Here is a 143,285-nt window from a genome sequence, read left to right as displayed (position 1 = left end):
CCCTGCTCCACTCTACCTGCCTCTGCTCCACTCTACCTGCCCCTGCTCCACTCTACCTGCCCCTGCTCCACTCTACCTGCCTCTGCTCCACTCTACCTGCCCCTGCTCCACTCTACCTGCCTCTGCTCCACTCTACCTGCCCCTGCTCCACTCTACCTGCCCCTGCTCCACTCTCCCTGCTTATAAGCCTCCCCTGCTCTCACTCTTTGCCAGATTGTTCTTCAGCATTTCCATGCAAGACTCTCCAGCACTTATCTGCCTGACCTCCTGTTGCCTCTTCCTCTTACTTGCCCTAGCTGGGGAACTGGCTGTGGTAGCTGGATCCTCAGGTTGATCAGGAGCTCCTGCACTCTGAATAGCTTTCACAACTGCTGCTGAGGCTTCTGTGTGGGGGACATGCTTCCTTCCTTCAATGAGTGGAGTTACAAGTGCCTTTCCTAGCTGCTCCAGGAACACCCTTCTCTTGTTCTGCTTACGAGACATCCAGGTCGGGTTGATCTCTCTCCAAATCACAAAGGCATTGTAGGAGGAAACATCAATGATGTTCTGGAAGATGACCAGGGGCCAGTCATCCTTCTGCAGCTGTATGTTCCAATCACCTTATCTAGGTTGTCCACACCTCCTTTGTTGCGGTTGTAGTCTAGGATGATGACTCACGATCGCTAATGTCGAGTCATTTTTACCTGAGGACAACAGGAGGGATGGGGGTTGAAAGTCGGGGCTTCTGCCCCCCCACCTTTTCCGTTCTGCTTTTACGGCTCGCAGCACCGTCCAGGATTTATTCTTTTAAAATGAAACCTGAGCGGAGGCGCTGTGGGCTGGCAGGCCAGTGGAAGAGTGGAAGCATCCAAGTTGACACGGTTTTTTATTACAGTCTTACGCAATCATCCGGATCATTCATCTGCACATTCAAAATCTTTACTCCCTCATTTGTCAACCCTTGCCCCCCCACCCCCTCAGCTCCACCACCAGCACAAACAAGCACTTTGCATGTGATGTATGGTGCTGTGAGCAGCAGCGCTGCTGTGCAGAAAGCCAGCGTTTGCCTCCAACCGGTACTTTAAATGTGCAAACGGCACATTTCACGTACAGAAGAGGCGACATTGATGACATTGACGTGTAGAATTAGTCTGCCAGGACTGCGTTTGTAAAAAGTAAAAGGTGTTTTATACCTCGGCTTTTGAGTTTTTATTCTTTTAAATGCTGACATTATATTCCCAATTTCACCCGTTTCCAGAAGGTTGCGAGACATAATTGCACTGAAGGACAGTCGGGGGGGTGGGGGTGGGTGGGGGGGCTTTTGTAATGCTGTCATGTAATGGTTATTTTATTCTTGTGCTGGAAAGGTCACATGGCACTGAAGTAGTAATCAGCAGCAGAATCGGATTACTTTATTTATCCAGGTGAGGAAATTTTTGGTGTTACGTGAGCTTCCAGCAACACAATGAGTAAGAAAAAAAGTATTTCTCAATGTTCTAACATAGGAAGAGAGGAATATATACAAAATCCTTACTGCATTAAATAACCAGCACAGAATATACAGGTATGTATTGAGAAATTAACAGTGTATAATAATATGCAACAGTCAGCAGCAAGTATCTACACTATGTATATATATAGATGTATATATTTATATGGATGAATTTCTGGAAGCTGCAGAAAAATGAGTCATCTCTAACAATAACAGCATGAGACGTGATGAGAATAGTGCTCGGATGTACCGGGGAACCAGAATGTGTTATAATGAGATCTGTTCACCTGTGCGGGGGGGGGGGGGAGTTGTGAAGCCACAGGCAGGAATGACCTCCTGTGGCGTTCCGTTGGGAAAGGGGGGTTGTCTGTGTTTGAGTGGTACGTCGGGGAGTGGGTGGGGCTCATTAGCACCGATGGACCTTAGGTTGGCCCTCATTCTTCTGCCAGGGAGTCACACTCCAAGGAAGGGGCTGGCTACAACAGAGATGGTCCTCAGGAGCTCAGGCGCCCCAGGAAGCAGAGGTGATTCTGGCCCTTCTCGTAGAGGGGTCAGTGTTTGTTACCAGTGTGAACACCAGTGTACTTGTAGTCCTTAATGCTGTTCACTCTGTTTTCCTGGGTGAGGCCAGGGTTCACTGCTGCCTTGGTCCTTTTCCGGTCCTTGATCAGCTCCTCGGTCCACATTGGGCTGCAGGTGACAACCATGTGACAAAGTCCCCCACAGCCGTCCGAATCTGCCCCCGCCACCGTTACTGGTGCACCCAACACGGTAGTGTCTTCAGAAAACTTCTGAAGGTGGCTTCTGCAAGTTCTGCCAGACAGCTGGTCCACAACCCAGGACGAGGGCCGGGCCTCAACCTGCCATCAGCTTGTCACGGATTGATTTGAACACATTGGACCAGAGCCGCTCCAGGAAGTCTCTCCAGGGTCTTCATGAAGTTATAAACATGTTATCACGACAGGAAAACTCTTTAGAATTTAGTTAAAGAATTTAGTATGGTTCTGGTCTGGTTCCTGATGTGTTGCTCACAAAAGCAAAGGTGGAATTTGTTGGTTGAAGATCAAAGTCCAAAGATTCCACCTCAGCATCTTTTTCTGACCTCATAAAATTCTAAAATGACACCCAGTAAATCACAAACATTCGAAAACAAAGAAAGAGAAACATGTGATCGACGCCGATGTTTAACAGCCAGCATGTGTGGACCTGGAAACGTTTGGAGAAGTCTTCCTTAAGGGTTGAGGCTGCTGCGTGGTTATTTATAGGAGTGACCCCATAAATACGATCGATGCTGTTCTGCATTTCTATAGAAATATGGGCCTCGCTTACACGTAAAGAGAGCCGACCCTCCCTGACAGCCGGACATGCTGTGTGTCGAGGGTGTTATTGGGTATGCATGCATTAAATAGATGTCAGTCCCAGTGAGTGCCAGAGGTGGAGAGGTCCATCAATCAGGAGATCGATGGCCTTGTCAATAGGCCGGCCAATAGGCAGTAGGGGGGGGCTCACAGTTTAAAATCCTTCCAGTCTCAGTATAATGCTCTGTCCATCATCCCCAGACATGTCTTCATTCTTTACTAAACACAGCTAGGGGCTCCTAAGCACCACAGAACCATGAAAGGCAGGAGGCAGGTCAGCACCCGGCAACAGGTGAGACCCGTGGAGGGCTGAGCGTTCCTCCAGCTGCACCTTCCTGGCTGGAACCTTCAGCCCGCCGTGGCCTGTTCATCAGCCAAGTACGTTCACACCTCTCAGCACTGCTGTCGACACAGTTTCTGCTTCTATGGCGTCTTACCACAAGCAGCCAGTCACCATCTCCATGTCTGTTATTGGTTTACCTTTGAAGATCAACCGTGTCTGATCTGAATTTTCAAGCCATTAATAACGACAAAACCTGCACGTGACCCCCCCACGCTGAGCGAAGTAGCTGCCGTCAGCCGGCTGTTCCTCGGCTCCTTTTAGTGGCTCTTTAATAGTTCCACATTTACTAGACGTTCCAGCTGCTGGAGGTTTTTCTTGCTGCTTGAAATTCCAACTGAAGACGCACCTCTGATGTCTTAAAATAGAACAAAGCATATCAGGTTTATTAAAACCCAATTTAGGTCACACGGGAAAAAAGAATAGAACAATTCTCACTCCAGATCCGGAAGACTCTGTTCCATGTGGATTTTAACCACTTCCTTAAAAAAATACAACCACAAAATTGCAGTGTCAATCCACCAAAGCCGGAGGGAATTCTTCTCTTCGGAGGCACCTTTATACTTGTGCTAAGAGGGACTTGACTTTTCTACTTTGCAGCCATCAAACTTTACATGAATCGTAACGAAATGACTCAGTCCTCCTGAAAATGGAAGAGACTCCTATTCGTGCATGTCTGGGTTGGCAAAAGTTTCAGTTTTAAAACTTCTCTTCCATTTATTTTTTTTCAATAAGGGAATTGAATGGTAATGACTGGGATATAATTCGACTTTAGACAGAAGCCATTTATCCTACAGCTCGGTGCAGCATGGGGAAGGCAGCGCCGGTGGAGAGTGACAGCTGCTTTGGCTGGTCCAAATTAGAAATGCCAAAAGAAAAGACGGAACTGTCAGATGTGAACTGTGTCAGAAATGTGAAATGTGTCTAATTCTCGCATAGGCCAAAAGGTTGAGGTTTTACCAGAATGGTCTTGGGGCGTTGCCTGATCTGCTCTGAAGGCGCATTAAGACAGGATTTCTTCTTATTCTCAGCAGCTGGGAAACACCTCCAAGTATCTTTGAGTCTTTCTTTTCCCGGTTTTATCCCATCATTTAGCATAAATAGTCTCTGCGAGGGGGAGTTGGGCGAAACTCCCCAAATATGATGTGTCTTCTATTTTACCGGCCCACAGCAGGACATCTCGGAAAGAACCATATCATGACCAGGGCGCTGGTGTGAAGGAAGGCCTTGAAACGGCAGCTGCAGAACAGCTGGAGGCAGCGGATGAAAGCAACAGCCATTCCACGAAGCGCAGACTCGGCACCGGCGACAACACAACAGCTACCCTTTTTTTAAATGGCCACAATTCCTGGCAGGAAACTAGCGATAAGCACATATCAAATGTGTGGTTCTGCTCTGCTTAATACGTTACACTAGTTAGTATTGTTTCTAATTTATTATTCTTTAAATCCATCAGATTAGCTGATACAATTCTGGTCCAGAGCGCCATTAATCTGGCCCTGCTGGGGTGAGGTGACGTAAAAACTAAAGATAAACAACGAGAACATCACTGCTGCCGTTTTTAACTCCTGTATCATACAGCCTACGTGTCTGAACCCTTTACGTTTCTATTACGTTTCTATTCTATTAAAGTCTGCTTTATTTCCACCACAGCGATGCAAACGGAACGCCGTATCCATATTTGAGAGTCAGACTAATATTAATGCATTGCCTGAACTTTTATGAAAGTGTTCTGCGCTTCTGTGACGGGGAGCTGCAGGTGGTGTTAGAACGTGACCAGGCGTGTCTGCGCAAAAGAACGTACACCTGAAAATGAGATGCATGTCTCCATTACCTCCACCAAGGAGGAGGTGTGACAGCTTCTGTTTGGTTTTGGATTCTTTTTTTATTATTATTCTTGTTAGAAAAATAATGAGTGTAAATGAAATATTCAGGAACTGTTGATGAGCGAGGCGAGAAAACGATGAATACTGGTGATGTTGCAGATTCCAGAAGGACCTTTGATCTCCCAAAGATCAAAGCCAAGCAGCTCATAAAGCAACCCAGCATTATATGTAGCCTTTTTTTGCTGCCTCTATACAATGTGTACAATACTGGCGGAAGTCTCATATGTGGGGAAGCGAGTTGCTTGGCGTTCAGTCTGGGGTCACCATGGTTTATTATTGTAACCTACCAATAGATAACATGACTAAATAACATCTAAAGTCTGGTTAGCTTACATCATTTTATTTGGCTTCGCCACAGAAGGCTGAGCGTGCACAGCTGGGTGAATTTGTGCATCACTTCTAATAATGTTTAGTGCGGATGTCAGAGAGGAAACGCTGCTGCGTCCAAGCCTTGCTTTTCTGCAGCGATGACAGACAGGGGGTCCACAGCAGCACACAGCTGGATTCAGTTGTGCTTTGCTAGCAGCGGACGCACCCGCCAGTTTGAAACTGCTCTGAGAGACGTGCTGGTTGTTTCATGAGGATATTTTTGTCCTTCCAGCTAGTGTGAGCATCCAGTTGCTGCTTTTTCCCAGGTGAATTTTAACCTGTGAATCACCCCGAGGTGTGGATGCGAGTGTGAATGTGATTGTTGGTGGCAGAGCTGTGATGAACGGCTGACCTGCCGGGGTTTACACCCTTCCTCCCATCTGGGGAGTCGGTGACCCTGAAAAGTGCAGTTTTAAAGAATGGATGGATGGATGGATGGATGGATGGATGGATGGATGGATGGATGGATGGATGGAGGGATGGATGGATGGAGGGATGGATGGATGGAGGGAAAGTGCAGCCTGGCCATCGAGCTGCTACTTTATTTCTACTTCAGCTTGAAGATTATTAGAAGCAGATGATGCTGTGAGCTGTTTTTTTCTTTTTGTTTGTTTTTTAAAAAGCTTTTGGACAACAGTTAAGAGCATCTAAATGTTGGCGAAGCTATAAAAATTGGATTCAGTTTTATTGAATGATTCCTATTCAGGATGTGTGGGACTAGCGTGGTACGAGAGGTTTGTACGAGAGGGTCTGAGTACTGGGTGGCGCCAACCTCTGCAGATGTTTTTGCCCTATTGAGACAATGCCGGCATCAAACCAATCAGGAACCAGTCCTACTTAAGGTTTCTTCCTGGTAGCGCGGAGATTTCCTGCCGCTGTTGCTTGGCGGGGGTCAGGCTCTGGGTTTCTGCAAAGCACCTAAGGCTGATGAATGTGTGGAGCTTCATTTTCATCCCTTTTGTTTTTAAAGGATTGGCGTATCAGGAAGTGGCAGCGTAACGCGAGAACGCTGCATCTTCTTCCTCTCCCATTGCAAAATCGACAACCCGCTGAATCAGGTTGCCTCGCAGGGAGCAGAGCACACAAATCTCATCTGTTTAATTCACCGGCTGCGGTCCAGGACCCCGTTAATTCTGCTGCTGTCAGTGAATGTCCAACGGTCTTTAAAGGTGGACCGCGGGAGGGGAAACTTGGGGCTGGTCCATAATTTCAATTAACAGAAACTTCTTTTGTGGTTATTGCAGAGTAAACACACAGTTCTTTCCAAGATGCCTATTAGGAAATAAACAAACTAGAGTCGTTTCATAGATGACAGCAAAGCACATTAGCTAAACAGGCAGTGAGTTTCACATCATCAGTCTGTTATTATCACTATATTTACGAATGACACTTGACTTTTCCGGAGAAGAGCTGTTTGTTCTGGTTCATTGCGGTCAGTAGGTTAGTTAAAGTGTAATATAATAGCCATTTAAGCTGTAAAATGTTTAACCGTCATCACATTTACAGCTCTGCGAAACATGCCGATCGGTCCTGAGCATCGCTGCTGGAGTCCATCAATGGTGTTCTTGAAGGAACTGGGGTTATTACCCATTATTATTCATTCTGAATAAAGCATTCAGAATGATCACATGCATGTGAAAAGCTAATAAACGTAAATAACTTAAACTGGGAACGGTCATTTGTAGAGACACCTTTGGGCTTCATGAGTTGTTGTTGTGGGATTTAAGGGTGGGAGGAGTGAGGGTAACTGCAGGGTAACTTTATATGAGACAACTGTGGTGACACCACTGTAGACGAAGACAAAACTCTTTCACTAAGAGTGTTTCCTCCCCCAACCGCAACATTTCCCATCCTCATTAAGTAAAAATGTAGTACATGACTGTATATTCTGATAAATCTCCAGGTAAATCAGCAGATGTTCTTATATTCTCAGAACATAAGCTTTAATAAGTGACATTTTTACATGCAGACGAACTTACTGTGGCCTTTAAAAAGGGAGCTGCGCTAATAACCTGTGGGATGTGTTGTTATGGCTGTTAGACAGTTTTAGATAGACAAAACTGTCCTAAAGTTTTCTTTAAGTTTTCTTTCTTTTAAATGGCTGCAACGCATTAATAAAGACATTAATATTGAGGCTGTGAAGGCTCTTTCTTAGATGTAGAGATGGTTTCCACCATCAAAATATGAAATACACAATGTGCACATTTTAATCCAACCCTGTTTTCAGGCTGCAGCCTTGATTTAGTATCAATCAATAATATAGCTCACATATGTTTTGATGTCCCCTAATGGTGATTGAGAAGGGATATTTTTAACCAGAGTTTACAGCTATGAAGAAAACACAATTCAATATTTTACTAACTACTTTGCAGTTAATTAAACACCAGTAACTAAAGCACGGGAGAGACGACCGACCAAGCCCAAGTAACAACAGCCTGAACTGAAATGACGCTGAGAACATGAGCGATAAATCAAAACTTCCATCAGATTTGATTTATCGCTCTAGTCTTGGGTTTTTTCCCCCCTCCCCATTAATGTCATAGCTGATTGCTTGCCAGCCTTTTTGTCTAATGGCTGCATGACATGGTTTATACCCTTTAATTACAGCTAGCATTCTGCCTGCCTTGGCGGTTCTGCAGGAAGCCGCCTCGTGGCCGCGCGCTGGCAGCTCTTTCTGCTGAATCGCAGCCTCCTTGGTTGTTAAGTGTAACATATGGAACGTCTCCCACCGTATACGCACTTCAGAATAATCATCTTATTATCCAAAGATCAACACGTTGGCTGCCTGTCACAGTAAATTATACCGCCAGCTCAATAATAAGAAATATATAAATCTTGTCCATCACTGCTTGATGGGGCAAATTACAGAAAGTTGCAGGCTGTGTGGACAAAAAGGAATTAAAGTTCTGTGATGCTGACTGGGTTTCTTCTTAATTGCTGTGTGTGTGTTCTGTGCACGTGGCTGGTTAACCACACAAATAAAGCATTCAGAAAGGTCCTGTAAGAACATAAAAGACATGACACTGACATGAGAGGAGTGGAGTGAAGCAACCTGCTACATTCCCGCCACAGCACGCACCTGTAAAAGGCCAACAGAGGCCTTGTAAGTATTCAAGGTTGATTCGCATCCTTGGGGACCATTAGTTACAACCTTTCACAAGTACTGATTGGAAAGAGAGGTGCTCTGCATATCAACAGGAAGTGGTTCCCCCCGGAGGTCGGTCGTCTGGTTGCAAAAGCGGTAAAGAAGAAGTGATGAAGGGCAGTGCTGTAAAAATGAGTCAGAGCAGAGGAGATGACTTGAAATGAAGAGAATTTTACGATGAGACGATGGGGGGGGGGGGGGGGGGGGGTATTAAGATGCGTTTAGGAAAGAAAGGAGGGACAATTATAAAGAATCGTGAAGATAATGTTAAACAGCTGGAGAATAAAGCAAAACGATCGAATCGTCCACAGTTTAAGTCTCCCAGCTGAAAATATTCTGACTCCAACGATTAATAACAGCCACATTTATACACAAAAATAAAATAAAAACTGTTCAAAAATATCCAGACAAAGTGATGCTGTCATTTATGTGTTGAGTAAAAGTGAGGATATAAAACGCTCAAGGTTTGGGACATAATGGTTAGTGTTTAGAATCCTTTCTTTTCAGGGAAGAGCAGGAAATTGCGTATTTACATTTTAAATAGTTTAAATAGTCAGTCAATCTACTCCTGGAGGACAAGAACGTTGAACTTCCTGAAAGCGTCCCTCACTTCCTCAGGCATATGACATTAAATTCTATGAACTGATGTAACTGTAACACCTGGCAAGAAGACATCATGAACATACTGACGGGGCGGATGTTCTCTGTGTATTGATCCGAAGAGTGTGAAGACCTCTAAGTGAAAAGAGCCTTCTCCAGAAGTGCCAGGGGTCACCAAGGTCGCGTTACCGCTGCCTGCGTGAACCCTGGTGAGCCTCCAACTCTGTTTCTGTTGATGCCGAAGAGCTCTGGACATTTACGGAGGGCTTCCTGTCTTTTTGAACACAATGGCCACCTGCTAGTATTGATGAAGGCGAGTGGATTACAGTAATGCTGACGGGGTAATCCACGATGGACCGCAGCCTTCATCTGTGTGCATGATTAAAGCACCGCGACACTCACGTGGCCTCGGCCAGCAAGCTCAGACAGAATCTAAGGAGACAAACAGGAATGTAAATGTAGTTTTCAGGGTGTTTTTTGGTAACGATTCGCTGTAGGTTGGCTAAAACCTTGAAAGCCTTCATGCTGCTGCGCCTCCACACAGCCGCTGCCCCCTCGCTGGCCGCTGTGGGGAGGTCAGCTAACAGCCCAGAGTTAATTGGCATGCCTCTGTCACATTGTTTTTTAATAACTTATCGATCCGCCAGGAATGAGATGCAAAGCTCCTGCCGGTGATTGTCTCTGCTGCGGAGAGACAAATGCCTGCAGAATACCGCCATCGAGCAGCGTTGAGCAAAAGTCTTTAATGTGTTTGAGCACATGGAAGCAGAGCTAAATATTCCACCGCCAGAGAACGTGGAGCCAATGTTCGATCCCAGCCAGAAACAAAGTTTAACTAAAATGTCCTACAGGGAGGTCACGCCGCATCTATTCTCTATGGTTGTGTTATAGGTTGCTATGGAGATTGGTCGCACCACTTCTAAAAGTTGGAGGGATTTTTTATTTTGGTCAACATGTCCATAGATGTCTGTAAAAGTCGGCAGCGTCCAGGTTAGAAGAGTTTTACAGCGAAACCCCTTTTATTGCCGTCGTCCTTCCTTTCTCATATTGTGACGCAAATGCCCAACGGCAATGCTCCGTCTGCTTCTTATGAGTAAAGGTCAAAAGCTTTTCATCCCAAAAAAGAACAGAAAAGAAGCCGTGGAGTATGTTAGCAGGATCAGCCTTTGTTGAGGTTAGTCTTGTCTTCTCGGTGTGATGTTCCTCTGAGATAAATGACTGGAGAAAGAGAAGGTGAGATGCTAAAAGTGGTAAAACCAGTATTGACAGGACCATTCCTGAATAGGGCCAGGTCCTCTGAAAAGGTCAGACAAGACACTCTACTTTAAATGGGAGTGGGGTTGCCGGGGGTGACGGCTCCTCTTCTCCTACATCAACTTTTAAAATGAGAATACACCAAACTCAAAGAGCTAATCCAGCATGTGGGGGCAAAAGAATTCACATTTGAATTGTTCAACATCTCAAATATCCAAATATATTGTTGGTTTCTGTGTATGAATGCGATGCAGTGTGTTGTTTACCTGTTACATCAGTAATAATCAGGTAAGAAAAGCTCTTCTGATGGAAATATTACAGAAATATCTGACCGATTTTTCCTGGGTTCATTCATGACTGATATTTCCCTCAGCAGTAATGAAGTGCTGCCTTACAGAAGATCGGTTCACGGCGATTTGTGCATCAGGCGCCACCAAATTACCCACAATCCCGATGGTCCTGTTCAACATTTTCAGTTTCTGGTGAGGGTGATGAGAAAGAGCAAGCAGCCGGCCTCTCATCCAAAGTCCACTCAGTTTCTGGACCTTCCTTTGAAGACACTCCTGATGGGATGGAAGAGCACATCCTCCTTTTCACTTGTACGTCTTTGTCATCGTAATTGCCGAACAGGTTGCCCTTCATTATTATTCAGCCTGTACAGCAAACACAAGCGAGACTATCTTCATGCTACACAAATGAGAAGAAAGGCCTGAAGGCAGGTCCAAGCAGGCAATTATACACCGTGTCTACAAATGTGCAGCTCCACCCAGTGGCGCCTGATCTATGGAGCCCCGATCTCAGAAGGGGATGTTACACAAATATACCCATGTGACCAGTGAGAAACGGCTCCTGTATTCCTCATACACATTTCTGAACATCTGAGCAGATATCTGGAGGTGCGGCTCTGGAGTTCACAGAAGCAGGTACCGTTGGAAGGACAAACTGGACCGCGCGTGAGTTGAATGAAGTTCTGAGTCAGCATCCTAGCGTTTAACAGGATGACGCAAAAGCTAAAATAGGAACATTTCAGGCTTCTCGTTCCCGATTCGATGGCAAACTCTGTGACGGTGACTGTTGTGGTTTGAAAGCTGCCCAGCAGGGCTGGTCCCAGGACAGCTTTCCACTCCAAGTAGCAGCTTGGTAAACTCACGTCGCAGGAATAAATAATCTCTAGTCCGACTCCAAAATGAGTCATCTCTGGCAACTATGGGACAGCCTGAGCTGGAGCCGAGTCACGAGAAAAAGTCCTGCATCGCCGCTTTGCAGCCAGTTCAGACGCAACAGCAAACCTTCTCTGTCAGGGAACCATCTAGCAGGCGACACCTGAAGCGACCTGGGGTAAATCCTCCCTCAGATCAGCCTGTGGGTGAGTCATGCAGCCACTTCACGTCAGACATTGCTCTGGAATAGGTCTGAAAAGTGAAATTTGGAGTGACGGCACGAGTCCTCATTGATGCAGAACATTGGATTAGAGCCCATTGATAGCTGTTTATGCCCTTGGCGCTGGTGAATAAGTGTATTTCAGGAAAGTTCTCCAAAGCCGTGTCTACAAAGGGATGAAGTGCAGCCAGTGTGCAGACGTGGGCGGTAAGTTTAGAGACGCACGTGACAGCTCCAGTTAAACCCAGAGTGCATCCCTCTGCCAGATCAAGGGCGAGCCAACGTCTGCCAGAGCTGCTTCTCACCTAAATCAAACAGCAGGAATAATGAATCGCCATGCTAATTTCATCACATAGCAACAAGTGATTTGGGCCTTTGAAGCAAAAGCGGCCTTATCTGATATTTACCTTTTTCCCCTCAGTTAACACGGACTCATTCAAGAGCGGTGGCGCATTTGTGGAACTGCAGATAAGACGGCTGTTTACAACTCATTTCCTCGGGGGAGAAAGCCTAATAAGAAAATAGACATGAAAGAATGTTTTTGTCATAAGCTCTGTCAAAGGTGCTGCACATTTGCATCCGTTTATATATATAATTCATATTTTAAATGGGTCTGTTAGAGCTTCCTTACTCACAAATACTTTCAGTTTTGGCCAAAGGCAATGGCGAGGACGCTTTACTGCAGTGAATCGCAGGTTTATCGTGCAGGCCGTGCTAATCTTCGCCAGTGGACATCAATCAAGTCCGGACTTTTCGTCGTCCGCAACAAGACGCACGCATTATAACGTTATAACAACCTGTGCAGCGCTCAGTCGGTGTCCGTTATTGAGAAATGACAGCTTCCAGTGGTGGAGTAACATTATCTGCTCCTCTGTCGATAGCATGGTCTCGGGCCAACCTCAAAGGTCAGGAGTTGACTCCAAATGTCTTGGCCCCAGCAGGCCTCAGTTGTAGCTTTAGACTAGGCCTCCGGGAAACCGCATCCTGAGCCCCATTACGGATCAATGCCTTTTCAGCATCTTTCAGGCCACATGTGGATCTGCCTGCCCTCAATCCATATTTCTACCTCTTTCTGTATTTACAGCAAATGAAACATTCAGACGGAAAGATGCTGACATCGATTGGCTTGTGGCTACACTATTTTGAGTGGCATTTCATAAATGGAGCCGCCTCTTGAAAAAGTAATGAGCCGTTGGTGATTAGCATTCAAGTTTAATATGGCATGATTGATTAGATTTAGATTTCACATGGCCAAGGTGAAATTTGAAAAGAAGCCCAAAAGGTCCCGCTAACAATATGTTCAGCTCTTTCCTGTGTTTCCTGATCACTAAAAAACAGTCGAGGCTGGCAAAGAGAAACCCTGCTGCTTGTAGGTAGGGTTTGGGTCTAGGGTTAGTTTAGGTTGGGTTAGGTTAGGTTAATTAGGTTAGGTTGGTTTGGTTTGGGTAGGTTGGGTTAGGTTAGCTTGGATTAGTTTCGGTTAGGTTGGTTAGATTAGATTAGGCTAGGCTGGTTAGGTTGTGTTGTGTTGGTTAGGTTGTGTTGTTTTGGTTAGGTTACATTAGATTGGTTAGGATAGGTTAGGTTGGGTTAGTTTAGGCTAGGTTAGTTGGGTTGGGTTACGTTAGATTAAGGTTAAAGGTAAGGGGTTCGGGTTCCATTTGGGGGTGTTTTTGAGCTGACAAACACATGTTTTTAGGGGTAAACACATATGTCTTTGAAAAGGTTGCATTACATTTGCTATATTATTTGAATTACATTGGCAGCGGACATTGGTCACCTCCAGTCTTATGGAAGGTCTCATGTGGGGATTTTGAGGGCATGTTTTGCATCTTAGAGATCAATCAAGAAAGAGCGGGAATATCCAATTGTAAAGATCGACATGCTGATAATGGGGTCAGTAATGATTGAAGAAACAAATATAGATGATGTCAGGGAGGAGCAGCATCATCTTAAATAGGATGACACAGAAATGTCTTTTGATAGATTTCAGTTGGTAAATTCGTACCTGCTAATGTGACGCTGAATACTAATTAGGGTATTTTTGAACCGATCAGCCTGATAACAGCTTTATTCCTGATCCACCATCCTCCTGGACTCATGAAGTTCACGTGGAGGAAAGCTTAGTGCTATCAGTGATGGGAAAATCTTACCTTCACCAGGAGGGTATCACTACAGACTCGTTTGTATCGTCTCTGTTGATCTTGCCTTGCAGAGAGCAGACGCGCCACTTTAAAATTCAAACCAAGGACACAGTGCAGGTGTAGCTCACTTTATATTCCAGACCTGCGTGGAGAGCCCGATTGCGGCTGTACAAGCTGTTGGGAGATGTCTGTCTCACTTGGATGACCAGTATCTGTAGCGTTTTGCAGGGATATGGGATCGGCTGTTCCAGGAAAATCTGATTAGTCACCACTGACAATGCAGGGACAGGGAAATTACTTTCTTGTGCATATCATTAAAGAAAAATCAATATGACGAATGTGGAGGGAGCCCAGGATATCTATTGTGGCTGTAAGGACAAGGCCTTTTTTGCATTTGCCTCCTGTTATTGCATTTAATTTGTTCTTGTGACAATAAAAAGACCACCAAATTGCTCAGAGCGGCGCCTCTCGAGCTGTGTCCTGCCTTTCCCTAACTAAACGGCACCATCTTATTCCAGCCTCTGACTTAATTACTTCAGAATAAATTGGCTCATGTGCAAATGCAAAAGGTACTTCAAGGTGAGACCTCGTCACACATCTCCTTAATGTCCTCATTATCAGCAGGGATTGGAATTCAAGGCCTGCTTCAGCATCTTGCTGGATTCACCAGCAGGAAATTGCACTAACCACAGTCACTTTTACCTATTTACCTGACGCATGTTAAAGGAATGAAGTAAATATGAGTCCAAGATGGACACAGTCAGCGTACCATATTCATGACAGCTTCACAACATGTCCTCGGACGCTATCACGTAAACTGGTACCCCAATTGTCTCCTAGTCATCAGCTAGGAGACAGAGTTCACAGTCTGTCCCCACTGGGTGCGAGACCTTATCCGGCGTGAACGAACCCGACGATTCTCAAATTTGAACTCTCAGTTTTGTAAAAATAATTTTCAAAACATAGTAAAAGACCAGCTATGACATTTAATCCATTTTAAAATGAGGCAGACAATACAATAGCAAAGTAACTAGCAGGTTTGCCCTCCATTTTGTTAATTATATGCTACATGAGGTACGGGCAGAGAGACAATATGCAATCTTGTAAGATCACAGCGATAGAACGGACACGGCAGCGAAACTGTCAGAAAGAGTTCATCCGAAAGATTAATTGGTTGGAGAGAAAGGCACCATGTTTCCGGGCTCAAGGTTTGACATTTAGAGCCAACAAGGAAGTGAACTACATTATTAAGATTTATGAAAAGTATTCAGGTGGATCATTCCATTTAGCCTTTCCTTTATTAATTCCATCTTAAAAAGTCAATTGAATTAGCTGCCAGTATTAGCTCTTTTTAAAAAATGTGACTGATGTTGCATAAAGGAGATGCAGCACACAAAAGCACCTGACCAGATGGAAAATGAAGCTGCTTTGTACCACTAATGCTTTGTTATTTAAGTAATACCAATTTATGAAAGAAGGAAGTTGCCTTTCTCAGCAAAGTCACCGTGGCCTCGGTAAAACCAGTCTGGACCATCGGTACACAGCGGAGATGAGGAGTTATTGAGCCATTATTGACCGCGCACGGGAGAGGCACACAGCGGGCAGGAAGTGTTTTCTAAGGTAGGTAAACCTACAGAGACTACAGAATGGCTGAAGCTTTTAAGTCTTTTGCATTTGGTCTGATGATGAGATGACAAGCTTCCCAGCTGAGGCGCTGCCTCTAGGTCAGGTGTAGCGAAGCCTGGAAGGGACTAAAAAGGGGCCTTTAGCTAGCAGCTGCTAAAGCAACACACCAAGAGACACCAGCAGCTCTGGGAACATGTGGACATGCATCTGTTATTGTTCCTGTGCCCAAGTGTTGTTTGCCTCAGTGTTGCACTGACCCAGTGATCAAGAAGGACGTTGAGAGAACCATCTTGAAGCACATCAATAAAAACCTCCCCGTTGGTCTGGACAGAAACCAGTTCAGCTTCAGAAGTGTCCACTGCGCTCCACTCCAGGATGCTGGTCATCCAATCCACTAGTTTCCCCTTAAACTCGCTCTGGTTGCCCTTTGATTCATAACCACGATAATAATGATGAACAGAATATGCGTTGAGTCCATGACAAATGTCCTCTGGAGGACAGTAGCGTAGCAGCTGCTTTGCGGACAATCAATCCACAACAAATACACAAGACAGCTGTACGAGTATGAGTGTCACGGCCCATCTGATCTGACCAGCAGGACACTAAACGTAAATATAAAAACGACTTTATGTAGGCTGAAAGACAATTAAACCAGACGAATCCGATTCCTGGAGGCGTCCTGTGAATGATGATGTTTTAGAATGACAAATCTCTAAGCAGAATAATTTTTGTCAGACTCTCTCATTCTGGGCCATATTTGCCTTAATTTGCCATCTGTGTTTGTTTAGAGAGGGGGGGGGGGGGGGGGGGGGGCAAGATTTAGATGAGAGCGTCTACAAATCTTCCTCAAAGTCTTGTTTTCAAAGTGCTGGAAGGCTCAGAGAGAAGCGACATGCGGACGGTTGATGTGCGGGCGATTCCACAGCTCCACGCCGCGTCCTGGTGCGACGCTCCCCCTCTGATTCATCTGCTGCAGGCTTTTAATTATCAATACTTCGTTATCAGGAGGAATGGCTTACCAAAAAGATCATTCTAACCAAAAATGTGTGAATAAAACAAGGTTCAGCTCACACAATAGAAGAGCAATGACAAAAGGCCAGAGCTGGGAAAACAGTCGGGCTCTGCTTCCCAGTCTGAAGGTTAGCGCTGCTGTGGAGACGCCAGGTTTGTTATTACTCAGCTTAATGGCGTCCCTTATTAAGGATTCCGGTTAGACGCGTCTTCTCGAATAATTCTAATTAGTGCGACTTCAACAAAGAAGGAAGGACTGTGCCATCTGCCGCGCATAACGAGGATTCCTCACTAATTAAAAACACCTAGGAGAGCAGTTAGGAAGTAATACCTGGTTGGGTTTGTAAGGTTAGGGAGATCTAATGAACATGAAAATGAGTAACGCTGCGTTAGCTTACTCAATTTTAATTGCAGCCATTGTGTTTGTAAGGAAGCACATCTGTGCAGGCACAAATATTTTCCTCTCTTCCTGTTGTGTTATTACGCCCCTAAAATAGATCATAGAGCGCTGAGCGCCCCGATGAGGTCCCCTGATGTCACCTTTCTCGTCAATCGCTGATTGGCAGCGTGAGAGAATAACTAAAAACAATATTTTCCTTATTCTGCAGATTCCTGGTGAGTTATTTACATCCACAACAGCCACCTTGCCAAGAGTGCAAAGCCCAGGGGTGAGCAGCTGCCTTGCCTAATGGCAGCTGAGAGTTAGTGACCTTTTATGGGCCCACCAACAGCTAATCTTCAGTACGTGTGCGTCCTCAGTCCATTCAGGCGTGTGTGACACGACAGTTCTAACCTGGTCACCATCCCTGGGTAGGAGGAGCTGCAGCTAAAATCAGGGAGGCCACAATGAGCAGCAGCCACCTGAGGTGCTCCCGTTATCGTCAGCTCTAACATCCCACCAGTCACCGAAGCACCTGCTGCATTTATGGTCAAACCCTTTTTCCTCATTCATGCTGCCATCTGCATTAGATCCAGACTGTAGCATTGAATATATGGTAAATATATAGCATTGGATGATTTCAGACATGTGAGCCTGGGGTTGGCTGCATCTCATGTATCTCTTACATCAAAGTCACTGTAATGTACTCCTGAAAGTTCTTATCAGCCCCAATAAGCCACCAAAAACTGAAAAAGTGAGAGGCAAAACACATTTGTGTGAGCCTTTAATTGATAGTTGGAGATAAATGCTCACACTTGAAAGCTTAATTCATTTGAAATGGATTTGTCAAGGAGTGTTTAGTCCCCTGTGCGTGTCAAGATAAGGAGGGAAAAAATGCATTTAATTTCATAGCCCTTCTGCCCGTGTCAAACAGGAGGGATGGATGGAAATGAACCTGCCTAGCGAGTATTTTGTTCTTCCAGGCGAGCCCGCGCAGGCCGCAGGTCTGAGGAGGGACGCTAAAAGTAAACATAGCGCCACAAAGAATGAACAATTCATTCACACGTGTTTGCGTTTGCTCATTTTACCCGTGAAGCTTGACCATGAATGACCATGGCTACACACCCACACACACACACACACACACACATCATCCCTGACATACACAGAAAATACCCTAGAGGCACTGGTTTCATTTGAGCGCATTCATTAGCGTTTAATTGCTTCTAAATTACAATGTGACCCATCAATAACACTATCTCTGTAACAGCAGGAGTGTAGCAGCACTGCGTTACGCCGCACAATTCTCCACGTTTGGATCTGGCTGCGGCCTCAGTCCATTCAGAAGGAAACATCTGAGTAGGAGCAGCGGGCCGAGGTAATGGACATACTCCGACAGAAGCAAATAATATCACCGTGACAGAACTTTAAGAGTGTTTCATTTCATTTCAATTCAATTCAATTATTCTTTCAACCTGCTGAGTAGTTTTTCCCCTGACCCTCAGTCGGCAAAAAAAGATTGATCCCCTTTTACTATAAAATTGAAAAGGGTTTTATACGTATCGCCTCCACTTAGCGAACGCCCACAGAACTGGGTAGAGTCCTGAAGCTCTGAAAACAAACAGAGAGCTCCCTCTGGGAGGTGGAGGAAGCTCTGCTGCAGGATGTTAATTCCACATCAGCAGATGTCGGATACAAACCGTCACCTGTGAATGAACTCCTCGTGCACGCGTCTAATATTTCACTCATGTAAGTCGTTGATATAGGGAGGAAACTATGGGCGCTGCAGTTAGCAGCAGTACTGCTAACTGTCTAATATGTTGACATTAGCCTGAAAAAAGGCTCACTTTCTTTGTTTAAACTGTTTAATGCGGACAAAATACCTGCAGTTTTATCGTAAGTAGTATATAAAAGTCAGCTGGCGTGATGTGATGATGAAATATTAAGCTGTTTACATACGTTGTCGATCCCACTGGATCTCTGAAAGCTGAGTGTTTGAATCAAGTGTTTACATCTGGAATGTTTGGTTGATTTAGATTTTTGTGACTTTTAATCCAGTTTGGCTTGTCATGTTTTAACAGAAGAATATGAGGAACATCTGGAGAACACCTCCTGGCGTCTTTTCTGCACAGCTGTCGAGGCGGCCAGCAGCCGTTTGATCGGGTTTGGGGCCGGACTCCGACCGGGGCATCTGACACCCTGACGGGGTTTTAATGAACTCATCGCTTGATTTGAAGGTGTGCTTTGATGATGCTTCTTGCTCCAGCCTTTTGTGTCAGATTCACTTGTGTTTGATGCTTTGGTGTTTTTCTTTTTTGGCAAGTAGATTCAAATTGATTTAGAGATCATAAAACTAACTGAGAACTGTTTGCAAAACTGAATATGTCAACACACGAGGCCTAAAGACTTCAAATAGACAAACCGAGCCACCCCACCCAGATCCAGTCCTTGAGGCCTTTTATCCAGCCAGGTTTTCTGTCCTACCAGGCAGAAAAACGTCCTCCAAGCAACATCAGATCCCAGGACAGTCGTCGTCTATGTGGTCGGACAGAAATCCCGGCTGGACCGGAGCCCTCACGGACTGGATTAGGACACTACTGATTTAAAGACGATAATCCAGTTGAATACTGAAAGATTTACTATCTACAGTTTCCCATAAATGCGCCAATAAAATGTGAAATGTAATATTTCTCTGTAAACAAAGTTCAAATGTGTTTGTTTTGCTGAGTTTTGTTGTTTATGCTATGAAAATATTCACATTCTGATGAGGAAGTAAAGCCTGTAGGGTTCTGAGAGTGACTTCAGGTTCTCACAGGTGGTCGACATCGCGCCCGAAAAGGTCTGAATTCACTCCCGAAAGATGCCGCTGAGCTGAAAACCACCTGCCTCCGACTGTAACTCTCCCCTGTGGGAGGAAAATGGAAATGTGCAACTGAATACAGAAAAGACCCAGTGGGCGGTTTACACAGGGGTGGGTCCAGGTCATACTGGGGGTTGATGGAGAACATGAATAAAACACAGAAGCTCTCCGGGTTTTATTGGTTGTTTATAAGCTCTGATGGAGGATTTGTTGCTGAGGTAACTGGAATACAGCAGCAGCGGAGCAGCATTTTGATACTAGATGAGCTGTCGTCCTCTCTGTCAGATCAGCCGACGCCAAATCTCCATTTAAAATTCAGATGCTGGACACGAATCTGCCGGTTCGAGAAGTCATTTATGAGGCCGCCACGATATCCCAGGGACAAAGCGAGAGACCGGTGATCTTGTTGAAGTCCACGTCCCCCAGAGGTGTCCTCCAGCACCATGCTGGGCAGCCTGGGCCCGGTCTGGAGCATTCACCCCCCTCCGTTATGCATCGGTCCCGTGTGTGACTCTGATCTCATTCTGACATTTCACGACTCTCAGACGTCCACGTCTGTGCATGTTTCACATACATCAACGTCAACGGCCTGTTTCCGACTGGTGAGCAACTGGGTTAAGTTGCTCACAGGTTTGACGGGAAGAACTCCTCTAAACCGTGCAGGACTGGGCTGTTGGACCAAGACAGACACTTTTCACTCTGAATTATTAATCTTATTGTCTGTAGCATGAAGGACGATTTTATTATCGCATGACGAGTCACGTGCACGGTCGAACTGTGACGTCGACCCCCCCCCCCCCTCGCTCATCATAAATGCAAACTTTAGCGTCACGTTTAGCCTTTGAAGCTAACAACTGAGCTAATATTAGTGATTAATTAGTGAAATACCATCTTTGCTAGGACACCTTCTTCTTCATCTCCTCGCCCATGTGTCGTTTTCTGTATTTTGTAGTGCATCACACCTCCGTGTCTCCTCGTTAGGTTTCAACATTGGGCTGACTAGATTAACACGGGGCAGAAAACGCATGAGCCGCTGGCTCATTAGCATGGCTAACAGCAGCGTGTTGACTCTCCATTAATCATTCGTGCTAGCAGGTTATTACCCCGCTAAAATCCTTAAATCTGATGCCAGCCATCGCAACAAGACCCAGATGAAAATGTTTGCATCATAAAACTGAGTAATAAATGAAGACTAAAGGGAGCTCTGGGAATCTGACGTGCACATCGTACTAAAACAACAATCGTTTGTTAATTATGAGTTTGGAGCCGTCTCCTAAGAAACAGCAGTCAGTCAACAGCGAAGCCGACTAAGTATGTCCTCTAATGTTGTTTTACCTCCACAACCGAAGGAACAACACGAGTTTCGAAGAGTGAATCACGTATAAAACCCCTTAGATGGTCGGCACCTAAATGATACAATATACTGTAGATGGAACGGGACCAAAGAAATCCATCGCAACTGCAGTTTCAAGAAGGAAACGTGGCTGTGAAGGTCATAAATCCATGATTCATCTGTTTATGAGGTTGACCTACTTCCTGTGTTGCTTTAACTTCCTGCTAAGGAGCTATTTTTTGCTTAATCAAAGTCCTCCCCTCGGTGTAATCTGATTTCACAAATCTGATAAAGCACTTAATGCTTTTCCTGCGCCAACGACGTCTATGAGGTCATAACCCATGGGTTTATCCTCAACAGGTTCCCTAATGAGTGCTGAGGAATAAAATAAGTTAATGCCCGTTATTTATAATGAATACGTGTAATATCTGTGCTACTAACTCAATGGAACGTTCCCGTCTCTGCCGCTTGGTCCTTTTTATTGTGTTTTAGTTCTTTAGCTAGTTCACCGATAACTAACATTCATGTACCTGGCAATGCCAGCGCCAGATCCCAGACATCATTTACCACTGGAGAAGCGTCTGGAATGGGACTGATCCATGCTCATGGAAAAGGAGAAAGCTATATATAGATGATGGATGGGTATCCCTGGGGAAGGCAGTTTGTGAATATTTTATGGGAGAGAGTTGAACTTTTTTTGGTGCAGGCAAAGAAGGATCCCCCGTCACAGGAAACGTCCATCATTAGTTAATTACTTCATCGCCCTTTGTCCATTTTCAGAGCATCTCTCTACAGAAAGACCCGAATGTTCGCCCAAGAAACGACGCGGCTTTGTGGTCAAATACCTCCAGTGAACAAGCAAGTTCCACCAAACGCGGTGTTTACGCTTTAACATTTCCACTGAATATTCAGCCGTTTTAACGAGCAGCCGCAGCTTGGTCTCATTAGCCATTCAAATCAGATTATAAAACATGCAGATTGGTAACACTTCCAGGATAGAGCGCAGAATTCTACAGGTAGGAAGCATATGGTGGGACAAATATTACTCATTCAAGAGGAGCACTGATTAGCGCGCCGCTGCCGTCCAGCTGCCAATCACAGCCAACCTCCATTGTACGAGAGTTACCGGTTAATATTCATGTCTGCCTGTCGCTCACGAGCCGAGTGTCATAAATGTGCAAAGTCAAGGTGTCACATCGCGCCAGGAACGGTTTGTGCAACAGAACATGTGTGTGTTTTCATGTGAATTAGCTCCGCCAGCCAAGAAGAGGCGCGCTGAATATAGCTCTCTTCCCGCCATCGCCAAATGCGTCAGGACGCGTCAGACCGCTCCTTCCTGGTTGCGTCCGAGGAGATCTGGGAAGGAAGGACTCCCAGAGAATCCCAAAGCCCTCAGTCAATATCAATGCTGCCCACAGTGTGCGTGCACAACGCAGAGCATGAGGACAATGATTGAATATAATCTGCAATTTCATAAATAACACGGAGGCCCCCCCAAAAGGCTGCGTTCCCTGGCTGTCGGTGATTAACTATCACTCCAGACTCATTTATCATCAGCCATAACTGGATTTATGGCAGCACAAGTCGCATGAATGCCAAACGTGTATCCGTTGTGCCTCAAATCCAACGGCCGTCAGACATTTAGGACCATTTTTCAGTTTTAGTTTGTTTGAAATTACCAAGTAAAAGCATATAGAAATGCAGCCGTTCTGTCATCCATTCCAACTTTATCCGGCATAACTGACTTTATTTCCAGAAATGCTTTATGGAGCCTAAAAAGTTGCTTTTCTGAACAAAGCAGGACAACTTGTGACTGTAAATGCTGGAAGACACAACTGGAAGTATTGCATGGTAAGAAAATATAGTTCCAGTTTATTTTCCAGGTCAAATCTAATGAGATTCATAAATGAGACACAGTCAGTGAAGTCTTTGGCTGATCCCCGTTGCATCAAGATCACTTTTGGCCGTCTGCTTCCTGGCTCGGAATCAAAGATATTTGGGTCCGCAAATGCAAATCTGAGCAGCCAAAACAACACAAAACGGAGTGATTATCCATCCACCAAAATTCTGAGCGGCAGGCGACGCACCCTCGTCAACATTCCCTCGTCTTGCTCATGATGACAGAGGAGGTTAAAGGATCCTTGAGGTTCCACTGTAACTCGTCGCTCGCCAGCCGAGAACAGCCAAGAGGAATTGGAACGAAACCCTCGCTTCAAACTGCGAACATGAGAGTATCGGCGCGAGCATGAATGGCGAATGTTGTCCTCGTCTTGAATAAACTTGAGTAAGTCTGGGGAGCGGCTAATGCTAACAGCGCGCCCGTGCTGAGGAAGTGGATAAATTCCATTTCCTACTGCGAATTCAGTTCAAGGTTGGGGTTAACGACATCAGTGTGACAACTTTAGAATCCTGCTTCTCCAAACACGCGAGCGCTGGTACGACTCCTGCAGCGGCGGCGGCGGCTGTGTGCTCTCATCTGAGCTTAATTCATCTTATTCATACATTCTTGGGAAAGGTTCAAAGAAAAGACTTCCTTTACACGATTAGCCTTTACTGTGCGTGCCAGTTGTGCACTTGTGTTCTAAAGGCACATCTTATCACAACCCCAATCTCCATTTTAGGTGCCCTGAGGTCATGGTCATATAGAATTAGCTCACATCAAAGCGAACCCACACGTCAAGCCTTTTAAATGAAATAGCCTTTTATATTCTACTATTACGGTTTATTCTACAGCATATGTGTCAAACTCTGGCCCGTGGGCCAAATTTGGCCCGCAACGTAATTATATTTGGCCTGTGAAGCCATACCAATTGATTATAAGAGCTGGCCTGCCGGTATTATTGCTTAAAGTGCATGTGCTAATACTACAAATACCAGAATGCTCTGCTAGTGTTTTGGTGTGAAAATCCACAGTCCACATGAGCTGGTGGTGGTAATGCACCAGTATGTGGCTTGCTAACCACCAAGAAAGAAGAAGTAGTCATAGCGACCTTATATGCTAATGCTAATTCTGGCACTACCCCTCTGAAAAATGATTAAAGGAAAGGCAGAAAATAAGATCTTTCTGAACAGGTAGGAGGCAGAATATCTGTTTAGATATGTAAAAGACGGACCTGTCTGTCTTGTATGTAGAGCCAATGTTCATTACAAGGAGGACAACAGCAGATGACACTATAAAACGCAACACCAAGACAAGCACAAACACCTGGAAATGACTCAAAGGTGCCAGAAAGTAGAGAGAGAGAGAGATGAAAGAGATGAAAAGACATTAAATTTACACTACATTAACTTACAATGGCAAAAGACTGCTTTTGAAATTTAAAAGAGAAGAACTGAATGCCAGTGATGTGTTTTTTTTATTTGAATTTCGATTTTGCATATGTGAAATAATAAATTATATATTGTATTGTGTTAACCTTTGCTTGTTCCATGTTCAGTTGTTGAGCAAAACTAGTTTGGGTCCATATGAAAAGGTTCTGTGTTATAGCTGGTGGAATATTTTTTCAATAAATATCAATGTTGGCCGGTGACTTTGTCCTAGTTTTGAATTTTGGCCCACTGGGTATTTGAGTTTGACACCTCTGTTCTACAGGAACCTTGTGTGAAAAACCTCATGTTTTTAACTGAAGATGAAGTTTGAGGTTGAAGAAGAGATGGAAGATTCCATCACAAATCGTCGAGAGGCATTGCCAACATTTCCTGACACCAGCCGTAGGTGAGAGCTGCCTTTAAATTATTGGAAGGGAACTAGCAACCACTTTCAATGTGATTTTCTTTTCTTTTGGGGTCAAATCCAAAGAGCATGACCTACTTTAGAGTTATGTTTATTTATGATTAATGGGAATTCGTGGTCTAGCCACTTAGCTCTAAAGGCTAATGGCAATAAATGTCAGTGCAAAACAGATGTGAGTGGAAGCTATCGTGACTGTTTCTGTTTTCTTCAGAAGATAAATCACATGTTGGTCCAGTCTGTGGTCCAGTCTGAGCCTGACCGGCGGAACAGAAGGTACCAGCCTCAGCAGGCACTTAGAGGGATTGATTCATTTCAACAGGAACCACCTGATTCTGACAAATGTGCCTTTATTGTTGGAACACCAAAGAAAATAGTTTGGCAGATTATTATAGATGATTTCTATGATTTCATTATTATTATTATCAGACCAACAAATGAGACTCTACATTTGCAGAGCATTTTGCTGTAGGAAGGATTAAAGGACCTGTCTCTATTAGCTGCTCTTCTCCTCTATGTCATTAAACTGCCAATCAGAGGTGAGAAGTGGCTTAAGTTCCAATCAATCAAGCTGATTGGGGATGTCACAAAGTAGCTGCTTTAAGCAGCCAGAGGTTGTGTCTGTTGCAACCCCATTTAAGCGACACAGCACCTTTAGCCAGCATGATAATGGGCCAAAGTCCTGCCTCATCTCTTTTATACAAAATCTGCCTCCATCTTTTGGTTTAATGACACAAAGTTGCTAATAGAAACGGGGAGCGAGTGGGACTATTCTTAAAGATAAAGGCTGGACAAACCTGAAGTCAATGACCGACAGTTTTGCACAAGTAATCGAATCAAGTCCATTTAGTCCGTTTCAAAAGTTCGGAGCTGAAGGAAGCTGAAGAGCTTCAGCTGTGGATGAAAGCAAGAACAAGAAGGCTTCTTCAAAAAGCTGAAGGAGATGCAGCTCGCTCTTCTCTTCATGTGTCCACCTGGTTCTTATAGTTTCAGTCATAAAAGCAGCCCGCAGCCCGACTGTCTCCCAGAGCGGTGGACAGATCCTGACCGGCCTTTTAGACACGTCTCCATATTTAACCAGCCTCCCACATTGACTCAGCAATTAGTGTCAAATTGATTCGAGATTGATTATCATCAGAACCGTAACGGTGGTGTCGGTCAGCAGCAAGTGCTGATAAAAGCATTGATGGCAACCAGTGCGTGTGTGTGTGTGTGTGTGTGTGTGTGTGTGTGTGTGTAGGTGCTAAAGCCAAATGACTGTTCCCTGACTGTGGAAAACTGTCTCATGTGACCAGACTTACATATTTGCGCTGATTATTATTAGTTTATTACTGTTTATTACTACATTCACTACATTTTTTTCCCTTTTGAAAGGACAAAAATTTGCTGCCGACAGACAGGATAGACTTGATGAACTTGTGTATGAAGCTGAGCTTTTGTCGTCCCGGACGATATGAGAGACTCGGTATGACCTTCAGAGCAGATGGTCAGATCTAAACAGTGTTGAGTGCTATTGATGGGCTGCAGAGGTTGTTGTTTAGGGCCATTCTGGCTGATGTTTACAGTGTAAATACCTTCAGCTCAAGTGTTTTTCACAAAGAATGAGATCAGCTCCAAGCTGCATAACATCACATCTCCCCACAGCCAGGAGCTTCATCTATTGAATCCATGGTTTGATTTGAAAGCACCACAAAGGAAATGGTTCCAGGGTAGTTCTGTGTGGTATTTCTGCTCTAACCTTTTCTGCTTAACCTGTCTTCTTACACTGATTCGATTTTGCCCGTCCTGCCGTTTCCCCCATCCTCGTCCTCCTGTCCTTCACGTATCCATTCTTTAAAAGTCACCTCGGGTTACCTGGAATGTCACATTGCTCAAGTGTGCCCTCCGGGGCAGCACCTGTTATTTTAAAGGGTCGTGTACATTTATTCAAGCAATGAATGAAGAAGCACACAAAGGCTAAGATGAGAGGCTTTAGCAGCGGTGGCTGAAAGGACAAAAAAAGAGGAACTTTTCGAAAGGCCACAGGTCAAGAATGACCATCACCTGCCACAGTTTGTGTCCTGGCCTCTAACAATGGACCTGCAATTCAAGGCCATCCACCCAGAGACCACGAGTCTCCACTTGAAAGGTTTTGGAGCACGAAGAATTCCACTGTGAGGACTTGCACTAACCTCTCTGCTCAGATCAAACCGTTGCGATGAGAAAAACACCTGCCAAGATATTCAGAACTTCTCAGGGTGCTAATTAAATTCCCCAGGTTCAGCAGGTCCTTAAAGAGACATGAGATCTATTCAATCCAGACAGAACTAACTCATCTGAACACCAGTTTGAAACGCGTGAGCACAAAAAGGCATCGCGGGTGAAAGAAACCCAAGCTTTTTTGACCATTAGCAGCTGACGGTAGCGTCGGATCATAATGACTAAAGATCTGTTGTCTATTGAGCACTAACGAATCCAATGACTCCTGAGCCGAGCGGGAAAGAGAGAGATGAGCGGGGGGGCCCAGAGAAATTCTAATGAGGGTGTAAGGTAGGAAGAGAGAGAGGGGAGGAGGCAGGAGGAGGCATTTAGTTGGCAGACACTTCCCTGATTCAGCCGGGCTGCAGAGCAGGGGTAGCTGTCTTCTTCCATGTACCTCATCTATCACTGCCTATTTCTCGCCACACACACAGATGGGAGGAACAGGAAATTCAATCTTTCCCTGCCTCACAGTCATCTGCAGAAACGCATTCGCTCACCCTTCACGCCCGAGCCCTAAAACCTGCCAATAATCGTCCAGCGCGCTGGTAAAGAACCACCGCAGGTGGTGCATGTGATCTATTTCCAATCTAAAAAGTCCCACAGGTAGATTAGAAGCAAGTGGAAGCGGGTTGCAAGGAATGGAGGGATGGTGGCAGCTTTAAACATCACACCCACCACACGTCCTGGTCTGCAGAGCGTAGGTCTGATTCCTTTCCTTCTTCTAAAGGACAAAGCTTGAATTGATCCTTTGATGAGAATGACTTTGTTTTTTTGCAAAGTCACCAGGGGAACTTTCAGGAAAGGAACCTGATTTAAAAAAGGAAGCGTGGAAACATTCCAGGTTTCAAACTCTGCAGCAGCTGAGGTGACGATGCTGAACAGGAAACTTTTGACTGCAGCTCCTCACGGGTTTCAACCATCGGAAAGGGGCAGAATATCGAGTAAAATGTCCAAAAAAACCATCAGAAATGTCTGATAACTTAACTTAAGACAGTATCAGGGGCGTTTTATTATTCTAATCCTGTTTTTCCTTGCCAGGCTGGACTATTGTAATAGAATGTAAACAAATGTCTCTGAGCGTTTGTAATTTGAGGAGTTTGTGAGAATGCTAAAAGAGGGGCATCACAAAGAGTGAAATCTGCCTAAAAACGGGGCAAAATGATCTCACCTGCCTCTTCTGCCGTTGCTTCAATCGTTTTTGTTCATTTTCCCGGCGTCATTATTACCTGTGGAAGATGTTCATTTCAGAACTGTTTCATTAGTATTTTGATGCCAAACTGGCAGAACAAATGGAAAAAAAAACAATGGAGGATTTTGTCCCCTCGCATCTGGACATTATGTCCATCTGAGGATCGAGCTGGGGCTTCAACCTCTGCACATCCCACCAGCCGGTGGAGCGATTCATGGGAGACCTCTTGTCCTATGACAGGCATCGACGTCTCCGGCTGCAAAGGCGACCTTTTCGCCACGGCAGCCTCAATCAGGCCCCAACAAGGAGACGATGATCAGAGCCGTGATCCAGCCCTTTCACACAACACTATCGCGTTCTGCCGAATGCCAACACAAGTTTGCTGACACGCACTCTTCTATTTCCGCTGCGTCTCCCGACGCTCTTTTCTTATTTATTTGCATAATCCCTGTGACACTCCGATTAATAACTCCGGTCTGATTTGCATATCTATGGCTGAAATTGAGGACAGGCGTACACACAGTAAATACAGTCCAGCAAGAAACAAGCTGCTGCTTGTGGGTTTGAGGGGACAAAGATCTCCAGGGAGGGGGTTGAACGTGGAGTATTCTTAGGTTCAATCCCATTCTAACACACACAGACAGACAATGCTTGCAGTGTACTCTCCAATCTCCAATCCTTTGCTAAAGCCTTTGGCCCCTGCCAAATATAAGTGCTGGGAAAATAGAGACCTTCCTTCTGCAGCTATCACTGCCACAAACAGCAATTTAAAAAACACCCCCCCCCCCCTCACTCCCCACCACCACTACCACTCAAAGGAGGGGGGCATTGAGCTCTGGTTAAACAGTTTGGATGAAGAGGCTGTAGGTGTAAACGGTATTTGCTTCAATAGTGCCCCCTAGTGGCAGAAGAGATCGATTCCAAGGTCAACAGGTTTGATTCGTCTGGTTTTTTTTTATTGCTACAGAGCACGTGATCTCTGTTTTTAGTATTAAAATGCCCAAAACCACACCGACATATTGTTTTGATTTCAAAATGTAGACACATTTGAGGACGTACCGTTTTCCAACAAAAACTCTGTATTTTCTGATTTGTTTCCCCCTCAGAAAGAGTGTGTGGAGCAAAGTGGTCGTGCACCTGTACCAGCTGACCTGTTAACATGCACACACACTGTCACGTGCATACGCGTCCTCATGAGCCAAAAGGGAGCAAAGTTTGGAGAATGATGAACCTGTAATGAACTGTCACTCCTCTACCTGTCCTCCCCCTTCTCCTCTCTCTCTACCCAGCCCCCCATCAGCAGGAGGGTCCCCCTACATGAGCCTGGTCCTGCTCAAGGTTTCTTCCTGTTAAAGGGGAGTTTTTCCTTGCCACTGTTGCTTGTTTGGGGTCAGGCCCTGGGATTCTGGAAAGCGCCTAGAAACAATTTTGATTGTAATAGACGCTATATAAATAGACGCTATACAGTATATTCTTTATTATCAGGGTGTCCAAACAACTCTTTAAGAAGCCTCCAGCTGATCCAAAATGCTGCAGCCAGAGTTCTGACAGGTATTGACAAAAGAGATCACATGACTCCTGTACTGGCGTCTCTTCGTTGGCTGCCCATTAAATTTAGAATAATTTTAAAAATTCTTCTTCTGACCTACAAGGTCCTCAGAGGCCTAGCTTCATCCTACCTGGAGGAGCTAGTGATACCTTATCAGCCCAATAGACCGCTCCGCTCTCAGAATGCTGGTCTACTTGTGGTTCCCAGAGTCTCTAGGAGTAGAATGGGGGGCCGAGCATTTAGCTACCAGGCCCCCCTGCTATGGAACCAGCTCCCTGTCCAGGTACGGGAGGCTGACTCCATCTCTACTTTTAAGATCAGACTTACCTTCCTCTTTGAAAAAGCTTATTGTTACTAATTCAGTAGTTCCAGTTACTATCATAGACAGACAAATTATCATACTTAGGGGGTCGTCTAATCGTTAGGTCACATCTTAGCTATGCTGTTATAGGCCAAGGCTGCCGGGGTCCAGAAACATGATCACCTGACAGGCCTCTGTCACTCCACTGGGTCATGGTCATGGTCTGGTCTGGTCTGGTCTGCTCTCCTCTCCAGAGACAGATGCAGAGACCGAGACATGTGGTCCTCTCCCAGACAGAGACAGGGACATGTGGTCCTCTCCCAGACAGAGACAGAGACATGTGGTCCTCTCCCAGACAGAGACAGAGACATGTGGTCCTCTCCCAGACAGAGACAGAGACATGTGGTCCTCTTCCAGACAGAGACAGAGACATGTGGTCCTCTCCCAGACAGAGACAGAGACATGTGGTCCTCTGCCAGACAGAGACAGAGACAGAGACATGTGGTCCTCTCCCAGACAGAGACAGGGACATGTGGTCCTCTCCCAGACAGAGACAGAGACAGAGACATGTGGTCCTCTCCCAGACAGAGACAGAGACAGAGACATGTGGTCCTCTCCCAGACAGAGACAGAGACATGTGGTCCTCTCCCAGACAGAGACAGGGACATGTGGTCCTCTCCCAGACAGAGACAGAGACAGAGACATGTGGTCCTCTCCCAGACAGAGACAGAGACATGTGGTCCAACCTGCCGTTACCACACCGCTGCTGGACTGAACCACTAAGAGGCAGCTGAATAATGGAGGAGGTGCAATATAATAATAAAGGGTGAAGGAGCGGGGAGCTGGACTCGGTGTCCTCTGTTAGTGGTAAAAGTCATCAAATATTGGTCTGCAGAAATGTCAAAGTCCTCGCCTCACATTTTGTGGTCCAGAAACACGGTGTGGCCCCTGACTGGACTCCCCAGACGGGACCAGCTGTCAACACTGCTTCTTTTATTTGTGCTTTCTTTCATTTCTCAGATGATCCACCACAAAGCCCCGGCGCTCCCTCTGAGACTCCGAGATTGGCGGCGGTGGTTTTTATCCTGCTTTAATGCTCGTGTATTTGCTTCCAGGTTTATCTTCAGGTTGCCATGACAGCAGATTGGAATGTCATGCTGGCATTTCACCTTCGCCTTCCCTGATCTGCCCGACGTCTGCGCGGCCATACCGATTCCTGATTTCACAGCAGAAGCTGACAGCAGCTGGAAGTGAGGAGAAAATGTGTGTGTGTGTGTGATGGGGGGGGGGGGGGGGGGGGGTCGACTGACCTTGCATGCTGTCCCTGTGCATGTTTTCAGAGAGGTGGGGATGGATTGAGAGTGAGATCCTGTGTAGCAGCCGGTCCAGCCACACATGGCGGGCGCCGACGCCGCGCTCGTCTGAGACTGACGAGGTCTCTCCGTCTCTCTGCTCCCAGCCGAAGCGCACAGACGCCCCCACGTGCGCGACCGCCACGAGTCATAACTGCAAAAATACAGGTGAAACTCCAGAGAAGACGCCAGTAGTGGTGGCAGATGGCGGTTGGAATTCTTAATATTAAAGCCAATCCTGGTTTTAATTACCTGTTTATTCAAACAAACAAGTTCCAAAGCACAAATTCTGCTTCTCGAGAGTCTCCTGCATGGGATTAAATGACTTTTGAATAATTTGGTGACAGCTTCCACCGTTTCATTTGCTGTAATTACGTTTAACGAGCGAGTTTAGCATCAACAGTCACACGTGCAGCATTACAATAAGAAATGGAGTCGTCTGGTTGCCGAAGGTTCGACGGCGCCGGTCGATCGGGTGGTGCTTTTAGCCGGGATAAGGTGTCAGAATCCTCCTCTGGAGCCACAAAGGTGTCACCGTAGCAACAGTTGTCAGAGGCTTGTCACTGCAGGCTGGATGGAAAGCGTGAAAAATAGCTTCCCTAGGGATGAAGAGAGGACCGGCCCCGGGACGGCGCTCCGCCTGTGCGTGCCCGTGTGTGTGCACGCCTTGATGCACTTAAGCCTGTTGCATCTTCCCTGGTCCATCCTTCAGACTACAGGTCTCCATCCACACCAGAGAGCCCGCGCCACCGGGGCTGATGGCTCCATTATTCAGCCTGACAGGCGGCGCTGAGGACGGATCCCAAAACTTTGTCTAATTGAATTCTGACATCTTCAAGTTATTTGTGGACGGCAGATTGAAACATTACAGGGAGGAGAATCCATCAGAAAGGAGCAGAACCTGCGTGTGGGTTCAGAGTCACCGACTCCTCTTCTTGGAGCAAATGAAATAAACATTTTCCTTTCTACCCAGGTCACATGACCCCGTCTCCGCCTCCTCATCCCAGTGCCAGTAATAATCACCAGTTATCACATCAGCCAAACAGGAAACCTTATCATGCATTGCGTGTTTCCAGGCCCTGTTCCTGGGTGCACGTGCATTTGCATGTGTGTGCACGTGCGGCGCTCCCTGTGTGGGGTCCAATAACGAGCTGTCAGGAACGACGGCCTCTGAAAACGAGCATAATCCACAGAGGTTATCTGACTAAATGAAGCCTAACAGGAGTCAAAGCAGGACCCCGGAGACCCCGAGCAGCATCCTCTATTCCACAGGCCTCTTATCAAACCTGACAAGGACTAAAAAGAGGCGCACCGAAAGAGAATACGGCTGAAACGGACGAGTACATGTGTGGGATGCTTCTGTGCTGCCCGTTAGCATGAATGCATATTTCAATCTGGGCCCATTAGGGCTCTCCTGAAGGGGGCCACTCGCTCCCGCCTCCATGGTTGTCCTGGTCACACCGTCCCAGTGGAAAAGAAATGACCGTTGAGGCACTGGGACGTTGAAATCCACACAATATGCTCGTCGGAGGAGGGTAATTACTTGGTTTTTAACGAGGAATGAGGCGAAAAAGAGGACATTGAAGTTTTCTCTCGGTTGTGACGGGGACACGGGGAATCTTTGGGAATCTTGAAAATGTGTCGGCGATAAAACACCCAAAAGTCCGTCAGGGGCTCAGAGCAGAGAGACACTGTCCCGTGAAGACGTCTCCCTCTGCGGGGTCGATGTTTCAGAGCCGTTCACGTAATTCTTCGCGATAGAAGGATTAATATCTAATTCAAGGTGGGCGTCTGGGTGACTCCTTTGTTATTAACTTTGTTACAGAGACGGAACCTTCCTGGATTATTTCAGTGCCATGATTACTTTTGGCCTAGCGGCTGATTGCAAACTGCGCCCATCAGTTTACTCAGCACATTGATTTCCCTGCCGATCTTGTGGGCAGAAGAACGCCAAAGAGGCACGAGCCTGCTCTCCTACACTCCCTGTAAACCCCGTGAGATGGATGCTGATGGACTGCCATCCCAGCACGGTACAGAGAAGAGTAGCTGGTTAAAGTGGGGAAGTTTCACTGAATTTGAGGCAGAGTTGTCAGCGGACTCATCAAAGACAGCCGACCTGTTAGCTGAGCTGTTAGCCGAGCTGTTAGCCGAGCTCCAATAATGGCGGAAAGTGAGGAAACGCTCATATAGACCATGTTAGCAACAGCGGAGCCCCTCACCTTCAGTGATCAATAAATCCAGGTGTCAAACAAGAGCTAAATGTAAAAAAATATTTATCTATAATCCATTTTCATGAACACATCCTTAAATCAGAACATCCAGGATGATGCTGATGCTAATTAAGATCTGTAATAAACACAACAGTGAGTTTAATGTGATTTCAAAGAAAATACAGCATTAAGGAGAGCAATAAAAGAGATTAGAGATAAATCACTGAATATAATCATCTGAACACCCTAGTTCAGCCATCAAATAGCACTTCTGCACGTGATTTAAGGTAAAAAAAAAATAACTATATTGGAGGTAATCTGCCATATTTCAGCCCCCGTTAAACTTGTTCAGTAAACAGATAATTGTTTGAATTCCCACAGCTTTTATAACACGGTGCTGTTCTGTCTCACTGGAGTTTTTCCTCACACACACACACACACAGCTCGGCATTATTTGCTGAGTCAGATCCCAGTTGGATGTTAGCTAATGGCACCAGCTCATGGAGGACGGATGTGCGGACCGTTGCTCACCTCAGCGGCGAAGGCCAGCTCGCTAATAGAGGCGGAAGGTTTGGTCGCGGTGCTGTTTGCCATGCTGCTCAGCTTCTGCGCGTTAGTCAACAGAGTCACTCGGGGAATACGTTCCCGCTACTCTGATCGCTGGCCTGCACCTCCTGGCCCTGAGAAATCAACAGTCCAGATTTATAGATCCACCTCAGATTGGCTGCCCCACATTTGTACCCCCATAAATACATTTACGGCGCTGCTAATGCCACTGCTGGGAATAAACAAGGTTAGACAAGATATGGCTAAAAAGCAGGCAGGACAGGGTGGAACAGGGAGACACGGCTCCAGAAAGATCCATCCTGGCCTGTTCATACAGGTTTTAGCTGAAGCTATTTCCGATACGTGACAAGGGAAGAAGAGAAGCTGCTCCGTCCTCTGCATACGATAAAATATTCAGAACTCAAGAGGGACGCCCGGATTATTTTATTTGTTACCCTATATACCCCATCCATAAGGGCCTTCACATAAACAAGGCCCGTGTGCAATTAGGATTAATAAATAAACCTCCCTGCCCAAATCAGACTGATGACCTTGCTGCTGATTCTCATCAAAGACATTTGCGGATGAATTATTCAGGCACATTACTTGGCTTCATTTTTTAAACGCGTCTCATTCGGACATTTTCATGAAAGTTGCAGGGTTTGAAAGTGTAAAATATGCATGAACAAGCCATCACTCTCTTCATAATGAATAAGCGTACCTTGGAATTGACACATTTGCGCTCGGAAGGACGTGTGGGACTGACAGGCGCACGGATACCCGGGAGATGATGAGGCGCACACGTCCTCCCCGCGCTCCTTCGCCATCCGACGGCCGAGCTGACGCGGGTCGCTAAAGGACGACGCTCTGTCCCATGTTGCCGTGGGACAAAAGAGGACTTCTCACATACCAGAGGGACATTTTCTTCTGAGATCAGATCAGGAGACAAGAGGACAGGTCCAGAAACGCCTCAGGAGGTTTCAGGTCAACCTCCAGAGTCGGGGGATGGGCCCAGTTATGAGGGAGTCTAGAGGTCAAAGGTCCAGTGTCCCTAGTTCAACAGTTGCAACCGAAGAGGACATGTTTGATGCTTCCTTGAGGAGCTGCTGCAGGTCAGCTGGATTTATTTATTCACAACCGTTTGTGGGGGGGGGGGGGGGGGGGGGGGGGGGGGGTGACAGGTGGAAAGAGGAGAGCTTTTCCATCCTGCACCGTAAAATAAATAAATAAAGCTGCAGAGAAAAGCTGTAAATGTTGCACCAGCGCGTTGAGCTCTGATAATTAAAGCTCGCGCCTGTGACGGGGAGCCGTCTTCTCCACGTGAGCCGCAACATCGCCCGTCTTCATCCAACCGCCGCACTGCCAACACACAATATGCTGACACTTTCCAGTGTCTTCTCTTTGGTACAAAGGGGCTCTAAGACGCTTCCATTAAAGTGTCAGCACACATTAGGGAACCCAGCGGTTGGTTCTGTCAGGGATTATTATTGTTCTGACACAACACAGTACACAATATTACGTTATTTCACTTCTGTCGGGCCAAAGAGTTCAGGCTTGGCTTCTTCAGACCTGGAAGGTCCGTTAAAGTCGGTCCTCATCTGCACAGACCGGCCGGGGGGGGGGGGGGCTCCAGGATGGTGGCCCCTGTGCCACCTGTCAGGAGCCTCAGTGATGCAGTTATACAGACGGCTACAGACGGTTCCTTGAATGCACCACACCTGACGTTGTGGAAACATCTCGACCATGAGGGGAATCGTGATGCGCCCGAGCTCAATCTTACATTGTTTTCAATACGTTTGCTGCTTCTCACTTGGTCGGGATGAGGTTTGGGAGTAGAACTTAGAGGTAAAAATGAAGTGGAGGTGCGAGGACTGAACCTGAACCCAATATCCTGATCACTCTGGTGGGTCGCTGCCGTTAAAGGACCGGGGCAGAGGCAGAACATACATCTTTATCTGCGTCCACTTACAAAAGGTTCTCCGTGGTGCTGCTCAAATGTTACCTGATAAATGTCCCGGTAACTCTCAATATTTCCACTATGGGCGGCGCATTTGTCATCGTTGAGATGGCGGGCAGAGCGGGGCACAGATGGGACCTCCTCCCTCATGTTGGCGTTGACGTACGAGCTGCAGGCTGAACCAGATGAGCGCACGTGATTGATAATCTGCTGGATGTTCAGCAGAGGGAGCCGGAAGTCATGAGCTGCTCCGGGAATTAATGGGGGTTTGGACAGAAAAGTAAAACCGGGACGCAGACAGGAGCCCCCCCACCTGAGTTTCTGGAAACCAAACACACTCCTCCTGCCTTCATTTCTACATCTTATATATGAAAGCAGCTGGAAAGTGTAATTAGATCTGGGTGGGAAGCTGAGTTTTTTGAGATTTCTCTTTCTAAGAGTCAAACGTCCACGTCGTCGGCGTGTAGCTGCGCCCCAAACGTCACCCCAACGCTCTTTATTATCGCCGATAAATGAAATGTTGGACGCCCAAACGCGTCGGAGCACGCTGGCTCCGCCCTCTCGTTACAACCCACTCAGCAGACGACAGGTCCAGTCTGATTTCCAAAGAGTGCTGCTCATCCCTCTTGGATTATTGGCTGTAATCCCACGGCTGAGGCCAGTCAGGGCTGGCGTAGGTGAGCTCGCGCACTCCTGCGCAGACTTCGGTCTGTTTGTTTGCCGTCTCTTCAGGACTGGAGGGTTTTTTTAGTGGCGTGTTGACAGGACGCCATCTGCTGCGCAACCCATCCAGAGCTCACACACACCTCCACCGGTTTGTGTTGACTCGACTGACAGCAGGGAGAGAAAAGCCGTCAGGAAACTATGAGGAGTAAATAAAAAGCCCGAAACACGGAAATCATTTCATTAAAACCAAATTTATTGGGTTTAAGGAAGATTTCACCAGGTGACCACAACCTGAAATTCAATAAAAAAGGAGGAAAATGATTTAGAAACGTAAAAAAAGAGCACACGCTTATAAAGTGACGGAATAACAGGGCTAAACGTAAAAAAAAAAATCAAGTTAAAGTTGCCAGTGGCTCCCATTTTATTTACATTATTCAAAGGATATTCCAGAATAAGGATACAAATGGTTCAGCGGGGCCAGAAAATCAAGCCTCGGCATCTTGAGTGAACCGTTTCAACACAAATGCAAAGGAAAATAAATTACAAGGGTGACAGAGCTTCTGTGAGCAGAGATGAGCTATGAGAGGAATCTGAGGACGTCTGCAGAGTAAATGCTCACCTGTTGTCCTGGTCAGTGCTTGGGTCCCCTCTTTGTCTCTGTCCCATCCTGTTTTGGTCTTGCAGATCTGGCAAATTGCTGCGGAGCTCAAGTTAAGGCAGCAAACGGCTCAGGGCCACTTTCTCATCACTCACAGATGTTCCGGAGGAGGTTCTCGCTGATCAGGGTTCCTGAGGCATCATCATAAAGCCCAGAAACGGACCTGCTGAGGGCGGCGGCGTCCTGACCACGGCAGCAGCTGCTGTCAGTCTCTCTCATTTCACTGCTCCGTTCTGGGATCCATAAATGAACCTCTGCCTCAGACGAGCTTAGAAGATGAACCAATGACCCCGAGGTTGCCGGGAGACCATTTTCATCTCCCTGCAGGCGACCATGAGCCACGCCAGCCACCCCTGGAGGTGGCCGCTGAATAGACCTAACCGTGTCACTGGCCCTGGTACTTACCTGGACGTCCCAAACACTCGTCATTAAACGTTACCCCAATAAGCACAACTGGAATCTCTCGGACCAGCTTACCCAACTCAACCACCAGAGGGCGCCGGCTCGCGCCGTGAGCTATAAAAGGATACAACAATCAGCGGTTTGTCGTAGAGAATGTAGCCGTTGGTCTCACGCAGAGCTTTCTCCGCGCTCTGCTCACTGGGGAGTCCCACGAAGGCCTGCCCTTTCATGCGCCCCTCCTTCATTAGCATGATGTCAAACCTGGGGGGGTGAGAGCGTCCGCAGGGTGACACATTGTTAACACCTGAGCTGTGTGGCTGAGCTAAATCAACCCCAGCCAGACAGGAGCGATGCTATCTGCTTCTGTCCCAACATAAAACAGTTAATCGCGTGTCACTCACTCAGACACCAGAGTCTGGAAGCGCGATTGGCCTCCGAACCCTTTCCGTTTCCCAGATTTCCCCCCCAGAACCGCGAGGAAACGCCGCAGGAGTGGTCTCAGCGTTACGTCCGCCGTTTGTGGGAAACAGGCTACGTTCACAATCCCCGCACAAAAGCAGCAGCTTCTAAATTCGACGCTTTTTGGGTCGAAGCTGTTTTGACAGTCGACGGAACAGAAAACAACAGCTCTTCATCCTCCCCTTCATTTGTATTTCAAACCAAACGTTGCCCAAGGCCGGCTGGAGAGAACTGGGCGCCGTTTAATGTTGGCCAACAAATCAGAACAAATCAAGGTTAATTAAAGCAGCTGCACTCTGATCAGCTCCGTTTGTCTGCAGTCACAAAAACATCCACCACCCAGTTATTTTTAGCCTCTGCCGACAGAAAAACAAGTTATTTAACTCTGGTTCCTGCCGCAGCTTTATTATTTCGATTATTATTGCTGGCGGTTAATAAATAACGTGGTCCTTTACACCGGATACCGTTTTTAAACACGCTCCCAGAGCCACGTGTAATTAGAGCGGGCTCCTGAACATAAGTTCTGTTTGATGACTCAGGTGGAGGAGCTGCTGAGGCAGAACCCAACAGCTCCCCGGTGAAGTCGGCGTCAGGCTCGATACTTATTAATAACACCGCTGCACACGGTCAGCACGAATTCCTAAAACCTCTCTGGGGGAAAGGGACAAATCGCCAGAGTCAAAAATAGCGCGTGGAGACGGGTCGGAAACGCGGGGGAGGGGAGGAAGGGTTTACATACATGTTCCTCTCTTCCTCTGATGAAGGGTTGATGTAGCGTCCGTAGATGTACTTCAGGTCCTTCGGCACAGAGAAACGGAAAATAAGAGTCGGGTATTCTGATGAGTCAGGACAAGTTGATATCATGGAATAAAGGAGCGTTTCATGCCACAAATGCACCTACCTTTTCTTCCACTTGCTTCGCAATATTCTTCACGTACAGCCTGCAGGTCGGCTCGCCGGCCTCGTAATTCTTAAAGACGGAAATTTTTTTCATCTCTGAAAAGAAAGAAAAAAAGGCAGTAATGTTCAGGGTGTTAAAAAATGGGGACGACGGTACGATCAGGACATGATTCCGGAAGGATTCTGCTGTGAAACCTGGTCCAGAGTCGTTCCTGCCTGATGGAATCAAGCATTTTAACATAAAAAAAAGTGTTGCCTCAGCAGAAATAATCAGAAGTTCTCAAGAAACTCGCCTGCATTTATTTGTTCTGCTGCTCGATGAAACATCTCTTCCCTCTTTTATTTGTAATTTTACATAAATCGACGATCTCGGTTCATTCAAACTGGACCAAAACCATTTTTTTTGCATCATGAAACACAGGAAATGGACCTGATCATGTGATCTGATGATGGAGGAAGCTTTAACATCCAGACAGACAGCACCTCCACGCCGATACCAGCCCATAAACCAACTCTCCTACAGCTCTTCTGACCCCCGCTGACCTTTCACACGTCTACCAGCTTCACTCTGAAGTGCAAAGTTTGATTCCGTACGGCCACACTCCTCGCTCGCTCGAACGCAGAAGCATTTGTGATGGCGGAAAATATCTAAAAGTGACCAATTAGAAGCCACTTTACTTCAATGTGCAGCTATTATGCGTCACTTTACTGGTGAGGACGTTTGGGCACGAGGAAATGAGAGCCGAGCCTCTGCAGCCTCATTAAAGGCGGAGTATAAAAGCTGTCTTTACCGTCTCTCGACAGTCTCCCTTTCTCCAGCTCCTTCCTGGAGATGACGTCAGAGGGGAGTTCGTACTCGTCGCGGCGCTCGTCCTCCTGCTGGGACGGCCGAGCGCTGGGATACAGCTTCCCAAAACCTTCCGCCTGTGCCGACTCCTGACTTGGGCTGGACGCACCCACACCTGAGGAGACACAAAACCCCCCCCCGCCGTTATCGGCACATAGAGGAGTTTAGAGCAAATTAAACATTTCCTGGTTGCTAAATAAATAACTAGAATTAAATTAATACCCAAACAAGAGTTTGATGGGTGGGACACTATGGATGGAAATACCAAGAGCAGTGAGGCTGTTCAAATCCAAAAATGGGAGAAAGAAAGAAAGAAATAAAGCTCGTCATCCACAAAGGAAGAGCCTGTGCGCCGGAGCGCGGAGTGCTGGGAGCGTTTTCCGATACACTCCAGGGAGAAAACTCGATCACCACTTTTAAAATGATCCACCTTATCGCCACTCCACCTGCCTTTTCATTTAAATAGCGTGTTTATCAGATCCCACCGTTCCCCAAAACTAGACTAATCCGAAAAGCCACCTGTCGGAGTTTATCCCCCTGTCGCCTCGAGCAAATCTTTTGTGTCGTCTTTGAGATCTATTTTACTTCTCAGGGTTTTGCCAGAGCGAAGTTGCAGTCAGAGAGAGGGGAGATAAGGCAAACAGGGAAATACAGGGATGACAAGCAACACAGACTGTGCCCCCGATGATTCTCTCATCCCGATGATGGTGAAACCTCTGGTGGAAGCGGCTGCTGTGATGTGCAGCTGTGCAACGTTCCGACTTCAGATGCGGCAGATGCTTTAATCTGTGCTAACAGAACATCAAACTGCTTCCTGTTTCGCTCTCATAACAGAGCGGCCCGGCTCTAACATCAATCCTAAAAAGCGTCAGTGTATTAATAAAATACTGCCATACGGTGACCACAAAGAAATAACGAGGAGCGACGTATGAATGAAAGGACACAGTAATGAATTCATGGATTATTACAGTGCCTTTCATTTACATGTCTGATACTGCTGAAACCAAAAATAAGCCATATGCTGTTAACAACAGTAAATATCAGATGGTAAAACGCAAAAATCTGGACTGCAGGAAGAAAAAGGAACGTTTTAATCTGTCCCCCGGTGGGGAAATCTGCATTGTGCCCTTCACTGACCTCTGCCTTCGTCATCCTGCTGCTCCGACCCACTTGGTTCAGCTACGGCCGCTACCTCAGGAGCAGAAATGTGGAATTCAATTTTCTTCTGTCCGGCGGGGAGCGGCTGCTCAAACACGTCGGACGGCTGCAGCGCCGGACCACTGTGGACGGAGGAGACAGTCGGCGGCGCCCTCGGTAGCAACAGCAGCTTTTAACAATAAACCTGTTCCTCGACTGCTTAAAGGGAAGCGCGACGATGAAGACATTTTTAACGTGTTTGCTTCTGCAGCCGCACGTTTTCTCTTAGGAAATCGAGTTTGTTTTCATTCAGAAACGTGTGCAGCTGGTGCAGGAGGAGTTCGTTTTATTAGATCCTGGTGGTCTGGGTGAGCCCACGCCAGGTGAGATATAATCATTCCCCTGAACGAGCCACAGTCGCTAACCGCTAATCCTAGCGCGCACGAACGTGGCTGTGGCTGCCACGTCAGTGAGGGATCTGACAGGGATCCTCCTGGGGTGTACGGAGGGTAGACGGGGCCACGGGCGATGGCGTCTCAGCACCTACCGCGAGGGAGTCGGTCTGTTGTAAAGGGACGCGATCTCTCACAGCGGCTTTTACATTTACTGGAGGACAGAAAGATCTACTTGGTTTTCCCACGATCGTGGTCGTCTTACTGCAGTTTGCTGCCCTGCAGCTGCGGTCGATCCAGGACCACAGAGAAATGTACCGTTTTGGACCCGAGCAGCCTTTTCCTGCTCTTCTCTGCTAATTTCTCAATTATTCTAAACATTCTATTGCCGCCAGGAAGCGTCGGGATCTTTGGTCAGACCGTTTCCTAGCACGTAGACGCTGACATTTGTGCGTCTTTAGGGGCTTTTCAAGGGGGGCGCTCAGACTAAAAGACGCACGGGCCTGATTTATAAGGAAGACTAATGTCTTGGAGGGGTTCTATTTCATTTTAGCTTTATACGAACAGTGTCAGGAGACGAGCTGTGCCTCCAGGCGGACATGCATGAGTGCCTTTGGTCTACCTCTGAGAGTCTGCTTTAGGAGCATAGAGTAGATCCTTGATCTTGGGCTTCTTTCTTTTTGAAGCCCTTTTTGGTCTCAGGGGTCTCTTGCATGCTTGGTTGACCAGGCCCATCAGCCGAGCAATCCTGAAATAAAGCAAGCAGAGGGAATCGGGGGGGGGGGGGGGGGGGGGGTGGGGGGGTGGTGACACTCTGAAATTTAAAGACAGTTCCCTTCCAGTCATGCAGGATTCTGGAAATTGTATCACATCAGACTGACAAGATTAAGCTAAAAGGGCGACAGCAGATCATGTAGAATGAAAGCACGTTCTCTTAAATAAGGCGGCCTAAGCGTCAGCTCTGCACCTCTCCTTGTCCTCGTCATCGCCGCTCTCGTACTCCGACTCTTCTCCACTGGACAGTTCCATCTCCTCCTCTGGTAAAGGTGGGTAATCCGGAGGAAACGGAGGAGGCATGGGCATGGGAGGGACGGGGGGTCTAGAGTCAAACTGGAGAACCCAAACAAGCTGGTTCAGCTTTACAAATGTCTCTGGAATCAGCAGAGAAGCTGCATCACTGGCAATTTGGTGAGAGATGGTGAGAAATGACGTTTAAACTGGAGTGAAACATCCAGATCTTCATGTTTATTCAGCGGAGGGCTTTTAAATCAATAGGCTGCTGAAAATGCAGCTGAGCAAAAGTGTATTTGTGGAGACAGGCTCACCAGGGGGGGTCTGGCAGTGACCGGCCCAAAGGGACAGGGCAAATTCATCTTGTTCATCAGATGGAGCACCTGTTTAAATGGAGATAATTACAGAATGACATGGATTTCCTGTGTGTGGAGACCTGAACCAAGACCAAGCTGGGGGCATGAAGGGAAATCTACAGCCTAAAACAGATGCACAGCTTCAGGGATTAAAATTAGATTGGAGGCTGATGTGAGGAGCCAGTCAAGTGAAGCGTGAAAGCAGCCTTTTCTCCTCCGCAGCACATCAGCACCACCAAGATGCCAGTGCTGGAAGCAACAGGAAGCCTGGCTCTCCTGGAACGCTTAAACCCATAAACCATGCCTCCCACTTATGGTTTATTATTAATACTGCTGCAAAAATTTAAATGTAAAAAGCAAATGTTTGCCGTTTGATCTTCAAGGGCTTGGATGCAGTTTAAAAACCTTTGGGATAGAATCATACTTAAATCAAAAATAAAAAACCTTGACAAGCTGTTGAAATTTGCTTTTTATTGCACTCTACCCATTCCAAAAAGGGTGAATATATTTTTTAAAATGTTTTAAAGGTTTCTGAATATCCAAGAAATAATCGTTTAAAAGCCGTTTTAACTCACTTGAACGTAGAACTTTGGCACACTAATGAGGGCGTGCGTTATGTTTGTCAGGATGCTGTGGGAGGGTGGCGGGTATAAATATTTCAAAGTGGGATTGCTTTGAAACCTCAACCTGTAGGGAGAGGAAGAGAGAGAGAGCGTTAAAGTCAACCCTCACCTTAAAAACAATAGTGGGCTGTTAAAAAAAAAATCTGTTTTTGGCCAAATATTTGGTCCCGACTCCATTAAAAGGCAGGAATGTTCCTTAATCAAGTTGTAGCTCCCAATAGAAGATGTAGCTGGCATTTAAAGGACAAAGACAGCACAAAACCTTCAGGAAGACGTGAATCTTGTACGTTAGAACAGTTCCATCTAAACATCAAAGGCACAGAGAGTTTTAAAACAGATAATTCTGAAAGTCTTCAAAGTGCCAGGAAGGGTTCACGTCCACATGAGGACTGATAGAGTCCAAGCAAGAGTCGCAGCAGCTTCTGTCCCCTCTTCGGTCCTACAGCTGTTAAGATTAAAAGCATTTCTTCACGTTTGCGCAGGAAAAGCGTTCAAAAAAGAGGAACTCACCCCAGACTTGGTGCAACCCCCGTCTCAATCAGGGGCACATTCAGCTGCTTGTGATCCTGCTTCTTCTGCTCTCCAGGCACCTTTTTACCACTGGCAACAAAATAAGTTAGTGACACGTGTGTGTGTGTGTGTGTGTGTTGATAAACACGTACCTGTCTGAAACAGGTGGGTCTTTTAATACTATTATATGATCCTGGCCTTTTGCAAACTCCACAACAAGTGTATGACCAAGTATTTCTAACTGATGGAGTCTGTTCAGAGCCTAAAACACACAACCACAGATGAGGAGCTCCAAAACGATCCAAGTTTGAACTTTATTAACAGTAAACAGGGGAATTAACGTAAGAACTCACACTTGCTGCCGCCTTCTCACTTCTGAATTGTGCAAAGGCTGTATGTTTCTGCGGTGAGAGAAAAGGTGGTTGGAATGGAAGAATAGCAGAGAGGAGGTTAACTAGAGTTAAACGTACCATCCGCCCAGTGTTGGAGAAAAGTCTGACTGATTCGGCTCCAAAATACTTCAGCAGCTCCACTTTCTCATCCTGCTCCAGCTCCGCTGGAAGGTGGCGGACGAGCAGCGTTTTGGAGCCGTTTGATTGAACGCTCTCTTCATTCTCGTCCATTTTATTTGAGAAAGAAATGCCACAATCCATAAGTACGTATGCAAAGGCGTTAAAGGTTCCTGAAGACCATTTTCATGCAGCAGCATGAAGTTCCAGATGCTGCTAACCGCTAACGAGTCGAAGCTAATCTGGAAATACCAGATTTTTTTAGTCTTCTGGTTTTTTGAATCTTAAAAATATTGAAACCGGACTCTGTATCATAATTTTGTCAGAATAATCCCGAGCATCTTATTATAAAATATAGAGTTTAATTAAAAGCGCATTATGGTATATATTCATTCCCTGGACTGAGAAATCAACTTCCGTCTGATTTCTTCTTCTGTAACGGAGCCGCGCATAGGCGAATATTAACGCCCTCTACTGGTGTGGAGAGTGAGAACACGTTTAATTTTAGCCTATTTCAAAATAAAGATCCAGTGATAAATGAAGATTCTTCAGCAAAATGTCTGTCATAAAGTGATATAAGCATTCCCCACCTTCTATACTTTCCTGGTTCTATGATATAACCTCTTCTGTCTGTCTGTCTGTCTGTCTGTCTGTGTGCCTTACTGCCATCAAGTGTTTATTTATGTGAAATGCAAATAACTCATTTTCGTATTAGAAAAATACATTTTTCATTGTATTTAATTCATTAACTGTTTGTAATTTTTCTTGTTTTAGTTTAGACTTCAGCTTCACCCGCTTTAATGATAGCAAATAATAAACAATAACTGTTACTAGCATCAGCAACCAAACACCAATATACACTCAAAGTGAACAAGTAATATTTAAATGCATATATCATCCTCTTTAAACAAGTTTGAGCTATTTTGTATAAAATATATATTCTTGTTATGCAAGTGAATTTAAAAAAATTGTAAACCTAAAAAAGGCTTTCCACATTGAAGGTGCAGTTATTATTTCCTACCGACAGGGGTCAGTCTTTACGCATAAAATAACAGCATCTACAGCAGCAAGATGTTTAAACTTCTGCAGGTCACCTCAAAAACACTTTATTCCCTTTTTACCGACGTTTGAATCATATCTGAGCAAAGCATATTTAAAACAATTTTGCATATTACGCTGCTTGTGACTGAAGGCTTTATAAAGTAGCAGGTCCTTTGGCCATTTTGTGTCATTTTTGTGCGTCTGAGGATCAGTCAGGTTTCTCCTCTCCTGTCTAGACTTATGAAGGCCTGCAGCTTGTCATCCCCACCCCCCTAAAAAAAAAATCTCCCCTTCACTTCTCGAGATTCCACCAAATTCCTGGCCAAATGAAGTCTTTGAGAAGCAGAGCAAGGACATTCCTCATCAAGGGGACACAATGCCCCCTTTCACCGTGGCCTGGCTCTGAAATTTCACAGGTGAAGGGAGTAACCGTAGACACTCGATGCTGAAAGAGAGAGAGATGCTGCTGGCTGGGGAAAGACTGGGGATGGGGGGGGGCAGAGGATTGATTCGCTAGATTAAGATAACAAAAAGTTGGCTTCTGTAAGCAGGATCAAACTTCTGCACCACAGTATTCTCAATAAATTAGATTTTAAAGTGGTTAAAAAGTCAAACTAAGAGCTCTCGCTGGCTTCTGTGACTCTGTCAGTGGGACATTATCAAGTTCAACAAGTCTACACTATAAATATGAATGTTTTTTTTTAAATAAATCCTTCAGCTGATACGTGGACTCTCAGGTCCTACCCAGTTCTGAGATGTTAAATGGGCTCTTTCATGGCTGGGGGCTGGGAGGGGGCTCTGCGGTTGGACAGTGTGTATTTCAGCAGCCTGCATGGAAACTGTTAAAAAAAAAAAGTTGTTTAGAGGAGATGGAGCCTCTAATGGAGCAACGCAAACGTGTCTCAGGTGATCCTGCAGAGGACACCTGAGACACTGAGAAGGAGCTTCAGATTGAGGAGGAACAGCGGCTTCTGTCCAGCCCTCACACCTGATTCTCAGCAACGAGCAAACCGGTCCTCCTTCCGTTTACGTTAATGCTGTCAGCGGCGTCTGGAGGAAGGCGCGTCCCCTCCTCGCCGTGTGTTTGGAACTCTTTATGTGTGTGTTTGACAAAGCCCATCTCTCAGGCTGGTGTGGAATACCAGAACGGCAGAAGAGTTCCTACTTCCTCCACCTTTAGAACCAGTTCTTCAGTCTCTGCAATCATGAAATTATTATTATGTTACAACAAAAAGACATGCCGCAATTCAGTCATTGGCTTTAAAGTTGCTAGGTGCTCTGTTTTAAAAGTATAGTTTTCATCGTCAGTATTTAGTCTATAGCATTGGGGGACACATCGATCTGGTACCCATCTAAAGGTCTGTGGTCCCAGCACAGATCCCAGTTGCACCAGTGAAAGCTCCTCGGCATTCCCTCAGGCAGAACATCTGCTCGGAGCTGGACTTTGACACGGCGGTGCTACAGTGAAATGCTAACAAACTCTGAGGGACACTGATAGCATTCTGAAGTTTAGCTGAGCCTTCAGAATCTTCAACTTCAGATCTGAACCCGCCACCCTCCCTCCCGCTGTGTCCGCAGCTTTGGACATTCATCTGCAGCTTCTGTTCATTCATTTGGTAAATTTACTCTTGTAAATGTTATTTCCAATAATTACCTGTGGCAGACAGTCAAACCACAACTATTTTACACACACACACACATACACACACACACACACACACACACACACATCCTTGTACGTCTGTCTTTGTGAGGACTTTCATAAGCACAATGCATTACTATTATGCTAACTATTCCAAACTAACCCGTTGACCCTGACTGTGACCTTGACCAATTCTCTTGATTCTCCTGACTGAAACCCACTTCTAACCTGACTCTTAAAACCAGGTCAAACAGTCCAATGATATTGTGAGGACCAGCCAAAGTGTTCCCAGTTTGAAACAAAAATGTCCTCACTTTGCTAGCTGAATGCTAAACTCAACATATAGCAAGTTCAAGAACACACACACACACACACACACACACACACACACACACACACACACACACCTAGTTTAGAGTCTCCAATTATCTGGACTTTGGGCGGAACCTGGAGCAGCACTGCATTACCTGTCACCTACACTCATCCATGTCCAATAAATAAAGTATTTTTACAGCTGTATATAATAACTTCTGGAAAGGAATGATGAGTAATTTCTGTTTTGGCCGTAGCCCTAAACAGTGCTTAAAGAATGGCGGCGTGGGGCAACGCTGCCTGCTGCAGAGCGGAGTGATGGATAATGATGGTGGCTCTCAGCCGCTCAGCCTCTCATTCCCAGGAGTCTCTGCAGTTGATCAGTCCTTATTCCCGTATTTGCGCTCCGTCTTTGAATCCATGCAAATGATACGAATTGCGCCTAATCTTTGTTTAGTCGGCTCCTGACAGCCAGCATTTGATGGATGGTGAAGGAACGGAATGCACCTCAGTTCAGCCGGTTTGGGTCGCATGATAAGTGGGTGCAGCATCAACCCAAACACGCACCAAATACACTCAGAGCGGGGTGGGATTAAAGCATCTTTTGTTGTCTGGACCCGATGAGAGATGAAGTGCAGACAGTCGCTGCATCCACGAGATCCCCACCTTCATTTAGTCATTTTGAAGTCGTGCGTTTAAGCCACATCACGGTCAGCTGGGAAGGAAAGCTGCAGCCCTCTAATAATCTCCTTTTCATAACTCTGCATCTGTGAGACGCTAAAGGAAGCCGAGCTAAAGCTACCTGCGCAACCTCCCAACTAACCAAAACCAGATTACCCACCAGATTTTTTCTCTTCCTCCCCTCTTCCGCTCCATCAAGCTGGAACACATGAGGGAGAACCAAGAGGTGTGCATACATGTTGTCACCCTCTCCAGAAGTAGTTACAGTGGGTTAGGGGAGGTCAGGGAACCAGAGGTGAGGCAGAATGCAAGGAATACCCCCCCCCCACACACACACACACACCCTAACTATCCACACTCACCCCCTAACACAAGAGAAAATGCAAAGTAAGCACTATTTTTTAAGTCCAAACCATCTTAAACTGCGTGGTGGCAGTTTAAGATGGAAAAAAAAGAAGCTAAAATCCCACAACAAAATGAGATCAAATAAACAATGGATGATATGAGCAGTGTGCATTTATTCCTGAGACATCAAGCCAAGGACAGGATGTGTGACGACTTTGGTCCACACACCCTAGCTGCCAACCTAAAAACGCGGCCGCAAAACAGAACCAAGAATCCCAAACATTTTGGGATGGTGTCAAGTGTATTTTGGCCTTTTTTTTTTCATTGAAAGCAAGCGAGATTATAAAACTCTGTGGCCCAGCTGTTCTATTTGAACAGTTTTACTAGTCTCCAGGATTTTACCCGGCGTTCCTTCACCCTGCATGAAGCATGATGACGACGTCGCACATGTTCTGCTGCACTACTCCTCTGTTCTCCTATAAGAGCAGCTAGAACGTCCAACAGGTGCAGAGAACAGACAGACAGAACATTTCCAGGCGTCCTTGATAATGTGCTGATTGATTTAAGGTGGCATAATGTGCTGGTTGATTTAAGGTGGCACATTGGAAATAAACAATTACATTATTGATAATAACACTGCATATTGCCAACATTTCGGAGTACAGTAATCTAAAATAAATGCCGCTCCAATTCCTCTATATGATGAAATATGATGAACTATTCCTTTAACCAGGCACTTCAAAGCACTGTTGTTTACAAGGAAACACAATTAGATCAATTCAATCGCATGATCTTGTGATTTTGCGTGCCACACAGGGTCAGTGAAGGCACCACGAGCAGCAGCTAGCAGTGTTCCGTTCATCTCCTTGGGCTTCGTTATGAACCCCTGACCTGCTGTTTTTGGTCCTTCTCTTCCTGACTTACCTCTAAACTTTATTTTCTTTTAGACGCTAAGATAAGAAACTCTCTCACAAAGAGAGGAAGTAGTTTAGCACCTTTGTTTTATGTTTTAGCAGGAAAGTATATTATTGATTTTCCGATAAGCGTCTGGATTTCTAAATATGTTTCGACAATTCAAAGGCCGAATCCTGAAATTTTGAAGGAGGATGAAGCAGAAAAGACGTAGTGCGAAACACTCATCTTAACCGGAATCCTCACAAAGCTCAACCTTTCAAGATTGTACCTACAGTCGACTTCAGGAACCCCAAAACCTTCATGCAATAATTTGCATGAATAAATATTTGTGAAGAGTCGGGCCGGTTCAGCCCTGAAGCGCACATTTTGCAGCTAAGTACAGTTTCACCGTTTGTAAAGACAGTTCTTCAGAGCCTCCACATAATCTTTAATAAAAGGACCCACATGGTGGTGAAGGTTCCAGCGTAGAGGCTGAAAGAGCAGACGTGATTGCAGAGGTCATGTGAGGAGACAGGAACTGAGATCTTAATGAAAATAGCATAGTGTTGCCCATTTGCTTCCTTACGATTACAAGCTGTGCGATGGTCACAGACAGACTCGGATCAAACCTGGATCCAGATTCCACCACATCAAATGGCCGCAGCAGCACACATGCCCTGTTATTTATGATATGAATGGTGGCACAGAGTTGGCCTCCTACAGTCCAGCTCTTAGCCAGTCTGCTACCTTGTCTTGGGTTTCCAGTTAGAGGCCACGGTGCCGCCTCGGTGGGCGCGCACGGCCGGCTGTTACCAGTCAGATTTCCATGACAGGGTCACGAGCCTCGGAGACACAGGGGCCGATGAAAAGGACCGCTGTGGTCTTGGTGGCTCGCAGAGCAAATGGAAAAAAGAAGAGTTTAGCCGGTGCAGGCTAAGATAAACGAGACTTGTTTGAAACGCGCGCTGCTAAAGCACGTGGTGAGGCTTATAACAGCATCATAACAGCACCAACAGGCAACAGCGGCAATCAATCAATCAATTAATCAATCAATCAATCAATCAATCAATCAATCAATCAATCAATCAATTAATCAATCTTTATTTATATAGCGTCTTTTACAATCAAGGCGCTTTCCAGAATCCCAGGGCCTGACTCCAGACAAGCAACAGTGGCAAGGAAAAACTCCCCTTTAACAGGAAGAAACCTTGAGCAGGACCAGGCTCATGTAGGGGGACCCTCCTGCTGATGGGGGGGGGGGTGGGCAGAGAGGGAGGAGAGGAGAGGAGAGGAGAGGAGAGGAGAGGAGAGGAGAGGAGAGGAGAGGAGAGGAGAGGAGAGGAGAAGGAGAAGGAGAAGGAGAAGGAGAAGGAGAAGGAGAAGGAGAAGGAGGAGAGGAGAGGAGAGGAGAGGAGAGGAGAGGAGAGGAGAGGAGAGGAGAGGAGAGGAGAGGAGAGGAGAGGAGAGGCGAGGCGAGGAGAGGAGAGGAGAGGAGAGGCGAGGCGAGGAGAGGAGAGGAGAGGAGAGGAGAGGAGAGGAGAGGCGAGGAGAGGAGAGGAGAGGAGAGGAGAGGAGAGGAGAGGAGAGGAGAGGAGAGGAGAGGAGAGGAGAGGAGAGGAGAGGAGAGGAGAGGCGAGGCGAGGCGAGGAGAGGAGATCATGATTCCGGACCCCGGCAGCCTTGGCCTATAGCAGCATAACTAAGATGTGACCTAATGATTCGACGACCCCCTGAGTATGATAGGAGGCAAAAACTTCCCGGAGGTTGAAGGCCAGCTGGGATTAGACTCATACATCGTCCCTGCAAGTACAATAATTATAGGGAGGATGATGCTGTTTATAATAAAGGATAAAACCAAAAGTTGACTATTCATCCCTCTGAAATTTGGACAGAACTCAAATCACATATGCAAACAAACAACAACAAATATTTACTGTCAGACAGCTGCATTGCCTTAAAGTGCTGTGCATGATTTGCAATTTACCTATAGGTGCAAAAAATGCACAAGACAATTGAAAGCCTCTTTATTTTGTCATGCAGGCAGATGTGTTCCCAACAGCACCTGCGTTGGGTCCTTCATCTGGAGGGACGGCAGCCATCAGCCTCCAGGAATCCTCAACGTTCCTTCCCTCCTCACCAGCTGGGATAATGTTGTTTCTTCATGCCGTTTCTCCTGCATCCTCCGACCGTTTGATTGAATGAAAGCGGTTAAGCGGAACACTGCTACGTACGGGATCAAAGCCCAGAGAAGCCCTTCAAATGGTTGAAATGACAAATGCATCAAAGCTACCGCACTCATATTTTCATAGAACATGTGGCACTGGAGGACCCGGCAGCTGTAAAATGATTTTATTTACTGCGGCGATTTCAGCTACTGGCGTAGCAGGAGGGACGGGGACAATTCATGAGTTCTTCAAACACATAAAAGGGCTTTTTGCATGTCTGGCTGCAAGATTTCTGCTTCCTCTTGTGCACCAGAATCAGGCTGGTTCCAATTACAAACACCTGTAACCAGGCATAGCAAAGATGTGTCTGCTGAACAGGCCTGTGGGTTGAATCAGCGTGAAAAACCGGAATAAAATGCTTGGACAAACACTTTCTAAACCTTATAGTGGTCAGGATCTTAGATTAAGATTAAGATTAAGATGAACTTTATTCATCCCCGTGGGGAAATTGAATTATAGTAGCAGCGTATGCAGAGTAAAGAGACAGAAAAAATAAATACAGATACGATTAGAATGTTATAAGCATATATACAGCATATATTATAAGCATATATATAATATATACATAATATAATATATTATTATTAATACAATATATGATATATCTGACTGCATATTGGGAAATTAATCCAACCATTAAAACATGGATCAGATTCAAGTAACAAGCGGTGGAAACTGTCGTTAAGCCTTTAATGATCTAATTAGAGCACATTGTTTGTGAAATAAAATTGGAATAAACCTCTTATTGACACACTGACCCTATAATTAAATATATATAATAAAGGGGAGTTTTTCCTTGCCACTGTTGCTTGTCTGGGGTCAGGCCCTGGGATTCTGGAAAGCTCCTTGAAACAATTTTGATTGTATAAGACGCTATATAAATAAAGATTGATTTGATTCGATATCTTTAGCAGGCATGCGACATCTTTAAATGGCCTCCAGCTTTGTCTTCTAAGACCACATTGAAAAGACACATTTCGATTGAGACTGTATGACAACAGTCATTACGGCGGTAAAACTATATCGAGGACAACACTCACACAGAACAAAGCCTGCTCTCCACAAATGAAGCGTTCGCTCGCCACATTTGCCACTAAATGCTGCGTTTAAGTTTAGACATCTAATAAAAGTGTCGCAGCACAAGCTAACTGATACAAGAGTTCCAATTCTCCCTATAAAATATGGTGGCAGCCCAGAATAATGTTGAGGTGAGGGAGTGTTTTCGTGCCTGTGTTTGGAGGTGGATGAGTGGGACTCCTCAGCAGCCTTTGGGACGGCTGTAGTTTGCCTGTGAAAAGTGCTTTTGTTATGATAAAAAAGGTCCATTTCAAACGGAGGTGAATTACCCGGTGGGCTGTGGAGGTGGTTACCTGGCTGCAGCACCGTGCACAGAGCAGTGCAACAGGTCTTGTCAAAACACTGGAATGAACCCCTTTTTAATCTGCTTCGGCCTTTACATACCAGAGAAAGCTGCTCCCCCCATTCACACCCAAAGCTTCAGTTTTAAGCACCATAAAGCAGAAAATTGCACACAGATTTTTATTGATTTTTTAAGTTTTAGTAGTACAGTGTTCTGTCCACTTTGACACAAGTTACGGGTTATTGTCCTGTTCTGTCCACTTCCTCGACAATGTCTCGACACTGTCCTTCATCCTTCATAATTCAGTTTAATGTGTTACCAGTTATTCTGCTAGCCACAACATTCATCACATTTAATGTTTCACATCCTAAAATAAGGCTTCTTATGGCAGCCAAGGCGCTTTTGTTAAACCACAGAAATTTCCTCCATAAAGTGTTTCATTTGTCCGTGTGACAGATGGACAGATGTGTCCCTTTGACGTGAAACCTCCAATCAGATGCAACTGGAGTCTTCAGCACCCACTGCTGGCTGCCTCATCACTGCACCCTTCACGGACGCGCACGTCTGACAGCCGAAAGCAACACCAAATATTTAGGACATTTATTTTTGGAAAGTTATCGAGTCTGCCTCCACTGTCATTCCCAAATCCACTGAAGATTTGTGTTTATCTGTTTTATTTTACTAATGCCACACCGAGAGGACAAACTAGCACATGGAATCTGCCCCCTGATGCGTCCCAGCGAGTTAGCTTCCTGCCACTGGGCACCCAGGAGCAACATCTGGGACCCTTTGGCTGCACGTCGAGGAAGAGAAGCTCAGATCTGAGTGTTTCTGTGAATAAACTCCGCCAAAAGGAGCCGTTATCTGTTGACACACAAGCCCAGACGTGCTTTACCTTAATGCGTGATGATCAGGACATCTGAGAGCCCCCCCACCCCACCCAAACAGCGCAAACCTCTGAAAACAAATGCAGTTTGGACCCAATGAAAAGGGGGAAAAGACCTTTTAATTCACAGAATCGAATGAGGGAAAACAAAACATAGAAGCTCTGACTCTGCACCATAGGTTTGATGTAAAATAAATTATTAGAAAACTGCCATTTTTAGACTACCCGACTAAGAAAGTATTTTTTACAGTTTACAAAATGTATTATTAAACTTTTAAAGTTTGCAAAAGCAGAAACAGAAATACCGATTTCATAAGGACAATAGCAGCTGATTGAGGATGTTTACAGTATTGATTCTAAAAAAAACCAAAAACTGACTGTTGTTCAGTTTTCATTCCGAGGTTCGTTGACTTCTGGACCTGAAAGAAGCGCACGGGACAGAACCGGGGGAACGCATTTACGCGGTTAATGGGTGGACCTGAAGGAGAAATTCCAGCCCCGTGATTTGCTAATGGTGGGCTGGCAGCCGTGTCGCCTCCCTGAAACCGTGGCTCCGGTTTGCCGAGCTTGCCCAGCCCTCCCGTCCGTGGACGCACCAAGTGTACAGTCTGCACTCTGTGCGTCTTGGTTAAAGCCCGACTACCTTCACAGTGAAGGCTGGGCACTGGGACGGAGGATCGGGGGCCCCTGCGCGGCTGAAAGACGAGGCTAAAACTCCTCACTTATGGCTTTTTTCTAGGACAGGTTCCATCACTACTCGGGATTGTGGAAGGGCTTTAAAAAAAAAAAAAAAAATCACCTGAAGTCGCCCAAAAGTCTGATTCACTTGTGGGCGCCGCAGTCATGGAGATGCGAAGGTGGTCCTTACGGTGGAAAACGAAAAGGGGGATTATGGATTCCACTTTAACCACATTCATCACTTTATTCCTGGTTCTACAAGCCGCCACTGTGAGAGCAGGTAAGATTGGTACGGTCTCTGATGAACTCATTCTGACCGAGAGGGAAAAAGAACCGATGATGGAGATCGAGGGATTTAAAGATTTACCTGGAAACAGCCACGTTGCGTCTCTTCCACCGACTATAGACGTTTCCATTCTTCAGCAACAAGTGTGTTCGTATCACGAGGCTGCCACATCTCATTTATCTGCTTGATTGAGCCTTTCATGGAAGCCACCACTCAGACCATAGGGACAGTGGACCTGTAAGACCCCCCCCCACCCCCCGCGCCCTCGCCAGCATGGGCACGGTGGCCCGAGTAAACCCGGTCTTATAAAGCACATGCTCCCAACAGCCGTTTGTTGAGGTTTATATATTTTACTGGCCAGAACAATACAGGCATTTAAAGCGTTACCGTGGGCAACCTTTACGCGTGAATGGGAAACGTGCGCAATGAAGACGAACCACCGCCTAATTAAATTCATCGTAATCCGCTGGTATGTAGAGTTCAGGAAAATAGAGGTTTCCTGTGCTTACACAGGGGGTCGAGCTGAAAGAAGCCATTTAGTCTGACCTGGGATCCCCGAGGTGGACCTGGATCGTGGATAGCTGCAGCATAATAGCAGGCAGATCCTGGACCTGCATGTTACGTGCAGATGTTGACGCACTAATGTCGATATTGTGGTCAGGAGGATGATGGTCCACAGAGGTGAGATGTTTGGAGCCCAGCACAGTTAAATATCCATCCCTCAAACTCTAATGGTATGAGTTATTGTGTCGGATGACTAGATGTCTAATTCTACCTCGTGGATATCTAATTAAGGACGGATGTTATTTGATTTTTTCTCAGATGCAGATGACTGAGGTGATTAGTTTCCTGTCTTACCTGCCACAGACCTGTCAGCGAAGGGTGCAAAGCCCCTCTCGGGCTGCAGGGGGCTGAATGCCCAGACAGGTTCACCCTATCCCCACACTGCCCTGGTCCACACCAAAGCCCACGAGCTGGCTTGTGTGTTCCGACACCACCCCCTCCCCACCCCCACGTATCCAGCTCTTCCCCTCAACCTTGCACTTAGATGTTTGGTTGGCTGCGGGACAAAGCTGAGTTGTGTCAGTGGTGGGAATGCTTCCCCTCTAAGTACTGAGCGGTTATTTGATGATGGGCTTTTGCGCACTTCCCTATGATTTCAGAACCTTCAAAGAGCAGGCCCACGCATGGACCTAGCCTGCAGCCAAAAGGGCCATAAGTCACAGGGTCCAGGGACATACAGGCCCCCCACGCCTCGACATACAAAGTTGTTTTAGAAAGTTGCTTTTAATCTTTAAGGATACGTTACATTTTGCAGTGTGTGGTGGGATTAGGAAGGGTTTCAAATTGTGTGTTAATCATTTTATTATGTTAACACAGGAAACATGTCCTTTTGTTATTGCCACAGTAATTTAGGTCTCAGTCTACAGCAGAGTTTGTGTTTGGGGATCTCAGGTGGTCAGAGCTGGTTCTGCAGGGTCTCCTCTCCATCTCGCAGTGTACAGACACGTTTTCTTACCCCCCCCAAGGCGCAAGCTCCGATTTGCATTCCAGCACCCAAAGCTAACATTTTCAAAGTCCTCCAACTTCTCAACCAGGCTCACAGCTCCTCCACTCTTGTGTCCTTGTTTTACTGTTTTAGCATCTCATTCCAAAGTGTAGATCATCTCAGCGGACTTTGATTCCCTTTGCTGCTTACTTTGCGTAGAATTTTAGAAGACATTTGATAACGTTCTCCAGTTGGGCTCAATGAAAGGAAAAGTTGAGGGAAAGAATGCTGACAAACCGGGGTCTGACTGAAGTCTCTCTGGTATGACACCAACATAAAGCTGTCTTGTTTTAGCCGGCAGGGTGGTGGAAGTCGATGGTGGAAGGAGAGGGGGGAGTGTTGGGGGTGGGGGGTGTATAGAGAGAGGCATTCTGGCTGAAGATATTATTAGAGTCGCAGGGAGCTGCAGGTGAAAAGGTCCTCCTCCTTTTAACAGTCAATTTCACCTATATCTGTAAAGGTGTGTGGGCCTCAGCAGGAGGTGATTCACTGCGTGGCTTCAACACATTATCTAATAAACTTGTTCAGTATTATCCCTTTAATTCCCTTTTTTTAGACGTCACACCTTTATGAACACATCGGAAACCAAATGATTTGGTTTGTATGTCAGTGAGTGAGTGTGTTTTGAAGCTCAGAGTGTTATCAGAGGCCGCCGTGCCCGATCACGGTGGTCTCTTGAGGTCCGCCTGTCTGGGCCAGCCCAGCCTCACCAAGTCTTACGGCCTGTTTGCTCATTCCAGAGAGCAAACTCACACCAGCTCCTCAGATGCGCTCCTAAAAACCGAGTGTACTCATTTGGCCACCTTACCCTTCTGGTCAGTATTTACAGGAGATTTTCTCAGCACCCCCGTGTGAGGGTCATAGCCTGGCCAAACTGCCACATCTGGAACATATGAGTCCTGGAGTTTGAACTGGAAGCGTCCTTCACAATGAAGTCCTCAGTTCACTGTCCGGAGTCAGCAGCCGCTCGGTCCGTAAAGCAGCATTCCTGTGGAAATCTCTCCTGAAAAGTTTATTTGTCTATTCAGTCTCAGTTAAGAAGCATTATCATTAATTCTTGCTTCATTATTCCTCCTGGAACAAGCACCTGGATGGGATCTTCGCCACACCTTGTATGCTAATCACAGGTAGTTTGGTCTGAGATGAAGACTTAAATGAATGGACATAAAGAATGCAGAGAGATCAAACATAACTTAACTTCCTTACCTTAGCAAAAAAAGATTAGCTTTGTTAAAGTTAACAGGCGATTGAGACGTTGTTGTGCTCTGTAGTGTGAGCATATGAAGACGCTGAACACGTGTATAGACGTGCATCATATAGAGAAGACTGTAATCCTGGAGCACTGGAGTCTTTGTCCTGTTTATTTCTTTGCTCATATTGCATATAGAGATGCTAATTTGATAGAAATGCACATTCAAACATGTTGACATTAACACGAAGGCGACCAGACAAGAGGAAACGGAAAGTTGTGGTGATGGTAATAGGTAACGCCACCCTGATGTTTTAGATTTCTGTTGGCCCGTTGATCACGGTCTCTTTGGCTGGCCTTGACAAGTGAGATTTCCTCAGAAGGGCAGAATTTCCTAATTGAACTATGCAGACGGGCTGTTGAATCGGAAGGTTTTTATTGAGTAAACATTATGCTTCACTTAAGACCTTAATTAACAGGACAAATGTGCCACCGGGCAGTAAGAGAACCGACACGAGGGCATTCGCTGGGTTCTGCCAGCCTCGATGACTTCAACACAGCCCCGATATTTGATAAAAATATATTTTGTATTCAAAAACCCACTTAAAAATGTTACTTTTATCATTCCTTCTGTGGTCACATTTGATGACATTCCATATTGTGTGTTAGATACATTTATTATAGCATTGTTCTCCTTGGATGTAGGGAATAACCTTGTCCCTTTAGTGTATTTACTGGTATGTGATGGTCTTTAACAGCAACTGTGACGGCTCCAGTCTTCACCCGAGGGTCTTCAGAACAGGAATATAACTAAACTGATAACTGCTTTATCTGCTTTTCCCTGCCAGCAGAGCCAGTGGATGTGCTAAAAGTACTAGAATTTCAAAATTACCCCGAGGGAGTGAAGAAAACATCCGGATTTTGTGCAAACCGAAGAGCGTCCAAGCCAGACTCAGCTTACAGAGTGACCAAGCAGTTCCAGATCAGTGCCCCCACCACGCAGCTCTACCCAGGTGAGACAGCGTCCTGGGTCCTTAACGTCCTTTCCAGAGCTTCATCTGTGAATCGCTTTTTTCCCTCTCAGTATTTTCATTGGTTACATGTTGTAATTACGTCTTTCTTCACATCCATTCATGTGCACAGGTGGTGTTTTCCCTGAGGACTTCTCCATCCTGACCACACTTCGTGCCAAGCCTGGCCTACAGTCCTTCTTGTTGTCCGTTTACAATGAACAGGGAGTCCAGCAGCTGGGTGTGGAAGTGGGACGCTCACCTGTCTTCCTGTATGAGGATCAGAATGGCAAGCCTTCCCCGGAGGACTACCCACTGTTCAAGACTTTCAACCTCGCCGACGGAAAGTACGTCAAATTTCCAAAGCTCGTCTTGCGTAACAATGCGTTAGCGTTAAGGTGGCTCGGTGATGTGGCAGCCAGAGCGAGGGACAGAAAATTCTAACTGTCCCAGTAGGTGAGGTCCATGTGTGCCTGGAATGGGACTTCATCTGTAAGACTAGTCAGTAATGAGGCCTGGTTGTACAATTTGATACAGAATCATTAAGCTATCGACCACTATTCCTGTCGAACTGGATTTTGGCTTGACCAGGGGAATCCTAGTTTAAGGTGTGTTCTCTTGAGCCCTAGAAAGGGAACTTGGCAAAAGAGCTTTCAAACTATCTGGTTCACTCTTGATAAATGTAAGAAAACAACCCAGATCTTGCCATTGTTGCACCACAGGTGCTCATGACTGGATTATCCATCCCATCGGGGGTCTGTGGGCACAGAGACAGGTCAGAGACGGGGAGACACTGGATTACTGGGGCACAGCAGGGACTGCAGCGGGCAAACTGACCTCATCTCTGAACTTACTGTCTGTGTTATTTTAGAGGAGGGGAGTAGAGTTTGAAGCTGCCTTTTTGCTTCCTGGGATTACCTCACCCACCAGGATCAGCTCCGCTAACCTCTTCACGTAAACCCGATGATCTGGCCTCAGGTTTAGACTTCGCTCCCACTTGAGCCTCTATGTGGGGGTGGAGGCCCAGGAGGAGGAATAGTTATGGTTATGGGGGAAGATCAGCATTTGATAAGATGTCCTTCTTCGTCCTGGTGTTAATAAATTATCTTTGGTTGCTTGAGCTTTCATAGGGATCCGTTTGTCTTAGATGAGGTGTGTGCAATGTTGCCCTGATAGCAGGAAAATCCGTCACAACTCATGTCAGCAACAACTCGGCTTCGCATGCAGGTTGCAACAAAGCCAGCTTTGTGCTTCTCTCCTTGAGTTGTTTTTTCCCAGTTTGGAGTTCGCAGTTGTGCTGTCTGTTGATGGTTTTTAACTGTTCTGGGGCTGGATGCATTCCAGAACCAGGCCTTGTCTAAATCTATGGAGCTTAGCGCGCGCAGCCTGTGGATGCATTCATTGTTAGCATGTGCGCGGCTTCAAAAGAGCAGCACGATGATCATTCTGATGTGTTGAAAAAGAGCCTTATCCTCTTCTTTTAAAGAAAGGGAGGTGAATGGGAGGATTTCTGCAACTGTTATGCTAGTTTTATATCATTTAAGCTCTTAAGATGTGCTTTTCGAAGGAGTGCATTTCAGCGTTACCCTGCTCCCTTTAAAGTCACCTCCAAATTGGAAGACCTGGTTTAAATCGTTTAAAGTCAACATTTGCTTTTCTGCCATATAGGGTAATCTTTCCTGCTGTAATGCTAAACCCAGAGAGTTGCGTGTTATTTTCCTGCTAATCTCCAGTGCATGCTAAAATGCGTCAGTTTGTACTTTATTTCCAAACGATACGCTGTAATCTAAAAATCTATTTTTGTTCATGCGACAAAATAAGAATGATTCCTAAATGACCACCTTGGGTATTGCCAGGTCTCATCTTCCACCTCAGAACAATGTTTTGACTGTGCGCCTCCTGCTCTGCCAGGGCAGGCCTTCCTGGATCCTGACACACACTTTCCACAATGTTCACCATGTCTGTCATGCCGAGTAACCCAGAAGGAGGATTAAGTTTGGAGTTTAATGAGTGTAATCCCGTGTTAAACAGGGCCAGAGTGAGGGGGCAAGAATGCGGTCCACTGTTGCCTGGTATGCAGTAGCCTTTAAGTGCAGTGGCAGAACGGTTCTGAGGCATGGGAGGTGTCAGACTCACGTGTGACCTCTGTAAATGCCGACTGCAGCAAGTGCTTTTCGATGATTAGTGTTCCAATTTGTAGATATTCCTTGTGTGGCACATCCGGGCTTCCTGACTGTTTCATTTCTCTGCCCTCCTTTTGATGCTTTTGGCCAGGTGGCACCGTGTGGCCATCAGCGTTGAGAAGAACACCGTCACCATCGTTCTAGACTGCAAGAGGAAACTGACCAAGCCTCTTCCCAGGAGCGACCGCGCCTCCATCGACACCAACGGCATCACGGTGTTTGGCACCAGGTTCCTGGACACAGATGTTTTCCAGGTAAGTGTGGTGGACTCTACCAACACTTCGGTTATCCTACATATTGCTGCCAGTGCCAGGCTGAAGCCCTGTTGGGTCGGGGCTCGGCCTTTTTAATGCTGTCCAGAAGGAATGTGGAGCTCAGAGAAACCAGGGTGGAGGTGGAGATCTTCTGAGGAGCTGTGCTCAGCTTTAGACCATGTTGTTGTTGTAGTATCTTAGCAGAAGTCTTCTAAATAACTTGATGGCGATGGTGGCAATATAGGCCACCTCGTGTCTTCCAGCTTTCTTCTTGATCTGATGAACTTGCTCCATTCACTGCCCCCTATCGATGGTGTGTTGGGCGTATGTCACCACATCTTTATTCAGCTTCCCAATAAAGTTCATCCCAAAATGGAAACCGAACTGGGGTGAAGCAGACTTGCAGGGTCGCTGGATTTACTGGTGGCCAGTAAGATCCGCCGGTGCTGTTTGCAGCTTGTGTTTACCTGTTTACAGGGTGTTGTTTGTTTATGCCATCCAGAACGACCCGACACTATTCAGATGTCTGAATGACTGATGCTGCCGCTCGTTGCTGCTGCCTTTTAGCATTCCTTGCCATCGCCACGGTAATCCCGCTTCCCTCCTCCGAGGCCATTTTGTGCGTCCTGAATGGTTTTCTCCGCTCAGTAAACTCCGAGTTTCTCTCTGACATGGCTGAGGCCGAACACCTGGGGGTCATATTTTTGGTGAAGATTTTTCTAAGCGAGCATCTGTATTAAACAGTGTGTCCACTCAGAGCGAGAAGTCAGCAAACAGGGTCTTCTCTGTGTGGTTTTGGAACAGCTCCTCTGTCTGTTCTCTGTCCCTGCTTATACCCACAGGGCTCTGTGCATGCTGGGATATGCAAGGAAATACCTTTGCTGTTTTGAATCCTTGACCACAGTAAGGGGGGGATTCAAAAATCTAGTTTGTTGAAAGTAACTCAATTTAGATGCTACTTTAAATAATCCCTTGAATCAATTTGCATCCTGAGGATTGCGCTAACTAGCCTTAGCATCTTAGCAGCGCATGCTTATTCATACTTTCTTCCAAGTTTATTTATTGCCCTCTTATCAATCCGCTTGGCTATCAGCTTACAGCGGCAGGTTTAATAATGAATGCAGTCATAATAAAGATTTAGTCTGGGATTTATGTCCACAGGCAGCCCTGCATTTTTCATAAATGTCTTTTCAAACCATACCTGTCCCAGGTTGGCTGACCGCTGCCGCAGAGGGAACCGCTTTGAATGAATGGGAGCCTTTCATTCAGGCCTTCCTCATTTCCTCATCTCCTCCCCTCTCCACACACTCTCCCCTGGTTACTACCTCTCCTCCTTCTCCACCCTTCCCACCCTGAGGCCTCCCTTCCCTGTCAAAGATACGAGGCTGTCTATTCATGCCTGGGTGGTATTACCTTACCGATATTAGCTTCTCACGTCTTATCCTTTGCTGATATTAGCATTCTATTCCTTTTAGGCTTTGTTTTTAGCATTGGGCAAAGATGGAATAAGGTTTTGGGTGGTCTAATTGCAGTCAGAAGTGGTATGGACTTACCTCTGCCCTGGGCTGAGGTATGTCAAAGGACTAATAGTGTTTTGATTTGTGTTGCCGTCGACTCTGTAATTACAACACAAGAAGGAGAGAAAGACTGAAGAGCTGCCTCAGCAAATCTAAAGTGCTGTTGATTACTGACCAGTCCAGCCACAGAGGCTGTTTTTATGCTTTTACCGTGCCAGGCTGTCACCTTTGACCCCTTCCATGTGTATTTATATCCCGTGGTGTGCTGTTGTCCAAATGCATGAAAGTGAATTCAAAACTTTGCATTTGTTTCAAATTCAGTGGTAGTTGAGATGAGGTGACATCAGCGTGATACAGCTGAGGGATTCTAGAAGGACCCACATGTCTCAGCTGTTTTTGCCACTGCTTCTGTCCTTCTTCCTCTCTTCTTCCTTTGACCTTTGACCCTGCAACCTGGCAGGATTGTTCTAGGCCGCACTGTTTGATGTTGTAGCGGGTGGGAAGTTAAGGCGTGGGGGGGTTGGAGCTCTGGCTTTGCCCCAAGTTGCCAGGGGCTTTTATCTCCACAGTCCCCACTGGAAGACAGCCCCCCTAGCCCTGACATAACTCTCCCCAGGTGCTTCCAACACCAAACATCTTTTACCGTCACAGCTGCTCTTAAATCCCTGCTGGTGTCTCGAGGTTCCTCTCCACCTCTGCTTCCTCGCTCACGGACACAATCGTGTTCATGTGATGGAAGAAAAATGATTATCTTTATTCTAACGGCTAAGATAACTTTACACATGGCGTCTTCCTTGATTTCTACTTTCTAATCACGTATCGCCCTGATTTGTGATTATTTTGTCTTTCCTTTTGTTATTAAAAGTCTCGGGTCGCTCCTCAACCGGGCTGCTCTGGTCTGGGGGTTGGACTTCATGTCTCCACAGCCTGTTTGTGTGCAGACGGGTGGCACTCAGACTTGGACTAATTAGAGCCGACTGTAGGCAGGGTTCAAGCATTCAGTGTTGGTCTTAGGGTGACACATGAGGTAATACATGTCAGCTTGACTCAGGCCGGGGCTTGATCTCTCTCTCAAGCCTTCCCACCCAAACGTGCACACATACAGCACACACGCATACAAATGCACACATGAACTGAAGCCCAGCAGCGTTCCTACCCGTCTGCACTCACATGCTTGGGTGGGAAGTTTGTCTGGCCACCGTCAGTAAGAGAAACATCCAGAAGAGATGAATCGTATTACTGCAGCACTTTGGAAATACTCCTCTCACTTGAACTGCTTCCTCCAGTTTGATGAACAGCCCCTAAAAATGGGATGAATAAAAAGGGAAATCGCTCTCCCCAAGAACAGCTACACCATGTGCGTATTTGCACATACAAATTTGCTAGAAATAAAGAGCACACAGGGAAATGTGAGGTGGCTTTCCTCCCTCTGGGTGGGAGTTATCTGTGGCCTGTCAGAGTGCAGTTGTAGGACAGGTTGCTGATGGATGGTTCCACAGAGAAAGTCTGAAAGTCTTTGTTTTGCCATGGGACAAGCCTTAGCACCTGGCTTTTTAGCTTCTTGTTAAGGATCCATATGTTCAGTTCCAACACAGCAAAGACACTCGCACATTCTCCTGACAAGTCGCAGCCTGCTTCATTTCTGCTGTGAGTCTTTTTGCTGCTTTTCAATGTACCGATATTGCCACCGCTGTTGGGTCTACCTTCCAAAGACAAAGCTAGACGCTTTTGCTAATGAGTGTTAGAGTGAGGATACAGCAGTGATAAGAGTCAGGCCAGAACTCTGCAGCTGGAGCTTAACTCACAATATTGCAGGCCTGTGGAGATAAATCACTAATTTTTAATGTTACAAACAAGAGTTGATGAAGCCGCCATTGACTTTGTGGAAGATACACAACCCTGCCAGGTGCTTCTGTCATGATGATACATGTTTATTTGATATCCCGAGGGAATACCAGCGCTGATAATAATAATTTCCAAGGTATCTGAACTCTGTGTGTGTGTGTGTGTGTGTGTGTGTGTGTAATTATACCAGGGGTGGGTTGACTCTGCCAGACTGACTGTATCAGGCTAAAATACACATCTACAATTTAGCATTTGGTTTTGTGCAACTGTGGCTGTGTACAAGATCAGACATAAGCACATTGTCTCGTCATGTTATGTTTCGAAGCCTTTTTCCAACTATCTTTGTGTTTTTTCCTACGAGGGTACCAGAAATCTGACCAATCTTCTTGTGCTTTTGTGTTTTTAGGGGGACATTCAGCAGCTCCTGATCGTAGACGACCCCAAAGCAGCGTATGACTACTGTGAGCATTACATGCCAGACTGTGACACTCCCCACAGTGACTCCCTGCAAGCCCAGGAGCCAGAGGAAGAGGTCAGTTCACCAGCATGTACATGGTCACTGCAGAGACAAATAAATGTCCTGCATACATTTATCTGCTCGATTTATTATTACGATGAAGCACTATTCCTCATTTCCTCTTCGATCAGACCACAGACGTGCACGAGGGCTTTGCTGCTGCCAGATTAAGTAGCTGTCGCAATGCCAAAAATTAGATGTTTGCAAGATGTGCACCTTCTTTGAAAACGTAATCCCTCTCAGGTCTCTGAGCAGCTGCTGGCCGACCTGTGATCTCTACTATGTACATATTTACCCTTTAAAGTATCAGAAGAACCACTGGCAGATGATAAAAGCTGAGCTCAGTCTCTGTTCTGCCAGTGTAGCGGCAGATATTAATGGGTTCATTGTTGGTAAAAGGCATCAACATATGAACTGGGGGGGGGGGAGCATAATAACATGCACGTTAATGTCGATCGCCTTGATAACAATGAGGTGCTGGGGTCATATTTGGTCTTCGTGTCCTCAAGCGTCGTTTCATTCAGAAGCAGATGCCCCAAAATGGCTGCTGCATGCCTGGAACCCTGAAGTGGATAATGTACATATTTAAGAAAGTTCCACGCTAATGTCTCTGAACTACAGCTGGTAGTTTTGTCTTTGATGTTTCTCGGCGGTTATTTCCTTTGCTTTATGAGTTTTTAACAAGCCACCTGCCATAGTGTTAACAGACCTAAGTCTTTATATATATATATCTTTATATATATACATATAATCTTTATTGCTGACTCATGGTCTATCGGACAAAAGGTTAAATTAATTAATTTAGCAATAATACACTGTGTGCTGAAGGATGTCCAGTGACATTATATGGGTTATAATGCACTGATTTTACTAATATTTCTCAATTTTACTCCTTATTTCTACGTTAGATGCAACCACATATGATTAAAGAAACAAACCTCTTGGAGTCAACATCACTCCAACGTTGCATTCAAATTTAATTTGTCAAGAATAATTCTATGAAATTATTTGGCCGCTTATTTCAAGCTGTGTTTTGTCTAGGATGATATGTAATATATGTATCATCTTGATGCTAATGCTAACACCAAGACTCTCTCCCCCCCTCCCCCAACCTCTCCAGTACCCTACTGCTGACTTAGATTTCTCTCAGTACTATGATTACTCTGAAGGAGCCACAGACACCATTTCAACTGATGAGTATACTGCACCACAGGTAAATGAAACGACTCTGTCATGATTTTCATTGCAGCAGCAGGATTGTGTGCTGACTTTTACGTGTGGGTGTAAATATTCTGTGTGTGTGCCAGTCCTCCTTGTGTGTGTTTTACGAGCGTGCCTTCCAAAATCATCTCCCGTGTGTTGTTTTATTGTTGGTTGTTTGGTATTTGGCATTCCGTTCGGAATAAAAGCAACTTCTGCATTTTCATTTTAGAAACAGTGACTAACAGTGATGGGTTGCGTATCCTCGTAAAGGTTCTAAAAATGCTTAAATACGTGTGAGGCGCTTTGTTTTTTCAACGCCTATTAAAAAAAAGGGCCCACAGTTCTCTTGTATGATCCAGGGAGGCCCAGTCTTTAACTGTTGTAAAGTTCCATCTGCCACTAACCAGCAGCTTTAACATAACTTTACCACTTGTCTTTGGCAAACACAACATCTTCAACACCCCCCGCCGAGTGGCGGATGTGAAATCCAGATGCCTTTACAGCAGTTGAGGATGAGGCCAGTAAAACATCACATCAACGTCACGTTTTGAAATGTTCCATGTTTGTCTTGGTGTTCTTTGTTGCCACCACCTCTTCCAGAGAAAGAAACGTAGTGTCTCCATCAAAAAGAAGAAGAGCAGAAAGTCCCTCAGTAAAATTAAGGCCAAGCCCTCAATCTTCCTGGCTTTAAAAAAGACACCAGCTAAAAAGTTTGTCTCTAAGAAGAAGCGTCCGATGCCTAGCTACCAGGCCACAGCTCCGGCACGACCCAGAGGCGATTTTAGGGTAAAACTCTTGTCAAAAGAAGCCCAAACCCCATCAAGATCTTCCTATCTTGAAGAGAAGATCTTGGATGGAAGACCTAGAGTCTACACCTCCTCTGTGTAGAAGTAGCAGAGTCTTTAGCCAGCTTGAAAGGGTCTCTAGCTAATAACCTCTGGTTTGAGCTTTTCAATTAACCCTCCCTTTATATTTCTGTCCTTTTCCCAACATGACTCAGCCAAACATTGTAGAAGGAGATTACAATACAGACATTGACCTCGGAACTATAGATGATACTCAAAGTCAGTCTCCCTTTACCACCAGTGGACCAAACGAGGTAATTTCTCTCTTCTTTATCTACAATGAAAGAAACTAAAGTGTGAGATAATTTGGGGAATTGTGAGCCGGGAAGCTTTCACCCAAGGAATCTGGTATGAGAAGGCAAAGACACAACAATTGAGAAGAATTGATGTGTCTTTTGTTGTGTGTTGAACTGATGGACAGAGGAAAAAGGAATTCAAGTAGCTGTTTTAAAAGTGGTTGCGTGGACGGAAATGTCACTCCCGAGGCTCTCTGGCTTGTCTTTAATTTGCCCTGAAACACCTCACTGTTGTGATCGATCAGAAAGGATTCCCCGGTTAAAGGCAGTGCTGTTTCCTGAAGTTAATGCTAACGCCACGCAGAGCCAAAGCAACCAACCGCGCTCATTAAAGCTGCAGCTCCAACGAGCGTCACAGTTCCGATCAGCACACGATGCAGAAATAACTGACCTGCAGCCGTTTTTACCACCTTCCACGGTGGTTGAGTTTGAGATCCCACCCCAACGATGCAACCTGAACACGCTTCAGCAATGTTAGCGCTGTTTTATGGAGCTGTGTAGCCTTTTGAGTGGTTTCTCAGTCGTCCGTATCAACCTGGCTTCAGTGTGCTCAGCTGAACTGTTCCGCTTGACTGAAACTCAGCTTGAATACCTTAAACACTACCTGCCCTGTCCATCATATCCTAACCTTAGTTTTGATCACCGGTTCTAAGAATTGCCTCCATAGGAACGGTGATCTAAACTGTGGCTCACAGCCAGCCTGGAATCTTGGTTTTCAAGAAACAGGATTAATCCTACAGACAATTTTCAAGGTGGTGTTTGAGCAACAGCCATGTTGCTGCTGCTGCTCCCCACAGCTGAACCTGCTAGTTTATAAAAGACAACAATCACGTCCACTGGATGTTGAATTGAAGACATCCTCGGGAATTTGTTGCTAATCGAATTGGGCTCTGCTAAAAGGTGATGCAAATTTTCCGCTTTTGTCTTCACGTTCCAGCCTTTTGTGTTGCTGCCTGACAGCAAGAGAAGGCAGGAATTGCACTGTGCTGTTCTGAAATGTAATGAAGCGCTGTTAATGATGTTATCACTGCTGTAACACCTTATTTACCTTATTTAACACCTTATTCCTCTCACAGCCGTTCTATTGACTCAAGTTACATGACTGTAACCGACTCTGTTGTAAAATAAAGCTCGCTGAACAGTAAATAAGGTGTTACCATGCAACTTTAAATGCTGGTTTCTGCATATGCTTAGCTAACATCCTCCTGACCCTGATAACTCACCCTTATTCCCCCCTTCTTCGCTTGGGTAACGCCCAAAAGGCTTTGGAGGAGGAGGACGTCGGTGCATTTGTCACCGAGGCCGCTCCCTTTGCTTCGGAGCCCACCGTTGTCCCAGAAACAGTGGACAAGTTGGACACCAGTACTGATGCTAATGACTTTAAGGAATATGACCTAAAGGACTATGACCTGGGAGAGGTCGACGGCAGGTTGTATGATTATGGGGCGTATGACGAGTATGGCACGGCCACGCCCGAACTCACGGCCACCGATGACGAGGTGGGGCCGGGGGTAGCCGCTGAAACGGACATTTCCGAGAACACCGTAAGTACCACGCTGACCCGGGTGGCAGCGGCATGTTCAGGGGTTTCATGTTCGATGGAGTCTCTCAGCCTTCCGGTGCATGTCTTCCTGGTTCTCTGTCCTAGGTTTTGACGTTGTTGGGATGAATGGAAGCGTCTGCATGTCTTCCTTAGGTTGATCCCAGTTACACCAGTGCATCTCATTCCCGCTGTTTTACACTCTCACGTTGTGTTTCCCTTCAGTCTTCATGTCTTCAACCTGCACGCCTCTCTCAGTTGGTTGATCTGATCCCGCCTCTAAAGCTTATCAAGAATCCTGCGCACACACACACACACACACACACTGCACGATGCCAGTGGAACGACAACTAGCACTTGTGTGTCTTGACTCGCTCTCTTCCTCTGAACTAGTCCCAGTAGTTGCCGCTCTTTTTGGTCACTGACCATTCAGCCATTATTATTGGGTTGTTTTACCCTGTCAGACGTGTGTGAAGGTCGTGACCTCTGCGCTTGCTTTCTGCCCGCAGATTGCTGGTGTTGGAGGAGCCTTCGGACAGAAAGGAGAAAAGGGCGAGCCGGCCGTCATCGAACCTGTAAGGCACAAAAAGTCTCTACTGATGTAGAAATGATGCAAATGACGTCCAAGCGCTTGTAGAATCACCAGAACCTCCCCTGTTGACTCGTCCAGAATGTGTCGCCTGTACAGACGTGAAGCTTGTTGTCTGGAGGTTCAAACGGCGTGTTTGATTTTTTTAGGGCATGTTGATTGAAGGACCGCCGGGACCTCCGGGCCCATTTGTGAGTACATTGTTAAGTCAGCATTTTGGAGCCTAAAGTTGTCATTTCAATCAGCTTGTTAGAACCAGAGCGTTGATTCATTAAGTGATTTATTTTTTAGGGTCTTCCCGGACCCTCAGGATTACAAGGACCCCCAGGCCCTGCTGGAGATCCCGGTGAAAGGGTGAGGCTCCATTTATGTCACCAAACCTGACACAGTTCTGATGAAATCAGAATATTTTATAATGAGAAGATTGTTTTTTTTCAGGGACGGGCAACCCAGTCCTACTAAGACTATGATCCAGCCGGGTTTTCTGAACTTCCAGGTAGACTACCTGGTAAAATGGGAAACAGGGTTGGATTATAGGCTGGGTTGCCCGTCCCTGGTTTAGCTGATCTTATGTAGACTAGTATTTGTGCTCTTTGTGTGTCTAAAATATTGACAGGTGAAGCTGTCCAGTTCTAACACCAGAGTGTTTAGTTTCTCCCTGTTTGACATGAAAATGTGCACGTGCACATGTGCACACACTTGGCAGCGTGGCTCACAGATGGATAGACCCAGCCTGTGAGCCGGAGGGGCACAATAAATACAATACCCTCCCAGCATCTGCGTGCGTGTGTGTGTGTGTGTGTGTGTGTGTGTGTGTGTGTGTGTGTGTGTGTGCCTTTAGGTATATAAATGTCTCATTGAAGAGAGGAATGAATATCTATCCATTACATTTGTCATAACAATCCAGATATGGGTCATATAAAGTGATTTGGTGATTTCCTGCTCCAGGGTCCTCCCGGTCGTGCCGGTCTGCCTGGTGCCGATGGTGTGCCCGGACCCCCCGGTACCATGCTGATGCTGCCCGTGAGTGCCCACAGCAGCCACCAGCCTAAGACACCAGACCGAATATGGAGGGTTGTGTGAATGCAGAGCTTTTGTGTTGTGTGACTCCAACAGTTCCGGTTTGGTGGGGATGGTGAGAAGGGTCCAGTGGTGTCTGCCCAGGAAGCCCAAGCCCAGGCCATCCTCTCCCAGGCCAGAGTGAGTCAGTGGCTGTAGCTAGATGTTCCCGTCACGTGGCCGCGCAGCTCAAGGCAACCGGTGGTCTGAAGAATGGAGGAAAAGAGTCGGTATTTTGGGGCAGAGAGGGGAGTCAAGGCTGCGTTCGGTTGGCCTTGCAAGGCTAAAAGGAGACATGCCGAGCTGGCGGAAGAGGAGCGGCATAAAAAGAGCCCTTTGAACAGATGCACAGAGAGAGTACAGACAGTTAAAAATACCTCACCGTCTCTTGACCTGACAGGTGGGAGCAGGCAATAGGTAGGAAGGAAACCACAGACGTCCCTCTATCAGCTCCCACAAATCGAGACGCGCACGTTCCGTCGCTGGAGCCAGTCGGAGAAATGACTTATTTAAATGAGAGGAATGAAACGTGTCGTCTGTGTGTTTGTTCTGCAGCTGGCCATGAGGGGACCGTCGGGGCCGATGGGTTTGACTGGAAGATCGGGGCCAGTGGTCAGTCTCTCAATTCCTCTTTCATTTTGTGGTTTTTTCAGATTATCCGTGAACATTTCTCTCTCTCTTTCTTAATCCACATTAATGGAAGTTGTCGGTCAGTCATGTGACTTCCCACACTGATCCGGTGGGGCCAGAACTCTAAACAAACATTGAATTATCTGTGGTTTAGAGTGATTTGGGGTAAAAGCTTAGTGCAGAACCTGGATCAATAATATTACAGTATTGCCAACCACAACCGCCTGTTGGGTGCTATCAGCTGCTGCCGCCACCCCACCCCCCCTTCCTGTCTCTTGGGCTTGTTGATACATGATCCACTATTTATTTGGAGGAAAAGGTCCAACAGTAGACACTGAGAATTCCTGCCCAGCAAATCTGCTCAGAACGATCCGAAACGATAAAGCCCAAAGCCCACGACAGGTTTGGGGTCTTTTATCTGATGCAAAGGTATCAGAAATGTAGCTTTTCTCGATTGGTGACACGTCGAAAGCCCTATCTGATCATTTGTGACTCTGAAATGTGTGTCTACACCTCCAAATCCAGGCTTGTCTGCAGACAGTTTACAGCATGTGCTCAGAATCTCAGAGTAAACCAACAATTCAGGATTGCATTTTTAGACTTCTTCTTCCTGTTTTGTTTGAATCCTATACTTTACATCTTTACATTTAATTTAGATGGTCTGTCAGTAGCTTTTATCTTGATGCAAACAAAGCTCAGCAGGTGCCCTGTTATCACATCTACGATGGCCAAATAATGATTGACAGTCTCATTAAATTTTCAAGTCAAAGCTTGTCTTTCTAATTGACTTTTCCCCTCGTGTTTGAGCCTTAAAGCAAAATCTACCTCCCTTGTATAAAGAGAAACTATGAGAGTGATAAAATTTAAAAGGATGTAAGTTCTTATGAAGTTCAAGATTTTTTAATCCGAAGGCCGCGAAGCTTTTGTTAATAAAGAGATGAGTTTTGTGGAGAATGCTGAAAACAGTGCAGCTAAATATCTCCCCCTGCTGGCTACTTTGTGCATTTCAAAACCTATTGTTCACCAGAGGCGTGTATCAAAAGGTTGTGTTGTGTTTAAAATTGAATTTCAGTTGATTGACTAGCGTAATCATTTCACCTGTGTTGTCTTTCCTCAGGGTATGCCTGGTCCAGCTGGACTGAAGGGTGAGAGTGGAGACCCTGGCCCTCAGGTGAGTGACACAGCAGTTTACATCACGTCCACCTTTCCACGAAATGACACATGAATTATCAATTTTTGGTGTCTTGGTCTGCGTGGCTGTAAGCGATTAAAGGATCCTTATCGTAACAGGGTCCCCGTGGTGTCCAAGGGCCTTTAGGACCACCTGGAAAATCTGGCAAAAGGGTAAGCGAACCCGGTGACCCGAGCCCGCCTCGGTGTGCTCACATGCCTCTGAATCTTCTTGCTGTGTGGGTATTTGTACTCGTGGCCACTGCTCAAACGCTGAGAGGCTTACTTCCACTTCAACAAACAATTGCTTGATACGCGCTTAAAGGCCTGCGCTGCCTTCAATCCCCGGATCAATGGCCGGGGGGCACCTAATCTGTCTGAAAATGCCAGAACGGGGAGAAAGCGCCCCTGCAGTGGGCACGGCTAACGTCATGCTGCAGTCAGTGCCCGGGCCTAAACGCCTTGACCTAATTGGTTACTAATAAACATAAAACTATTCATGGGGAAATCAGTAAGGAAAGCTCGATTCATAAGCCAATTGTGAGCGAGGACATAAACGTCTTATCTGCTCCTGTGCTGAACTAAATAGAAAAATCCATGACCGCCCGGTGAGCAGGACAGTTGCATGAAATAAAGCTCTTAAAGGTCAACAAAGGTCAATAAACAAGCCTCGGGATTAGTAAAGCTGGTTTCTTTTCCTGTGTTTCAGGGCCGACCCGGAGCTGACGGGGCACGCGGGATGCCCGGCGAGTCGGGATCCAAGGTACTTTACGTCACCGCCGTCTCACGGTGAGTCGGATAAGTTGTGATGTTGTCACACTGCTCTTGTGCAGGGCGACAGAGGCTTCGACGGACTCCCGGGACTGCCTGGTGAAAAGGGCCACAGGGTGAGTCCTCCTGCGTCCCGTCTCGTGTCACAATTCCACGCAAAAAGCTCTGTAGCTAAATGCTCAGAGCGGCTGGCGGGATAATTTAGATCCTGTTAATGTGGCGTTCCAGGGGGAGCCTGGGCCAATCGGACCCACAGGTGCTGTTGGAGAAGATGGACAAAGGGTAAGTGCACCTACTTTTGCACCTCCAGTTGCAGCCTCAGCAGGTGGGGCCCAACAGCTGAGCCCTCAGGCTGCAGCAGCTCGGAGGGGGCTGTTAACCGGGGAGGAGGAGTGCTGGCGTTTAACCTTTCCTCCCCATTAAAATAACTACATCAACTCCCCCACACGTGCACACACGTGCACACGCTTGGTTGGAATAAAGCTTTTATTTAGGAAGGAAGGCTGTTGTGGGTTTCTGGTGTTGCTGTTCCAGTAAATCATAGATTGACAGAATGAAAACAGCATCGTCCTTCCCTCAGGGTGAAGATGGGGAGATCGGGCCAAGAGGATTACCTGGCGAGAGTGTAGGTCTTCACATCTTCACCAGCAGTAATGGTCACCTCCTCATTCACCAGCGGGGTTCCTGGAAGAGTAAACGCCCGGACTTTTCTTTCCTCACAGGGTCCGAGAGGGTTACTGGGACCTCGTGGCCCACCAGGATCACCCGGAGCGCCTGTACGTAGCGTCAGCCGTCTCTCTTCCCTGACCAGCGAGACGCTTGTTTGATCTTCCCGGTTTGTCCTTTTCAGGGTGTTGCTGGAGTCGATGGTCCTCAAGGTCCTAAAGGAAACATGGTATGAAGGCAATCTTCTCTGACTCTGACTCAGCGTCCCTTCTTACTTCCTGTCTAGTCTGGACACACGCAGAGTGTGTGTCAACATGTAAACACAACAGATACACAACTCCTAGGTCAAAGGTCACGAAGATGCTAACGCTGCTAAATAAGGAGTGAATTCTCTCAACGCTGCATTGGATAACGATGATGGTGAGGATGAGGATGAGGATGATGAGGAGCTTTGTGATCACAACTTCCCCTGGAGTTCTTAGAGGACACTGATCGGAACCCAAATCTGTAGTTCGTTTGGATGATCAGTGACTGCAACTTCCGCTAATTTGTCCAAGTTTCCGTTATGAAGACCATTAAAATGGGTAAACAAAGCCGATCATCCGTCTTTTGGTCTGGAAACAGACCCTCATCTCAGCTGCCCCTGAGCAGAGCGTTGACAGATGTGGTGACAGATGTTTTCTCTGACGTGCCTTTAATGTTGACTGAGATGTGCGTTATTTCTCAGGGCCCACAAGGAGAACCAGGCCCCCCTGGGCAGCAGGGCATCCCTGGAACTCAGGTGACTGAATCAGTGACACATGCACAACGACAGAGATGATCACACCCGGTAGTGATGGCTCACCGTCACCTCCTCCCCGGCTCTCTGCGCTGGGACTCAGACTCAGTCACGGCCGGATGTGTCGAATTACGCGCACAGTTGAGCCGATTCGTTCACGGGGGAGGAGAAAATAGTCGAGCTTTGGAAATACAGACGTGTAATCACTGATAAAAATAACCTCCGTTAATAACGTCCGTCTGTCTGTCTGGACTTCCTGCAGCGTTTCCACACCAATTGAAATGACCTCCAGGGCCTTAACCCGCACCCCCCCCACCCCTCCCTCAGCTCCCCATCCCTGACACACAAGGCGCACAGACAAAAGCCGAACATTCCTTCAGCAGCTCCACTGTTTTCGGCTGGACCAGGCTGTGTTTGCCTGTTTAGACCTGCTTCTCATTTCTTCTCTTTTGTCTTGGTCTCGTAGGGTCTTCCTGGTCCTCAAGGCCCCATTGGACCACCTGGAGAAAAGGTACGTCACCTTTTCTTCTTGCACTGATGTAAAAGGTTAACCATTCATTTAATTAAACCGCTGTTACAAGGCAGGTCGTTTTTATACCTACACACCATAATTTCACTCTTTCTGAGCAGTTTTGGCAGCAGAACCCTGCAGCCGATCCTTAAGTGTGCTCGTGACCTCTAACCGGTGGTGTTTCTCCTCCCAGGGTCCTCAAGGCAGGTCTGGGCTGCTTGGATTACCCGGAGCAGATGGGCCCCCGGTGGGTGCTCTCCCCGCCCGTACAGCAACACACGATTCCACTAGGATGCAAATCAGTCACGTTCAGATGATGGGAGCAACAGTTCTTTATCACACTGTTAAAACTGATCACTGGTGGAACTGGGCTGACTGGAGAGGGTCCCCAGCTCTACCTCAGTCTCTACCTTGATGATGAGACGTCCTGCAGCAATGGGTTCTGACCCTGAAGCCCCTCTGACGTGTTGGGGGGACATGGCGGTGACGCCGTTTGCTTCAGGAATATCTTGAAGCTCTTGTAAATGTCAAGTCAGGCCTTATTTGGAGGGGCGTAAAGTTCAGAAGTGGGCAACTCTTCTGCCCTCCGGCCACAAATTTACAGGCCTCAACTTCACAATGCAATTTGGAATCCAGGTGTGGGCTAAATGTTTGCATCTGTGTGTGTGTGTGAGAGAGTGTTAAACCATTGGAGGGTGTTTTACATATACAGTGGCTTCGCTCTTCCTTTTGGTTGTAAAGTTTACGACTCTGGTCTGCGTGGGCAGTCGGGGTTCATGAGCAACACTTTCTGATTGTTTTCTTTGTCCCAAAATGACCTTTGTGTCCTGAACCACCAGGGTCATCCCGGTAAAGAGGGTCCAGCTGGGGAGAAAGGAGCACAGGTAAGTCAGCTTTACCAAGCCATCACAATGTTTGGCATCCTGGACATAAGGGTCAGCTTTTACCATCAAAACAGGTCTGCTTTTTGTTCAATAAGTTCCTAGAGCACCTGTAACTAAAGTGCATTTGTTCCAGGGTCAATCGGGTCCTCAGGGTCCTATTGGTTACCCTGGTCCACGTGGTGTCAAGGTAAGTGTCTAGGTCATCAAAGTGACCTATGACGTCATCACTTTAGCGGGGTTCGTTGCGTCGGTTCTGTGCTAATGTCTCATTTCCCATCCAACAGGGCGCAGACGGCGTTCGGGGCCTGAAGGGGTCGAAGGGAGAGAAGGTAGGAACTTCTTAGGATTCTCTGTTTAGCGAGATCATTAACTATAGGTCGTTAGACATAAAGAACAGGCTAAAAAGGTTATAATTAGCAATGCAGGAGGCAAAAGTCTGCCTGGAACCCGTGTCCATCACGCACGTGTGTGAACGTTGTCGTGAAACTGTTTGTCTGGACCCAGGAACTTCTGTTCCACTGCTGATGAATATGGATGAGAGTTTCCATGTAATCAATCACGGCGAGGTCGTTATGAAGGATCCACATTTGTGTGGCAGATTCAGATCCATTATGTGAGCCGGGCTTGTTGTTCTTCCCAGAATGACAGGTATTCGCAAGGGTTCGTCTGAATTATTTATAAGTGACTCCAACGTGAAACCTCGAGGAGAGCGGGTTTCAGCTGAATCAAGGATCTGTGTGTGTGCGTGCGCCTGTGTGCACGTGTGCTCACTGATACACTCAGTGCTGCATAATTCATCTAAAAGACTAGAAAAACACAGTGCTGACAGACACAGAGATTTTATCACAGTAATATAGAAATTTGGCCTAAATTTAGAATCCCTTTTATCAATCAGGTTTTTTCCCCCAAAAATAAAAAAGCAAATCATGTTATTCACCGTTTGAATCTTATTTTTATGCTTTGAGAGAGTTTTTTTTTAATTGTACTGGTGTTGATCGCTTAGGTGTTGTTCCACTATTCAACCAGCAGGTAGCAGCATAACTCAGTTTAAAATAGTGTCCATCCATTTCAAACCGTGTAATTAATTAAATAACACTATTTTGTTCAAACGTTAAAACTTCTTTTGGTGGTATTTCAGGGTGAGGATGGTTTCCCAGGTTTCAAGGGAGACATGGGACTCAAGGGAGACCGGGTGAGGAGCTTTGACTGTTATCCATGAGTGAATTAATTTTGCCTTTCTGTATCGTTTGGGGCAACAGCGATTCATTATTTGTGTGGTGACCATAGGGGGAGTCTGGAATGCTTGGGTCACGTGGGGAAGATGGTCCCGAGGGTCCAAAAGGTCGATCTGGTCCCAATGGAGAGTCTGGTCCCATCGGTCCTGCTGGTGAAAAAGTAAATCGCTCAAATTATCTGTATATTTATTCCAAGAAATCAGATGTAAACATCTTTCACCTGCTTTTGTAGTCTTGTTTATTCAGAATTAAAACTGAAGTGTGCTGTTCCAGGGTAAACTGGGCGTCCCAGGTTTGCCAGGTTATCCAGGAAGACAAGGACCAAAGGTGAGATCTGGCAGGAAGAAATCCTATTTTCCCTTAGAAGGTGCACGTGAATATGCACCAGAAGCTCCAGCAGTTCTGATAACACAGGAGCTGCTGTGGCGACTGTCAGGGCGTCGTTGTTATCAGACGGCAGCGTCACAGATAAACATCCACGTTGGACAGCACCGCGATTTCCTGTAGATTAATTTGCCAGAGGATGAATTATTAGGCGCGCTTTATAGTAAAACAGCAGCGTTTATTGCAGAAGAGCGCGACAGTCTAATCAGGTTGTTCTTGCATCCCTGGTGGAGACTTTAATCATCCGCAGGTTTTAACGGGCACTTGAGAAAATGAAAATTTTATTTCTCGCACCGAATTAATCATAAACAATGTTGGGAAATGGATTAAAAAAAAAAAAAAACACAATAAGAGATGAAACACTTTTAATATCAAGAAACTGATCAATTCTAGTAATACAGTCTGTTGGTTAAATTATTGATTGCGTATAAATCAGTGGTTTTTATTCTCTACTAGTTATTAGCTGTATTCTTTAGTTTCATTGGGACAGAAATGTTTATTTTTTTAAATGTATTTTTAATACAAAGTACTGAAAAAAACCTGCAAAATCATCGTTTACCTCCAGTGAGAGTGTGGAAAAACAGCGCCCCCTACGGTCTACACGATACTGGAATTATTTCTTCATCAAATGAAAGGTTCTAAACCATCTGCTGTTGATCATCGTTCAGCCTAAGTAATTACTAAACAACATGTTTTGTTAAATTTCGGGGTTCTGACAGTTCCGGTGTGATCAAACTACGTATTTCACACGACAACCATTTTTCTGCGATTTTAAAAAAAAATTCTGAAACATGTGAAAATGTAATAGAGGCCAAGAAAAAGCTCAAATTTTCAACATTCATTTCAAGTTTTAAATGAGACTGTCAGAGAAGGACTGTAAATGAAAAGACAATGTCAGACGTCGGGAAAAGGGGAGCGGCGGATGAAAGTGCAGTGTAATGCATGATCGTATGTCTAATTATTTATTTAATGTCTCCAATGCAACTCGTAATGAGGTGCCACCGACCGGGTAAGCTGCCAACCTGACCCCAGTCTGACAGTCACCTTTTCGTCTCTTCATCTCTTATATAAGTTGAAATCACTTGCAGAACTTTCTGTGTTGTGCCGGAGCCGCATTTGAATTGCAAATTGATCCCCGGGTGGGTGTGAATTTGCTATATTCCCATGTGTGGAGGCAGGAAGTGTTTCTGTTTTATAAAGAAAACCGTGCTGGAAGAGAGTCAAGGTTATTCCACCTTCAATACTGAGGTAAACACTGGTGTTGGGAAGAGATCAAAGAAGGACTATAAAGGGCAATGTTAAGACAAGTTTTCATTCACTTTCCATGAATTCTGTATCATAATGTATATATTCGAAATATGCCAGCTGTGCAAACCTTCCTGCACTCTTTCATAACATCTCCTGCACTCACAGGGCTCACGTGGCTTCCCTGGGTTCCCTGGAGCCAACGGGGAGAAAGGAGCCAGGGTAAGAGACACACACGCACACTGCATCTATATGTGCATGTAAATCTGCACATCATACTCAAACAAAAAATCGATTCATATAAAGAGATTAAACTACAAAAACACCGGAGGCCATAAAATCAATATTGTGGAAGTGAACAAAAGGCTTGGAAACAATAGTTGTTTTCTTCGGCGACTCTGTCCTGGAAAAAGTGTTTCATGGTTCTTATGCTAACCCTGATTTCACGATTAAAGGATTTACTGTGTAAACGTGAATATAAAGTGTCTGCGTGAGCGGTCAGCCTTTCACATCATCTTTTATTACTCTAGAAGGTCTTATTTCATTTGCTGAGCACATCACAATAATAAAAATGAACAGTCTGAAGACATTATAGTCAAAACTCCACCCTAATGTTTCATATTCATTATGTTTTTGTCATGAAATCTAATTTTGGTCTCTGCGGATGTCGAAAAATTCACTTGCAACTGGAATAGAAATACTTCTAATATAGCTGCTGTCAGTCTGCTTTAGCCAGTCAAGCAGATAACGTTATAAGCCAAAGACTTCTTTTATTTATGAAGTGCATAAACTACCTTTAAAAGTCCCAAACTGCGGGGTTTTGTAGTCTCGCTCCGATCTGATTGTGTTGGTTGGCTTAATTACTCGCTCATCTTTCTGATCAAGATATTATCATTTACACTCGGATACGCAGATGCGCCTCGGCGCTCTTCATGTTACTGACACATTAAGAAAAAAAGAGTTTTATTTATATCTTTTATACCGGTATATTGTTTGTGCCGAACACATTGAACAGTGTGTGTGTGTGTGTTTATCTTTGTTCATTTAACAGGGCGTTGCAGGAAAAGCTGGTCCCAGAGGACAGAGGGGTCCAACGGTACGTAGCTTCCAACCACCAACAGGATGTTTCTAGCTATGCGTCGGGTTTGACTCTTGAGTTTCTGTCTCTGCAGGGTCCTCGTGGGGGTCGTGGAGCCAGGGGTCCAACAGGAAAGCCAGGACCAAAGGTACCTCTGCTCCCCTCCTGGTCGTAGGCGTTTACGATCAGATGAAATTTGAGCAGCGATGCTAGGTCTTGTGTCCGCCTCTGCGCAGAGAACACGCAGAGTAACAACAGTAGCTCTTCCTGACAGGTTGTTGTGTGTTACAGGGCACATCAGGCAGCGATGGTCCTTCAGGCCCACCTGGAGAGAGAGTAAGTCTAGCACGGCTTCAACATGTGTGACGATCATTGTGTGTCTCTGTTGGTTGAGGCTGTTTTATGGTGAAACTGTGCTGTAACGCACAACCTCCACATCTCACAGCCTCCTGATTCAGAACTCGTTCCGCCGCCACGTTTTAGCTTTATCATCTTAAATAGGAAAGCCTCTGGACATCAGAGTTCAGCAGAGCCGAGTTTGTAGCTTCTTCGTGTTGTGACACAAAGAGTAGTCGAAACGTGTCTAAGCATTAGTGTAACAGATGGGTAATAGATTAATTAATGAATAGGCAGCTTATTTTCTTTGATTTTCACATTTCTACTCTTGTTCTGGTTGTCTCCTTGGTCTAATAGTGACTGTTTGTCATTGCAGGGGCCTCAAGGGCCTCAGGGGCCAGTGGGATTCCCTGGACCAAAGGGTCCGCCTGTGAGTACCTACGCAAAACAGGCTCTAGGAAAAACCCAGGAAACCGTTAGTTTCTCCGCAGGTTGGATTGATACGAGAATGAGGGATCTATTTTTTGCCCAACAGGGACCTCCTGGGAAGGACGGACTGCCTGGACACCCTGGACAAAGAGGAGAAACGGTGAGTTCTTCCAACACCCCTAGACCCCTAGAACCCTCAGTCCGGTAGCCGGTAGGAGTCCTTGTCTCAGAGGTAGGCCTTGACTTTGATTTGACTGATTTCTATGTGGATTCAGGTAATTTCTCATCTTCTGTTCACCAACACTGACTTATCAAGCTCAGTGGGTGTGATTAGGTCTGAGGGTGAACTGGGGAACCTGGGGGTGGGTGTTGGCTCCGCGATTCAGAGCATCGTTTCTGATGGTGGAACTGAGCTGCATTTGTTGGGATTCGTGGCCTCTGTCTTGCATCTTCGCCTTGCAAGGTCACTCAGCTCCTATCAGATTTGCATGTGTTCCACAGTCTTTGGGTTCCTTAATAATTGATATATGTGAACTTTGGAGAGGGGGTGGTTCACTGACTTGGGTTTTTTTCTTTCTTTTTTACCCCCTGTCTTATATTTTCAATAACCCTCTCTCAGATGTGCTCCAAGTGCTCATTTGTCATCCTGGGGTAGTTGTGGCAGGAATACCGATTAACTGGTGGCCGGACCTTCCAGAGACAAGTGTCTTGATAGTAGAAGAACCTGAGATGTGTTCAAGGCTCTTTGGTGATCTCCATTTCATTACGTGTGAGAGGACTCAAACCGATGTGAACGCGGTTGCTCGCTGAATGAATATTAGAGCTGAATACTGAGGCAGTCACATATTTATCAGTGTTTTTCCATTATTTAGCACTGTCCTGCCTAAATCTGAACTCACTTTGACAGAGTTGTGATATTTCCAAGGTTATTGGAACTTTTTAAACTAATGTGACACCAGATAACTTTCAATCTCCTCTTGGTGCTCTTTTAATCCCTTGAGAAATAATCCTCGGTTAAATTTGACGAGAACTTTCAGCTCTTTTTCTTCAACCTGCTTCTCAATTACAACTGATCTCCCAATCAGTGAGTCTGGGATGGCTTCAATCTGCCCATTATTCCTCCTCCAAACCGGATCTTTGTTGCTCTTTGTTGCTTATTGTTGTACAAAAGCGGCGGTTTTGTTTCAGAGATTAGCGAACATCCGCAGTAGTGGATTATCCAGGTGCGACAACAACACACTTTTGTAATAGTGACATAATGCGGCAACCACTGAACTATAACTCAAAGCAGAAAACACACAGTCGCACCTTCCAAAGCAGGGTTGTATTAATAGTTTTGTCAAACCAATAAAGGAATGTTTGAATGAATAAGTCTTAACGGCAGTTTTCCCGGTCTGGTTCTCACTTGATCTGCATCGGTGCGCACCGGTTTGACGAGGCTCTGAGGGCCATAAAAGCCTGACAGATTATCACCCCTTTCATTAACACCTTCCTTTATATCTGCTTTTTCTCCCCCGGAGATGATGTGATACAGTAGATTCAAGCACTTCGCTGCTTTATTGCCTCTCAGGATGCAAACTTAAAGTCTTTATTAACATGTTTACAGCAGGTGATTTACGATCTGTTGAACAGGCTCCATTAACAACAAATATGGATATCAGCCGCATCGATAAATGAGCTACACCCTCAGACATAATGTAGCAACAAATCTGCACAATTTGAAGAAGTGCATAACAAGATTGGAGTCAGTGTCTTCAATTTAAGGTTGACGCTGGAACAGATGGCCTGAAGCTTTCCACTGAATAATACATCACTATAAATCACAACGCATAACAATCAATAGGCCTGGAGTTATAAGAGAGTTAGCTTTGGCTTTCTCAAAGCTGGCTTTTGGAAAACTTTGTTTCGTCGACACTAATAAGTTGTAAATTAATGGCGCCTAAATGCAGCGCCGTGCCCAATGCGTAGCACGCAGGTTTGCTGTCTGCTCCTTGCTTTTCAAACCTTTTTGACTAAAATATAATGCCAAATGTGCCTAAATTCAAGGACTGGATGAGTCCCCGACCTTCAATGGTCACGTTAGGCCAACTGGGAGATAATTTGGAGCTCTGCAAAGATGATGTGGGCTAGACTGGATTTTCAGCCTCCCAGAGGACAGAGGTTATCAGATCTGCGCTGCAGTGTTGCAGAATCGATGTTTGGGATGCTGAGCTTTTCTCTTTTTCTCTTCCTCCGTTGTTGCTCCAGTGTATAAATGATTGACACTGACAGTAAATACAGCAATAAAAGAGTGTGCATGCTCCAAACCCGACTCCTGGAATGAGAAGCCCACGGAGTTGTTGCTAATGCGATAACTGGCAGATGCTAGTTACACATTCATCAGACATGGTTGACTTTGCTTTCATCTTTATACTCGCTGGTCTTTTAATTTGATTTGGCTCATCAACTCTGGAGGTGTTTTGAGGGGAGATGTTGTTGAGTCCACTTGTAAACCAACTGTTACAAACTTCATATGTTTACATTTGCCAGTCCAATAAGCAGATTCCACTCATTATGAATCATCAATGTATTGTTATTTCCTTTTTTAGGGTTTCCAAGGAAAAACTGGTCCGCCAGGCCCTGGAGGTGTTGTTGGTCCACAGGTAAATACTATGAATCTGTTTTTCACTGGTTAATGTGAATTTGATATTAAAACTACAATTATACTACATTCAGATAGACCTCACCACATTTTGATGTGTTACATCTTTGTTGCTAATGTGTGACATTTTAGGGCCCGACTGGAGAGACTGGTCCTGTTGGCGAAAGAGGCCATCCTGGACCTCCTGGCCCTCCCGGAGAGCAGGGTCTTCCAGGTTCCGCAGGAAAGGAGGGAGCAAAGGTATTGTTCAATGAATAATTAATTCTTCGGTCTGTATAAGCATGAAAACATAAATAAATGTGCAAGTGAGTTGCATTATATCTACACTGAATAGAGGGGGCAAAAGAAAAACAGAAAATGAAAAATGAGACCAAAAGTGACACCAACGATCCTGCAGGTCAGGGCTAAGGACCCTGCAGAAGGCTCCTGGGCTCTTTCCCCACAGTAATCTAAGGGTAGCTCTGAAGCAGCATTCCCACACACACACAACCAACTGGCAACACCACCCAGAATCCCTCGCCCAGCAACACGTCATCTCCGTCAGGACCTTTGTGTCCTCCACTTTCATTTCTTCATTTTCTGCCTTCCCCAGGCAGACAGTTTAATCATGTCTGGTGTCCAACTCAGACGTCAGCAGCACGTGCAGCTTCGCTTTCCTCATTCTTGTGTCTGATTGTACCAGAGAAGACACAGCCCAAGTCCTCCTATCTGTCCAGAACCCTTTATAGATAACGTATGGCAATGCAGAAAGAAAAGAGCACATTGCTACATTCATTGTACATGCAGATGTTCTGGAGCTGCAGTACTTAAAACAATTAGGAGGTGTTAGTGTGTGTGTGTATGTGTGTGTGTGTGTGTGTGTGTGTGTGTGTGTGTGTGTACAAACAATTTTCTTCCTGATATTCTCTTTTCTTCCATGATTTTGGTGTTAAAACATGCAGAATTCTCTGTGTTGGACTCAAAAACAACAATATTTCTTTGTACCGTTTCACCTTTGTAGTGAGTGTCCGTCCACGACAATAGACCAGCCCCAAACAGTAGTAAAGCTACTGGGTGGACGGATGGATGGATGGATGGATGGATGGATGGATGGATGGATGGATGGATGGATGGATGGATGGATGGATGGATGATGGATGGTTGGTTGGTTGGATGATGGATGGATAATAGACAGGTGGATGGATGATGGATGGATGGATGGATGGATGGATGGATGGATGGATGGATGGATGGATGGATGGATTGATTGATGCATGGATGGATGGGTGGGTGGTTGGATGCATGGATGATGGACGGATGGGTGGTTGGATAAAATAATGGATGGATGATGGATGGATGGGTGGTTGGATAAAATGATGGATGGATGATGGATGGTTGGTTGGATGATGATGGATGATAGACAGGTGGATGGATGGATGGATGGATGGATGGATGGATGGATGGATGGATGGATGGATGGATGGATGGATGGAACCAGCAATAATCAGCTTACTATACTTACAATCCTGTGACTCCAAATTTTATTGGCTGGAGTGATTCTCATGTGATTCTCATGTGATTCTCATGTGAATCTCATGCAAACATGTGGACTCATTTGTTTAGGGAGACCCTGGACCACAAGGACCCTCCGGCAAAGATGGCCCACCTGGACTTCGAGGTTTCCCTGGAGAAAGAGGTCTGCCTGGTGCTGCGGTAAGAGCTTCATTCCATTGTTCATTTATGCTTCCTCCCTTTTTTCCCTGTTGGATGGTTGTTCAGAGAAAAGACAGAAAGACCCTGGAAGGTACCTCCAGCAGCCTGCTGCAGGGTGAATCCAGTATAAACCAGTATACCTGCTTTAATTGCCTCCATATTTAGCGGGCTAATGTTACAGCAATAGGAAATGGTTGTTTTTTTAATAGTTCCCCCCCTGACTTCAAGCCTGCTTCATCCATTATTTACACAATAAAATATGAAGGCGCGACTTTTTGCGATCTGATGCTGGAACAGCTGCAGAGTGGTGGGAGCAAGTGTTTCAGTTTTCGCATCCTTAATATCCTCAAGGTCAGAGCAGAGCTGCAGCACCGCAGGTTTATTCCACTGTTGTCTCTTAGTCCAGCGCACAGCTGGAGCCTGCAGAGACTCATTACACACACACACACACACACACACACACACACACACACACACACACATTTTGGAAGTCGATATACGTACATGAAAGAATATCTTTATACACCCTATTACACACAGGCTTGTATGTCAGAACACAAACTACACATGTTCCCTGACTCCAGAGCAGCATGATTATCCCCTCCAACCCTCTCTTGTTTTTCCATATACACGTTTTATCCCCCCACCGGTCCAAAATGTCAATAACAACATATCCCTCCTTAGATTCGATGTTGGAGGTATGCAGGGAACCACAGGAGTACTCGTGTGTATGATTGTTGTTTGTTTTCCTTTTCTTCAGGGTCCAGCAGGTCTGAAGGGAGGAGAAGGACCCCAAGGTCCACCGGGCCCTATTGTAAGTATTTAGTTGTCTACTTTTTTTTTTTTGTGAAACATGTATTATTTCTTTCATAAACTGACTGTTATTGTTCAAGTTTTTGTTGTTTTTAGTATCAATAGTATATTATATTTCAGTATAATAGTATATTTAATGTATTATCCTGATGTGTGTATGCACAGTACTGGGGGGCTGGGGGGGCGGCTGGAAGGTAAATGCTGTAGCAATGCCGATCTGTCTATGGTAACTACATTGTAATTACACCCTGGAGACAGTTAACACGCTGTGTTTTGCAGCGCTGCCTCTACAAGTTTGACAAAATACCAGTGGCAGAAAGAAAGCGACAGACAGGGATGACTTGATCATTTTTCAGTGTTTCTGGGAAAATTGATGACATTTTCATCATAAAACGGGTGAGTCTCTGGTTTCCAGGATGTCCAGGATGCATCCCTGCCTGTTGCCTAGCGACTGCTTATAGACTCCAGCCCTCTCTGAATCTAAATAAGCAGCAGTTAACAGAAAATGGGTGGATGAAGGATATTGCAAACGAGGACATTAATTGCAGCTGCATGAGACAAAACATCCCATGGATGGATGAAGGGTTATTTTTAGATCATATAGCACAATTTGCCCCAGCATGTTGTGTGTTTGAGCCCCTCCATCCTTTATGGTGTCAACAGCTGATGTGTTTAATGATTCATTTTGTAATGAGAGGATGAAGAAGTTTTAGCCGTTTGTTGCAGCGGCGTTCACCCGGCTCAAGTAGCTCAGCATCACATCTGTTGCTTTATTGCCTCCTGGCACGGCGGCAGACCCCAACAATCACACAGAAAACACACACAGATGCACATTTGTTAACGCCTGCGTCCCCGTTCCATCTGCAGTGTGGCTCTCGTCACGGTGTTAATCCTCCCGTTGTCATCGGATTATCGGAGAGACCGTAAAGCTTCTTAATAGGACCTGCTGCTGATGCTAACGTGACCTGACGTGCCGCCGCCGCTGCTCTCACAGTATTTTTGCCCTTTTTCATGAGCTCGGACTTTATTTTCCCATCAGGGATCACTAGTTCTTAAAGCAAGGAAAACCCACTTATAACCCTAACCCTATTACACAGAGCATTATTTTATCTTTTAATGGGCCTGCAATATGTTCCCTGACTTACCCTCTCTGGGGCTCCTGGTGCTTGGACAGCCTCTCCTTTAACATCATGTATGCACCACGGATCATGCTACACAGATCCATAAAGCCAGGAATTATTTCCTTTTTTCTTCTGATGCCGCCACACCCTGGAAGGAATAGTTGTGGACCAGCACAGCCCCGTGTAGTGGAACCACCCTGGCTTCACTGTCGGGACCTCTAAAGATGTAATCAACCTCACCTCTGCACGACTGAAGAGCCTTCCTCCCCTCGACGGCCCCTGCTGAAACGACCTTCCCCAGCTCCCCCCATCAGGGCATGTTTTAGAAAGTCTAACACACGTCGTGTGGATAAAGGATTGAAGCCATCCTGGCAGGTTTGCACGTCGTCAGACGCGTGAAGGTTGTCTTTAACAACGGCGTCGGTGAGCGTAAAAGCTCCTCATCAGCCTCTTATAAGGTCAAACCATTTACAGAGAACAGAATAAACTTCTTCGGCAACCTAATTAGGCCAGTCTGCAGCCAAGAGCAGCTAGCTCACCTAATTTGGGGAGAAAGAGATCTGCTCCTCAGTTTTCAGCAATTATGTGGTGTCAGACCTTATTGATTGTACTCTGGTTGAGTCATGTGCTCCTGGAAATAATAATGATCATGTTTCATGGATGAGGGCGATCTCCTGTATCATATCTAACCACCCATTAAGTTTTCTGTGTCTGATCACCTGTTGCTCTTTTATAAAACTCAATCTTACAAACATTGAATTTATTATTATCAATTTATATCTCAATAACAGGGTTCTCCTGGTGAGAGAGGTCCTGCCGGTGCAGGTGGTCCTATTGGTCTGTCTGGTAGACCTGGACCTCAGGGTCCTCCAGGGCCTGCCGGAGAGAAGGGTGCACCTGTACGTACTTTCCCCTTTATTTACTGTTTTTTACATTTTCTGTGTCTGTATTTTTTTTTTACAGATTTCTGTCAGTTATCCAGTTTTCAACAAGTGAACGCATTGCTGTTCTTTCAGGGTGAGAAAGGGCCCCAAGGTCCTGCTGGTCGTGATGGTGTCCAGGGTCCTGTTGGTCTGCCTGGTCCTGCTGGTGCTCAAGGCCCACCAGGAGAGGATGGTGACAAGGTCAGACTCATGGCCCCTATCCTGTTACAGCCTTTTCAACGATACTTTATCATTATAGTTGTGATGCCTTGAGCCACACGGTATCGGTGCCCAGGCATTGAGGGTGCTGTTCACATTCACATCCCCAATAAGAATCTGTCAGTGACCTTCTGCATGTGCGTTGTTTCAGGGCGAGGTTGGAGAGCACGGTCAGAAAGGAAGCAAGGGAGACAAGGGTGAACAGGTGAGCGCATGTGACAAGTCCCTGTGTATGTTTGCAAACATCCTGGTAACATTAAAGCACATTTCAGGAAGATGTCCATGTCTTACTGTGGTAACATACTCTTGTCTGTCCTCAGGGTCCACCTGGCCCAGGGGGTCTCCAGGGCCCCATAGGGGCTCCAGGTCCTGCTGTAAGTGCACAACTGTAAAACCATCAACAATGAAAGTTGTTTTTATCAGCCTGCATACTCGACTCCCTCTTTATTTTACATTTACGGTTCGAATGCTTTATGCCTGTAAATTAATGTGGACGTGAAACAAATGAAAGAGTCAGGATGAGAGAACACAGATAAGTGCACACATGAATACGTCTCCACGTGGTTATTACTGATATCCTGAAGGCAGTGTGTGTAAACTTTGGTTATTTGCCTTTATTTCTCCCCACTAAACTTTCCTTTTGTGTACCAGGGAGGTGATGGAGAGCCCGGCCCCAGAGGTCAGCAGGGTATGTTTGGACAGAAGGGAGATGAAGGTGCCAGAGGTTTCCCTGGACCTCCTGGCCCCATTGGTCTGCAGGTTAGTTCCATTTACTTATTTACATTTAGTACTAGGACGTTCCACACTCCCATCAGAAACGTTATATGGATCATATAAGACAAAGTATAAACTGTGCTTTTATGGTTTTCATTACTTACCAGTAGTATTCATTAATTGTTACCAAGGTTTTAGGCGGGGATTGTCACACAACAAATAAAAATAGTGTGATAATAAACCTAATGTGTTTTTATTATTAAACACTTTGGCAGCACATCGTCGGCTTTAATATATACATGTAAAACTGTTTTTCCTGGAGCTCAATTTTCAGCTGGATTCTGATATCGTTAGCCTTTGGACACTGGAATTAATTATAAAAATCAACACGTACTTCCCAGAACATGCTCTTACGCACGCACGCACACACAGACACACACACACACACACACCAAGCTGCTAATTTAATCAGTGGTGTGTGTATTTGTCAGAGTTTCTCACCTACAGTAATTAAATCGTTCACCTTCACTCACTGGTACCAACCTTGTCCATTATCACCTGACTTAATTAAGACCAGTCAGGATTCTAAGACCAACAGGGTGCACACATGCTATTATTACCCCCCTTACCATTTGCTATTGAACAGGAAATCTATATTTTGCATTGCCCACATTAACCAGTCACCACCAGCTTTGATTTGTTGTGCATCATGCTCGGATTATTCTAATGAGATTAGACCTTCATCTGCAGCCATTTTTTAGCAATTTTCTTTGTTTTAGTGAGCGACCGCTGCTGTCCTCCTCTTAGGAGGCTTTTTAATTGAAGTAGTTCAGCTTCTTTGGCGCTTCCATTAATTCTCTGGACTGTGGTTCCCCCCGTGCCGCATCATTTGTAGCATCACTAATGATCTTGGGAAACTTGCAGGCCTTTGTGGAGATGAGATCTCGGTGAGGGTAGTGCACATACTGACCGCTGCAGGTTTTGCAGCAGGTTCCGGCTGTGAGGTCTTTTTATTTGTTATTATACCGAGCTCATCTAGAGGCAGTAATTCTGTGAGCCCTCCCACTGCAAAGCAAATGATGACACAGCCGCTGCCTCCATTTAGGAGGCAGGGGACGCGACGAGGGAGCAGCACTTCAATCACAGTAATTACCTGGAGAAATGTTCGGGATCAAACGTCACATCGTGAGCCTTGGCCGCACGGCTAATGTACAGCACAGCTGGGTCGGGCCGCTCTGTACATTCGACTCAGCCGGAAGTTGTAATAAGAATGTAGCAGGATCAGAGTTTAGCTGTGAAGCTTCGTCGTGCGTGCTGGAGATCCTGAATGCTGACGTCTCTGTCAGGCAGGAAGGAAGCTTGTTTGCCTCCTTCCACCAAGATTCGGCTCATATTGGGTTCATATTGGCTCAACACCTGTGTGCATGCATTCATTTAATGTTTCACCGAACAGCTAATAGAGGCGGATTGTACTTAAAATTTGGATTTAACGAATGAAATGATTCGAGCTTTGGCCCGACGATATATTTAATATTTCCCTGCATCCATGAGAGACTCTGAGCTGTATCTGAATTGTTTATTCATTCAGAGGCGTTTTACCATGTGACATTTTCATTTCTTGGAATCCACTTTGTTTATTTATTTATTTTCTTGGCATCTTTAGGGACTTCCTGGACCCCCAGGCGAGAAGGGAGAGAATGGTGATGTTGGCCCCATGGTAAGAGACATTTCCTCTTCCCGTGCATCGTTTTATTAATTCTTTGATATCATCTCATCGCTGTATGTTTGTCTGCAGGGCCCTCCTGGTCCCCCCGGTCCTAGAGGTCCTCAGGGTCCAAGCGGAGCCGATGTACGTTTGATTAATATATGCCCCCGTTAAAGCTGATATTGAAAGGGGACTGCTAGATGTCCCGTGGAAACTAAGCGTCATTGGTTTAGCTACATATTTGATCAGCAGTGTGAGGGTTGAAAATTCATTTCTTCTTCTAATTCCTCCTGCAGGGTCCACAAGGCCCTCCCGGTGGTGTAGGTCCTATGGGATCTGTGGGTGAAAAGGTGAGAGGTCATCGAATGCAACATTATAGCGGACACAATTACTTCAGCAAACACCCCAGGTTGTTTTCATTAGCTTTTAAATGTCATTTTAAACACCCGTCCTTGGTCTGAGGCCGTCCAGCTCGTCTTTAGTGAAGAACTTTGTGTCACGTATTAGAGAAGCTCGCCATATTGTGATGTGACGACCTTTTTGTCGTCTGACTGCAGGGCGAACAAGGTGAGGCTGGAAACCCGGGAACTCCTGGAGAATCCGGAACTAGGGTAAGTCAGCTCTAAAAACAAAACACTTGAAGACATCCAAGCATGATAGTTGCTGTGTAACCAGGTCCAGGTTGAGCCCAAACTCCTGCTGAACTGCCCAGAACCTCTTTAGCCTCCGAAGCAGGAGCACAGGTCTCATCGTCCTGACTGTGGCGCTTTTGGAATGTTTTTATTCAGTCATGTTACGGAGGCTCACGACGCCGCGTTAAGCTGCTGCCCTCCTGCACTTAAAGCCAAATGATCCCTTAAATATATTGTGGCTCCAGGCTTTCACTTTGTGTTCTTCATTTTTCTTCTGATTTTAGCGTCGGGTCTTTTTCCTGCACATCATTAACTCTGCTGCTGCTTGGCACTGCTTGGTTTCCTTCTATTTCCTTTTTTATTTAACGTAATGCACCGCAAACGTATAGAATTTAACATAAAAGTACCACAGCAAATACAAAAAACTCTATTGCAATACATTATTTTACAGTTGCATGTGGGCTGAGATCTGCACTCACAGAGGGAGGGTATGTGTGTGTGTGTGTGTGTGTGTGTGTTACTGTTATTAACGATAGCGTTTGCTTAATAAAATCGGTGTAACAATTCCTGGTGCAGCTCGGCCTGCCTGTGCTGTTATGGACCCCCTGGTCCCGTACTCTAGTCCACCTGCCTGATCACTGCTCAGACATCCAGAGATCCAGATACCCCCCCCCCCCCGACCACAGCCTTACACCAGCACCTCGAGTGAAGATGGGGCAAACAACTCAACTCCGTGTTCCAGAACGTATAAAATCCTGGAGGACTTTAATGTTTGTGCACGCTGTCAAATAGCGCATGAGCGTTAATATGCTCAGTTTGACGCCATCGTTGCTTCTGTACTGTTCGCCAGCGGACTCTTAAATCCTGCCTTCGGTGGCGCCGGAGCATGATTCTAAGCAGTTCTCATGCCCTCTTCCACTTCCATCACACCTCCGCTGACGATGACGTTCCCTAAATCGGCGTGCGACTCGAGTTTCCATCCTCATCTGCTCTTTTTTCACTCAAGTGTTCAGCACTGATGACACCGGAGCAATAATAACCGACGGTCGCTGCAGTATCACCTACATTACGCTGGTGATCCGGTCGGGTCTCGCCGACACCGCGTCGCTCTTTCATATCACCATTACGCTTCAAACAGAGTATCAAATCTGCGGAAGACAACAGCAACACACAACGTGGTTCTCTCTGCAGCAGCAGTTCAGAGCCAAGAGCGTCGACGCTAATTGGGTGTTGGGAATGTTCTGCGCCCCGCATTCAGAGTGGGTCTGAAGGTTTTTGTCCTTCGTCCTGTCCCGAGACGGAGAGTCCCAATTTACCTGTTGCTAAATGTTGTTGTAAACCCATATTTTCATCTTAACGCTGCCTGCCGCTCGTGACACTTGGAGGTCAGTGTACAATCTGCCGGAGCTACGCTGATTTCCTTTGACACGGTTACTGTTTCCTGTCCACTGTCTCCTGTCCAGCCGTCTCTGACCTTGTCTCGGTCTTTTGACCCCTTTGAGAAATGGCTCCTGGGGAAAAAATAGAAAAGCTGCTGTTGCTGTGGTGATGTGAGGAATGACCTTCCTTACAACCACTCTTCCATTGCAGGGACCTAAAGGGGAGAGAGGAGAGAAAGGCGAGTCTGGCCCACCTGGAGCCGCTGGACCCGCTGGTCCCAAAGGACCCTCTGGAGATGACGGTCCAAAGGGCAACCCTGTAAGTCTGCCAATTACTCTCACAATCTGCACAGTGGCTCCTGACAGGCTATAATGAGCCCATCTGACTTTAGTTTGGTAAGATCCTCCGTACTCGGGAGCTATAAAAGCCCTTTTAGTGTAGCTCGTTTCTTTGTTGGTGTAATAACTGAATGCTTGATGCAGGTTGTTGTTCTCGTTTACGACACCGAGTCCACATTGACGTCAGCGGTTATAAAAAGAACTAAATAACAACAGTCTCCAAGCAGGTTTTGTTTGACACTCTGACGTATTGTATTTATCTTCCTGAAAGGGTCCAGTTGGATTCCCTGGAGACCCCGGCCCTCCTGGAGAGTCAGGTGTTGCTGTAAGTGTGAAATGATGAAGCATTATGTCACCATATAACCATATAGGTTTGTAAACTTGTTATTTCCACAGATACAGCTGATAACATCGAACCTGCATTTGTGTTTTTACAGGGCACAGATGGAGAGTCAGGAGAGAAGGGAGAGGATGGTGAAGCTGGTCAGCCTGTGAGTACCTGTCAAATAATAACAGATAACGATCTGTGTTATCATAAACGCCTCTTCCTGAATGTTTATGACATGTTTACCAGCATGTTTGTGGCTTTATGTCTGAGTTCACCACAGTCAAAGCCGTATAGTTATACAGTATTAGTTGTGATATTGATCCCCCCCCCCCCCGAAATATTCCCCGGCACAAATGATGAAAGCCTTTTATTCCTTGTGCTTCATTCTAATTTGTAGATGCTCGCGAGCTCGCAAACATTGTGGAATATCTTAGGTTTGATCAGCTGTGATTTATATAGGTTAAATAGGACTAAAACATCCTTGTCAGGTTACCGTCCTGTTACCAGCGTTTATATTGGTTCCTCGTTCCATCATGGTGTTGCTTCTTTTCAGGGACCTCCAGGTCCATCAGGGGAGGCTGGACCACCTGGGCCACCCGGAAAGAGAGTAAGTCTCCGTCGGTCTTCTTCGGAGGATGCTCCGTAAACCTTTTTACGTCATGCATGCATCAGTGAGCCGGTGCGACAGGAAATGTCCTTGATTACAAAGTTACTTTTTAGCTGTAAATGAATCACATCGTTAGAGCTGACGGGATATCCGCTCCTCCTCCTTTTACACATTATTGTGGATCGCTCCAGGACAGATTGATCAGGCACGTCTGCCAATATGTGCATTTGTACCAGTCTTAAATGGGGCTGCACCGATACTGCCAGGTAGCCGCGCCTAGAGCCAATGTCCAGCCATAAATCCACACTCTATATAATGTATGTAAATAAGAACGACTCCAGTCTTTTCTATTGATTGGCTGAAGGCATCGTTCATCTTCTCAATGGCAGGAGAAGAAACTGGTGGAATTCTTTACAGTTTTGTTCGGTGGCATCAACATTTACATGAACTGAAGGAAATAAATTCTTTAAGTTGATGCCATCATAGTTTTAATTCTACGGCTCATTTGAAATGAAAAATTTGAAACACCTCATTAGCTAAAATAGATGCATGCAATCGCTATAATTTTTACTCTCGTTGAAGCTTCACAGGTTTAGTCTTTAGTTACGTGTTTTAGACACTGATGGATTAGAATTGGAGGGTGGGAGTGGCTATCGTTTGACATTGTCCTCAGGTCCTACGGACCAGTCCCCTGTCTCAATGCTGCAACAGCTCAATCTTGGCAGTAAAGCACATGATTCATTTTCATTAAAAATAGGCTATAAAAACAGAGTGGGAGATTTAAGGGGTCAGGGTGTTGGGGCTGTCACTGAAGGAATTCAACCCAAAGCCCATTAAGAAATGAACAGCGAAATCTTTCATCCTGAGAAAGAAATTGAAAAGGCTTACCAAAAATAGTTGGAGAAAGGAGCCCGGTCTTCCAAACTCATTTATGTCCTGATGGGAGGGAGAGCAATTCTGACATATTATTGATCCGGAGCCTCTTGACTGACATCTGGGAGAAAAACAAAAGTATTACATAGAATGGGGAAAGTTTTTCAGATGAAGCGAAAAGAGAAAGTCTTAAATAAGGGATGTCGACCAAAAGAAAAACAGCTGCAACAGAAACAGAACTAATCACTCCGCATATGTACGAGCACAGCCGGAAATATTTAAACCAAAGCTAGGAGGTTGATTCCTTGAGTCCAGTGAGGAGACTCCTCACCACTGTGAGCCCAAGACACCAGAATCAGTAGGTCAGTCCAGCTGCTCTTTGGATCCATCTGCCTGGGTTAAGGCATTAGTGCACAATAATGTGAAGGTTCACATGAATGAATGAATCAATGAATGAATGAGCCTTAATGTTTTAGCCGAGTCACAAATCTGAAGTGAACGGCTGCATTTTAACGAGCGTGTCCAGAGGGGGGAAAACATGTCATGCATTTAGAAAACCTGTCTTGATTGCTTTCCTAATGGGCTCGGAGCATTTACATTCGGGGTATTTAGCGTGCTATCAGTAGATGCTGCACGTAAATGGCCGAGGGATTATGGTAAACTAATGGGTTATTTTATCACACCAAAGTCGTCACTTGCCTAGAAATGAAACTGGGATAATGTTTTACGGCTTCTGACGGTTTTAAAAAACGGGTATTGGCCCGTTTGGTGTCCACTCAGCATTCCGCATGAATAGATTGCTGCGGATCTCTGCTCAGCATGGCCGAAGACTCTGGGGAAGGTTAAGAAAAGCGGGAAATTGAGCCGAATCTGATATCCTCAAATGTGCTAATGCTGCAAACGCTCGCTTCCCATTTAAGAAAGTAACTGAGCGGCCGTCATATGGAATGTGTAAAGATTGGCCTAAACAACATATACGAGGAATACTATGAAATAAATCGGTAGACGTATCAAACTGTGACTGAAGTTGCTCGGTGTAAACACCCCCCCTCCGAAAAAGGAGTGACTCTGGGTTATTGATCAGAGTTCTTGTGCCCTGTGCCACCCAATCGATAAATTGTGTCTTGCTCGGTCTCAGCCAGGGAACTTGTCTTCTTAATGAGGTTGTCAAGCTTATATTTGTTTCCTGTGTGGCCCCAGTAATACACCAGACCAAAGAAAGGCACCACGGCCACCAGTTGTCAGGTTTCCGGAGTGATCGAGCCTCTCCAGTGGAAGTGGCTCCGATGGAAATGGCTTTTCTGGCTGTTCAAGGGCCTGATGCTTGACTTTTCATAGCTGACAGCACGTGCCCACCAAGTGAGGATAAAAGCACTCAGATACAGTTGGAGGTCATTGTTGCTGCAGTCAGTGGCTCTCAGATCTTAGTCGGGTTGATGAGAGCAGAATTTGAATGATGAAGGATCAGAAGGACAACTGCAGGTAAAGTTTAAAGACAACCCTGTTTCTAAGGGCAGAAAGGACGACCTGCTCTTCATTAGCATGTCTGGGAAAAAAAGCCTCTGTGTTTCTGGGTGGTTGGGCATTTCAGCGCAACATGTACAGTATGTGTTTAAAGACACGCAAAGACAAGGGTTTGACAGGCCCAAAGTTGTTCTGGTCATCCAGTAATTGCTCCACTCGACGGCTGCCCCACCTACTATTGATCAAACCAGACAGGTCTCAGGTGTTAAAGCTAACAAAGGGACACTTGAATGGCCGAGCGTTGGAGACCAACCTCAGCATAAGGCACCGATACCGTACATGAATGTATGTAAGTGAGCAGACATAAGTCATCACTGATGTTTCTGGTTCTGTTATCCTCCTTCAGGGACCTCTAGGGGCTGCCGGTGCAGAGGGCAGACAAGGAGAGAAGGGTGCAAAGGTAAATGTGTCCACCAGCCCTCCATTCTTATCCAAAATTGACATTTTTGTGCTTGACAGGTTTTAGATTTCAGAAGTAAAACCCACAAGGCTTTAATGATGAAGATCCAGCTATTGTTCCACCTGTTTGCCCCCACATTTAGAGGAACGGGAGCATCTGATATCTCCTCTTTTCAACTGTATTTGCATACTAAACACTTATCTCTATTATTTTTACTATTTAAAGTTTAAACGGCCTAAAGGGGAATTCTGATGAAAGCTGTAGATGGAAAACCTGACAAGTGTTTCAGCAGGTTTTTGGATATATAAGATATTTTATTCAGTTTGGTTGTAAATAATTAAAATGTATTTGTACAATGTTAAATCTAAACTTGAGGTCATTTAACTGGTCTCTAGGAACACATTTTACAGGACTCAGCATCTTTCTCAGATTTCTCCTTCAGTCATAACCGTTGCTCTTCGTATCGACATGCAGGGTGAGTCGGGCACCGAGGGCCCTCCGGGTAAAACAGGACCTGTTGGACCCCAGGGACTTGCAGGAAAGCCTGGTCCAGAGGGTCTGCGTGGAATCCCCGGGCCCGTGGTAAGTCTGAGCAACAGAAAAGATCTTTCTTTTTGAAGCACGTGTACATTTTGGCTTGTATAGGTGTTTGTGCCTTTTGTAAACACACATAAAAACACACCACTCAAGCGTCGTACTAGACTTCATGGAATAATCCATAGATCCATTTGCCAACTTATTGTTAATTCCGGGTTGTTTATTTCAGCACACTCCCAGTTTGGGCTTTTAATCAATTTGCTGGGTACAGAAAATCAATATCTGGTCAGAAAAAATACAGCAGGCTGTAACATTGACGACTGTTAAATGACTTTTCACAGGGTGAACAAGGTCTGCCTGGCTCCTCAGGACAGGATGGCCCACCTGGACCCATGGTGAGTTGGCAGCATTCCTCTTTTTCTCCCTCCCTCATTATCCCCCACATGTTGGATGTGTGGTGAAGTTTTCTTTAGTTCCGCCTTTTGTCTTTTACCTTCTTAGCTTGTTTACTTTGGCTTCTTGATCATTATACAGAATGTTTATCCCAAAACTATCCTCACGTCTCGCCTTCAGGTTTTGTGGGAGTGACTTTTACATTTCTGTTCTTATCGTTTAGGGCCCACCGGGTCTTCCAGGTCTGAAAGGTGATCCGGGATCTAAAGGAGAAAAGGTCGGTGGAGAATTTTTTTTGTTTCTGTCGTATTTTCCGGGTCAGAAAAATAATTATCTGACCCCATTTTTGTCTTGAGAGCCTTTCAGTTAAGGTGATTCAGCAGGTTTCATAGATCAGAGACCCCTCTTTTGGGAAACATTCTGTTCTGGCACGAACCTGCAACTCTTTTCAAACTAAAGGTGAAGCCTAATGTGTACGGGATGTTGAGACGGCACCGTCACACTCTGACATGAGGGAGGCCGAGACGTTTAAGAGCACTCAATACAACCGCTTTGGTACAAGCCTTTTATACAGCAACATGGCTCGTTTCAGTTTAAATCTGTTTATTTTATTTGAAACGCTTCTTTGTTTGCGTGAGCTTGTCGGACGGGCGGCATTTCAACACAATCTCTGCTCATTCTTATTTAAATGCTCCGACAGAAGGTTGTTGCTGCTGAGCTCTCGCCACAGATTCAGTATTGGTATTGACGTATTGGTCTTCATCCCGCAGGGTCACCCAGGGTTGATTGGCCTGATCGGACCCCCCGGTGAGCAGGGAGAGAAGGGAGACAGAGGTCTGCCGGGTCCACAAGGTACTCCTGGCAACAAAGGAGATGGTGTAAGTAACTGCTGCTGCAGCTCAGAGCTCTTTTTTGTTAACCTGCCCTGTTATTATTTCCTGTCCTTTCGTTGCATTCCAGCACAGCCACTGGAGCTGCACTCACTGTGTGGCCGCTGAGCACATACTGTGCATTATACCGATGAATCTTTTATCTGAAACTGAATTATGGAAATAAAAAACAAATACAACCTATTTATTTTTTCATTCTTTTAATTAATCTAGATACAGAACAAAAGGGAAGCAGACTGTCTGTGACGTATCATGTGCAGGCAGGACTGTTTTGGCACCCAGACGATGTTCTGGCTGCTCTGAATTGCAAATCTGTTTCTTTTTTTCCCCCCCCGTTGTGCCAAGTACAACATCGGAAATATGCCAAACCAATCTTTAATCCCGTCTTTCAGTCTTCTCAGCCATTCGCATTGCAGACTCTGCAAAAGTGGATTTGGTATCTTGCAAACATGGCAGTAATACTACAGTATCAGTAGAACGGGACCCATCTCATCACTGCGGCTTTTGTTTAAAAGAATAGAAGCTTGAATTTCCCTGACTTTGGCTGCTGTCATTAAACCTCCCACACAGTCAGCTGGGTTGGCAGTCAGGATGTTCCTCCCATTTCTTTGTCGTTGTAACATCATTACATCATTTAATGATAAAAGCTCTAATTCAGTGTCTTCCTTCTGAATGTCTTAAAGCCCCAGAACTCCTCTTAAAAATGGCTTTTTTTTCTTCCTCACAGGGTGTTTCCGGAGCTGCTGGTCCCCTTGGACCTCCAGGTCCTCCAGGTCTACCTGTAAGACTTTTGATTCAGTTCTATATCCTATGCTGCTGATAGAGAATGGCTTTCTAAAAGTGTGATGTCATGTCCCCTGCAGGGTCCTCAAGGCCCTAAAGGAGCCAAGGGTTCAACTGTGGGTATTCTGACCATTGAAATTCACCGTGTTTGTTCGACATGAGTTGGTGGATTTAATCATGTTTTATTCCAGGGTCCTGCTGGTGCAAAAGGAGACTCTGGTTTAATTGGTCCCCCTGGTCTTCCTGTGAGTATTTACGCCAGCGCTTTTCGTGCTGTCTTTTTGCTGTATAAACGTTTTTTTCTTTCTTTTTCTTGCGTGCGCAGGGTCCACCAGGGGAGGTTATCCAACCCCTGCCTATGCAGTCCCCCAAGAAGACCAAACGGTCCAGCGACGTGCAGTCGGATGCAGCCACCATGGACTATGGCGAGGGCATGGAAGACATCTTTGGAGCGCTCAACAATCTGAAACAGGACATTGAGCGCATGAAATACCCAATGGGCACACAAAACAACCCGGCCAGAACATGCAAAGATCTGCAGCTCTGCCACCCAGAGTTCCCTGATGGTGAGTTGAGTCAACTCTGGAGCGAGAAGAACTTTTATTTACTTTTCTGCTGACTTACCTGGGCCGAGGCTCATCAGAACTTATATTACCTGTTGCAGGAGAGTGGTTTTTGTAGACAAACATCTCTGCTTCAGGCCAGCTGATAACATTTTGAAAAATAAGGAGAGGCTGTTGCCAACGCGTTAACAGCTTTTGGGGTTTTTTGTGAAGACACGTACGGCAGTGTTTTTGAATGTGCTCGGTTGTCTCCAGGTGAATACTATATTGATCCAAACCAAGGCTGCTCCGGGGATTCCTTCAAAGTGTACTGTAACTTCACAGCCGGAGGCGAGACCTGCATCTACCCCGATAAGAAGTTAAATGCAGTAAGTGACTTTGGATTCATCCTGAATCCTTTTTTTTCTTTTCTCCATCGCAGACTAAGTCCTGAACATTAAAGCAGCACATCAACAAACAGCACACCGCGTGGCTGAAATGGTCCTGGAGCCATTGGAGGGCCAAACCTCACTCTTTTAATATTTAATGTTGCACAAAATTATTCACCTTATGAAATGTGTGAAGATACTTTCATTTTCTCATCCCAGACTAACTGCATGCGTCCTTTTAGGTTGTGGCATGTAAACAGGCAGACTTGCTGCTAACGTCCTGTTTTTTTTTACCCATCTGCAGGTCAGAATATCATCATGGCCGAAAGAAAACCCTGGGTCATGGTTCAGTGAATTTAAACGTGGTAAAATGGTAAGGTTTATTTTCTCTTCTGTGTATGAACGCTGCATGTAAAATTGCAGGGTCGTGATGCGGTCACTTTAAATGTAATCTTTAAAATTGTAATAAAAAACATTTAAAAATAGTAGATTTAGCACAGTGGCGCAAAGCACATGCTTTAATCATGAAGAAAAGGATTAGATAATGTCCATGTTATGATGTGAAGGTCTGAGTTTCACCATCTGAATGTTTCTCAAGCACAAGATAAGAGAAGATTTAAAGGATTCTGGCTGAATGCCTCATATTTACCATAGCAGGGCTTCTAATTCAGCCCTACAACACTTCAAACTGACTCTCTAAGCATGAGCTGCTCTTTCCACAATGTCAAAGAGAAAGATCCAGGCTGTTCTCCTTCTACCTGCTGTCAGTCCATGTTTCTCATGAAGTATGGGGGAAATGAAAACATCTCCAGGGGAAACTCCGCCGCCGTGCTGATAATCTGTGATGAACTCTGCTGATCAACTGTTACAGCCTTTGGATGATGTTGGCGAGAATAACAAGAGTCTGCAGTGACTATGAAACAGGATTGATCTGAGAATTAGTACTAAGAAATACCAACGAATGTTGTCAATTAGAAAGTGTCATTCCAGGAATATGGGAGAATATATGGCAGATTTAGACCACAGATTTTACTTTATGAATTCATACATACATTTCATTAAAGGCTCAGTCAGTTATTCTTTTCCCAGTCTGATTTTTATTGTATGTCAGCTCAGCAGCCGCATGGATGTTAGAATAAAGAATCTTGCATTGCGGAGCTTTCCCATCACTATTAATGAGAGATGTTACCACCACCTAACCCACTTCTCTACATAGCCCAACATAATCACGGTATTGTTGGTGCTGAAGGTCAGCAGGAGAGCCGGGTGATACAGAATGCTGATGAGGTGCTGGGTTGTGAAGAGGCTCATCAGGTTCTGGAGATGTTCTCCAGTATTTCCCACGTTCCCGACTCCATCCTCACTCTGCCTCTTTCATTACCTTCTAAAGATTTTTGCATTTATTTTATACTTACTCAGCTATTCACAGATCCAGGCGGCAGAATATCTTAACGCAACACTTGAGATTGCTGTTAACCAGATAGCCTCTCTCTCTCTCTGTGTCTGTGTGTGTCTGTCTGTCTGTCTGTCTCTGCAGTTTTCCTACATCGATGCAGATGGAGGCTCCATTAATATGGTGCAGATGACCTTCCTCAAACTACTGACAGCCTCAGCCAGGCAAAACTTCACCTACAGCTGCCACCAGTCTGTGGCGTGGCACGACAGCACCAGCGACAGCTACAGCAAGGCGCTGCGCTTCCTGGGTTCCAACGACGAGGAGATGTCTTATGACAACAACCCTTACATCAAGGCCATCTCAGATGGATGCGCGGTAAGTCCCGTCCGCGGCGACACTCAAGCTGGTCTTAAATAACGGGGGGAAAAAGGATAAAGTAAAATTAAGTAAAAACACAAAAACTTTAAAAATGACTTACAGAAAATTACACAATATACAAAACTGCGCAATAATACAGTTCATGGAAATGAGATCGCACAAGGCCGGCAGCATTAATCAGTATGAAGTATTTAGTATGGACGCGTGGAGGATGTCCAGCAGCAACATGTTAAACGGTACGAGCGACATTAAAGCGAGGAGTGCAGGTTCAGACTCCAGATGCAGTGATGGAGGTGCAGCTATTCAACAGTATGAAACGTTCCTGGGTGGGTGGCGTCGTGGAGGTCGCAGGTGGCGCTGTCCCTCCATCTGGTAGTGTAGATGTCCCCTAATGGCGGTAAGCTGCGCCCGATGGTCCTGTGTGGAGGCTTTACTGCCTGCTGCCGCCTGTATGCTGCAGAACGCTCTAGAACATCTCAGGGTTCAGTCCTGCCCTCCTCATGACAGCCGTGGTGTTGGTGCACCAGTTGAGGGTGTCGAGAGATGCACTCCAAGGGGACGATCCCCACAGCGGCTCCTTGGTGTAGAGGAGGAGGTTTTGTTGGGGGGACGACATGTGGAAACCCACAAGTGTGTCTGTACGTGGTCTCGTCTGCATGGGTCATGAGTCTGACCACCGCTGTGTCTCCAGAGAACTTGACAACAAGAGTATTCTTTTGCCAGGTGAAATGAAAGTTGAAAGGTGAAATGAAAGCATTTGTACAGTTAAAAAAGACCCAAAAATGTCTATTTCTGCTTTCCTGAGTGTCCATTTTCTGTGTCTCTCTCCTGCTGCAGACGCGGAAGGGCTATGGAAAGACTGTGATGGAGATCAATACTCCCAAGATTGATCAGGTTCCAATCGTGGATGTGATGGTGACCGACTTTGGGGACCCGAACCAGAAGTTTGGGTTTGAAGTTGGGCCCGTTTGCTTCCTTGGATAAATAAAAATAAATTAAAACAAAAAAAGACTTGATGGGGTCAGCAAAGAAAGTCCAGTTGAGACATTTTGGGAGCCATCAAACCCCATATCTTGCCCCCACCCATTTCTATGCCACATGCAAGTTTTGAATAAAAGATGGTGTAGCAAACATGTAACCCAGGAAAATATTTGTTGCCCTCATAGGGCTCAAACCACATGACTTAACCACGTTATAAGAGGAAGGTGAAGGACATCTAGAACACGTGGCAGTGGAGGGTGAGTAGGTGGTGACCAGGAGAGGGGGTCAGGGGGACACAGACCTCCTCTCTGGAGTCTCCAGGTGCTGTATGAATACGACTACAATGGTGCTTGTTCAAAAACACAAAGTATAAAGAGGTGCTAAGAAAGAAGGTGTATTTTGATAATTATGATAAAAACTGTAATTATTATTTTGTACAATACTGTTATTTCTGAATCCACTTTCAAAACTTGCATGTGTATCAGATTCTGCTTCTGGCTCTGTAATTTTAACATTGGTTAGATATACAGAATAACTTAAAGACACCAGTCGGTGAATTGACATTATTGGTATTCTGGTATTATGAACAAATATTGTGTACATGTCACGGAACAAATAAAGTGAACATTCAAACAATTCTCTATTGCTAAATTAGACTGTATGGCCATTGTATATACTGACAGTCTGGACTTTGAGGTTATTTGCTGTTTTGCCCATGTGAAGCAACTGGAGGTCACACAAATGCGAACATGGCAACATCTCCCACTAATGTTGTCATCCTGTGCTATAGGAAGCAATCACAGCGTTCATTTTCTCCTTTATTTAAATCTTGTTTTTCTCTGTTTTGTCTTCTGACAGGCTTTTTTTTTTTTTTGGTTGTATACCTCAGACTTTCTTGATAACCTGTAAGATGCAAGGATGTTATGCCCTGTACATACCTTGGATAAGCAATTAAGTTTATATATTTGGGTTGGGGATTGTTTTAAAAGTGAGAGAAATAAGAGAACTGTTAGACATCCACTGTTCAAACCCTTCTGTGAATGCCATGAGAAGTCCTTTAGTTGACCCATTTTTGTAACTAAAATGAGAAAATGTTTTAATGTGCTTTTTATAGTTCATTTAAATATTAAAAACTGGATTCTGAACCATGGAGAGCTTGAACGTCTCAGTAGTCTCTGTTAGATAGCAGCATCATCATCAAATGTCAATGAATTACAACTCTAAATATTTACGTTCAATCCTCGAGTCTCCCTGAGTTTTGATGCCTTTCCTTCTTTTTAATAGTGTAGAAACACACAGCATTTCCTAATAACACCTAACAGGCCTTTTTTTATGGCCCCACACAGACAACCGGAGCATAAAGGACATCCCGCATCGGTCGGGCTCTTTGAAAGCTTCTCGCTGTGGAACTCCAAACACGTCTGGATTGTTTTCATCATTTCCGCTGAAGCGTGCACAGCTTTGTGGAGATTGAGAAATTGCCAGAGTCATTTGAGGTCATTAACTGTAATCAATTCATTCTGGTGCTCGAAGAGGCATTTGCAGCATGACCAGTTGCAGAAGAAAATGTCTGACAATCAGAAAATAGGAGCATTTCAGAAGAATTGGTTTCAGTTTCCGGAGGCGGTCTTCGTGTTCCCTGGACATATAAAGACAAACTCGAAGGTTGCTTTTTACAGAGAACATATTTATTAGTAAAATAGGTCAGTTTTTAACAGTCATCATGACATCCCAACTCATGCTGGACAGTGTGTGTTCTTCAGGTTCACGGGTTAGAAGACTCTATTTTTTTTTGTTTTTTAACCCTCATTATCTCCTTAAACACAGATTTGAGAAAATCCAAATAAATGGCTGATTTCCCCCCAGTATGACTCCCGAACATATGGACATATAGCGGTTGCTGCCGCAGGAGCATCTTGATTTCTATTCCTATATGACACTTCAGGGTAAAGTAGTGCATTAACAAGACACGCCAAGTGCTCATTCAGCACCAATACAAATCGAGTTGCAATTACTTTACAGCATCATCCTCCCAGCTCCACACCGCCCTGAGAATGGAACCTGGAAAGTCTGCTCAATATTCTGACTGGCCAGGAAGCCCAGGGGAATCCTCTGCAGCCACTCTGTCACCATCACATCCAGTCTTTGTAAACTCTGTGTATGGATTTAACAGGATATATATATATATTTTTTTAATTCATTTAGCAATGTCAGCGGTTTGATGCAACGGCATTCAATAAAGAAGAAAGGCCAGCTGCTGCGGGGGGTAGAGAGCAGGAGTGACATTTACGACGCTTGGCAGCTACATGTGTATATGTCACTGCTACCTCTGCTCATGGCTTCATCATCTGCTGAGCCTTTCTCTTCAAATTCATTAATTTATACACTTTCTTCAGTTCGTTAAACACAAATTTGGGCCAAGTCGTAAAGGTCGCATGGTTATCATTTACTGGTTTTCAGAACGTTCTGGCTGTGGGAGAAGGAGAGAGGTAGATATAAATCAAAGAAATATAAAGATAAGGGAAATTTCTTTTGTTGGATTTGGGTGACATGAAAATTAGGGTTCAATGTTGAAAGGAAAAAACTGTAAATCTTTAAAAGAACCTTTTTGCATCCCTCTTGCAAGGAATTACATTTTCCAGGGCCTATTTTTGTGACCTAATGAACAAACACAGGAGACTAACTCATTTTTCTTTTCAAAATTCATCCATCCTGTGTCATTAGTTATATTTTTCCATCACTGCACCCCCCTTCCTGTCTTTCTTCACAAGCTGCTATGACTAACAAAAGATGAGAAGCTCTTTTATTGTGGGCTGTAGCAAATTCTGCAATGCGCTTGTTGTTGGCGACCCCTCTGAACCAAATTCATGTGGAAATATCAGGAATATTTGGTCCCGTCTGTCACTGATGGTGTTACCAAGACCTGAGTTTGCTGAGTCAACCTGGCAGTGGGACCACAGCAGCCAATGAGTTCAAAACAAGTATGAATTCATGACATTTCCACCTTTTCACCTAACGTCATGTGACTATATAACAAAGGGGACTATTTTGACCTGCTGTGATTCAGTGCAGAAAATGACACTCTTTTGCAGCATTGCACCTATAACAACGCTGAGTTATTGTTCTGTGTTTGCTTTTCAAAACTCTCAAGTGGACTTCAAGGTCCTATATTTAAAAGAGGCAAACTAACGGAGAAAGTGATCAGAGAGGCGTATCAAGTGATTGTGAAGAAGCCCTTAGGCGATTGCCAGGGCTCCCTTGTTAGAAGACCTGAGCTAGTGTCAACAGTGAGTCCACTGGGAGCCATCAGAGAGCTCACCACAATGCTTCAAAGACGCTCTCGTTTGAGTCGAGCCCGTTCAGCAGTTTCCCATCGTGTGCGTTCAAGCTGTGCATGGCAATGAGGTTTCCAACTTCCCTACAAATAAATCTGTGTTCAGGTCCCATGAGGACGGGTTCTCTTAAACATCAGGTAGGGAGCCAGCTTGAAGATTATGTTTACAGGCAAGGATGAGGTAGGCAAATGTGGAGGGTGGGGAAGACACTGCGGATCAGGGCCTTTTCAAACATTTACTCGCGAGGGCATTCAAAAGCCAATCCCTAACTGGTAGGGAGAGATCTCCTGAAAATGAAAGCAGAGGAAGGTGAAGAGGCCAAGTAGCAAAAGGTTTCATCTTCAAATTGAATTAGTGATATTAATAATATTGCAAGATTAAATAAAGATATAGTTGTTAGGAGAAAATGTCTCCCTCAGAGTCGTACTCTTTACATGGTTGGATTATTGCATGTTATGCTGTTCAACAGTTATAACAGGGGAGGGGAGATCCTGGAAGGTGTGTTGTCTGGGTCATTTGCCCCAGGCAAGGTCTCGTTGTATGTGAGGGATTGTAAACACAGACTGATAACTACCCTTAAAAAAACAGTGGATCGTTTGCAGAAGGTTACTCGGGGCTGGCCTGGGGTTGGGGCCCAACCTGAGCACCTGATGGCATCTTCTAGTAGCCTACCAACTGCAGGAGGAATCACAAGGAACTGGTGCAATGTGGATTGGGTCGCAGGCCAAATTGGGGTTGCTGGCTAATGAACCTGACTGTTGGGACATACTGAAATCATGGCTTCATAAATCACCAAATAAAAGACTGCATAGAGAGTTGGTGTTCTGGAACCACCTTTATTGCTAGCTATGCAGTTCAGGCCACCAGCAAACGGTAGAAAAGGAACCCACCACGCCACCTAGAGAGCAAACCAGGAACACACAACACAAACAAATGGCACAAAACACTGGCCATGACAATTATTTGCCTGTTGACCAGATAAGATAATAATAATGACACAAACATGTGAAATGGAAGAACGCCTGTAAGAGCTGCGTTGGTGTTGCCACAGTTAAGAAACAGACGAAACTTTGAGCCAAAGATTCCCACACAGGGTCACACCCATCGACTCGCTTCTGATCGATTTAAGATCCACCCTGCGTCTAGCTGGCGTCCTTTTGCACATCCCAACCCAGTCCTGTCCCACTCAAAGGAAAGATATTCAATCGTCTCATCTCTTTTACTGTTGCATTATCACAGAAAGAATAGTTAATTACTACATGATTTCACATCCATCTTGGATTTGTCTGATTTACAGTGCTTACTAAATGGATTAGAGGGAGTGTGAGGGGGACTCTGTGATCAAAACAGCATCTGGAAGGTTGAAGTCTAATCGACGTTGTCACCCAGGACTTTTCAAATTTACTGTTTTCCAAAAAAAGAATCTTTTTTAACCGGAGAACCTGGTGGAAGCATGGAGTCCAGGCAGGATCCTGATAAACAGATCTGGGTTAAATGAATTGAAAAACTGAGCAGACAGACGTTTCTTCCAAAGAACTCTTGTGTTGACGCAGATCAGTTGATGCTGACGGCTACAGGAAGTCACCCACCGTGAATCGAATCCTGAAAATGCTGCTTCCATTCTGGCTGGAGACACCAGGCTGCTGAAGTTAACCGGCGGTTCATAATGAGAAGATGTGGAGCTAGACGAGGGTCAGGTTCAGCCTGCACCACCACCCACCCACTCTCCTACTCAAGTAGGGTAAAATGTGCTAAGCAGGGGTGTTGAATGAACCCCACACAGTTGAGAGTGTTGAGAGTGATCTGTCAAAGGAGCCAATGTGATGCTCAATCAGGACAAACAACAACAACAGCACAAATGAGCTGTGGTGAAAGATGTGACTGCGTCAGGTCAAGGACCCTGCAAACGAACTCCGGTCAGTTCACGACCTGATGTGTGAAAAGCATATAATCGCCGTGGTTCATATTTGAGGGGATTTATATTCATTTGGGATTTAAAAGTGGAACATTTCTATAGTTCTATCATCTGACAGTTGTGGTGATGAGTGTGAAGAATTCCTCTCTAAAAGAAGGACCATTCCACATAGATGAAAGAATATTAAAACACAAGGAGGGCAGTGAAGTGCAAGTTCCAGCCGCCGATGCCATCACTGGGGATTCGACCGCCGCTGGAGGCAACGCTGACATTTGAAAGACACATATCTGAAGTCATTTAAGGATCTTTATGGCCTGGATAAAGAAGCACGTCTCTTTGTGAAATCTAAAAGGAAAAAGACTTCAAGCTTTCACCACACGCTACTGAGGTCTTCACCTACAGACAAGATGAACACTGTCAGATTCAGCAGCGTGAAAATAATTTAGATGGGAAAAACAAACCACACCAAAAACAAACTTCACCACCCTTCAATTGATCTTCAATCAGTGTGAAAGAGAACCTGCAGTAAAACAGCAGGTTGCCGCACGGCTGGTTGCTCCGATGACCACTTGAACATTAAATGTTTCTAATAGGTTCATAACTGAATGATGAACACATTTTCTGCTTCTAATTTTAAGAATCTGAACTTTTGCTGAACCTGAAAATGCAATTCAGATTGAGCTTGAGTTCCGCAGGCTGACATTTCCTCGTCTTATCAGTCGTATAACCCCAGATCTCCCTTCCACACACTCCTGCAGAACACAGCGTGTCAAGCAAATGAGGAAAAAGGCATTAGCGCGAGAACGAGGACCCGAGGAAACATTAGCTACTGATATTTACTCAGATGTGAAGCTTGGAACAATTCTGAGCCCCAACATCAGCAGAATGATTTACTTTCCTTCATTATGTTCTTCAATGAGACGTTCTGTAGAATAAAACCCAAGTAACCCTCCCCCAGTAAAGTTTAATTTTTGCCGATTAATGTGTTTACATTGAGGGATTTTTTTTTTTTAATTCTCAATAATAACAAGAATCTTAAAAAAATAAGAGTGGAAGTGGAAAATAGGGCATACAAGTTTTAAAATCCAAATTTGTTGAGCATAATTGCATCATGCTTTTAATTGGCAGAGCCGGACATGAAAATAAAGTGGAGAGATTTTTGAATAAATAAATTAGCAGAATAATTGTATTGCACTGGATTGTTACACGCAAATGACTGCAAAGGGAAATCCATTTTAGGAATATGGTCCAAAATTCAGGCCGACATGAAAGTGCAGCATGCAGCACTCCGTCAAGACCTACGCCGCAAACAATTTAGGGAGAATATTAATGGGGTAGGCAGGGGTTCATAGACCCGAAACTCCATTTCATTTATGTCAGAAGTGGAGCAGAATGGAGGGAGGAAGAAAGAGAGAGAGCAGAAAATTGCCAGCGGCTGCATCTATGGTGTCATCTCAGTTTTTGGGAAACCGCTCTTGGGGAAAATGAAACAAATTATTATTAGTTAATTATTAGTGTAAATAAGGTAAATCCAGCTTTGGCTATGTCATTTTAACATATTCTTTAAATTCCCACTAAAAGAAACACACACAGAGTTTATATTTAAACACATCCACAAAGATTTCCATTATGCTAATTCATATTTATACGATTTATTTCAGTTTGAACTGCTCGACATGAACAACTCAGCATTTTAAGCATGGTTCCACACTTAAATGAGATCTTTTCACAAGAAGGAAACTATACCGCTAATAGAAAATAATAAATTAGTATTAATGAGCAGCGCTGGAATCTATCTGATAATCTGTAATATGTCCCTGATCAGGAATTGGATTGTCTCTACATCTGTGTTCCACCGTCCAACATCAATTCCTTTATTCAGGATGAGTTTGATAACTGAATGTTTGGCTCCACTGGTAGTCTTCTTGAAAAATCCAATATATTTTAAATCAACTTAGAACAACCAAAGAGCTGTTTATTCCTTTGATATTTTTTTTTTTACAACATTCAAATATGACTTGATGTTGCTCAGCAACCAAAACCAGAAAAGAAATGGGAACAAAATGAAATAAAGACAAAGCACAGCAGGAAAAAGACAGGTGACGGACCCATTCATTCACATTTGTCTTTTAGAAGCAGAAAATAGAGTAAAAAAACTAAATCATCATAAGGAAATGAACCAAAACATGATTTTGTTCTACTTTTTTGTAAGTTCTGTCCTGAAAACGTGACACGTTGTGTCCATTGTCTGCTAAAACTGTTAGCACACGTTTAGCTGGAAGCGTAGCTAATGCTCTACATATGTTTACGTTTGTGTCGAGAGTCGTTGAGAGTCGAAGTTACAAAGACCTGCGAGCGAGCGGGAGAACAAGTGGATGTTTTTAATTCACAGAACAAACACCAGTCTCTGTTAAATACCCTTTAATGGATCCTGAATAATGCAGCAGCATTGCATGTTAACAGCATTTCCCATTACAAACACAAGAGCCTGCCGGTCACAGACCCAATCTTCAGATGGAATATTGAGCCCATTTGCCCCCCGCCAGATGCAGAGGAAGAATAAATGTTTAATTCCAATTAAAATCTAAACTATTAAACCCTGCTCCATTAGGATGCTATCACTTGATTCAAATGAGAACAAAGATGTCCGCCTGAGTGCTTCTCAGGGTAAAAAATCTTCTTCAAACAAATTTAAAGATGTGGAAAATGAAATAAACACAAATGGGGCATGAGATCGGCTGTGGCGCCATTCTGAGAGCTGGATATGTGGACCATTATTACAATAAAGGCCAAGTGGAGATTAAGGTGGCAAAAGAAAGTATTTTTTGAACAAAGTAGAGATAGATGAGCATCAGATATTCATTCATTCACTCATTCATTTATCCATTCATAAACACACCAGCGGGGGAGACAGTCATTAACTGTGAGCACAATAATTCAGTATTTAACCGGATTATTCAACCGTAATTTTGTTGGTCCAACACAGATTGGTAGAGTTGGACACTGGACCCAGGACTGACTGTGTTGGCTGGAAACCAGTAATGACGCCTCTGCTGTGCTTTTCACTCAGGCATCCAATAAAGGCCCTTATGGTGCCTCTATATTTTGTGATATGTCAAATTTATGTTTTGGCTGCCGGGAGTTTTATCGGGCCCAGATGGGTCCCACAAACCATTTATTTGCACCGGAGGACCCACGAGTTCTGTAGCTGATGTGCAGGAGCATCTTCCAACATGGAGAAGACAGGAAGCTGGACGGAGGCTTTCCTGGCGTGGAATTTCATATTTCACACACCGATAAACCAGTGAGCGGAAGTGTGAACTATAAAAAATGTAACAGTGAGTATTGTAATGGTGAGTATTTCGGTCTCTGTAGGATGGGAGAACTTCAGGGTGGACAAATAATGGATATGGACGTGGACACTTGATTTAAAAAAGGCTATTGGAGCTATACGATGTAAACCAGCATCCTGAATATGTATGTATGTAGATAGATAGATAGATAGATAGATAGATAGATAGATAGATAGATAGATAGATAGATAGATAGATAGATAGATAGATAGATAGATAGATAGATCGTCACGTCTTGGTGCAGCACCCCCACAGTCGGAATGTTTCTCCCTCTCTCCAAACTTTTGGCAGCACCGAGGAGGGTGTGGGAGATGCCGTTGGATGTGCGCTCAGTGTGGCCGTGTCGGTGCGCTCTCCCTGCGTGTCGGTGCGCTCTCCCTGCGTGTCGGTGCGCTCTCCCTGCGTCTCCAGCCCTCCAGGAGCGCACATTCAGGTGAGCTCTACGTGAACCGACTGCACCTCCGACAGAAGCGACCGCCCGAAGCCCCTCAACATGCGGGTCCCGTTCAGCGTCCTGTACCCCGTCCTCTCCATCACCGTCTTCGGATTCTACCCGTCCATGGTGAGTTGCCTCTGTCATCATTTTCGGTTCCGCCACTTGTTCCGTGTGACGGCGCGTTCACGTCTCTTGTGAATGTTAATGACTCCTCGGATTTGAGGTCCTCAGCGCCAGCATTGTTCTGTCTGCCCCTCACACGCGTCCGTCATGCGGTTCGTTCCGAAATTCACCCCAAAAGTGTCATAGTTTCATGTTGCTCGAGGTTTTGAGGCATCAGTCCGCATCCAGCCTTCAATCCGCATCATCACACAGCCCGAATCCTTTTAGACTTTTCCAAAACCCTTAATAAAAACGGTCCGAGATTCGAATTTACAGATGTATTGTCTCATCGGGTGTTTGGCTTTTCTTTTAAACAAGCAAAACGTTTGATTTTTTCAGTCAAGTCAAGTCTATTTAATCAAGAATAATAAGAAAACGGTCAAAATTATGAACGCAAAGGCAGCACCTGATGGAGCCTTTCCAAGTTACCATTACTCAGAGGTGCCACCCACTTGTGGACCCCTTGTTAATGAGATACGTGTGAGCACAGTTTCAGTTTGGCTGTTTTCTGTCTAACACATTTCCACACTGGTCACCAGTGGTCTTGTTCTGACTCCATGTGTGACCTCATCAGTTCCTGACCCCCTCACGTGCTTGTTTGCTCAACCTTTGGCAGATCTGAAGCCTAATTAGGCTGAACGCTGAGCTTGTACACAAGGAAAGATGGACTAACCCCAACCAGCACTGATGCTAATGGATAAATGCAGGGACGAGTGTGGAGAGCCGTGTTCAGGCAGTGCTGTGTTCGTTTAGATAGGCTTCGCTCTCACTGGAGGTTTCAGCAGACCCCCTGCAGGAGAAAAATACCATCTATCATTTCATCCACAGGTTGGAAAAACCTCTTGGAGCTGAATGTAATGACGCTGGCCAGAGCGCACTCAGCTGGAGCTGCTGCACTATTAATAGTGCTGGGAATGAGATTCTTGATCTTTCCTTAGTTTTGAAATAATTAGGCAATTAATCAGTCACACAGGCAGGAAAATAATTAATCCGCCCTAATCGAGTCATCCATTATGTCATTTCTCAATTAATGTTTCCCGGTTACGGCACATGACATCAGATGTGTGGCTGTGATGTTTGAAGTGAGACGGTGTGTTCGTTGTTTCTGTTGCTTTTAAATGATGCTGAAAGGTAATTCACTGAAAAATACCAAAATGGTTCCCCGCACCAGATCTTCAGGTTCGCACAAGAACAGAAAGGTCTCGTCAGTCCTTCTCCAAAAATATTTGAGGAAAATGTTTTGCAACCCTACCTCTCTGATGAATATCTGCGAAACTTCCTTTGAACTAAAAATCAATTCATGGACTCACAAATCAAACAAAGCCTGTGTGCAGGGAGCCATCGGGCCTCAAAGCTCTCGCTGTTTTATGGCTAAAAAGCTCATCTGGAATAGACAAAATTAGCTGGTAATGATCATTCACCAGCTTGTACGGGGCTCAAACATGACGTAGAGTCACGATACCAGCCTTAAAATGATGGTTTTACAAAATCTTGATCTTGACTTGTGTGTAAATTGGCTGCAAAGTAGCCCTCAAGGTGGAGACAGTAGCGTTTATCCATGTAGCAACACCTCAGCTGTGGAGAGAACAGAACTCTCAGGAGGAACATGAGACGTCTGCATGCTTTAGAACCCGTGCCAGCCAGGCAATCACACCTCTAATGGTGATCAAAACGATGGCAGAATATGGATTCTGTGATTACACATTAAATGCTGCAGCCAAAGTACAATATTGATAAGGAGAATGATTTAAGGACTTTAGTTCTTTGCTGCCAGATTACTAGTGCTCATTTGAACATCATAGATCTATCTCCCCATAACCTTCTCCTGTCTTTGAATGTCATTGTGTATTATTAATGTATATAATAGAGGGATCGTGCAGGAAAAAGACACTTGGACAGTCTTACTGAGCTCATCTCTAGGAAGGCTGTGGCGGCTATCTCCCAGCTAAGTTCTGGGGTCCAGCTGTCTGTCTGGTGTTGACACGCTCGCCCAGTGGCTGGGTGGTGGGGTTCTTCTCCAGTTTCATGCACGCCGACGTGACTGGATGCTCTAAATTGCCCCCGAGGGGTGAGTGAATTGCATGTGTCCTCTGATGGACTGTTGACCCGTCCAGGGTGTTGACAAGCAACATTTATTAGGACTATTCTTTAACACGACTGCCTTATTAAATCACTCTGAGATGCTCTGAAGGCGCAGGCGTGCGTGGCAGCTTGGCTACCAGAGCACCAAAGGTGCCTCGTGTCACAGTGGTCTTCACACAAGGGCCCAAATTAAAAAGACAGAGACACCACAACACAAACAGCTAACCACAGAAAACTCTAACAAAGCTCTTAGTTGGGATGCTGACAGCAAAGACAGTCACATTAATGCCAAGTGCTGTAATCATGTGGTTCTACATGCACCACAACTCTGAAGCTCTCCTTGAACTACGCGTCCGATTATATGATGACAGGAGCTCCGAGGGGCGTTCAGGGACATGATGTTATTGTAGGGCTTTCATCATCCATCCATCCATCCATCCATCCATCCATCCATCCATCCATCCATCCATCCATCCATCCATCCATCCATCCATCCATCCACCCAGCCTTCCATCCATCCATCCACCCACCCACCCACCCATCCACCCATCCATCCATCCATCCATCCATCCATCCATCCATCCATCCATCCATCCATCCACCCACCCTTCCATCCATCCATCCATCCATCCACCCACCCTTCCATCCATCCATCCACCCATCCACCCACCCACCCTTCCATCCATCCATCCATCCATCCATCCATCCATCCATCCATCCATCCATCCATCCATCCATCCATCCATCCATCCACCCTTCCATCCATCCATCCATCCACCCACCCACCCACCCTTCCATCCATCCATCCATCCATCCACCCACCCTTCCATCCATCCATCCATCCACCCATCCACCCACACATCCACCCACCCATCCACCCACCCTTCCTTCCATCCATCCATCCATCCATCCATCCATCCATCCATCCACCCACCCTTCCATCCATCCATCCATCCACCCATCCACCCACCCATCCATCCACCCACCCATCCACCCACCCTTCCTTCCATCCATCCATCCATCCATCCATCCATCCATCCATCCATCCATCCACCCATCCATCAATCCCTCCCTCCCTCCATCAATCCCTCCCTCCCTCCCTCCCCCCATCATCCATCCATCCATACATCCACCCATCCACCCATCCATCCACCCATCCATCCCTCTCTCCCTCCCTCCCTCCCTCCCTCCATCCATCCATCCATCCATCCATCCATCCATCCATCCACCCACCCACCCATCCCTCTCTCCCTCCCCCCTCCCTCGCTCCCTCCCTCCATCCATCCATCCATCCATCCATCCATCCATCCATCCATCCATCCATCCATCAATCCCTCCCTCCATCAATCCCTCCCTCCCTCCCTCCCTCCATCCATCCATCCATCCATCCATCCATCCATCCATCCATCCATCCACCCATCCCTCCATCATCCATCCATCCATACATCCATCCATCCACCCATCCATCCACCCATCCATCCCTCTCTCCCTCCCTCCCTCCATCCATCCATCCATCCATCCACCCACCCACCCATCCTTCTCTCCCTCCCCCCTCCCTCGCTCCCTCCCTCCATCCATCCATCCCTCCATCCATCCCTCCCTCCCTCCCTCCCTCCATCAATCCCTCCCTCCCTCCATCAATCCCTCCCTCCCTCCCTCCATCCATCCATCCATCCATCCATCCATCCATCCATCCATCCATCCATCCATCCATCCATCCACCCATCCCTCCATCATCCATCCATCCATCCATCCATCCATCCATCCATCCACCCACCCACCCACCCATCCATCCATCCATCCATCCATCCATCCATCCATCCATCCATCCATCCACCCATCCATCCATCCATCCATCCATCCATCCACCCATCCATCCATCCATCCATCCATCCATCCATCCATCCATCCATCCATCCATCCATCCAGTACATCTGCATCCCACAGATGAGAGGGTTTTGAGGACACATGAATGGGTGAAACGTCGCTCCGCTGCTACAGAATCCATCTTGATGCTGCGCCACAAAGGCAGAAATGCTTGAAAACAAAACGAGGCTCTGACAAAATGAAATATATTATATGATAATGTTAACGGCGCAATTTCCAAGTGACTGCAGTTACGCGGGGGATAAAACGCTTCAATTTAAGCGCAGCTTTTATATTCTCGCTATATTATATTATTATATTCTCCTGTTTCTTCCGTGATCGGATGTTTAGATGTTTGTTTTGATTGTGATGGAACCCTGCACCAGTGTAAGCAAATGCATCACTATCATGCAGCGTCTAACATCCGGAGTCCACAGTGTTGCCGACTCTTCCAAAGTAAACCCAACAAGCACATTTTCACCACTGACAGCCTGGAACAACCTGAGTTACACTTGTACGCATCACTGCTTTAACTGTCCTGCAGCAAAACAGGCAGCAGAGCTAACATCACAATCTCATCTCAGCGTCTCCTCGTGTTACACAAGGCAGCGGAAATATTTTCTTTTTTTTTAAATACAAAGAAACAGTTTCTCAGAAATCTCATTATGGTATGGCAGGACAGCAGTGCAGTGGAAGCACGGCGTGCACGAGAGGGAAGTTGGGCAGACCAAAGGTGATGAAAGGTTTCATTTATTATACTTTCACATAATTTTGAGGCAAAGTAGAGAGCAAATTAATGTTAATGTCTTCCTAGAATGCACCAGAACTTACTAATGCAGAACTCTTGCTTTTTTTAAGTAGGTCATAAAATTGCAATAATTGCACAGTGCCATGCTGGTTCAGATGGGTCCAATTATGATTGCGTATAATTTAGTTATCCAGCACAAAAACGTTTTCAAAGCCTCCTTTTCTCAACCTGAACGCAGACTTAAATAGACACAACAATCCTGTGCATCATGCCAAAGTGGCAGAGGGTTAATTACAGGAAGAAAGGTCGTTAAAAGAGCCAGAAAGGAGCAGACACACTCATGCTGCTGCAGCATTTTCTGACATTAATAAGGCAGGGATGTCCTTTTCCAAAGCTGGAAAGCCATTTCCGATGCAGCATTAATGAGCAGGTTCTAATTTTACAGACATTTTGTTGTCGGCGCCACAGATAATTCAGTCGTGAGGCCCGTTGGCGTAGCATTTATGATGTATACGTGTTTGAATGTGCAGCGCATAGACTGAGGGAACTGCCCTTTTCTTGGTTACAGGTTTTCGGTTTGTCACAAATATAGACAAATATCTGGGAATGAACGATACTAAGTGACTTTACATGAACCTGCCAGCTGTCGCAGATGGTTCTTCTTCTGCTGTTCTCTGCATCTGGCGCTCGGAGTAGCCTGGAGCTGTCCACTGGTTTTACTCCACTGATACTGTTTGATGACTGTTTCATTATAATTCCGCTCGCTGCTCTTGTGGGCTTGTTCTGTCGGAGGATCATTGAAGAACACCTTAAAAAGGAAGCACGAGCGCGCGAATGAGATAATTCTGTGGCTCATTCAAAGGCTCTCTGGGGAAGAATGTATCAATCTCCTGTAGAATTATCTATTCAGTCTTCACCTCTCTGGGGTCAAAAGGGGCAAGGCGGTGGCACACGTCTAGGAAATTAATGTCCCTCAATGCCTTTCATCGCTGACAAGAGAGAAGAAGGCTTCCTCCTCCTCCTCCTCCTCCTCCGCTGTGTCTTGCTCCCCTTCTATCTATGCGGCATCTCATTGTCAGCAGCGTCCAGAGAGCTTTTGGGTTTCAGGCTTATGGCTGCCAGGAGTGCTGCTGCTGCGGTTCATGGCCGTATTTGTCTTCCTCTTCCATTAGAGCTAAAATGTTAACTCATTTATGCCCGGCGATCGTTCGTTACAGCCCTGACGTAAACATTCCACAGCTGTGGCTTCTAATACGTCGGAGTTGGTTTTGCTCTTGTTTGGGCAGGTTGTCATCTGACCGGATGGACAGCCTTTGTTGAGGTTTCTGTGTTACGGCAGGCGACAGGGCGCCATTTCCTGTAATAGGAGCTTTGATTTTATTGTCCTCCGTGCTCCTGTTCCTAAACTTTAATGTCCCGCACCACCAATTTCGTTAATGTTACACAAAGCAGGCATCAAAAAGGGGTTAAAGGTGGTGCAAGTTGTTGCTTTGTAGCACCTCTGTCGAGGAGTTCCTCCTGGTGCTTCACACCAGCGCAGCAAATGGAATCAACCTTGATGAGAGTGGCGGAGGAAATGACATCAACAGACCAAAGCCATTCCCAGCAGGGGGGAGATTGGTTTATACCTCTTGGAAAAAAATCAAGGTTTCAAAACAAATTTGCACAGAATTGATCCTCTGCTGTGTCTCAAGTGGCAAAGCCCTACAGAGTCTGTTTGAGAAGTTTGAAATATTCCCATTTGGTGAGGTACTGAAAAGGGAGAAGATATATCAGCTAACCCAGTGATCTCCGTTCAACGTGGATATTTTCGCGTTTGTGGAATCTGACACTGAAATATCCATCTTTCCTGGGAGGATTTCTGGCAATACTCAAGCATCCCTGTGTCCTCAATGTCTTCTGCAACACTGAGGATGAACTCCTTTCCAAATGGACTGTATGTCGGGTGAATAGGTGGCATTTCTACAGCAGCTTTTCATCTCTGGCGACCACTCAAAGCACTTTACATCGCTGTCTACATTTACACCCACATTCACAGGAGAACCAGTCAGGATTTAATAATGATTTTCATGCACAATCACACACCAAAGACGTGGCCTCGGGAGCTGTGTGGGGATTGAAGTTACCCCCTTTGCGTCCTCACAGTAGGACGTGTTATATAGATAGACAGTGGATGATGCATCCACGTGATCGGATTTACACCGTTTGATGTTCCGCCTGCAGCTCGGGTCAAAGGTTATTTTAAATAAGTATAGGGTTTTCCTCCATATGATGATGTCATACTTAAGAGTTGTTTTTTTGTTTTAGTAATTTCTTGTATGTGTGAAGAACTTCTGGGATGATTAAACCGTGGATGCCGGATGTTCCGCTGCTGCTTCTGGGTTACTTAAGTGAGCTGGCTTAAAATGTTTGCAGGTGAAATGTTGTCAGTTGTTTTATTATCAGCCATCATAACGGCATTTATCAAACCTTGGAAGAAAGCTTAATGTGTCTTTGTGTGTGTGTGTGTGTGTGTGTGTGTGTGTGTGTGTGTGTGTGTGCTACAGACTGTAAGGCCCTGCTGGAAGCCTGCAGAGAGCTTCTGTTGCACTTTTGTGAGGATGATTAATGGCCAGACGTTGGTGTGCAGCTTGGTGAAAACATTGTAGCCTTGAAGTCTGATCTTCCAGCCAGTGTCATAAGAAGCATAACAATGAAGAAAAACGTATTAGCCTCATCGCCGCCGACACACTTTTACGGGAATTACACACAAGTAGGATCAGTCCTGCCACACGTTAGTGATGGTCTCGCGTCCGATCGATGCACTTTTCTGATCAGCCTCATACTTTAGCGTATTTGCATATTTGCTCCCCCTCGTTTGTCTTCTGGATCCACTGAGTTTTTCCTTCAGCCGATCTCCTGTGATGCCTGCTGTGTTTGCACTTGTCTGCAGAGCTTGCCTGCATCTATTACCTCTATCCCATCCCCTTTAATTGTCAGTCAGCACTTGTGTTCTGTTCCTCGTCAGCACTGTTTTCCATTCCTGCTTTTGCTTTTCTCAGCTTCTGTTTACCTACGTAAAAAAAAAAAAAACATTTTCAAATTGTCAGGCGATAACTTACTGTGTTTACAGTGGACAACAGATTTTCCCTTGAAAGTCTCTGAATATTTATGATATTTTCTTCTCAGGCCCGTCTCTAGTAGTTCCCTCTTCTTCGCAGGTACGGATATTTAAGGAGAAAGTTCACCCACCGTTGCTTTAAATGTGTCTTTTGTTTCACAGCTTTCCCTGAGGGACATGTTTTGTGAGAACAGAGTTGTTCCAGAATCTGTTAATTAGTTTTCATTATCTGTGCTGTGAATTGTGATGTGTGCTCCCAGTAGCCGGCTCGCTACAGCGATCAGCAGCACCGCTGATTTGGAAACCCAGACAGCATTTAGAGAGGCACCATCTGCTCTTTCTAAGCCCTGAATGCGATAGATGTCGTTGTCGCAGAACATTTAGCACTCTTGTTGAATATTCCTGTCTGAATATGGCTCAAGAGTTGAGTAGTGTCTGAGGTAGGTCAACTCTCTTCACCTACCTCAGCCCAACCCCTCGTGTGGGACGCTGTTCCCCGGAATAATATCGCACATTTCTCAGAGACCATTGAGGAGGGAGGCACCACTGGCTGGATCAACAGTCTCCATGTATCAGGTTGTCCTCTTCCAGACAGAGCATGACGACGGTAACCATGCGCAGCCATGAACAGAGAGATTTGTTCATTTTTCATTGTGTGCTAAGAATATCCCAGTCAGCTTTTGCTGATTAATTCTAATTATTATTGGATGTCCTGGGGGCGTTTCCGCGTCTGCGTGGGCTCGCTCCGGGTACATCGGTTCCTCCCACGGTCCATAAACATGCATTTGGGGGAGAGCTGAACTGGTGACTCAGGGATGAGCGTGAACGGTTGTTTGTCACCTGGAGACTTCCAGGCTGCACCCCCACCTCTTGTCCAAAGGCAGGTGGGACAGGCTCCAGTTCCCCCACGACCCCGTAAGGCAAAGTCAGTAGCAAATGGCTGGATGAATGGATATCTAATGTAAGAAATGTATTCCATTGTGTGTTTATTCACAGCTCTATTCGCATACAAATGTACTTTTATCACAGAATTCAGCTTATGAGCAGTTCCCTCAATAATTAACCCTCTGCTTTCACCTCGTGACACAGACAAAACCCACGTGTGAATGGACATTTACTGAGTGTTACGTAACCACATCCACTCCGTTTTATTATTGCTGTGAGCTTTTTAGTGCTGTCTATGTGTAGTACTGAAATCAGAACGTTCATTAAATTCTGACTGTTATGTCCACCTTGTTCTTCTCCCACTTTGATCTGAATCTTTTGTCCTTGAAATAAAAGATTTCAAAATACCCATTTTTATCAACTCCGCAGCCCTCAGCAGAGCTTCTTTTTCAGGTTCAAGTCCCACACCGGAACAACAGAGAGGCGGGTGGTTTGGGCTCCGCTACAGAGAGACGAAACGTTTGTCTCGTGACCTATTTGTTACTGATTTCGGCTCCATTCTCCCGTCACATGTTTTTATTAGCCGTATGACATTGGTGGATTCGAAATGTGTTGTAAATGTTACCCTGGTGTGTCGTAATTGATCTTATAATAGTCGTTAAAACACTGAAATTGACCATCCCTGGCAGGGAGATTTCCCAATTTGCTTTGCTTTATTGGGGAACGGAGCTGTTTGTGTGTTATGTTTGCAGACCATCAGCCCACAGGAGGGTTGGCAGGTTTACAGTTCAGCCCAGGATGCTGATGGACGCTGCATCTGTACTGTGGTGGCGCCAGAGCAGAGCCTGTGCTCCAGAGACGCTAAAAGCAGGCAGCTCCGCCAGCTACTTGAAAAGGTAGGAAACTAAATAGTTATTGACCAGGGCGGCATTCATGCCTCAAGGGAAGTGGGTTGAAACGGGAGGTGAGAAGAGAACGGATATGAAAGCATTCGGCTTCTTTCAAAAATCTTTTACTGATGTTTTTTACACATCCATATGACCACATTAGACTCGGCCAGATTCCCAACAAAGGCAGATCTTAGCTTGTATTCAGGCACACAGAGGGACTCGCCAAAGAAACCCGTTAGAGGAGCTTTCCATTAGCGGCACCAAAGACGGAACAGCGACGGCGTCTTTACTGTATATTCCCTTTAAATTCTTATTGCTGTGCAGGTGCAGAACATGTCTCAGTCCATTGAGGTGCTCAACCTTCGAACTCAGAGGGACTTCCAGTATGTGATGAAGATGGAGAGCCAGATGAAGGGCCTGAGGAGCAAGTTCAGACAGATTGAGGACGATAGAAAATCCATCATAGCCAGAAACTTCCAGGTAATTTGCAGGTGTGTTTAATCCGCGTAGTCAACTATGATGGCCTAAAGACTTGAGGCAGCTTTTTCCAAAGGTGGGTAAAAATGCCTTTAATCTCATGCCAGGTGAAGCGCTTTGGTACAATAACAGGCCCCTTTTTGCCAGGGTGCAGAGCTCTCCAGTCAGTCTTTTAAAGCTTCCCATCTACAATAGCACCTGCAATTGGGCCATTTTCTGTCCATTTTCCTGAAGCGCTGCGGGTGTGGACAGCTGGTATGGGAATAATAGATCTCTGCTGCGGCGTACCGCAAGACAAGATGGCAAACGTACACTATAAGAAGTTTCATAAAATGTGACACTTGGTCGTGATCTGGTAGATATTTGCTGCATACGCTCCCAACACAACATTCCTGAGAAGATGAATGTCCATAAAATAAACAGATTAAGCAAGTGGATGTTGCCCCCCATACACACACACACACACACGTGCACACAACATGCCCACTATGATAATCCGTCCATTCATCTGACACAACTAACTTACTTTTTACCGCAGGTTGCGTCACTCGAGCAAAAACCTCTCTGTCATCATCCCTCTGCTATTCTTTGACCTCTCTCTGTTTCCCTTTTCTTCTGCTCACTTCTGTCACTTCTGCAGGAGCTTAAGGACAGGATGGATGAGCTGAAGCCATTGATTCCTGTGCTGGAGCAGTACAAGATGGATGCTGCACTCATTTCCCAGTTCAAAGAGGAAATCAGGAACCTGTCGGCCGTGCTGACAGGAATCCAAGAGGAGCTCGGGGCCTATGAATACGATGAGCTCTATAAGCGCGTTCTCCGACTAGACAGCAGGCTCCGCAGCTGCATGGGCAAACTGAGTAAGTTCTAAATGCGTGCGTGTGTGCGGCGGGTTGTGTCTTCCGGTGAATCGTCTCGGCCCAACAGCCGTTGGATTCTAATGTTTGCTTCCTGTTAATGGAAGGACGCAGAGTTGGTTTACAAGAGACAGTTAGCAACGAGTAACATTAGCAACGATTATGCTACATTGCATCCAGCTCTAACCCTAACCAGCCTGCCAGTAGGGATTATAGTTGCACACGTCACTTGTGTACAGTTCAATTTTTTGGAGCATTATAGGAAATCCCTTTGGCCTAACGTGAGCGGATTTCAAAGGAACCCCCAGCTACCTTCAGCTAGTGGTTGCACCCTTACGAGTCAAATTAAGTCAAATTAAGCCACTCTCCGTCTGCATGGGCACTTAGTATGCACGGAGGGGAAAATCTGCTGGGACGTGCACGAAATTGGATCATCTAGTCAGAGGCAAAAATCAGCACGCCACATCTTACCGCTGCATTTCTTTATTAACAGCGTGTGGAAAATTAATGAAAATCACTGGTCCTGCAACAATAAAGACATCTGGGACGCGCTTTGGGGCATGGATGACTGACCCGTCGGCATTAACCAGAAATAACAGGGTGAGTAGCGGGAATGGGGAAGCATTCCTCAACTCCGAGGAAATCAAACTGTGGTGTTTTTGTATAGAATCAAATTCCAGATCCTTTTGAATAGGTTACTATTAAAAAGTAAATAACGGCTAATAAATCAGGAAACAGCTGAGCTTTAGTGTTTATTTGCCTTTGCACATTCCTCACACACCTCTGTCCTCCTCGTCCCTGGCGCAGGTCTGGTACATGGACAGTTACACTAACAGCAAGATAGTGCGCGAATATAAGACGCTGGAGGACTTTGTCACGGGTGCGGTGTCCCGGACGTATACGCTGCCCTTTAAGTGGGAAGGAACCAACCACATCGTCTTTAATGGCTCACTTTATTACAACAAGTACCAGAGCAACATCATTGTCAAGTACAGCTTCGAGACGGGCAGTGTGCTAGCACAGAGAGCACTGGAGTTCGCCGGCTTCCACAACATGTACCCGTACACGTGGGGAGGATACTCGGACATTGACGTCATGGCGGACGAACTGGGAATGTGGGTGGTGTACGCAACCAATCAAAACGCTGGGAATATTGTCATCTCCCAGATCGACCCCGACACCCTGCAGGTCCTGAACACTTGGAACACAGAGTACTCGAAAAGAAACGCCGGAGAATCCTTCATGATCTGCGGGACGCTGTACATCACCAACTCTCACCTGTCCGGCGCAAAGGTGTACTACGCTTACTCCACAAAGACGTCCACTTATGAATACGTAGACATTCCTTTCCACAACCAGTACTTTCATATCTCCATGCTCGGCTACAACGCCAGAGAGAGGGCTCTGTATGCTTGGAATAATGGACACCAGGTAATATTTAACGTCACCCTCTTCCATGTCATAAAAACTGATGATGACTCTTAAACATATTTGCCCTTTAAGCCAAAGCACCATCTTTCTTGTCACCACGGTCCCCAAAATGCTGATTTTTTTTCCTCTTCAAAGATGAACCGTCTACTAGAACTGTCCCTCGGCTGAGCTTAACATTTATTACCATCATTATTAATCACGCTTGGAGTTTTTTTCCGCCTGACGGTGACTCTGAGGACATGCGCCTTACTTGCTGTTTGCTGGGTTTGTTCAAGACGTTTGAAAGCTTTTTGCATGTCTGTCCGTAGTAATTTCAAATACCGAGGATGTGTTTATGTTGTAGCTGTTTTGGCTTAGTGTGCACTGCATTTCTTTTTTTGTCAATTATGCTGAAAAATTCTATTTAACGCTGCTGTACATAAGCCAGAAAGCTTATTTATCTTGTAAAATTCCGTTGCCATGATTTTAAAGCTGGGCCTGTAATATACTGTTGTTATGTCCGTCACTGTGAGAGAACATTTGTATTTTTTATATGATGAAAGCATCGAGGAATTCTATGTATTAATTAATTAATTCCAATTAAAAGATTTCATTTCATTAACGTGGTATCTGTTGAGAGAATTAATATCTGACTTGATCGGGGTGGGAAGGAGGAGTAAATATGGATTCTGATTGAGATATTTGATGGCGAGGTCCTCGCAGCGCCGATGTCCTCGCTTGGTATTTTTATGTGGTTAACACCACCAGGGTCAAGTTGAGCCTCATGATCAGCAAAACTAAAAAAACCCCGACATAAATCCAACGGCAGATTTGGATGTGTGATGTTAAAACTGACAAAATGGCAAACCGAAGAGACAACATTGGTTTCAGTCCTCGGCTACAGGATTCATAGAGCCAGAGCTCTAATTTTGTCCCATTGTCCTCACCATAAAACCTTCTTCATGTCCTCTCTTGCTGCTCAGTTCTTAATATATAGTCACATATCACACAAATATGCCAGGTTGTTTGACATGGAAAGAAAAAGCAGTTTGATTAAAACAATGTTGACGACGCCACAAAACTCCACATTTGCGTTTACTAAACTTGACCTTTTACTCTTGAACATGTCCTGGTGTGCAGATTTTGACTGGCTGTGGTTAATTACCTCTAAAAATGCTCTTGACCTTCAATTATTGGAGGGAAAAGGGAGAGGTTTGTAATAAAGGCTGCAAAAACTGTCCTTTTCTGCAAAGGCAGACAGGTGATATTTATCGTGATGAAATCTCTGTTAGCTCAATAATGTCAAATTGGACAGTATCACTGACTCGTGCTGGGGGGGGGGGTTTACCCGGGGTTCTTGGTCTCCCCGAGTCTCCGTTTTATTGATCCAGAGGTTCGCTCTGCAGGGCTCCTGCTCCCTGTTTCATTTCAGCTAAATTAATGAGAGTCGCCAAGAAAAGTCATTCTGTTCACATGTTCTAAGTGCTCTCCCTCAATAATCCCGCCGCGCTAATAACTGCTTTCAAATTTACTTCATCCTGGGTTAATGCATCAAACTCCCAGTAAAGGGTCCATATGGAAGACCTTTCATTTCCAGTGTAATGTGGCTTTTAGTCATGATTTTGTTACGCCGGCTGGTAGGCTGCTCGGTGGATAATTTTAACAACCCACAGGACGGCTAACATAGAATTATCCCCAAAACGATGCAATCATCTAGAAAAACAGAAGCTTTCATGGCTTTCAGTCAAAGCAAAGAGGCAGCAGCACATATTGGGCAGAAATAACAGGATTGTACGTTTGCGTCGCCGCGGAATCAGAGACATCAGGTCATGAGGTTAAAGCCTTACTGACCTCAAACGTGACCTCAACCACTTCCTCTATTGTGTTGGCCTTCTCTTGATTAAAGGGTGGCTAATTCTCCATCATGGGAACAAAGACCTCATCAACCCAGCATTCTGGGATGTCATTTGTTTTTAATTTCTGAAATATTCTGTGGGATTTTCAGTATTCTCTACAGCTGCAGGTCTCACTTTGGTTTGGTTTTAAATCAAGGGACTCTTGGAAACCTCTACGGCTGTTGGATCCTACCTGAAGGGGACATAAACAGCAGATTAAATGTGCTGTTTCTATAACAGACATAAAAGAAAATGCCACGCTTGAAAACAATTGTTTTTGAATCATTATTCATATTTTCTGTCGCTAAAAAGTCATGGATAACACTTTAATCATCATCAGCCCATGGCTGATAGAAATATGTATTAATCCCTCAATGAGCTGTCGGGTCCTGAGGGAACGCTGCACAATAGTCTCAAAGGACCGAGCAAAGTCTAAAGAAGCACAGCACAAGGTTGTCAGAGATGATTCCGCTGACTCCCATTAAGTCCTCCGGATTAAGCAAGCTCGTTTTCGGTGGGCCAAGTTCAGATGGATGTCATCCATCTTTGAGGCATGTTTGGTTCGTGCTGCCAGGAGTCATTTTAAATGCCCATTCACCGGAAGAATGGAGCCTTTTAGACACCTTCAATGCAGAGCTAAATGAAAGCAGCTCAGCATTTCCATGGACTAATCAATTATTAAGAGGATCCAACAACTGAGGAAAGACAACACGTGTTTTCATGTTTTTACCTTTATAACCCAGACAAAAAGAAATCCACATGATTCAGCCTTCGAGTTTACATCACCATCTGGGTTCCATCTTCATCTTCTATAGCACAGACTGGGCTTGTTCACATTTCCATATAAATCACAGCCCCATGACAGACAGGCTGCCTTATAACCAGGCTGTGCTTGTCATTCATGCCCGAAAATACACGGAGCACTTGCAAACTTTATTAAAACAACAATTGGCTCTCAACGAAATGCAGTGGAAGGAGTGAAACGCATGCACGTATTGATAGCAGGTGTGGTCCAAACTACAACAGGCCATCGTGCTCCTGTATTTCATTTTGTTTCTCTCCGATAACGAGGCTGATTCATTATTAATTGGTCTCCGCTGCTGTCAGTCATGTTTTCTTCTCTATTCCGACAACGTAACCATGTGTTCATCCATAATTCTCTTTCTCTGCCAACCTTTGATTTTCCACCGTGGTTGCATCATGTGTTTCAAATACTGGAATACTGGAATACTGGAATGCTGATGGATAAATGTTGCTCTGTTTTTCACATGATAATAATACAATTCATAAGTAATTTGCGTTTTCATGCGGCCTTGTCAGTCTAATCAACCAACAGCTGTCGGTTTTCCTGGAATTCAACCCTGGAACGCCAGGAGCCTGTCAGTGCCAACCTTGATTTATTGCTACAGGTGTCCCTTCCATCAAGATTTTAGAATCATCGAGCCAAACAATAGCAGCACATTTGAGTGGTTCACATTTAAAAAAAAAAGTTTTTCAGTGTCAAAACACCATTTTCTCTTCCCAGAGAGTTGACTCAAAAGGTCTGAGAGCTGCACACCAATGTGCTGCCTCAGGCCAGATTACTCATCCCACACAATCACAACAGTTTTAATAAGTCAACAACAAGAGTACATACCATTCAAGAAACTTCACTAAACCAGCATGTCTTTCAACACCCATCCCAATAAAATGGTTCATGTCTGGACCTCCTTGCAACAAAGGCATCAAATGATGCTTATACGATTGGGAATTTGATTTGATCCCTGTCTTGATTTATTTATTCATCCTGGTAGATATCATTGTTGTAAAAGGGTTAAGGTCCCTTTATTAGTACCTAAAGGTACATTTTGGCAAGCTGCTTTCACACAAGCACTTATACAGACAAAGAAAAGACCGCCGGCATAAACTGTGAAAATATACCAGCAGCAACAGTAGTTGAGACTGAAGGACATACACCCATATTTTTTTAAAAAGCCATTAAAAGATTATTCTGTTGAATTTAGTGTTCTACTGGAGGAACAAAGCCGTGCCTGAATCGGTTGGTTTGTGTCTGTGGCCTGATGGGAGGATACTCAGGTGGGCAATTCCAGCTTCAGCTGTGGTTCTCCTACCAGCCTAATAGCCCAACTTACAAATTTGTTGAAGGATTTCCTTTTTAGGGATGTGTTGCAGAACAACAACATTGGTTATCATTATTCAGCATTTTGACCCACCTTATCACCTTATTTCAGCCTTGCTAGCTGGCTAGCTGGAGCTAAAACAAAATATAATGTGTACAGTGCACCACAAATGAGAAATATTATATTATATTATATTATATTATATTATATTATATTATATTATATTATATTATATTATATTATATTATATTATATTATATTATATTATATTATATTATATTCAAAACAGAGCACAAAGGGAGGGTCAATATGTTTGTCCTGACGGGGCCCCTCCAGCAGATGGCGCCCATTCTTGAAGAGGCTCTTGCCCTCCCTCTGCTATGAATCTGCAGTTGCCTCATGAGCTCCAGAATAATTTTTTACTTTATTTTTCAGGTCTTCATGCATGTTCTTTCTGCCCCTGGCGCCTAACAGTGTCCCTGGTGTATATAATATGTTGTAAGAGGTGTCTAATGAGAAAATAATGCTAATGTCCACCTGTCTTCATTGTCCCGTGGCTACACTCTTTGCCACTCAGGAAATGCTGTTAAGTGATTGACATTCAAATCCAGTTCTTAAATGGGAAAATAGCCAAAGAAGTTGCCCAAGAGAGAATCAAGCTGAATGGTTCACTAATTATTCCAGTAATGCTAATTAAAATTTCTCCTTGTGCCCTGGAAAAAGATTCCAGACTCACTGGATGCAGTGTGTAAATCCCAGTTGTCCAGTGATGACAGGGCACCAGCTAAATACCCCAATAAACTAACCACGAGCAGATATTACTCCCCAACCATCTGCTGTGATTTAGCTGAGTGCAGCTAATATCTGGTCAGGAGACATCTGAAAAAGGAGCCTGAGACTCATGAGGGAACTTTATGTGAAGAGAATTTTGGTGTTTTATGGAACCATCTGATCTCCCTTCATCTGCGTTCTAGCCCTGCCTGATTGATGAGCCATAGAGGTAATTCTATCAACACAACGGTGTGAGCTGAGTCTGGTGCTGAAGGCTTCTCATTTTTGCTTCCTAGACCAGCAAAACTGGAGAATGAATTTCTTCAGATTCTTCCTTTTGATTCCTGTCAATTAAAAACGACACAGGGTATTTTGTCCATGATTTAGATTCCTTATTTGCATCACGGTCCTTAGAAAGCTGATTATTTGCCTGCTTCATTAACATAGAGGACTAAACTTCTCATCACTCCCTCAGAAGTTTTGATGTTGGAAAGTTCTGCCACATTTCCAGACTCTCTGAGATTTATGGCAATAATTTGGCTGATACAACCGTTAATTCGCTGGATATAAATAACAGCTGGAATGATTAATATACTCCGAAAAGTGACACGATGAGCATGAGTGTGCCGGCAGAATGATAAATAGCTGGTCGATGTTCTGAGTCACATTTCATTTACAAAGGAATTACTCTCTGGGAGCATCCCACGTGTGATGAAGAACCCTTGGGGCTCGGCTGAACTCCTTCAGACTTCAGATCAAATGGCTGCATTAGATGCAGCTAAAGCGTAGATTTAAAACAATCGAGCCTTCCTGACTTATTTCATAATGAAGTAACGGTCGCAGCTCGGGGACATTTCCTCCAATTCTGAATGGTTATACTGTCGGCAAAGTTGTACCATCAATAGAATCTCAATCACTTGTTTTTAATCAATTAATTGTTGGAATAAATGAATGAATGAATGTACAAACAGGTTTCTGTACACTTGAATGAATTATTCCAGGTCAATAAAGGTATGTCTGATACAGGGGTTACAATGCAATGGATAGAAACACACAGGCACCCTTGTACTTATATCTTTGTGGGGACTTTGATAGGAATAATGCACCCCCCCGCCAACCCTGACCCTGATCCTGACCCTGAACCTCCTCTCATCCAACCTACTGTGAGGACCGTCCAAAATGCCCTCACTTCCCAAAAATTGTTCTCACTTTGCTAGCAGGATGAGTATTTTAGTAGTCAATACAGGAACATACACACTGTCTTCATAGTTGAGAAGTGACCACAGCTAAGAACAGTCGATATGTTGATTTATAAAGCCTGTGCAGTGTCATTTGTGGGCATTTGTAGCTGCAACCCTGATCCTGTTGCTTGTCATTGAACATATTTTCTTATAAACCCTACGGTGGCCGAGAGGTGCAAAACACTTTTACAAGCGGATGAAACAAATTTACAAATGACGAAACACTTTTACAAGCGGCTGAAACAAATTTACAAATAACTTTTTCAACCGGAAAGGGAATTACCGACCCTTGGTACAGTTGGGCCAATGGATGCGTTCCGTCGGTACAGTTGGTAATTCCCTTTTCGGTAGAAAAAGTTATTTGTAAATTTGTTCCAGCCGCTTGTAAAAGTGTTTCGTCATTTGTAAATTTGTTTCATCCGCTTGTAAAAGTGTTTTGCACCTCTCGGCCACCGTATAAACCAGACACACCTGCAATGTTCCATACGTTAGTAACAACTAAACACTGGTAGAGCGTATAGAAGACTGTAGGTTTCAGGGCCTTTCAAGTCCACAAACAGATTCATTTTTTGCATATTTTTTATGAAGAGCATGTGAAATATTACACTTCCATCAGCATTCAGAGCCGTTCCTCAGCCAAACCAGCTTTGGCAGCAGTCAAACCTCCTGACTTCTTGGGTTTGATGTTTTACACAGCTGGATTTGGGGGGTGTTCTTATGTTCTCCTCTCAACTCCTGCGTCTGCTGTGTTCCCTGTGTTGTCTCTTAACCCTGAGCGCTCTCCCTGCCCCAACTGCTGAACAACACCTCCCAGTATGATGCTGCCCCCACTGTGCTTCACTGCAGGGATGGTCCTGGTCAGGAGAACCATGACAGCTTTCCTCCAGACATGGCGCTTTGAATTTGTTCCTAAAAGTTCAACCTGTGTCAGTTTGGAGCAGAAAATCTTGTTTCTCACCACCTGACAGTCCTACACATGCTCCTTTTCCCCTAAAAACAGCTAAAGTCCTGATGGTTGACCTTCTGGAACCTTCTCCCATCTGCACACAGAAGCTCTGGAGTGCAGCCAGACTGACAACTTGGGTTTGGTTTAATGACTTTCCATCCTAAAATTCTCTTTCACATCGAGGTTTGGGTGTAGACAGAATTATTGGAATAAAATCCAAATAAATACAATACATGAACTGAGAGAACCCTTTCAACAATTGGATTTGGATGTGTTCTCTTACACCTTCAGGCTTGTTGCATTTGTTGCGTGTGTTTGAATGTCCTGTGTGCTCAGATGTTCCTCAAGAACTGAGGCCTCCTGCCATCCGGGGGATCAGAGGTTTTTTTTAAATGGTTTATCTCTCCTTCCCTTTTCTGCCGGATGCTGATGCTCAGGAGTCCAGCAGTCCTACAAACACTCCCTCTCTTTAATTTCCTGTTCATCCACTCTACAAATCCCAACTTTCCTGTTGTGTCAGCGGTATCATTTAAATACTCTACTGGATTATTGGACATTTTTGGATGGTTCTGTCCAGGTTATAGCTGCATTATGACATGGATTATAAAATATGTATGAGTCTCTCACTTCATTAGTCATCATATTACACTTCTGAGGTCCTTAATGTGTATATTTTTATTTTACTTTAGCCAACCTTCTGACCAACACCATGATTTCACAATAGTCTCTTACTTCCGTAGTTTTCATATCAAATCAATATGTCATAGATTCCTATTTTTTTTTCTTCCGGATCACAAGACAACTGGAGAAAATAAACCCATTTTCCAGATATTTCCGGAGAAATTCTCAACATGCTGTCTGTGATTTCAAAACTCTTTCACAGACATGGCCCAGTTGGGAGGAAATTTAGCCTTTACAGAGACGTTCTACGCAGGAAGAGTCAAGTCAAGAAGTCAATAAAGAAAGAAATGACTTATCAGCGGAAGCCTCCTGTGCATCCATTAATTTCTGAATTCTTGTGGCTTCAAAGAAATAACTATTATTTTTGGGCCTGCATATCAACAGCAACCATGTCCAGAGACATTTATTCTCTCTATACAAGTCTCAGAACATTTGGGAGAATGCATCTTCTCATTTTAATTCACACATTTCTCTGTTGGTTGGTGGTTCAATGATGAAATTAGAGGTGGTCCAAAAGGTATATATATTGATGTATATATATACTGTATGTGCAATATTGGTTATTAAATATTTGGGAAGTGGTGGAGAGGAAGTATGACGGTACTGCTGTTCCATCGTATGCGCCAAGGAACCGTGGAACCTTGAAGACTTTAGCTTGACGCTAGCACTGTGCTACTTGTAGGAGAGCTGAGCCCCAGACACTTTAATGAAGAACTTCCTTCAACCAGAAGTCATCAAGAAACGAGCTGCCCCAGCTACTTTGCCAAGCAAGTAACGGACCTTTTGAAGCCTTGCTGCTATGATCTCTTACAGAGAAAAGGCCCCCAAAATAGTTTGTCCCTGCAACTCAATGGAAAAAGGAACAAAGCTGTTCATGCTGAACGATCTTTTTTCTCTCCGTCTCTGTATTTTGTGACCTTTGCACCATGGCCTGACCTTGCTCTGTGTTTAACACATGGGAGAATCCGAACTACAGAAATAAGGTTTGGTGTGTGCCGTTAAATCCAACACTCAATTTTTTACGTACGTTATCTGAAATTCCCACCTGCTGCTATCGGCACAAATCAATTCTCCTCGGAAATATTATAGGGCTCGATGCGGAGAAGACTTTTCCATAAAATAATCTATATGCTGTGTATTGAAGAGATAGAGAGATTCTTCAGGTGCAGTGACATTTTAAGGTCAGCCATGAAAGACAAACACGTGAGTTGGAAGAAAATCATTTTTCCCCACTGGTAAATATGTTTCCTTATCAGGCTCCCACAGTAGGTTGGAAAGGGAAGGAAACATATGCAAAGGAGAGACGTGTGTGAGTGTGTGTGTGTGAGTTCTTATGCCTGTCAGGTGAAACTGCAGCTCAGTTTTCTTTTTTCATCCTCCTGTAAACATGAATTCTATATACTGAAAACAGAGATTGGGATGCTGCTACTGCAGGAAAAATAGGAAAGATGATCAAGTCTGCTGGGTTTCAAAGTAGCTACAGTATATATTGATGTTTGTTAACCCTTGATAGGCAAAACTAATATGTGGCTTCAATTTATGACTGACTCAGTCAGGAGGCCAGCCAGTAAATGATCCCTGGCTTACAGAAGCTCAGAGCAAAAGTAGGAGAAAAACACATGTAAAATGTTCTTTTCTGTTCTCTTCGAACTCCCCCGTCAGTAGCAGAAAGGCAGATCAACAGGGACGACGCCTGTAAACTGGTTTCGAAGGCACCTTTCTCATCGGGTCCCAGGGGAAGGACCTCCTTTAGAATTTCCCAGTTCACTGTTAAACTGTCACTGCCGGCTCGGTTGAAAAATGCAGCAGTGATGGTTCGAACACTGGTTTCTCTCACCGAAGGTTAACAATCACTTTTGGGATGCACACAGATCATTTAGCGACAGGCTAGGTCGCCGCTTATATACATAAAGCTTTAATCTGTCTTCAGTCACCCTCCGTTCACCCTTACTGTCAGACTAACATTGCTGGGAAAAGCTGACAGGACTGGTTTGATGAGACATTAAAGCACAGAAAGTTTTAAAAATGTTACAGCATAATAACGTCAGCAAAAAAAAAAGAGGAACCAAACATTAAAATATACACATTGGGGAAAATAAGCATTTGAAACACGGCTGATTTTCAAGTTTTCCCACTTACAAAGAATGGCAAAATTGTTGGTACGCCTGAACTATGAGAGATGGAGTCTAAAGAAAAACAAGATCCAGAAAATTACATTATGAGACCTGTTCATTTTAAAGACACCCTCCTGAGGTAGCAACCCACAACCTGGGGGGCGGGGTCAATGACCTGAAGAGAGCTGGAACCACAGGGTCAAAGGGTATCATTAGGAACACACTACTATCCCATCGTGGATTTAAATCTGGATGATCCCACATAATAAAGCCTGTGTGACTACAAGCCCACAGCTAAGAGGACAGGGCTACTGCAGTATTGAGGAGAAGATGTTGCGGCCATGTATTCTGGAATTTTGAGCAACACCCTCCCTGGTGCAGGAAACTTTTGACCGCTGGAATTTTGAACAAAAGTTCTAGTTTTCATATTGTGCCAAACACTTAATTCATACAATAGAATGCAAATTGTTTAAGAAAAACACACAATATGAATTCTGGATTGTTTTGTTTTTTTAAGATTCTGTTTCTCACAGCTGAAGTGAAGCTCTGATTAAACTTATAGACCTCCACATTCTTTGTAACTGGGAAAATCGGTGGTTTATCAAATGCCTATTTTCCCGACTGTAGCTGCTTTCACTCTCCTGAGTGTGTTGTAAATTAGACGTGAAAAACAAGCGCAGACTCGCCGCTCCACAGACTCTGATACCCAGATTAGCCTGATTGGTCAACCGGTGGACACAAACACACTCTTCCAAATTTCGATTTTCGATCATAGTTCAACAGAAATGAAACATATTTAGTGTTTATGAGCAGCCTCGACCACAACGGTGAGATTCTATATAGGAGTTGAGCTGATCATTTCAGTGCTGTGTGAGGATCGATTGTCTGCTGACATTTTGTCAATTTTGTCCACATTTCTCCTCCTGGCCAACTTCAAATGCTTTAAAAATGTTGTTCCAACAAAGATTATTTTATCTTCCTTACCTTCTGTTCATCTTTCCATTGTACACAAGTGTTTGCTGTTTGTTGGACTGATCCAAACGTGTTCATTTGTTCACTCCGACGGCTGCTGACTATCATGTGGTGCTGCAGCCATTTACAGGTGCTGCTTATGCAGGTGGGGCCAGCGTGTGTCAGACATTCAGTGTTAATGGTCCAAAAGTCCCATCCATCCATCCATCCATCCATTCTCTACCGCTTATCCGGGGTCGGGTCGCGGGGGCAGCAGCCTAAGGAGAGAAGCCCAGACTTCCCTCTCCCCAGCTACCTCCTCCAGCTCATCCGGAGGGATCCCCAGGCGTTCCCAGGCCAGTCCTGGGTCTCCCCGGGGGTCTCCTACCGGAGGGACATGCCCTGAACACCTCACCAGGGAGGCGTCCAGGGGGCATCCTGACTAGATGCCCAAGCCACCCCATCAGGTTCCTCTCAACACGGAGGAGCAGCGACTCTACTCCGAGCTCCTCCCGGATGGCAGAGCTTCTCACCCTATCTCTAAGGGAGAGCCCAGCCACCCTACGGAGGAAGCTCATTTCAGCCACTTGTACCCGTGATCTTGTTCTTTCGGTCATTACCCAAAGCTCATGACCATAGGTGAGGGTAGGAACGAAGATCGACCGGTAAATCGAGAGCTTCGCCTTTCGGCTCAGCTCTCTCTTCACCACAACGGACCGGTGCAGAGTCCGCATTACTGCGGATGCCGCACCGATCCGCCTGTCGATCTCCCGCTCCATTCTTCCCCCACTCGTGAACAAGACCCCGAGGTACTTAAACTCCTCCACTTGGGGCAGGATCTCCTCCTTTACCCGGAGAAGGCACTCCACCTTTTTCCGGTCGAGAACCATGGCCTCGGATTTGGAGGTGCTGATTCTCATCCCAGCCGCTTCACATGCGGCGGCGAACCGATCCAGTGATAGTTGGAGGTCACGGGCCGATGAAGCCAACAGGACCACATCATCCGCAAAAAGCAGAGACGCGATCCTGAGGTCACCAAACCGGATCCTCTCAACACCATGACTGCACCTAGAAATTCTGTCCATAAAAATTATGAACAGAATCGGTGACAAAGGGCAGCCCTGGCGGAGGCCAACCCTCACCGGAAACGAGTTCGACTTACTGCCAGCAATTCGGACCAAACTCTGGCACCGATCGTACAGGGAGCGGACAGCCCGTATCAGTGGGCCCGACACCCCATACTCTCGGAGGACCCCCCACAGGATCCCCCGAGGGACACGGTCGAATGCCTTCTCCAAGTCCACAAAACACATGTGGACTGGTTGGGCAAACTCCCATGCACCCTCGAAGACCCTGCTGAGGGTGTAGAGCTGGTCCACTGTTCCACGCCCAGGACGAAAACCACATTGCTCCTCCTGAATCCGAGGTTCGACTATCCGGCGGACCCTCCTCTCCAGTACCCCTGAATAGACCTTACCAGGGAGGCTGAGGAGTGTGATCCCCCTATAGTTGGAACACACCCTCCGGTCCCCCTTCTTAAAAAGAGGGACTACCACCCCGGTCTGCCAATCCAGCGGCACTGCCCCCGATGTCCACGCGATGTTGCAGGGTCGAGTCAACCACGACAGCCCTACAACATCCAGAGCCTTAAGGGACTCTGGGCGGATCTCATCCACCCCCGGGGCCTTGCCACCGAGGAGTTTTTTGACTACCTCGGCAACTTCAGCCCCGGAGATACGAGAGCCCATCTCCAGGTCCCCAGGCCCTACTTCCTCACTGGAAGGCGTGTTGGTGGGATTCAGGAGGCCCTCGAAGTATTCCTTCCACCGATCCACAACATCCCGAGTTGAGGTCAGCAGCACACCATCACCACTATACACAGTGTTGACAGTGCACTGCTTCCCCCCCCTCAGACGCCGGATGGTGGTCCAGAACCTTTTCGAGGCCGTCCGAAAGTCGTTCTCCATGGCCTCACCGAACTCTTCCCATGCCCGAGTCTTTGCCTCGGCAACCGCGGTAGCTGCACTCTGCTTGGCACGCCGGTACCCATCTGCTGCCTCAGGAGTCCCACAGGCCAGTAAGGCCCGATACGACTCCTTCTTCAGCTTGACGGCATCCCTCACATCGGGCATTGCCGCCACGACAGGCACCAACCACCTTGCGGCCACAGCACCGGTCAGCTGCCTCAACAATGGAGGCACGGAACACGGTCCACTCAGACTCAATGTCCCCCGCCTCCCCCGGGACATGGTCAAAGCTCTCCCGGAGGCGTGAGTTGAAGCTCCTTCTGACAGGGGACTCTGCCAGGCGTTCCCAGCAGACCCTCACAACACGTTTGGGCCTGCCAGGTCTGTCCGGCATCCTTCCCCACCATCGGAGCCAACTCACCACCAGGTGGTGATCAGTTGACAGCTCCGCCCCTCTCTTCACCCGAGTGTCCAGAACATGCGGCCGCAAATCCGATGACACAACCACAAAGTCGATCATCGATCCGCGGCCTAAGGCGTCCTGGTGCCAAGTACACATGTGGACGCCTTTATGTCTGAACAAGGTGTTCGTTATGGACAATCTGAGACGAGCACAGAAGTCCAATAACAAAACACCACTCGGGTTCAGATCAGGGGGGTCGTTCTTCCCAATCACACCTCTCCAGGTCACACTGTCATTGCCAACGTGAGCATTGAAGTCACCCAGGAGGACGAGGGAGCCCCCAGAAGGGGCACTCTCCAGCACTCCCTCTAAGGACTCCAAAAAGGGTGGATACGCTGAACTGCCGCCTGGACCATAGGCACAAACAACAGTCAGGATCCGTCCCCCCACCCGAAGGCGAAGGGAGGCTACCCTCTCATCCACCGGGGTAAACTCCAATACACAGGCACTGAGCTGGGGAGCAACCAGAATTGCCACCCCTGCTCGTCGCCTCTCACCATCGGCAACTCCAGAGTGGTAGAGAGTCCAACCCCTCTCAAGAAGACTGGTTCCAGAGCCCTTGCCGTGCGTCGAGGTGAGGCCAACTATATCTAGTCGGAACTTCTCAACCTCGCGCACCAACTCAGGCTCCTTTCCCACCAGAGAGGTGACATTCCATGTCCCTAGTACCAGTTTGTGCAGCCGGGAATCAGACCGCCAAGGTCCCTGCCTCCGGCTGCTACCCAAAACACAATGCACCCGACCCCCTTGGCCCCTCCTGCAGGTGGTGAGCCCACGGGAAGGGGGTCCCATGTTGCCTCTTCGGGCTGCGCCCGGCCGGACTCCATGGGCAGAGGTCCGGCCACCAGGCGCTCGCCAACGTGCCCCACCCCCAGGCCTGGCTCCAGGAGGGGGCCCCGGTGACCCGCATCCGGGCAAGGGAAACTTGGTACCAATGTTGTTATTCATCATCAGGGGGTCTGGGCTACGCTTCGTCTGATCCCTCACCTAGGACCTGTTTGCCATGGGTGGCCCTACCAGGGGCATATAGCCCCAGACAACGGAGCTCCTGGGATCATTGGGACACGCAAACCCCTCCACCACGATAAGGTGGCAGCCCAGGGAGGGGCTCCAAAAGTCCCCCAAACGTGAAACCATCTAAATTCTGAGACTGTCCTTATCATCAGACCCACTGCTCATCAGAATGAAAAACAGAACCTGTTTCTCTCAGCAGCAGGGTGGAAAAGATCCTCGTCATGAGAGTCTGGGGGGAGACATCTGTCCAGGTGGCATCAGTGAAATCTCCCAGCATCCTCTGGGACACACACGTTTCTGCTTGCAAGGCTGAAATTGGCGTGAGGGGCTTTAAAATAATAAGTTGCAGTTAAAGATTTGACATTTCTGTTAGTAACTCTCCTGTGAGAAATAGGACTAAGTCTTTTAACAAGCAGTACTTTTAATTTGCTCAGGGTTGCCTCTAATTGGTCCTTATTTGTTAATTTTATCTCCCCAGTGCACAATTATTGATGACCCGGTCTCTTTTCCTATCAGAATCAGTGTGCTTCAGAATCATGAAGTGAAATGTTCCTGGTTTTTGCATCCTCTCCACCCGCCGCCACACTTGGTTACTGGCCCAATCTTTTAACCTGCTGAAACCTGAACTTTTTCCAATGTGCATTTACGCTTGTCTCATTGTTTGGGACAAGTGGCTACTTTCATACAGGATTTGCTCTCACCTTAATGTGCCCGGTGAAATGTTGGGTCTCGCTTGAATACATATGTTGTTTTAAATAATGAGTAGCCTGAAAGATTAACTGACATAAAAAATTTACTCATGGCGATTGATCACCTAAACTGATGTGATTTGCATTGCATTTGATATCCAAATGTTATGCTTTAGGTATTTATATTTTAGAATGGAGTTGTACATCAGTACATTTAGTCATTTGCATCATTTATACCTGCCTTAATTTTGCTGGTGTAAAAATGTAAAGTTAGAAAGACTCAGAGCCTGGAAGTGAACCCAAAAACAATCTCCAATGAAAGATGTTTTCTATACTGCGGAAATCTGCACAGCTCCAGGAGCTTTTATTCAAATATGTTTGTGCCACATGTCAGCAAAGATCGAAGGTGTCTGGGGGAGTCGGCAACAACGATTCTGCATGATCCCCCTCTAAATCTATTATATGCAGTGATTCTCGGCACGCTGGCGCCATATTACTGACAGATGATGCTCATTCAGTGGGGATCTGCAGAATGCTGGTGGTGGTCTGGCAATTCAAGGCCTATTGGGTTTGTCAGGCAGAACAGCAGCAGTTTTATAGCGTGAAACAGTCTTGCAGACACAGAGGCTCTTCTGCAGGACAGGTTGGGGTAAATGTCTTGAAAGGTGGTATTATCCTCAGGGTTGAGTGGAGTTGCTGAGGTCTGTACGAATCAGACTACTCTAAGCCTGCTTTTACTTCCTGACGCTCTGTAGTCCAACTTGTCAACCACGTTGTAGGTTTTCTCTCCCAAGATCAATTTATTTTACATGCATTTTACTTTGAAGAGAGAGTTCTGACTTGTTACCTCGTGAACAGGGACAAAGGTCCATGGTCAAGGGTTTTTCTATTAGAAACTTTAGTTCAAAGCCTCGGTGAAAATTCAAACTTTGCTTATGTGAGATATGTGGAAAAAATTGCCGTTGTGAACATGAACATGAACAACATGTATGACAGTGCAATTTTCAGAACATTTTATTATTTATTAGTCCAAGCATGTGCTGAATAGTGGATTCATACATCTATGTTTGAAAGCCAACCGATTTATCTTTACCTGTCTCTGCTAACACTGGCATTGGTGAAGGACATGTCTCGAGCCCTCAGCAGTCAATCAGCAGGCTGACACACTGACAGGCTGTGTCTACCGTTGGGTGCAAAATTAGGAGAAAGAAAAAGACATTTTAGATGTATAGATAGATTTTCAGGTGCACCAAAACTGCACAAGATTTACAGGTCATGATGTGACCAAAACAACGTTTTAACCAATCTGACATGAAAACGGGTATTTGTAGTAACAGAGCTGCAATGAAAATAACTTGAAATTAGATTGAAATAAGTCATTCACCAATAACTTGTCAGTGATCCCAGTAACATATGGACCACCTGACCTGAGTCCGTACGGAAGCTATTTTGAACCCTCCAGAAATGGAGTCAGAATCCACTGCCCACAGTTGGAAAAACCTCAGATCTTTGGTTGTAATCAACAGCCCTGTTCAAGTGAGATAGACATTTTTACCCAGTTCTACTGAAGTGAGCTTGTAGAAATTTTGAATGAGGATTTTGTAGGGAAATACAGTTAATGCGGCTCTGAACAAATTAGCTTTGCACTGACTATTAATGATGGGCTCCTGTTTCACCCACTATAATGCAAATGAATGCCTGGCTTTAGTACTTTAGTTGGCTGTGGAAAAATGAGCAGCCCAGGTCAGAATCAGTCAGTAAGTGTTCTGTGGCAGGCTTTGGATTTTACTGCTGACTGTAATAAACGAGCTCCTGTATCATCATACCTTTGGACATTTGTTAAGAGTCAATAGTACCAACCAAAGACTTATCAGACGTGTTGGTGCAAGTGTGAGGTCTTATGGCATGGACACCGGACTCAGGGATGGTTAATAGAAGCCCCAGAATCACGGAGGCTTTCCAGTCCGTTGCTTCACCGAAAAGCTCCTCCTGGAAGCCTCAACAACCAGTGAATATCGCCATCTGCTGGGAAAATAGGCATATGAAAGCCTATATTGGCCCATAGCGCGGAGAGTTTTACTGTTGCAGCAGTAACAGCAAAAAGAGTTTACATGGAAGAAGAATCCCTTAAAATGTCCAATTAAGCATATTCAAGCTATTCAAGGACAAAATAAAATAAACATCACTGTATGGGCTGAAATATATGTATTTTGTATAGGAATCCATTGTATGAGCAGCATTCTGGAGGCCTGAGTCAATAGCCAAAATGTTTCCTTTCGAATTTTAAGGAATCAAAATCACCAGTCTAGACTGTTGAGATGGCTTTTTAGCCCGAATTTAAGCTGGCCCGGATTGAAGGGAGGTTTAAACATTTACATAGAAGAGGAATCACCTCTTACCATTCAGTTTCATCCAAGAGAGAAATAGTTCTGCTGATAGAACCTGATATCTTTTGGAGCTGCCCAATTATCTAGTCATGCTGGTGATTATAAGAGTGATATAAAATATTTTTGGTGATAAAAGCAGCTGCTCTTACTCTACAATCTACCGGGGAAATGGTTCACCCCCTCTGTTGGTGCAAGACAAATATCTTGTAAAAAATATTAATAGCGGCCCACAAAAAACTAAAAATGGTTGTATAGCACCCCTCCAACAAAAACAGACTGTGTTTGTATTTTGACTAATGTTTAAAATATGGAAAGGATAACCTATGGGTGTTTAAATATCTGCAATACTTGGAAAAATGGATTCTATTTGTGACTACTAGAGATTCTCACTCAGACGCTAATTTATGAATCAGCTTATATCCCATTAGTATAACCTAGAGGAATGTTTAGGCCTCTTTTATGTTTTAATATATTTTGTACACTTTTTAAATGTTCATCTTATTTAAAAAAGTACCCAGAGATATTTTTTAAAATAATAATAAACGATGGTTTACACATACAATAAGGTCATCTTGCATAAACGGACATCAGAACATCGAAGAAAGTAACAACAGGTTACATTATTTCTTTAGAAACTGGACAATTACAGAATGCACCACAAAGCACCAGAAAGAACCGTGTATAGAAGAGCTGGTGATCTTCCAGGAAGTCTGTAGCTCCTCTTTCGGCCAGCAGGGCTTCTAAGAATCCAGGAGCAACGCTTTGACCGTCCAGAGAATGAACCAGAGCGGTCTCCTTATGTGATTTCTATTACGTCCTCAGTCGTGTTTTAAATGGTGAAAGAGCGCAGAGCGCGGATCAGTCTGAGTTAAGTTTAGTAGCCAAACATGTCTGGAAGAGGAAAGGGAGGAAAAGGTCTCGGCAAAGGAGGAGCCAAGCGGCACCGAAAGGTTCTCCGTGATAACATCCAGGGAATCACCAAACCAGCCATCCGCCGTCTGGCTCGTCGCGGTGGTGTGAAGCGAATCTCTGGGCTGATCTACGAGGAGACCCGCGGTGTGCTGAAGGTGTTTCTGGAGAACGTGATCCGTGACGCCGTCACCTACACCGAGCACGCCAAGAGGAAGACCGTCACCGCCATGGACGTGGTCTATGCTCTGAAGAGGCAGGGACGCACTCTGTACGGCTTCGGAGGTTAATTCTCCCTATCACTGACCCCAAAGGCTCTTTTAAGAGCCACTCACATCTTGTAAAGAGAATTCCTGTCCAGACTAGGGAAACCATATAGCAGAGTTCAACAAGCAATAATGACCGGACAAGGGGAAAAATAATTAGTGTGTATACGGAGGGACGCATTCGGAGTACAGAAAATGGTTGCAGCAAGTGCGGGAAAGGAGAGTGCGTCCTTAGGCGCACGCCGCGCGGGTACCCATCTTAAACTACTGCAGTGATTTAATTTAATATCGTCTGAACCAAAATAGAAGTTGGTGTGACATTACCGATAAATAAATGATCACGTCTATGGTGGCACCTTTTCTTACAAGCATCTGGATATGATCAGTGTATC

The 143,285-nt window shown here is 45.5% G+C and overlaps 4 protein-coding genes and 1 long non-coding RNA gene across 11 annotated transcripts in view; 3 read left to right on the top strand and 2 right to left on the bottom strand.

Moving 5' to 3' along the window:
• Positions 1–33,774: 33,774 nt before the first annotated feature.
• Positions 33,775–35,419, bottom strand: LOC115251271 (uncharacterized). Its single transcript, XR_003889844.1, has 2 exons — positions 34,996–35,419; positions 33,775–34,408 (listed from the first exon to the last, which is right to left on the bottom strand). It is a non-coding gene; the product is annotated as an uncharacterized lncRNA (long non-coding RNA).
• Positions 35,420–37,129: 1,710 nt separating this feature from the next.
• Positions 37,130–45,141, bottom strand: rnpc3 (RNA-binding region (RNP1, RRM) containing 3). 2 transcript variants are annotated; one of them, XM_003967842.3, is made up of 15 exons: positions 44,663–45,141; positions 44,546–44,593; positions 44,345–44,454; positions 44,193–44,282; positions 43,635–43,746; positions 43,018–43,086; positions 42,660–42,802; positions 42,315–42,440; positions 41,301–41,443; positions 40,108–40,278; positions 39,318–39,412; positions 39,156–39,214; positions 38,086–38,218; positions 37,517–37,594; positions 37,130–37,188 (listed from the first exon to the last, which is right to left on the bottom strand). In XM_003967842.3, the coding sequence occupies exons 1-14, from the start codon at positions 44,843–44,845 to the stop codon at positions 37,529–37,531; spliced, it is 1,548 nt and encodes a 515-aa protein (XP_003967891.3). In that variant the 5' UTR covers positions 44,846–45,141; the 3' UTR covers positions 37,130–37,188; positions 37,517–37,528. The 2 variants fall into 2 exon arrangements, with proteins under 2 accessions (XP_003967891.3, XP_029698887.1); XM_029843027.1 differs by lacking the exon at positions 37,130–37,188 and adding an exon at positions 37,322–37,396.
• Positions 45,142–54,565: 9,424 nt separating this feature from the next.
• Positions 54,566–104,118, top strand: col11a1a (collagen, type XI, alpha 1a). Of its 6 annotated transcripts, none has more exons than XM_029842947.1 (67): positions 54,566–55,045; positions 58,641–58,802; positions 58,933–59,146; positions 61,074–61,236; positions 65,005–65,130; positions 66,236–66,328; positions 67,319–67,417; positions 68,722–69,003; positions 69,509–69,574; positions 69,738–69,779; positions 69,880–69,942; positions 70,537–70,611; positions 70,705–70,788; positions 71,203–71,259; positions 72,395–72,448; positions 72,568–72,621; positions 73,157–73,210; positions 73,281–73,334; positions 73,447–73,500; positions 73,799–73,843; positions 73,941–73,994; positions 74,069–74,113; positions 74,612–74,665; positions 75,129–75,173; positions 75,367–75,420; positions 76,013–76,057; positions 76,191–76,244; positions 76,342–76,386; positions 77,196–77,249; positions 77,345–77,452; positions 77,566–77,619; positions 79,090–79,143; positions 79,973–80,017; positions 80,094–80,147; positions 80,291–80,335; positions 80,712–80,765; positions 80,871–80,924; positions 83,353–83,406; positions 83,538–83,645; positions 85,008–85,097; positions 85,858–85,911; positions 87,823–87,930; positions 88,048–88,155; positions 88,325–88,378; positions 88,494–88,547; positions 88,825–88,932; positions 90,551–90,604; positions 90,683–90,736; positions 90,889–90,942; positions 91,150–91,203; positions 92,815–92,922; positions 93,214–93,267; positions 93,380–93,433; positions 93,824–93,877; positions 96,621–96,674; positions 97,149–97,256; positions 97,553–97,606; positions 97,828–97,881; positions 98,375–98,482; positions 99,222–99,275; positions 99,358–99,393; positions 99,469–99,522; positions 99,603–99,843; positions 100,096–100,208; positions 100,513–100,581; positions 101,746–101,979; positions 102,820–102,966. In XM_029842947.1, the coding sequence occupies exons 1-67, from the start codon at positions 54,931–54,933 to the stop codon at positions 102,964–102,966; spliced, it is 5,424 nt and encodes a 1,807-aa protein (XP_029698807.1). In that variant the 5' UTR covers positions 54,566–54,930. The 6 variants fall into 6 exon arrangements, with proteins under 6 accessions (XP_029698807.1, XP_011606064.2, XP_011606065.2 ...); XM_011607762.2 differs by having other exon boundaries at positions 54,569–55,045; positions 58,638–58,802; positions 102,820–104,118; XM_011607763.2 differs by lacking the exons at positions 67,319–67,417; positions 68,722–69,003 and adding an exon at positions 66,919–67,104 and having other exon boundaries at positions 54,570–55,045; positions 58,638–58,802.
• A 7,941-nt stretch (positions 104,119–112,059) lies between these two features.
• olfm3a (olfactomedin 3a) lies at positions 112,060–125,071 on the top strand. Its single transcript, XM_003967828.2, has 6 exons — positions 112,060–112,128; positions 121,598–121,741; positions 122,060–122,215; positions 122,853–123,072; positions 123,563–123,669; positions 123,877–125,071. Exons 1-6 carry the CDS (start codon positions 112,060–112,062, stop codon positions 124,552–124,554), a joined length of 1,374 nt encoding a protein of 457 aa, XP_003967877.2. The 3' UTR covers positions 124,555–125,071.
• A 17,223-nt stretch (positions 125,072–142,294) lies between these two features.
• The window catches only part of LOC101076622 (histone H4), a 1,006-nt gene continuing 15 nt past the window's right edge, over positions 142,295–143,285 (top strand). Inside the window, exon 1 of the mRNA XM_003979172.3 lies at positions 142,295–143,285. This exon is cut by the window's right edge and continues 15 nt beyond it. Within this exon, the coding sequence (XP_003979221.1) occupies positions 142,606–142,917 (312 nt within the window). The 5' untranslated portion in view covers positions 142,295–142,605 and the 3' untranslated portion in view covers positions 142,918–143,285.

Source organism: Takifugu rubripes, chromosome 10 (assembly GCF_901000725.2).
Source record: "Takifugu rubripes chromosome 10, fTakRub1.2, whole genome shotgun sequence".
Taxonomy (NCBI): Eukaryota; Metazoa; Chordata; class Actinopteri; order Tetraodontiformes; family Tetraodontidae; genus Takifugu; species Takifugu rubripes.
Note: the sequence above shows the minus strand (reverse complement) of the source record. Positions and strands in the feature narration are given on the sequence as shown.

Bases quoted from the DNA above. Each gene is read 5' to 3' on its own strand.
- rnpc3 (XM_003967842.3), bottom strand. From the start codon at position 44,845: ATGGATTGTGGCATTTCTTTCTCAAATAAAATGGACGAGAATGAAGAG. The intron at 39,413-40,107 runs GTAAAGACAGCT...CTTTCTTTTCAG, and splicing joins AGGGAGACTGTCGAGAGACG to AGATGAAAAAAATTTCCGTC. The intron at 38,219-39,155 runs GTATGTAAACCC...TCACCCCCCCAG, and splicing joins TCAGAGGAAGAGAGGAACAT to GTTTGACATCATGCTAATGA.
- olfm3a (XM_003967828.2), top strand. From the start codon at position 112,060: ATGCGGGTCCCGTTCAGCGTCCTGTACCCCGTCCTCTCCATCACCGTC. The intron at 122,216-122,852 runs GTAATTTGCAGG...TCACTTCTGCAG, and splicing joins TCATAGCCAGAAACTTCCAG to GAGCTTAAGGACAGGATGGA. The intron at 123,670-123,876 runs GTGAGTAGCGGG...TCCCTGGCGCAG, and splicing joins CATTAACCAGAAATAACAGG to GTCTGGTACATGGACAGTTA.
- col11a1a (XM_011607762.2), top strand. From the start codon at position 54,931: ATGGAGATGCGAAGGTGGTCCTTACGGTGGAAAACGAAAAGGGGGATT. The intron at 73,501-73,798 runs GTAAGTGCACCT...TCCTTCCCTCAG, and splicing joins TTGGAGAAGATGGACAAAGG to GGTGAAGATGGGGAGATCGG. The intron at 92,923-93,213 runs GTAAGTCTGCCA...TCTTCCTGAAAG, and splicing joins ACGGTCCAAAGGGCAACCCT to GGTCCAGTTGGATTCCCTGG.